The 144,179-nt window shown below is 38.6% G+C and overlaps 3 protein-coding genes across 7 annotated transcripts in view; 2 read left to right on the forward strand and 1 right to left on the reverse strand.

Annotated features, from left to right (window-relative positions):
- PTH (parathyroid hormone) overlaps positions 1–981 on the forward strand; it is a 2,285-nt gene extending 1,304 nt beyond the window's left edge. Inside the window, exon 2 of the mRNA XM_009490693.2 lies at positions 708–981. Within this exon, the coding sequence (XP_009488968.1) occupies positions 708–981 (274 nt within the window). The remainder of the gene's footprint in view (positions 1–707) is intronic.
- Positions 982–13,791: 12,810 nt separating this feature from the next.
- BTBD10 (BTB domain containing 10) lies at positions 13,792–37,401 on the forward strand. 2 transcript variants are annotated; one of them, XM_009480197.2, is made up of 8 exons: positions 13,792–13,892; positions 27,522–27,715; positions 28,381–28,666; positions 31,030–31,132; positions 31,892–32,012; positions 33,142–33,339; positions 34,760–34,870; positions 36,358–37,401. In XM_009480197.2, exons 1-8 carry the CDS (start codon positions 13,792–13,794, stop codon positions 36,666–36,668), a joined length of 1,425 nt encoding a protein of 474 aa, XP_009478472.1. In that variant the 3' UTR covers positions 36,669–37,401. The 2 variants fall into 2 exon arrangements, with proteins under 2 accessions (XP_009478472.1, XP_009478471.1); XM_009480196.2 differs by lacking the exon at positions 13,792–13,892 and adding an exon at positions 21,447–21,571.
- A 452-nt stretch (positions 37,402–37,853) lies between these two features.
- Positions 37,854–64,926, reverse strand: BMAL1 (basic helix-loop-helix ARNT like 1). Of its 4 annotated transcripts, XM_009480198.2 has the most exons (18): positions 64,849–64,926; positions 63,972–64,119; positions 60,909–60,929; positions 59,864–59,902; positions 59,485–59,526; positions 58,322–58,479; positions 56,786–56,865; positions 55,720–55,812; positions 54,699–54,816; positions 51,999–52,148; positions 50,369–50,615; positions 45,858–45,964; positions 45,366–45,516; positions 44,671–44,759; positions 42,645–42,753; positions 40,763–40,856; positions 39,054–39,156; positions 37,854–38,447 (listed from the first exon to the last, which is right to left on the reverse strand). In XM_009480198.2, exons 2-18 carry the CDS (start codon positions 64,109–64,111, stop codon positions 38,287–38,289), a joined length of 1,902 nt encoding a protein of 633 aa, XP_009478473.1. In that variant the 5' UTR covers positions 64,112–64,119; positions 64,849–64,926; the 3' UTR covers positions 37,854–38,286. The 4 variants fall into 4 exon arrangements, with proteins under 4 accessions (XP_009478473.1, XP_075569294.1, XP_075569295.1 ...); XM_075713179.1 differs by lacking the exon at positions 60,909–60,929 and having other exon boundaries at positions 64,849–64,879; XM_075713180.1 differs by lacking the exons at positions 58,322–58,479; positions 59,864–59,902; positions 60,909–60,929; positions 63,972–64,119; positions 64,849–64,926 and having other exon boundaries at positions 59,485–59,523.
- Between the last annotated feature and the right edge of the window lie 79,253 nt (positions 64,927–144,179).

Consider the following 144,179-nt stretch of genomic DNA (forward strand, 5'->3'; position numbering starts at 1 on the left):
TCAGCAGGGGCTGCACCAGGGGCTGCAGGGGAATATCTGCTCCGTGCCTGGAGCACCTCCTCCCTCTCCTTCTTCACTGACCTTGGTGTCTGCAGAGCTGTTCTTCTCACATATTCTCACTCCATGCTCCAGCTGCAGTTTGTGTCCCAGTGGGTTTTTTTTGTTTCCCATTCTTAAGTATGTTATCCCAGAGGCGCTCCCACTGTTGCTGATTGGCTCGGCTTTGGCCAGCAGTGGGTCCGTCTTGGTGCCGGCTGGCATTGGCTTTATCGGACATAGGAAAAGCTTCTAGCAGCTTCTCACAGAAGCCACCCCTGTGGTCCCCCCCGCTACCGAAACCTTGCCATGGAAAACCAAGACAATGCCATAGTTTTATTAATCAGTTACCTATTATCATATAAGCCCTAAGCTCATCTACAACAGCTAAAATAAATGATAAATATATAGTCAAACAATATTGTCACAAAACTGGACTATTTCCTATTTTTGATGCCTTCTCACTAATATACTCATTACCAACAACAAATCACCATCCACCCTCCTTCTCTTCTCCAGATGTCATTCTATCCGTTACAAATTAGAAAGGTAGGTTACATGGCTCTGTATTGCGCTACCTCACAAAAGTTCCTAAACCTGGGGTTTTGAGGAAGATCTAGAATTCAAGAAGGGCCACTATGAGTCTCTTTCTTTGCTCTTCTTTCATGCAGGAAAAGATCAGTGAGTGAGATGCAATTAATGCATAATCTTGGAGAGCATCGGCACACTGTGGAGAGGCAGGACTGGCTTCAGATGAAACTGCAGGATGTGCACAGTGCCCTTGAGGATGCTAGGACACAGAGGCCTCGAAACAAGGATGATATCGTCCTGGGTGAAATAAGAAGTCGGAGGCTGCTCCCTGAGCATTTGCGGGCAGCGATGCAGAAGAAATCCATCAATCTGGACAAAGCTTACATGGATGTACTCTTTAAAACAAAGCCATAATGAAAAAAGCCAGAGCATTATGTCTGTCCAAGTAAGCACATGTCTGTATATCATTGATCAAGTAGAGCATTTTATTATTATTTATTCAAACTGCAATAAGGAGTAAAGGCTTCATTTAAGATTGTAGCCCCATTGAGTTAGATATTTCACAACCAAATAATAAAATGTATTTACAGTCCACCCATGATCATTGCTGCTAATTTCTGGGTATCTTTTAAATAGCTAATGTATCTTATAAATTCCCAGCATAAAAAGAAAAAGAAACCCAAAACAATAAGAAAGTTGAAAAATCATTTAAGACCAATTCTACTACTCTTACACGGACAGCACCTGTATGTAATCACTAGGCCTACTTGTACTGTTAACCAACAATGAATAAATGCAGTAGAACCTGTCTCCAGAATAGGGCACCATTTTTCCTACTAGGGTTAAATTTCATTTAATTTTGTACTAATGAAAATATGTAAACTTAAATCCACATTTATTTTCAGAAGAAGGCCTAAAATCAGATCAACATTAATTACATAGCAAGAGCTGCATGATAATAATTTAGGATTAAAGAGTGCAAACATAAAAAATTAAAGTAGGAAGGCAAAGCTCAAGATTAAAGTACAATGGCATAAAATTAAAACAAATTCTGTACGAAAAAGAAGAATGAAATTTTGCAAAATACTGAAAAGCAGGGAAGGTTTGATTACCTTCCCCTCCTCCAAAAGATGATAACCTATAATTAACTGCAGAAACAGTGGGAGCAGAGATGGTAGCATGTATCTAAGCATGGCCCTAACTATAGAACTGGGAAATGATTCTATGCCAGCCAATTACAATTGAAACAAAAATCTTGCAATATATATTTTTTGTCCCCCATCTTCTCTGTAAACTATCTATCTCTGAATTTCTGTATGTTGTGTTACACCTCTTGTGTAGGTATTTTTTGTTTGTGAGACCAGTGGCTCTCATAAATAAAATTCCTCATTTTCATACGCAATTTTTTGTAGAATTGGGATCCCAGTTTGAAAATCCCCAAAATGAGAACCATCAACATGCAGAAATCAACCTGGGAGAGGAACCGTTAGCAGTAACACACTCAAATTCTAAGCAGGACTCAAAAAGAATCAGACTTAAATATGAATGGGAAAAAATCAATTATGATAATAATTTTTAAACGCAGCAAATACAAACTTATTTTGAATGGAATATGCGCATATATCTCAGTAGGAATAATGGTGGTTGCCTCCAAATTTGCCATTGCCAGAGCTCAAACCCAGGTGAATTGCTGCTCTAAGCCAAAGTGTCTGTATGTATGTTCCCATATCGCTTCTTATTTGTTTGTTTGATGTCTAGCATGCCTTGTGAACCTAGTAAAAAACTCATAAATCATTACAAATATAAATGCAATCTGCTGAAGGCTTGAAAGGTACTTGTAACTTGTGAACTGTAGTTCATAATCTTGGCTATACTTTCAGTAATGTGAAGGCCCTGATGCTGCAAGCAGATGGTATGCCTGTGCACATCAGTGCGCCCCACACACAGGCAAGGGTTCCATGCCACTTGTCTGTCTGTAGAATCGAGGCTTTAAAGTGCACTTTCTATTTATTCTTTTATCAGACATCTGTGCTAACTTAAAGAAATAAAATTGCATTTTTGTACCTATGTCTCACTAACGTATTACCAAATAAAGTGGACCAAAAGCTCTTGGACATTATTTCAAAGCATGATAACTAACTGACCTGTAACTATTCTGATATAATTTAGAATTTGGGGCAAGATTATTAAGCCATTTTGTTTTATTAGAGCAATATAAATACAAAAATAATGATGAAAGCAATTTTTATTTTTCCTTTTGTCTTTCCTGGACGCAACATCATATTGGTGGTTAAACAAAAGGTGTTTACCTAGCACAAACCTATTTATGTTCCCTTACAATAACAACACACATGCAGAAACTATATAATCTTCAAGTGACAAATTCATAAACTGTTTCATTTTGATCTAAACAAAGAATTCTATTATCTAAACAACTTGTTCTTCCTAATCTTCAGCTATCCAGTAGATGAAAGATGCTTTACATAAATATTTAAATTTTCTGTACACTTCAAAAAATACTTGTTGCTTACAAAGGGCTTCAGGGTCAGAGACAGACAATGCACCACTGAATGTTTTTTAGGTAGAAATATGGCCACAGACAAACTATGCTCAGCACAGTCTCATTTATGGCTAAAATCATGTCTGCTTTGCCCACATACAGTATGACTCTTCAGAAGGACTAAAGACAGCCCAGTGGCAGATGAATTACTGCTAGGTAATGCCCATTAGAAAAAACATGTAATTTGAATTAAATTACTTACTAATGGTAATTATCTAGAAAACAGATTTGTTACGGCTTTTCAGCTTAAATGTCTGATCGGTGTAGCAGCAGTCAAAACAGCAAAATGTTCAGAGTGGGGCAAAGGATGTTATAAAAAATATTTTAATACCATGATATATTACAAAAATTCATCTTCACCTGGACTAACACATGCAATTTTGGTCATCTCTCTTTCACAGCCTAAGGGGACTAGAAAGAGGATGTTAAGAAATAATAGGGCCACTGAAACACTTCTGTGTGATAATAAATGGCACCAACAGCAGGCAGAAAAGAAAAAAATAAAAAGAGGTATGATAAATATATGATGAATCAATAGTACGGAGAGATAAATGGTATTGCCTGCCTATCTAAGAGAATAAGGAAAGAGAGGCAAAGAATTGATCTTGCACATGGCTGAATATGGAGCTTTTAGCTAGTATGAGCCAAAACCTCATGTCCAGCCAACGTCACTCGAGGAGACAGTGGCATGACTCTGGGGTATGCTTGAATTCTTTTCCCACACATGCACTGGAACGTGCCTTAAGTCTATACCAGGCTGTGTCCTTGCATGTAAACGATGTACATACTAAGTGAGCCTGCACTTCACAACAGACTCAGACATGTGCGTGACTGCCAGAGGAGACTTCCTATGTCCCCTGGTATAGTGAGATAAAGTTAGAAAAGTAATAGGTCCACATCCTTTCACATCCACAGGATCAGCTTTCCAAAGATGGGGTGTCTCTAGAAGGCCTCTTTTCCTCCCTGAAGAATGTGGTTTCTATGTACATACTTCCTTTCAAGGCAGAAAACCTTGCTTTATGATCTGACAAGGGCTTTTTGCGAAGACCTGTGTCCTCGAAGACCTATCCTCTGCTGATGGATATCTATTGTACACACCTGTTTTTTATAAAATTCTCAGTGAAAAAACATATAATTGTGTCTCTCACTCATGCCTTATTGAAGCAAGAAGCATTAATTTCAATATCCATCCTCAGGGGAAGTAAAACAGTAGCATGTGAAAAAACACCCAAACCCATGAAAAATTAACGAAGTCAAAATCACAAGAAATCTAATAAAAACTAGATAAACTGTAAGATCCATAGGTAAAACCTACTGCTGGTGATTTAACTGTTAGTGATTTTTCTTTCTTAGCTGCTTCTAACTTTGGCTGCTGCAAATACTGTGTTTAATATTGCTCAGCCGACTGTTAAACAGCACATAACATCTGAGTCCTTGCCTAGTTAGCGCATTCTAACAGCTTTTGTGCGGGCTGCTTGGCCGTCATTGTTCTGCTGGTGGATTTCTAGAACTGTGTGGTTTATCTCTGTGGTTATTGTTAAAGGATGGAAAAGAGAATCCATTTAACAGATTCATGTTTTGCTGTATATTGTAGCAAAGCTTGTGTTTTTTATGGGGCATTTCAATACAGCAAAGACATAAATCCTTGCTCTCTTGCCCCCTCTTTCCCTCCTCTCCCTAATGAGCATTAGGTGTACACCTTGTCTATCTAATATTCCCGGCCTGAAGCAGTCAGATCCACTAACACATCAGGCAAGTCCAGAGGTATACACCCAGTGAATCCTTAGATTAATACTTAGGTGTCCCTGAAAAAGGAGGATGCTCTGCAAGATATATAAGAAGCACACGAGAGGCATTGGCTGTAGAGTTCCAGTCTCTGGAATCTGACAGCAAATTTGTCAACTTCCTCCACCAGAGGTTAAATCAGAACCCCTGCTCAAGGTGAATATACTCATCAGTAGGATATAGATTCATGTTCCGTCTTACCTGCATGTTTTCCCTGGGAGGTCTGGTCCAACAGTGGCTTAGAATAGCATTTCATGAGACTCAGAAGAACACATAGGCAGTTGATCTTCACAGTGGGGCTGCCCCAAAATACCCATTGTGCAACCAAACTGGCTTCCCACAGTGCACAAAGGAGAACAGATGAACATTCAAAAGTCTGGGCAGAGATTTGCTCCTTCTCTTCCTCCTCCCAAACTCTCCACTAATTCCAATTTGCTTCAATATACTTATTGTCTAGAGTTCTACAGTCTTTTCACCTGATATGGAAGTTAAGCTCTGCCTGTATTTAATAATGATGCTATAGAGAGTATCTTAGAAGAGAGACAAATGTCTTTAGATCTGAATACAGTTGGGGCTTGATATTGTTTTATTCTCCCCCCATGAGGAATGCAAAGGGCCATCTTAACAGCTCTGACAATTCAGTACACTGAAGTTGCCAACAATGTGGGACATGAGAGTTCTGCTGGGGTATTATGGAATGAAAGCCACATCCACTAAATATATTCCTAAATGGACTGCAGATTACGCAGACTCTATACAACCAATAGGGCTGTACAAACCCCAAAATTACAGTTCTAATTTAAATCAGGAACCAGTCTTAGGATGAAGGTTGAGACAGCAAAGATGTCAGGTCGTCTAGCTAAACTGTATTATATCCTTTGGCTGTTTCTTCTATGCCAGGCAGGGACAGATGGATGACGGTGCCAGAGTACCACGGGGCTAGGCTAGAGGCCTGGGTGCTGGGTACGTGCTGCCATGTAAAACCGGTAACGGTTGCTCCTCAGAACACCTGTGTGTAAACACTGACAGGCTCCAGCGGCAAGGCAGCCACCCAGTCCCCATCCCCTCAGTGAAGCTCTATAGGGGAAGTTTGGCTCGTCTGCCTCATCTTTCCCAACCATCTGCCTCGTCTTTCCCAGCTACCTTTCCAGGGCGGCAGGCGGGAGGCGAGGAGCAGCTCTTCCCGCCGGCGGGCGGCGCTCACTCTCCAGCACCGCCTCTCAGGCCCCCACACCGCCAGCCTCCACCCTCGGCGGAGGCTCCGCCTGGTTGGCCGCACACCCTGCGGCGGCGCCCGGCGGGATCGCGATCTGGCCGCCGCCCGCTACCCGCGGGGCGGCGCGGCCCCCCGGAGCGGCAGCGGCCCTCAGGCAGCCCGGGGCTCGGCCCGCCGCCGGCCGCCGACACCGTAGCAACGGCCGCCTCACGGCGCCGGCCCGCCCCTAGCAACGGCGTCGCCTGGCGCCCCGCCTCGCCCCGCCCCCTGCCCCGCAAGTCTCGTGAGATCTCGCCGCCGCCTCCTCCTCCTCTGCGCGTTGGGCGGCTCTCGCGAGAGGTGGCGGCGGCGGCTGTTGCCGGGCCTGGGAGCAGCGGCCGGTGGCGGCGGGAGGCGGTGGCTGGGCCGCGGCGCGGCGCGGGTGAGTGGCGGGTGGAGGCGGCGCGGCGCCGAGGGGCGACTGAGGGCCCTGCCCGGTCGGGCTGCGCGGAACGCCGCTCCGCGGGGGCTGTGTGCCGGGGCTGCCGGGCCGCTCCCCCGTGGCTAGGGCCGTTGCCGCTGCGGCGGAGCCGGCGGAGGGTGCGGGCGGGGCCGTGCCGTGCCCCTCCGTCCCGGCTCTCGGCCGGCGGCTCCTGGGCTGTCCCCACTCAGGGCTGGCGGAAAGCCGGCCCGTCCGGGGCTCTGCCGTGCTGCCGGCCCGGGCGAGCGGCGGCCGCCCCTGCCCCTGTGAGGGACCGGAGCGGTGCTGTAGTCGCCCGCAGGCGTTTCAGAGTACTCCAGCCGGCTTCGTGAGGCATGGCATCTGTCCGAGGGCCTGGCTTCGGGTTTCCCTGTCGCCTGAGACAGGCCGTGTGCTGAAGCTTTTACACTTCAAAAGCATCTGTGGAAGAGTACCTTCGTCAGATCACCGTGCCTTGATAACTCTGTTACGTGTGGCGTGGTGTTTAGTAGGCTGAACACTACTTAAATTACTAGTTTTAATCGTATAATGTTTATTGGCAAAACCTATAATTGCTATATGAGGGCTGTACAGAAACAGTATGGTTATTTAGGACTGCCTGACAGCTACCATATCATTCCTGAGCATGCTTACTTTGCATAATCCCTGAGCATTGATTCACCTACTCAAATGATTTCATTATGAGTTTAGTATCTTTATAATTTTTTTTTTCCACATAACCATATTTGATTTGCAGAAAATATCAATTGCTTGTGTGATAAACCTGTCATAGTACAATTATATGTTGCAGTTGCCTATCGCTACTTTTTTTTCTTTAAATTTACTTTTGTTTCTACCTGTTGCATCGGCATCTTTTTCCTTTTTATCTCTGATCCCATTAAAGGTGTCACTTTAGAACTCTCTTCTTTAAGAATTTGGATCCAGCTCCATCATAGACCTTTTACAGGTTTGTTTCTGTTACTTGTCTGGCTTCTTTGTCCAAGGTAATGGTGAGCGTTGTATCTTTTTGTTCTTTATTGTTGGCTGCCTCTTACAAATTCGAGTACATGCTTAAAACCTGGCTTCTTGGTAGCCTTTTGACTGTCATCTTCTGTTCTCCTTATTTTTGTTTACCTTTTTGCTTCATGAATCATCTTCAGTGATTCACTTAAAGGGTACTTAGCTCTGTTGTTCCTTCATCTCTGGTGATCCTTTCCCTGGAAGACCCTTTTCTTTCTGTCTTCAATTTGCTGTTGAATTAGATGATCCAGAAATACAGTTCAAATTATCAACTTCACACTAGTCACAGTTCATAACCTGATAGTTCACACTTGTTTTCTTTTATATGAACTAAAAATCTTCTCTGCATCATCTTGCGTAGGTTACCTTGAATTCATGTAACTTGAACTATACAGTACAGTTAAAAGGAACTGGCTGGTTTTTTTCTTTTTTTTTCTTTTTTTTAACCATTTCTCTGTAGTTAAGGAAAACTGTTGCATTGTATTTGTTTTGCAGGTCTCTCAGTGTGGATTTGTCTTTGGTTAAGTCTCTTTCTTGCAAAACATCACAGAGAATTTTTTATCCTGTTAAGACACACGAATCTTCTGCCAAAAGCCTTTGCATATATCTCTTCATTTGTCCCACTTCTGTCTCAAAAACTCTTTATAGTCTATTGCATCCTGCCTGTGGTCATTATTGCTGTCTACTGATGATGCTGTTTGAGACTGTTCTTACGAGTTTTTTCAGCACGTTTGTATTTGTGCTTTTGCCCAGTGTGTTAATGCCAGGGAAACTGGGGGTTAAGAAAGACAACAAATAAAAGCAGCTCTTGTATCACACGTTAAATTCCTTCTTGAAGCCAAGCTTTTAGGTGCCATTGCATTTGAAAATGGTAAACAGTCGATGTGTGACACTGCTTATTAAATTAGTCACAAATGTCACCTCTGTTGTTTTTTCTGTCCCTTTGTTATAAACTGTATGCTTTTGTACATAGTATGCTTGAGGCTCGGGCTCTTTTGTCCTGTATGCATACACAAAACCCAAATTCTTGTTATGTGCTAATTTCTTTCAGCTACAGCTTTCTTTTAGCAGTGTTGCTTAAATCTTGGCCTGGTGCTGTTGCTTATCAATAAAAGTATGTATTTCTTTAAAATACATATAAAATCAAAAGCTAATTTAGAATTCATTTAAAATGTGACAAATTATTTGGGATTTTCTTGCTCACCAAGATGTATTGTTACTGCTGGGTACAACCATGGGTATAGACCTTGCTTGTTTCTCCTAGAAATCTACCTGATACTCTTGTTTCATGCTATTCATCTTGTCACTGATGCTGAGTGTTATGAAACCCTGTGTCTGTCTGATTTCTGTTTTATGTTGGTGGCCCACAGGGGATGGGGCTAGTAGTAGCAGCAAGAAGTTAGGTTCTACTCCTTTTTCCTGTAGTGATAACCATGATTCTGCTTTTGTGTGGGAGAAGTTGCTCAATCCACTGAGCTTTTTACAGGTAGACTTAGGCTGATTTTACACAATGAATCCTAATAAAGAGAGGGAGGAGGAGTTGGGAATCATCTGCCTCTTGGTTTTTAGGCTTCTGATATCAGATAGGTGTTTTGTCATGATGTTCCTTTTAGGAATTACAAAGTTCAAGCTTGCAAGATAGTCACTGGATATCTGTTGCCCATGGTGCAATAGAAATAGGAATATCATCAGCTTCACGTGACTGCTTGATTTTTTTTTTTTCTTATTAAGAGAAACTTCAATCCTGACCTACTATATTAATGTTGAGACTCTATTGTAAAGGATCTTTCTCAACTACACTTTAACCAGTGTCAGTTTGATAAAATTTCAATGATGATAATTTATAAAGCTATTTTGTGTGGTTGAATTGTGGCTGATGTCTGCACTAGTTTGCAAGAAACTCACTTGGCAGGTATGGATTTCCATGATATATGGTGTCTGCATTATGAGCATGTGTACTTTGAATTGTATTTCTTAATTAGGATGTAACATCACTGTGCTTGCAGTCTCAGTATATCTTACTTGTAAGTTAGTTTTTGTTGTTGCTGCTTTTGTGCTTTGATGACTAGAGGCAGCGAACAGCAGACCGTCACTCCTTACAGAAAGTCTAAATAATCTGAATCTTGGAGGTTCTCTGTCACAACTAATGCAGGTTTTGCCCTAGCTGGTTACTTGTCTATTGGATCTTTCTGATTATCCTCGTTCACCTTTACAGTGTATTTGACTAATGGAGCAGGTTAGAGCAGATGAGCTTCTGAAACCTGTCCTACTTTAGGAAATGCTTTTGACCAAGGCTTAAAGCTGAGTAGCTGCCTGAAGTATTGCGTGTTAGTTATCTGAATGTTGTCTTCTGTACTGACAGCTGGAGCAATCAGTTCTTTGTTCCACCTGATGAGCTGGTGTCCAGAAGATGACATCTTGGGCCTCTGTGTCAAAATTTCAGGCTATTTTAATAATCTCTTTTACTAAGACTCTGGAGCTTTGCAGCCTTACAAGTATTCTCAATAAATACAGTGTGGCTGGCTGGCTGGCTTGAAATATATTGATATTGGTTGAGATAAGCTTTGCTTCTTTCCTGAAAGATTTCCGAAGAACACTTCCTGCTCCCCCCCACCCCCCCCGCCGCAGTACCTTGAAGGGTGCAAGTCCTGCATCTGACAAAAGTATATGTCCACTTCTGTCCAGCATCTGATGTTGTCTAAATCTTGCTTAATCTGCTGTGTGTGTTTTGTGCATTGCATTTTGTCATTGGTACAGAACTGAATATGCTTTAAGTATTATTTAACATAATCTGTTCTACAGCTGTCACAAGTTAGTGTATGATACATCCTTTCATGAGCTCTTCAAGTAGTGGTGTAAACACGTTAATTACTGCATTTTGCAATGCCTGGGGTGGCTCTACCACATGGACTATTAGCTTCCCAAACCCACTGGGTGTCTGTCTACAATTCCCTTGTATTTCGGTAGCCTACAACTTTCATAAAGTAGTGATGATTCTGACTTCAAGTAGATGTTAGCAAATCTGAAGTGTTCTAGCTGTCTGTGTTGAAAGCTTTGAAAATTAAAGTCTGCTTCCTGATTTCCTATTTTACACGATTATTCCCTGTTCTAATTCCCTGGAGCATTAGCTTTCTGCAGAGGGGTAAGAAATCATTCTTTACACTTGGAGAATTGCTTATTAGCTAATTGGAATTGCAATCAGTTTGGCCAATATGACAGTGTTTTGTGATCTACAAAGGATATTTGATTTGATTTTTTTTCTTTATTTCATGTGCTCCCAGTGCCTTTTCACCTTTAGCATTTGCTAATTGAAAATTTCTATTTTCAACAGAGAAAAGCATAAAAAATATTCCTTATGTATGGTCTTACTGATTTGTTAAAACCTGAAATAAAATTGATAAATACATGTGTTTATAATACATGCAAAAGTGCTATCAACAATGGTCAAGAAGAAAAAAAATTGGTTATGTTACAGCAGGTTGTTTCTTAGAGAAGTGTTAAGATCCAGCTGAGTGGCGGATGGAGGGAAGACTTTCTTGTTCACAGTGTGACATGCTTGGGAACTATATTAGAAGTTGCATAAGGTGTGACTTTGGACACTTTCAGATTGTTTATCTTTCCATAACTGTGCTCTAGTTCTGAGTTGCGTGCACGTCTGTTACTTCATCAGTGACACTGCTGGGGTTCCTCATAAGCTTTAAGCTGGGAAAAGGGAATACTGTTGTTCATGAGGAGCAGTCCCATTTGTTTCTGTCCTTCTGTGTCATCTATTGTTTGTAATGGCTTAGGCATGTAGCTGCATAGCAAAGCAGATTGAGGAACCGATCCTAGCAGACTGAGGAACTGATCCTACTTAAAACAATCTTTTTCTTTGAAGTGTATGTGAACCTATACCCTTCTGCTGAATCTGTCATTTTCATTAAATGAAAGATGGGGAGAAGACAGAAAGTGTGAGATAATTTAAGAAAGTAACTTTAAATTGTCCTTTCATCTGCAGTTCTCATAAAAACAGCTGCTTTTATATGTCTTTCCAGTGCGAAAGCTAAATTCAAATGCTGATGTCTTACATCAATGAAATGAAAAAGAACTAGCTGCTGGGTGGCAGCCTGTTTCTGATAAGGCACCTGCTTTGGTCCCTACCTGAGAGGGTGAGGTGTTTCTAAGTCTTTTAGATGGTTTTAAAGGGAAGAGAGAATTTGTGGAAACAAATGCTTGAAAAGAAATGTGTGGTGCTAAATGAGCCTGTCACTGTAGTGCTTCAGCAAATACGGGAGTCAGAGCAGGACCCTGCGGTAATCAGTAGCTGGAAGTGGTTGCAGAACGGGAGCTGTGGTGTTCCGCTGGGAGATTGCTGGTCTTCGCTTTTTGCTCTAAACCATGTTGTTGCCATGACTAGTAAGAATCACTGCATATCTTGCTCAAGTGACTCAGTCTAATGAACACAATTTGTTTCAATTCAGGATAAAAGGTGTCCTTGTTTTTGTATTGCTTGTGTATGAAAATGGTATGTCATATTGCACCTAAGTTCTGAATGACTGCTGCTGAAGTAACTCACAACTCAATTTGTAAAGCAGCCTTCCTTCCCCTTGTCTCCTTAATAATACTTTTTGTGTTCTGAAATAGGTTGTAGGTTTCTCCTTGTTAAGCATCTACACACACCTGGTAAATGTGTGTAAATCCTATAACCTTCTATGTTTGCATAGTATTGTCACACATTGACTGTGCTTTGATAACTCTAATTTCCAGGTAATACACAATGAAATGCTTATCAGGGCTTTTTGCTTTTTTTTTGCATGAAAGTTGAGTATTTCCTGTAATTTTAAATAAAATGTTTTTTTCCTTTCTTGACTGTGTATGGACACCTGACCATGCAAGTCTTCCAATCAAAGCGTGTTTAATTATAGAAACCGTAACAGGGAAAAAACCCAACTCTGTGGTGGAGATTGTATACTTGGTATAAAAATCTGTTGTCTTTGTCAGAACTGAACATGAAAGAAAAACTTGTATGCCACTAACATTTTTAAGAAGCTTGTTCTCCACCAGTCCCCTGTAATAACAAATATTGGGTCTAAATTTAGCTAACGGAATCTAAATTTGTCAGAAGACAAATTTTGTATTTTCCATGACTAGAGGGACTTCTTATTTGATAAGCTACCTTGTTTTAAGGAAGTCTCAATTCCTTTGGGACTTGCTTCCAAAAAGGATAAGTTTCATTGAATGTAATAGCAATATAATAAAGGGGGGGAGGAGATACGATGTTTATAAAATACTTAGCTTAAAATTTTAGAGAAACATAGTAGGCTTATCTTTCCATTACTTAGTAGGCTTATCTATCTTTAATTCAATTTTTTTCCAGATGCTGTACAGTCATCAGCTGTTCACTTGTGGCTACTTTTTCGTTTTTGTAACCAGGTCATTCTGAACCATACAACTCTTTTGACACAAGTGTCACTTATAGGTATGGCTTGAATACCAGTCATTTAAGATTGGCTGTCTTTATAGACAGTCACAAGGTTGTTTTATCTATGAGTGAATTTTAGTGGGAGTTGAACATCACATTGGATCCCAGTCAAGGAAGGGTAGGCCTATAATGTCTGTTTTTCTATTACATTTTTGTGATTTTTCTGCAAAAGTCAGTGAAACTGGACTACATTGAGTGTTTCTAAGGATTGCTGTTGATTCCATTTTGGAGTAAGGAGTCGGATACAACTATTTGTTAATCTTAATTCTGTTTTGCTCTTGGGCAGTCATTCAAATTGTAGAAGTGTTGGTCTCTCTTCTACAGTTGGGATCTTTCTTTGAATTAACTGTATACATTTGAAAGAAAATGATGATGTGTTTGCCTTGTGTTTTATAACCAGTGACTTTTCTGTTTGGACACAGCAAATTTAATTCTGGCAAAACTGAAGTTGTCTGCCAACATTTATACAACTATATTTCCTATAACAAAATAATCTTTTCAGTGCAGGTATCAGTCAAATGTATAAATTATTGTTGTCATGCAATTTAGAAGTTGTGCTTCAATATATCCTATTTTCTGTAATCTTTATTTAAAAAAACAAAACCTAACAACACTAAATTCTGCATGTGTAATTTTTTTCTTTGTGTGGCATTATTTAAAGGTAAACGCTGCTCTCTTAATGTAGGTTGTGAGTGCTGCATGTGTGCTTTTCAGAGCAGTAGTGTGAGAAAGCTGGCAGTGGAATGGCAGGACGGCCTCATCCTTATGACAGTAACTCCAGTGATCCAGAGAATTGGGATCGGAAATTGCATAATAGACCTCGTAAACTTTGTAAACACTCAAGGTAGGTGCTATGTACCATATATTGCATCTCAAAAACTACAATAAAAGTCTGTTCTAAAGGCTACTGTATCTGGTTGTGGCAAGTCCTGTCATAAATTTTGTAGTTCTTAAATAGAACGCTTCTTAATTCTTTTAAAAGATATTTTCTAACCTGATTTGTCAGCTTCCCTAATCTGTGCTTAGATTTGTTTTGCCGTGGGTGGGATTTTAGTCTGTTTTTTTTAAAAAAACTTAAATGCCTTGTGTGCATATCAAGCCACCAGTTGAGTGACTAAATATATGAATTTTTTTGGGGGTGCTTACTAGAGCTATTTCCTGTTCATCACTTTTTAATTGTTGGTATTCTCTGCTAAGTAGCAGACTTAATGTATGTGCAACTTGTTCACGATGATAACTAATAGTTGCTTGCATGCAAGTATCATGCTCTATAGCACTTTCTTTGTAAAGCTTTGTGTCAGATCTTGCTTTTGCCTGCATCCCTCACTGTAAGAATGTTTTCTTTTAAATGCTTCTTGATTTGAAGACATTAGGAAGTTAATTAGTGTTTTTTCCAGCATACAGTGTTCACAAATGAACTAAGGAAAGCAGTTAGTCACCTAGCAAATGTATGTGAAGAAGCATGTTGCTGGAAATATATATAAGCATCCAAATAAGTGTGTATCTTCCACGTACTTTGCCCTTTTAGAAGTGCTAAATATAACTAAGACATCTCTGTTAGCTAGCTAAAATTGTTAGTGATTTAAGCTTTCCCACTTGCAAGATGATAGGAAAAGAGCTAAGAAGCGCACTCAGTAACAGCAACCCAATTCGCATTTTTCAGATAAACTAGACTCAAATATTGCCCAAAGTATTCTGTGGGCAATTAATATTGTGGGTTATTTTCCTGTCATTAAATCTTGGATAATTGTGAGACATCCAAGAGGGCAGGAAAAAAGAATGCACTAATAATTAAAAGGCTCACAAGGAGACCCATGTAATCATAGGCATGTCTGTCATGTGAATAATGGAAGAATATAGCTTTGTACAGTTGATGTTTTTATTGACATGATCATGTCTGGTAAGTGGTTGATCTGTGCTTCTTATTGAGGATCAAAATGTGGCGCAGTATCACCAAATGAACAATATAGATATAATAGGGCATTGAATGCGAGTTGAGGGCTGTTCACTGTCAGGTCTCAGAGTGTGATTGTAAATGGGTGATTCATTGCCGAGTCCAGTTCATGTAGTTCATCTCTGATCCCGTGCTACCTCCCGTGACTGGTGATCTGGAATAAAACCTAAAACTGATATTGATGCAGATGACTCAGATGGGGAGTGTTAAATAATGAAAAGGACTCATTAATAGCATGTGATCTGAGTGGTTTGATAAAGTGGGTGCAAATAACCATGTATTCTTCATATGACTAAATACAAAGTTAAACATATAGGAACAAAGCATGTAGGCCATTTTTGTAGACTACATGAACTCGTGATCGTTGGTAGTATTGCCACTGTATAGAACACTGTCTCAATAGGTAGTCAGTTGAACATAAGCCCCCAGTAACATCATAAGGTCAAAAGGTCTAATGCAGCTGTTGGCTGTATAGTGGAGTTATTGGAAGTCTGGTATCAGCAATTCAGGGAAGATTTTGATAAGAGGGGATTCTGAAGACGTAAAAGTTACTGAATATCTTTTGAGACAGGGAAAACTCAAAGGTTAAATAATGATGTCTTGATCAGTCTCTAAAGATCCTTGCAGAAACACCATTAGGATGATGAGCTTTAGTTAGTAGGCAAATTTGTAATAAAGTGTAGTAGCTGGAAGCTGAAGCTAGGTAAATCCAGTCCAGAGACACGGTGCATATGTCTTACTATGTGTGGTCTGTTGTGGATCATCTTATTTTGGGGAAATGTTTAAATAAAAAGCTGTACAGCTTTCTGTAAAGATTATTTGATGCAGATAGTTAACTCAAGGAAGTCTATGGCCTGTGCCTCTTAAGAAAGGCTGCTGTTGATCGCTTCGTACAATCTGAATTCCAGATTCACAGATCAGAAGGTATGAAATCTGTGCCTCTAAAATAATTGCAGCTAAGTTGGACATATTTCTGGCAAAACACAATTTGTGTTTCCAATAAAATGCTGAATAGCCAGTGTTGTAAGGAAGCTTTTAATGTGCATCGTGGGGATATAGTATTCAAGCTAACATCTGATTCCCTCCCCACCCCCCCAAATAATGTAGACCCATTTTGGAAAGCTTTGAGAATGAGAATCCAACTAATAGTTTGAGATCATAATAGAATAAGGAACAAATTAAGGAGAAATATTTTGTTACCCTGTTCCTTTGAGATATTTGATTACTTCAGAGAATCCAATTATTGGAAAATAGTGTACTTTATTCAAAAGCCTAAACAAAATAATTGGATTTTGGGTGGCTGGATATAGACATTTTACTATCATTTCTGACTTAATTGACACTTTTTCTCCAGACAAGTGGAAGTCTCGGTGAAAAATGCAGGGGGGGGGGAAATGCTTTTGGAGACATAAGTTTTAATGATATAACTTGAACAGAAGTGCTTTGTTAAAAGGTTTGAGTACTGCAGTCTTATTTTGTCTTGCACTTCCAAAATATGCCTTGTTGTAATAAGGAAAAAAAATACTTGAGGTTTGAAAAGTGTAATGGTGAAATAAGAACTTTTATTATAAATCTCAACAAGGGAGTAATATTTAAGATAGATGCTTAGCTTGTCACTTCTTGGTGCTTTGGAGTGTTTAATCCTCCAGCCTTAACATTCTTAAAATAGCTTAGATAATTTTCTAGACTCATAGAAAACATAATCTAGGACTGTGAGCTGTCCTTCTGTGTGTGAGGCTTATGTGGCAGCAAGGATAGCCATGGGACTTGGCTCCCTTCACTGTGCTGTCTGTTTGAGGCAAAGGACGTGTGGCAAAACTGTCTAAGGGGGTGTACATATTAAAGTTACACAGGTTAGCATTATATCTTTTTCTTTCTAGTTTGGTGAGCGTCCAGTTTTTGAAACCTCTGGCAAGTTGTACCATTGTTTTCTCTCCTCCTTTTTCTTACTTGTTCTGAGATGGGCAATAGAACGGAAAACTCAGAATAGAGTGACTCGGAAAATAAGGACCAAAAATATAATGCAAATGATCCCTGGTATAAATCCAAAGAGCCTGACAGGATAAAATTATATGGTGTCAAAACTGTCTAGCTAATGATACAAACAGTCTTGTTTGACCAAGCTATTACAAAAATCTTTGAGATGCTTTTTATTTAAGTACCCAAATAAGATGGAAGAAAACTTTCAGGAACAAAACTTTCAGGAACCAGATGTTGACTTATGGAGGCTAAGGTTCAAGTAAATGTTCTCTGAATTAATATTTTCATTATTAGGTATTGCTGTTCTGTATTTTCTATATAATTTTTCATTGCTTATTAGCTTCCCACATGTAATTTCTCTATAGTGCTGTAGATTTTGTTGTTGTTGGAAGACTTTAATTCTAATTCTGTTGTACTAAGTGCTTTCTCTGGAGTTATGGTGAAAAATCTGCAGCTTAAATTTGCCTCTTCCTTAAGATTTGTCCTGGATTTAATTTTCTAAATCTGCTTCTCTCTTAGTCTCATTTGATAGTTCCTTGTTTGTTCATTAGATTTAAAGTTCTACCTGCCCTACTGTATTAATGAACAGAACGTGGCTGTGCTGTGATTCTGTTGTCATGACTCTTGAATTTCTGAAAATCTTGAACTACTTTGAAAAATTTTCCATAGATGATGAGTTACTGTGCAGATGCTGAATGCTGATGGTTTTTTTCCCCTAATTATTTTTGCATGCTGGGAGGATGCATTCATGGGTTATGAATGGAAGTGCCACTTGTCTCAGCATTTTATTAAGTACATGAAGCATCCCCAGAAGGGTCCTCTTTCTCATCTCCGGAATGATATCAGAATGTATAATCTGTTTTCCACTGCAGGACAGGTTTTATTTCTCTTCTTGTAATTTGGGTTTCTGCAGTTGAACATTTTATAGCATGGGGCAGGCCTATACAATGTATGACATGAAAATAATTAGGCCTACTTTTCCTATGGGCTCAGGTCATAGTCTATGAATTACTGTGCATCATTTGCTTTAAGTTAACTGTAAACATGCCTGCTCTTAATTGCAACCTGGTATTGGCAGATGAAGATCTCTTCATCTAGATTTTATTGGCACCAGGATATAGAGCCCTCAGAAGAAACTGAGATGGGCTGGGAAGACATGTTCTTGGAATCTAGAAAAATGGGCTGTACTCAGTGATAGCTTTCAAAAACATCAGTCTACCAATCTTTTGTAAAGTATCTAAGGTATAATGAGTGGTCTTAGACAGGTGTGTACGGGGGGATTTCCTTCCTTTTTTAAATCTTTCATTTCTGAAACAGCAGTTTGTGAACACTGTTGAGAAGGAAAACTTAGTGACTTTCTGTGCAAAAGCACACACTAAAACCTCTTGAACTTCTCCAGCACACAAATGACCTTTTCCAGATACCATCAGATGTTATTTGTTGTGGACTTTTGTCCCAGTTTCAGCTGGGACAGAGTTAATTTTCTTCCTAGTAGCTGGTATAGTGCTGTGTTTTGGATTTAGTATAAGAATAATGTTGATAACACACTGATGTTTTAGTTGTTGCTAGGTAGTGTTTACACTAGTCAAGGGCTTTTCAGCTTTCCATGCTCTGCCAGGTGCACAAGAAACTGGGAGGGGGCTCAGCCAGGACAGCTGACCCAACCTGGCCAAAGGGCTATTCCATACCATATGACGTCATGCTCAGTATATAAACTGGGAGGGGGTTGGCTGGGGAGCAGCGATCACTGCTCGGGAACTGCCTGGGTATCGGTCGTCGGGTGGTGAGCAATTGCATTGTGCATCACTTGTTTTGTATATTGTTTTATCATTATTATTATTTTCTCTTCCTTTGCTGTCCTACTAAACTGCCTTTATCTCAACCCAAGGGTTTTACTTTTTTTTTTTCTGATTCTCTTCCCCACCCCACTGGGGAAGGGGGGAGGGTGAGCAAGCGGCTGCGTGGTGCTTAGCTGCTGTCTGGGGTTAAACCACGACAACTTTGGCATCATGCAAAACTGGACCCTGGCTTTTAATTAAGACACAAAGCACTTCAGAGGTGAAGCTATTACGCTCAGAACTATTATGCACTAGAATTTTTATGGACAACTCTTTTCTGCATTGCTGTCTGCTCCTTTCTGCTCTGAGAGTAGAAACTATAATGGCTAGATACAAGTTTAGTTTGGACCCAGTGCTTTTGAATTTGAACTTCTGAGGCTGGTGGAGGTACTTTCCAGTTGTAAGGAGGAGAATATGCTTCTGAGTTTCTTAAACTTTGATTTTTACCTAACATCCTGTTTTGAAAATGGAGTAGGAATTGTTATATAAAGGCAATGAGTATTCTTTTATGGAGGTTGTGTATTTGGGTAGCTTGACAGAAGTCATAAGGTCTGAATGTATGCCTACCTAAAGGTTAATTCCTTGCTGCTTGAAAAAGCCCTTTGGCAACTGAACACTCATGGGATTTTTTTGTTGTTTCCTTCCTGAAATGGAACTGAATTACTAAGAAATATATTACTCATGGTTCAGAGAGCCTACTGAAGACCAAAATTATGTGAATGTTTAAGAATTTTGGAGGAGGAAAGTGTTCACAGAGTTGCTGTGTTGAGCTGAGGGAAGATCCTGTAGCACTCCCCAAATTAAGCAGAGAGAATTCTTTCTGAGGGCTTCCTTACTGGAGGTGGAGCCCCAAGTTAAGTGTGACTGCTGGACCATGCTTCTACAAGATTTTGATGGATGCATGTCCTAGCCTGAGGGGTAGCTTTGTGGGAATCAGGAGTTTATCCATCCATGGCATGTTCTTTCTACCTGAAACAGGAGTGAAGGAGAACAAAACATGCTAATTCTGCGATAGAGAAAAGACTACATATAGGGAACCAGTGCTGAAAGAATGTGGGTGCACTTGCACTTTTTCTTGCTGCTGGGGGGCTGTTCTATTGTAGGCAAAAAGAATGCCTGATAAAGAAGGTTTTTCTAGCATGCTTTCTATACAGCTTATAATAGCTATGTCTTCCATGGCTTATTTTCATAGAATCATAGAATGCTTTGGGTTGGAAGGAACCTTTTAGAGATCATCTAGCCCAATCCCCCTGCAGTGAGCAGGGACATCCCATTTTGAAGGGAAGAAAAGGCTTACAAGATGGTGATAAATCTACCCCTGGGGCATGGGGAGGGTGGTTGTGTGAACCCTCACAAGACCCTAAAAACAGGAGAAAAGTCACTGGCTCAGATAATTGAAACTGTGTGAGCAGAAATTTTCCTTCCATGTCTGAAGAGCTGACTCTTCAGTCTAGAATGCCGATGGTCTCCTGCCTTTCTAATCAGAAGTCTCTTGTTTTTCTTACTAACTTCCTGTTTATAACAGCAGTCTTTTGCTGAACAATCCCCTTTATTCCTTCAGCTTTCATCATATTTTAATTTACACTCTACCGTTTATGACATCTTGATTTTTATTTATTGTAAGACTTGCTTTTGAACTATTCCTCCAGTGTGTTGTGGCTCCTTAAAACAGCCTACAGACATTCTAAAAAAGAATAATTTAAAAAAAGCTGTAGCATAATGCTTACTTATCCTCTCCCAAAGAAAAAACCTTTAGAAAATTTTATCCTGACACATGTATTAATTTGCTTTGTTGCTTTTTGTGCTTGGTGGACTTGACTTGCTGTCAAGCATTTGATGACCTGTTGATGTGAAGATGCGCTACATCAGGACATGGTGAACAGATTTCTGATCAGTAAACATACTGATTAGTGTAATATAAGCTAATATTTAAATTGTCACAAAGCATAGTACACTCCTGGCTTAGACTTGCTGGGAAAGGGATGTTTGTAGTTTAAAAATGGAGGCTGTGCTGCCTTGTTCTCAGAAGGCTATTGCTGTACCTGCTTATGAACTCAGTGAAAGGTGAATTAATTTTAAATATTGATCCAGGCAGACTTTGCAGGAACAAATTAACTGTCCCCTGAAACTTGCATGGATTTGTCTATCTTGAATGATCATGAACACAAATGAGAGATGTGACAAGAGAAAGTTAGCAATAACCTTTTCAGATGTGGTGTTTGTGTGCTGAAACCTGACAAGCTGGCAGGACTAGAAATAGCTTCGCAGATGGTACTTGGCACGGTACTGAGCAGCTCTCCTCTCGCACGCTCCCCACCCTGCCCGTCAATCGCGGTACCCAATGGCTGCTTAGAGATGGGGAAATGGCAAGTATGAATTCAGCTCACAGGAGGCTGTGAGGTCAGACGTCAGTATTGCACTACGCATGGCTGAGTCAGTGACGGTGAGAAATTGAATTGAATTAATATCTAGAGGGGTTTGCGTCTTTGAACACTTAATGGACTGTATAGCTACAATCTCTTATCCTTGAGGGGAAGATGATGGAGGAAAAAGTAAGGCTCGCTGATGATGCAGTGAACTACTGAAGAAATGATGGAAATATCAAATATGCTGAACTTAACAAGTAATGCCAAAGGATGCTGATCTGGCTGTCAAAGCTGCCTTCTTGGAAGGAACAGAATCCCTTTGTGCTCTGATTTCAAAATTATTTCCATGCTTTTGTGTTTCCTCCCTGATAGATACAAGAGGAAGGTGCGTATCCGTTAACAGGAATAATCTGTGGGCATTATTCAGGAGAAGAATGAGGAGAAGTACTGTCCTTTGTGTGCACCGGTCAATTGAAATGTCTGCTGACAAAGAACAGACTTCAGGGGGAGGAAGAGGGGCATAAGCATTGTCATTGTGTGAGTCCTAGCAATATGAGCAGAACAGATTTCTTTTCTTCTAAAGCCTTATAGCATTGTATCTGTAACTTAGTGTATAGATAAAGCTCTGTATCCCTATTCTACAAGTGTTGATTATGTGAATCATCCTAGAAAAGGATTGCATCTAAGTTTATATTTTAAGAAGAGTTAGTTAATACAAGTTTTAGAAGATAAAGGGAGAAAAAAAGGGTGAAAATCTTGGTTAATATTCCACTGCTGCATCCTTTTCATGTAGATAAGGCTTTAGGGTGGTTTTGGGGGTAATAAATATATTGGCTTAGCACCATAATTCTGTGTAGACAAAAGCATGTTTTATAAAACAAGTATGTTTATTGGCAGTATTCAGTAGGATGCACATGAAGTTTTTGTATTGGAATACATGCTAATTGTTTTGGCAGTAGAATTAATTCAGTTTAATGACTTCTTTTAATCATTAGTAATATATTCAGAGCAATATGTTGTTATGTATAAAGACAAACTGAAGCTCTCCTTCCACAGATGACTCCAAAGCATCATTAAATTGAAGAGCACTTACATTTTTTAAAAACAGCCCTTCCCTTCCTGCAAAAATAGGAAGCATACCAGTGTGACAGTTGTGCCATTTTGATGGTACTCTTTTTCCTCCCTTACATCATGTTAAATAGGGTTGCTTGAATAAAGCCTTGAGCTTATTTGTTTTTTCTTTGTCAGGCAGATGCTTTTAAAGAAAATGCCTCTTTGCTTTACAAAGGCAGAGCTTCCTTGATCCCTGACTGAGGGGGAAGATAAGTTCTGTCACTGACCTAAGTACTTGAATGGGTGCAGTGGTAGTGTCCCAGTGTTCCTTTGGAGACAGAAAAAACTGCTATGTTGAATTTGTGAAGATTGTCTAAATATACCAGTATTCATAGGGTTGGATGTTGTGTGTTTTTTGGTGGTTGATTTTTTTTTTTGTCCTTACAGGAAAGTAATTGATAAAGCAAGACTCTCTTACCTTTCCTTTATAAACTTTTGGGTACTAGATGGTCTACGTATATGGGGCTTTTTCCAGCTTTAGTGAATGAGGAAATGAGGTTGTGGGTTTAAAATGATGTTTTGGGTTTTTTTTCCTCTCTTACAGTTTTAAATTAAATGCAGTATGTTATTAAGCACGCAGGAGAAAATTTTGCTTATAGGCTGGTGTTGTGCCTCTGTCATTGCCCATGGTTTCCATGGCATGGTGCGCAGCTGGTGGTCATCAGCTGGGAAATTAATTCAAAGTTGACATTGCAAATACTTCTTTTCAGAGTGAGATAGAGATCTGAAACTATAATGACTTTCTTGGAGGCTTGAAGTAATGCACTGTGCAGAGCACCATTGACTGTTGTAGGCTGAAATTACAGATTAATATAGTTTGGCAGCCAGGTGCCACATGAGACCAGCGGCTTCATGGCACTTTTAATTATCAGCGGTTCACTGCTGTTTGAGAAGTACCGGTGTTTTACCTGGTCTGCATAATGCTTCTGTGAACCACAATACTTCCTAACAGTTTGCCTGTTCTTGCAAATGGGGCAGCTCTGCTTTTGTAGGTCACTTTTCCATCGGGGCAGGTAGGTAGCTGCGTCAACGCAACTGTGGAACTCCCTAGTGAATGCCAGTTTGGCTTGCCTGCATCGCTGGGGACGGGTTTGTAGTTGAAGTTCCATTTTCTACAAACTTTAGGACTTCTTGCAAAATGCATTGCCAAGTCTTAGTGAGCAATGTAAGAAATCAGTATTTTAAAACTATGCGGAGAGAGAGAGTGAATGTTTTGATCTTAGTAATGCATACACTAACTCCTAACAAGTTTTGCATTGCTGGAATGGAGCAAAGAGTTTTTACATTTCCCTGCAGAAACAACCTCCTGTGCCCAATGGCTTTGTTGGGGGGGCAAAAATGATATAATTAACAAGTCCTTCTGTCAAAAAAAATACAAAATCATTTGGTAGATCTGATGTGTTCATTTTTTTTGAACACTTGCAACTTCTTCTAAAGCCTCTTTACAGGAAAATATAAGCCCTGGGTCTTCTTTCCTATGTACTGGCCACAATGTATCTATATCCTTTTTCACACTAACTGGTAAAGTATCTCAGTGACACAGTTTTCCTAGTCAAATATTGCAGGGTAAAGCCACTGTCTGTCTCTTCTGACATGCTACATTCCACCTCTTTATTTTCTCTTTGTTCAAATTTAAACTCATTTTAGTTGCCTTGTTTATTGTAGAGCAAAGTTGTATTGCAGTGGTAGTATTTGAGTGCACATGCTGTCGAACAAATGGAGCTTCAGATTTTGTCAGGTATATATCCAACAGGTTAAAGAAATACATTTTGTGTGTGTGTGTACTGTGACTCAACAGTGATGAGATTTAAGATTGACATTTTAGATGGGTGTTATTAAGATGAGTGAAGATTCATGATTCAGATGGTGCTGTCTCAAGCCAAACTGCTTGAATTCTCAGAAATCTTGCAATTTTGGCTTGTATCTTGCGTCTTGTGGCTAATAGATAATGTGCCAGTCTTACAGTTAGCATTAATCTGTACATTAAAGGGAGGAAGGTACAACATGGAAGCAGAGCAAATGAATGGTGTGGCCAGCTGCAATTTGAACAGCTCTTTGAAATTATTTACTAGTCTGTTTGTTTCAGAAACAATTGATTTAATATTTAAGGATCCTGTCCTCCTCCAGCTGGCAGCCTCTGCATCTTTCGTAGTGCAGTGTGCTGAATTGATGGTTCATGCATCCGTGCTCTGAAGGGATGGATGTGGCTGGCAGCAGGAGGCACGTTAATCTGCGCACGCTGCCCCTCTCCTCCCCGGCTTGCTGGCTGTATGTACCAAGGCAGAAGCAGCCCCAGTTGTGATACTGGGAAGATACAGCTGAAACAGTCATGCCTGGTGTGTTTAGTCCTTAATTCAGACGTGACTAAGGAGGAAGTATGATGCCAGCTGACTCAGTGTTACTTCCTGTAGCACCTGTTTTTTCTCAGCTCCTGTAAAGAGATTATTAACTAGGGCTCGCCCTACTTCAGTGTGAACTCTGAATCACTGCTTAGAGGGTAGTGTGGCTTTACATAGTTTTCTGGATTAAGAATCACATTTTAATTGCCTTCTCTGTTAAAGGGTAATTCATGTCTGCTCTGTCAAAATGCGTGATAAGCCTGCATATCCTTACAGTGGTTCAGTTTCATTTTCTAGTGTTTCCCTTATTTAAAGCAACTAGAGCGCTTTACCTATTGAGAAATAGTGAGTCATACAATTTGATACTATGAGATGTGGCACCTGCAAAACTCTGGTTTCTCACTGCATGGTTAAAAATATTATCAGGGCTAGGATCAAAGCGCTGCTTTAACAAAGGCCTGATCACATGTGGCTTTATTAGGATTTGCTCAGATATTTTGTCACAGGACTGCTATGTATGTGTTTGAGTACTCTGTGCGCACACACTCACCCACCCCCTTTGTGGGATAGTTGGTTATACCATTATGTACAAATATAAACCCTTTAGGGGCAGATGAGGTACAGAGGTTCTTTTTTATTATTTTATTTTTTATTGAAGTTCGACCATTTCTTGGGAAGTTTAGCTATAGTAGTAATGAATATGATCATGCATAAACAGGTCAGATTTTGGCTTCAAGTTAGACTTTAATTATAGGCTGCAATCCACACTTCTGGTAATTTCTGGGCATATTTTGTACCTATTAAAATGCTTATGTTTTGTATGCATATATTTATATATCTGGAAAAAAAAGTGCAAAGGTTTTCCTAAATTGTTGATGTTCTTGAAATGGAAGTTTGCAGATCTCACTCTGCTAAACTTTCACACACTTCACTTTCATAATGCAGAATTTGTCTTTCTCTAATAGAGAAGTAAAACAAGTAAGAAGACAGGTTACCCATGCTGATATGCTATATAAATACTTTCAGAATTGCATTGGAAGTCCTGAGGAAAATTCTGTTTCCTTTTAATGAAAGTGGTTGGATCATCTTTATTCTTGGACTGTAAATCTGAGCATTTCCAGCCATAAGCAAGGCTTGCGGTTCTTTTACCTTATTCAATAGACCTTTGACTGACTTCACATCGGAAAGATGCATGTCTTATTGCAGCATTTTTTTAAGCTTGGCAGGAAACAGTATTGCAGTAGATTCTCTCTGCACCAAATTTCTGCTTTATCAGATATGAGATCCTTCCCTCATTCAAATGGGGTGGGGAGAAGCTTGTGTTCCTTAGCTGAGAGGTATATTTCATATTCTTTGTATTGTGCTAATAGTCATTTTGTGCCAGTATAAACTGCATGAGATCTTTCACAGCCTTTTTGTTCTAATTTAAGCTCCTCTTCTTATCGGTCACTGAAACCTGAAGCTGAAATGCATCACACTAGATGTTCACTTTTTTGAATAGTCTTGATTTTTTTTTATTTTTTTTTTTGGGTCATTACTTCTAAGCAACTTAAAAAGAGTACATTCTGCACAACTTGCTTGTACAGGTCATGCTTTTGAAATTTGTTCTGCTTTTCTTAGCTAGGTCATTATTCTTTTACTGCTTTGTGTTCTTGAATCCTACAGCATTCCTAGCACTTGTATTTAAGGTCTCTTGGTAAAAGTTGCAGGATTTGCAGGCTGCAAGTAAGTGGGGCATTGAGGCTTCTGTGGGAAACCATGACCCTTCTTTGTCTGTCAGACCTTGTAGTTGTGCAGACGTCTGTCTCAGTTATCTAGTACCTAAGGCTTTTGGAAAGTTCTTCGGTTAAACCCATACATAAGGAGTGTTGTCATGCCCACACTTGAAAGGCAAATAGCAAAGGAACTCATTTAGGAATTCCAGTGGGGTGCAAGAACACAGATATATCCGTACTGTCCTGATATAAAAACTTCTGTTTTAGAGAGTACAAATAAAAGGCATAAGTATTTTTGGTAACATTCAACAATAGCTGTTGCAAGTTGATACTTAATTTTTAGATAGTTTCTGAGAGTACTGGATCTTGAAACTGTCTGGTTTTGTTGGTAGATTTAATAATTAATTGCAACATGTAATCAGTATCTTAATTTAAGAAATGTAACATAGCAATCACAGTCTAAAAAAAAATCTTAAACTGTTACATTAATATTTGCTAGTTTAGAACAAATGTCCTACTTGTTACTGATAGTGCAATAGGTCTTGGCTTTAATAATACAGTTCATATTTTTGCTGTCTGGGTGGTGGTGGCTTACTAGTCTTCCTTCTAAGAGTAACTGAAATTTTAAAGACGAATGTGCAGAAATAAACCCTTGGCTGCTATGTCTTGATGTATCAACCAGTTTAAGGCTGACCACGTTTGTAAAGGGCAAGTTGCAAAAAAGTGAAGTCAGTACTAAAAGCCTATGCTCTGAGAAGGGTTTTCCAAAACAGTTTTCACTGGAAAAAATTACCCCTAACTCTTTAATTTCATGATTTGATTAGAACATTTAATTTAACAGTAAGAATCAAAATAAAATGCTCAGTTGTATTTGACTTACCTGTTCTGGAAGGGATTTCTGTAAATACAAGTTCACAGGCAGGCTCAACGGATCAGGCAGTGTTTCTGTAGATCACACAGCAATAAACAGGTAATTCTTGCCATCTATTTCATGTTCCAAATCATTGTTCATGTTTGTAAATATAAACATGAGTACAACAAAGAAAATGGAGGTGGATGATATTAATCTTCAAAACATGTACATGGAGTGTGAATGCCTTTAAAATTTTAATGTATAATGTTTCTGAATCTTTGAAATGCTGAACGTTTCTCTTATTTCTGTTTTCAGCACCTCATCTCGTATTGCTAAAGGAATAGACTACACAAAAATGAGCCTCCATGGTGCAAGTGGTGGACATGAGAGATCAAGGGACAGACGCAGATCAAGTGACAGATCTCGTGACTCATCCCATGAAAGAGCAGAATCTCAGCTCACTCCATGCATCAGGAATGTTACTTCACCAACAAGACAGTATCATTCTGGTGTGTTCAGACCTTATAGCATTTCAGGATTAAAATTCTTAATTACTATTTTGTTAAAAGAATACAATAAAAAGCATTATTTGTTGATGCCACAACATACAGACTTCTTACATGTGCCCCTGGCTGGGAGTACCCTTTTTTGATAGGTCATAACTTCTGTCTGCAGTGTGCATTCCTACATGATGCTCTTATGTAGTTCAAATCACAAGAACAATGTAATTTTTCTAAGGTGATAATTGACTGAACACTTTCCCTTTACTTGGTAGGGTTTAGGTGTTCAGAAATATAGGAAACACCTCTCCCTTTCTTTTTTTGGTGGCAGAACTTGGTTTGTTTCTTTGAACTACAGCACTAAACACCAACTGTGATGCATAGCTTTTGCATTATGTTGCTTTTCCAGCACCTAGAATACAAGAAAAATTTAGTAAAGGCTTTGAGGAGGTGAGGTGGCTTTGATGTCTAAGTGGTAGAAACTTCAGGATCTCATATATGGACAGTTATTTTTGAAGGCTTCTTTAACTAGAATAGATTTAATTGAAATAATTTGTACTTAACTTGTCAAGTTGCCATGTTTTGTGTCTGGAAAGACATAAACTGCATAGAGCTCATGTTAATCTGTAATTTCCTTTCCTGTTTTTTCTCCTTCCACCTCATCCCCACTTAAGATCGAGAAAAGGATCACAGTTCATCTCGACCAAGCAGCCCTCGTCCTCAGAAGACTTCCCCTAATGGTTCTGTTGTTAGCATGGGGAACAGCAGCAGAAACAGTAGCCAGTCAAGTTCAGATGGGAGCTGCAAGGCTGGTGGGGAAATGGTATTTGTATATGAAAATGGAAAAGAGGGAGCTCGGAATGTAAGAACTTCTGAACGAGTAACACTCATAGTGGACAACACCAGATTTGTTGTAGATCCTTCTATCTTTACTGCGCAACCTAATACAATGTTGGGCAGGTTTGTATCCTTTTTTTTTCCTTAATCTCTAGCTATAGAAGAGAGCCATAAATGCTTTGTAGGTATCAAAACTGTTTAAATAGCTGTTGAACTCATATCGCTACAGCTGGTCTGCTAATGTTTAATATTATCAGTTTGCAAAGGTCTTTAAGTAAAAACCAGATCTAACTTCTCCTCTGTATTTGGCAGAGATGCCAACAGATGTCTATTACCTAGAGATGAGAGTTCCTAAGTAAATTAACATTTCATGATGTACTCATTTCCCCCTGTCTTGCTGGGCATTGCTCCTGTATTCAGTCTGCCTCATTCCATCTCTTTTTTTTAAAGCTAGTTGCTTCATAAAGCAAAGTAGTGAGTATAGATAGTCTCTTTCAAAATAGCAAGGAGGAAAACCTTGAAGGAATTTATTTTGCTTAATGGGCCTACCCTGACAACATTCAAGCTCAGCACATTTAGCTTCTGAAATGCTTTTTGGACAGGGGAATGTCAAATGGATAGTCAGTGTAACAGGTCAGAGCCTCTCGGCAAAGAGACCTAACATTCAGAATGGTCAATAGTTGAATGAAAGTCCACAATATGTGTGTAATATTTTCTGTACAAACTATAATAAGCAACATATTTAACATGTTTACTTGGTGGGAAAAGATTCTGTACTTTGCTTGCTTAAATACGATCTGGTTTTGCATTGTCCAAATGTAGAGAGCACTGCTTCCAGACTTGAGGCAAGAAAAAAATGAAGGTTTATGTCTGTGTCACTTTGGATTTGGCTTTGTCATTTAAATGTGGCTGCTTCTCAGTCCATAAGGATATAATATTATCTTAAATGCATATATATGAAGTTATTTCTCAAGGTACAAGTAATAAATATGAGTAAACAATTTCTGCTTTGTTTAAATCACCACTGTGTGGGAGAAATATTACCTTGGTTCCCTGTTTTGTGAAGAGTCAGAGGGAAGAGTTAGAAAGCAAAAAATGCTTCTCTGTGTAAACAGTAAAGGGAAATAAATAGAAGTAATCATTAATAGAATTACAAATGCCTTAGATCAATGATTTAGATGTGTAATACATGCATACATGTAAAGATCCAGACTAACAAACTGGGCGGGTATCAGTGTGAAGTTATGTGGTGAAATAGTTTCCTTTCTCATGCCCAGCCTCAGAGTAAGGGGTGCTGGCTAATGCACTAGATTTTGTGTGTGTGTGTTGCTGAGTTATTCTCCCTTTGGGATTGATTCAAGGAACAAGCTTATTTTATCTTCTGCTAATTCAAAAGTAGGTTAATAAAGGTATGGAAATACTGCTCTAAAACACAAATTATTTATAAACCCACTTTCCCCCAATGTCAGTTCACAGGACACTAACAGGAACAGCTTAGCTAGTATGTTCTGGGAGGTAAAAGTAACTATAAGAAGAATGTATTATTTGCCTTAAGCCTATATCCTGTTAAGACAGCCTTTTTCCTAAACATTTCTGTTCTTGAAGAGTGGTCAGAAAATGCATGTCAAGTCATTAAGTGAAAGAAGTTACTCTGTTCTCAATTATAGATACACACAGTACACCAACTCTCTGTTTCTTTGGGTTGTTGTCATGGTTTAGCCAAAACCAGGACAGTTGTGTGCATGAAACCAAAGCTTTGCCATTGGGGTATATTTGTAAATAAAACAAAGAGTAGATGGTAATACTGCTTGTAAGCATCGGGTGTAATTCTGTATCATAAATATGTTTTTAAAAAGCTTTTTTTTCCCAGTGATCTAATGGGATACTGTAGATACTGTTTGGATCTTATAATTTTCTCTTTAGTGTAACTTTCCTTGCATCCTAGCAGGGAGAAGTATGCTGTACATGCTACCCTTAAGTACAAGTATCTTCCATCAGAATGTTATTTTACCTTTTGAATTAACTAAATCTTTTAAATGAAATTCAGTTGAGTTGCATGTACTTGAATGCTAAGTTCTGTTTCTTAAACTACCTCAGGTGTCTTTAAATAATGAGAATTTCACAACAGAACCTGTTTTTCTGCTACATCACCCCACAAATGCTAAAGACAACTTGTTTTGGGTTCCCCTCACCTTTGGCACTGGCAGGAAATGGCCTGGTCTAACCTTTGTTTTGATCAAAGGACATTGGCAAGTTACCATTGAAGAATAAAACTAGACTTTCCTGAGTTACATTACCCTGCTTTCTATTTTCTAGTAGTCTTGCTAAACATAAACCAAACTGAACACTGGACATACATATGAGGTAGAATAGGCTGGGTTTTTTCCTGCCATTTCAGTACAATTTTTGACATTTTACTTTTCAGAGTTACAATAAAAAAATTGTAGTAAGGAATTCTAACCACCTTGCTTTTTATTCTTGAGCAGGATGTTTGGATCAGGCAGAGAGCATAACTTTACACGTCCTAATGAAAAAGGAGAGTATGAAGTTGCTGAAGGAATTGGTTCCACTGTGTTTCGTGCTATTCTGGTGAGTTTTCCTTATGGAGGGGGGAAAAAAGGCAAGGGCAAGTACTGCTAGGACAAGCACTATGATTATTATGAGGCATAACTTCTTGATTTAGCCTTACTTGTATATCTGGATGGAATAAATACTGCTCTTCTGTATTGTTCACTAGAGGGGAAAAAAGTTTGTGATGAAAACACTCCTAGGTTTTCTAGACATGTGCATGTGTCAGCTAAGGAGAGAGAAAGCACACATGAAATGAACCAAAAAAACTACTGCGTGCCAGAAACTTCTTCACTTTCTCCTATGCATCTAGTTGGGATATATTCAGCTTTTCTTGTGCTGAAATTAGATGGAACAGAGTACTGGAAGTTAATTTACTGCAGGTAAGAGGAGAAAAGCAAACTTCAGTCTGAAAAGAAAATTGCCTTTTATGTACTTGCATCTCTACACAAAGAAGTGGAGCTGCCATGCTGCTTTGTTAGCAGAATCAGAGTAGCAAAAGCTTGAGTGAAGTATAGATAAAAGACAGCATACACACACCAAAATGATCGGTATTAATAGTTGTCATTTAAATAACAGTTTTAACCGGAGCTCACTGCTCTGGAACGAGCTCAGAAAATTGATAGATTTGAGGACAATAAAATTCACAGAGTTTAATATATGTTGCTCTTTTACATTTTAGGGGGTTTTCTTGTGGAGAAAGCAGCCTAAATGAAATGAAGTGTTTCTGTCAGTGAATGTTGAAGTGCATTGTGGTTTTTGTTTGCTGCATTACTATAGGATTACTACAAGACTGGAGTGATACGCTGTCCTGATGGGATATCTATTCCTGAATTGAGAGAAGCATGTGACTATCTCTGTATCTCTTTTGAGTATAGTACTATTAAATGCAGAGATCTCAGTAAGTACAGAATTTATTAAAATAATTTGAATTAGACAGACTAACTTAAACAAATATGTGGGAGAGGGTTAATTCCAAATTGTATCCTTTATTGAAATAAGGAACACGGCTGATACTACAGGAGCAAAATCCATCCTTTTTTATCTCTTATGTAATAAAGCTCCAAAGACAATGGAGGTACACCTTTTGAAAAATAATGCTTCTGATATTTCAGTATCTGATACTCAGTACTTTTTCTGCTGTGGTCACCTCTGTGGAATACTTAAACTATTGATGCATTTGTAGTACAAGTATAGTAACATTAAGTGGTATCTTTTTTTCAGAGGAGAGGGGGGGATAATTTATTCACCTCCTTGCTTAAGAGAATTAGGCTGTGTTGCTAACAAAAGTAGCATAGCTTCGCTGGTGGTCTAAGGTGCATCGTGATTCCCAGTGCATAGTGTCTCTTCAGCTTGTTCCTTCCCTGAGCACAACCAAAGTTTTGGCCGATGTTTCAATGACCTGGCCTGTGTCTTTTGGTTCCTGTGATCTCATGGTGTTTGTGCAGAGCAGAGCCTGGCGCAGGGCCAAGCTGTGGCATTCCAGCTGTGAGATCTGCACGGGGCACCTGTGCCTTCACCAGCAGTGCCGTGACCTCGCAGCGTGTTGCCTGACGAGTCACACTCCCGGTGCACTTTGTCCTTAGCAGAAGGATTTAGCAGCTCATGCTGTGAGGGTTTCGAGAGGCTTTGTTTTTAAGCTGCTGCTTATGAAAAGTGGGTTGCATACTCTACTCTTTCAGCAACTGGCTTAAATAATGTTTCTTTTAGGAAGCCTGAGAGGAGTCTTACACACGGTTCCCTAATGTTTAGCAGTAGTAAAACACGAAGGAGGTTTCCTCAAAGTCACTCCACTGTCTGCCCAACGTAATGTTAGTATCTGCAGGACAGTCTTGTTAGTTTGAACTTCTGTTGTGGCTTCTGGTAAACATTTGAAAAAGTTCTGATTTTACACAAACTGATAGACTATGTGTCTTTACAGCTGTCTGCAGTAAATACTACAAAATAAACACAACTGCTGTGTTTCTTATTCCTGTGTTCATTTCTTTACCAAGCTTTCAAATGTGCATATGCTTAAAATTTTGTTCCAGGTGCTCTCATGCATGAATTGTCAAATGACGGTGCTCGCAAACAATTTGAGTTTTATCTAGAAGAAATGATTCTCCCATTAATGGTAGCCAGTGCCCAAAGTGGTGAGAGGGAGTGCCACATTGTTGTGCTGACGGATGATGATGTTGTTGACTGGGATGAAGAGTATCCTCCGCAAATGGGAGAGGAGTATTCACAAAGTAAGTTTATTCTCATTGTTTCTACCAAGCCACGCTATGGTAGAGGTAGCAGTAAATGTGCTGATTTAACTTACCTGTACATAAGCGCTGTTAGAAAAGTCTTTATGACATCCCTACTGCCTCACAAAAACTTAGTTTTTGGTAGTTCTACTTAATATTTTGTTTCATGGAAGCACATGTTGCATGTTACGTTCAAGTCCAATTAAAAAGAGAAGCTAATTTTTATTACTAAGGTATTGACAGTCAATGAGGGGGAAGGAAATACTTTTTCAGAATAAGCTTGATGAGAAAAATGCATAGGAGTCATGTTTACTGGGGGAGAACAACTAGAGGGTTTTTTGGGGGTGGAAAAAAGTGTCTGCTGGTATTTTGGAAGTATAACAGTTTGGTGTATAGATGACTTAAAAGCACCTGTGAATGGAGTGCCCTTCCCTGTGTCAATGCTGTCCCTGTAGCTGAAAGTGTTCCTTCAGTGTGAAAACTTGAAATTCCGGGTTTTGTGGGGGCATGTAGGAGCTTGAGATACTCTTTGTACTCTAGTAGTATAAAATCTTAGAAGTCTCTTCAAAGTATTACAGGTTTTTTGTTGTTTTGTTCTTTTTTTCTTTAAATAAAAAACCAAAAGACCAACAAAAAAAATTTGTTTTTTGGAGGATGCAAACCTGCAGCCCTTCCTAAAAAAGGGAGGATCGATGTGAATATAGATCGAATGTGGCTGTTCTAATGTGGTAACACGATTGGTTCAGGTTTCTAGGACCTTTACCTCTCAAAAATGTCAATTAAAAATACCCCCTACCCTAAGTAATTAGTTAGGCACACGCTTGCCTTTTACATTTATACTTTTCATGAACAGTTGATATGGATCTCTGCAGCTGTATGGGATTGATGGCCCTGGTCCCTTCTTTTAAGGTGCTATAATCAAAATTGCAAAGGTGTCCCTCTAGTTCTGCTTCACAAGTCTGGGTTTTTTGGAGCTGATTTGTAGAAGTCTTACATAATAGGAAGCAGAATGGAAAGATTTTTTTAATGTCTGCAGGAATTCTGTCAAAAAGGGAAAAAAATTGAGATGTGTTTTGGTTTTTTTTTTTTTTTGTGGAGGTGGGGCTCGGAGTATATAGTATGGTTTGCTCTGTGAATTGTCCTGTTGCATTCCTAAATCCAACAAAAAAACCCTAAGTGTATAAAACAGACTAAATTGATAGGGAAAAAGACATGTGCAACCAACCCGTTTCACAGTCCCTTCAGCCATTTTTCTCTGATTTCTGTTTTGGATATTTTAAGGAATTCTTCAGTCTTTCTCCCTTATTCTGAAATAAATAATGGAGTAAAGCAAAACAGTGGAAAAAGATAAATCTTCGTGTTTTAAGACTAGAAGTTTAATCTCTGAATACAGGTTTTCTTTATTAAAATGTATTTTTAGTTATTTACAGCACAAAGTTGTATAGATTCTTCAAATACATTGAAAATCGAGATGTGGCCAAATCAGTTCTGAAAGAAAGGGGGCTCAAGAAGATCCGACTGGGCATTGAAGGTAAGAGAAGCATTGCTAACTCTTTGGGAGGAAGAAGGTCTGTTGCACTTACCTGCTTTATGATCGTCTCTGCAGTTGAAAAAATAAGGGGTGGTATTGTCTTTCATATTGAGGCTAGATGATAAAATGGCCAGAGGGGGAGCGGTACCCAATAAACAACTGGTCCAGCTAGAAAACCTGATTACAGGTTCATGGCTGGTCTACAAGATATATCTAGCTGCTAGACTGTTTGCAGAGTAACTTAGGTGGTTTCTACCGACTTACAACTTGTATCTCATGCCACTCGCCCTTCAGTTTTCACGCAAAATCTTCTCTGTACTTTATTTGAAGTAATGATGCATTTTTACAGCTTTGTATATTCAGTTCTTGGTCTGGTGTCCCATTTCAAGTCCTGAAAAGAAAAATTCATGTTAAGTTGCAGGTAAATATTTTCTTTCAGGAAATACAAAACTATCATTGAAGTGCAAAGAAATATCAATATGAAATAAACATCCTGCAATTCAGGAGGCTGATGTGTCAAATCTCAGCTCTGGCTTTGCAGAAGACAACTACATTAAGTAATCTTAGAATATTATCGTGAATATCACAACAGGGTTTTTTGCATTTCATTTTCCTTCTGATTGTTGACCCAAATATTTAAAAATCCAGCCTTTATAATTTGCAGGATTTCTATCATTTGCTCACCAAGTTGTCATAGTTACATTTGTTATTTGCCAACCAAAAGGCAAATGCTTTTAACTGCTTGTTATCTCTAAAATAAGTAAATAAGTTCAGCTAACCAAGGTGTGAGCCTTCAGACTGACATGCTGTTCAACTAAACAAGAACTGGTTTTGTGTGTAATGCTGGCTAATACCAGATCATTTCTGCTGGCACTTCTTGTTTTAGACAAAGAACAGCTCTTTGACTCAACTTTAATGCTAGTGCCCCATAATAATATGTAACTTTCTAGTAATGAAAATTATTGCTTAGGCAGAGGGGAGAGATGACTCAAACACAGCATAACCAGAATTGATAATTGGTCTAAACCGATATATTTTCATCATTTGGGGGAACTGGGAGGAGTGCACTAGGATTCCACTTGGGAACTTAAACCACAGATCAGAGTGATGCTGTTCTCTACTTTTGAGTTCTCATTTCCTGCTTTCCAGGCCATAGTGTTTTAGAAACAGCTGACTGCTTTTGACTCAAGGAAGGAGCAACTAGCTTTGCCTGTAAGGTTTGGAAGAGTTGTCTTGTGGCAATATGTTCATTTTCAATAGCACTGTAGCCTCTTTCCTTACAATTTGGTTGGTAGCGAAACTGCTGACTGTGTGTTCTCCTTGCATAGATAAAGGTAAGGACACCATGATGGCCTATGTTCCCACTCGGATGTTGATGGTGATGACAACTGATCTTCGCTATGCTTCACATGCTGCCTTCTTGTAAAAGAAAACCCTGAAGTAAGCAGTACAGGAAATGTTAACTTCTGCTGTACTCACTTTCTTAGGTTACCCTACATACAAAGAGAAAGTGAAAAAGCGACCGGGTGGAAGGCCAGAGGTGATCTACAACTACGTCCAAAGACCATTTATTCGGATGTCATGGGAGAAGGAGGAAGGAAAGAGTCGGCATGTCGACTTTCAGTGTGTGAAAAGCAAATCTATTACAAATTTAGCAGCAGCGGCAGCAGATATACCCCAGGACCAGCTTGTGGTAATGCATCCCACCCCCCAAGTAGATGAGCTGGATATTCTGCCTATTCATCCTCCACCCAGTAACAGCGAGATGGATACTGAGGGACCAAACCCGCCGCTCTGATTGAGGCTCTTACTAAAACAAAAGCATGCTATTTTAAAGTGACTCTGTACTCAACTCATACTACACTGCAAGTCCAGTTTTTTCCATTGTGTAACAGTGTTTAGGATATTGCAGTACAGACCTTTGAAAAGACCACAGGGAGTACCTGATTGTTGTTGAAAGAGTACAGCTCAAACATCCTGGGGTTACAGTTACGTACATGTATGTGTTTACCAGTAGGTTCGTGACATTGGTGATTCGTATGCTGGACTGTCCTCACTCTTAAGCCCATCAAAACCAATGGGATGCCGGTGGCTGGTTGTATGTCAGTATTGTTACACAGGGGTTAGAATGCAGAATTGGAGTTGATAGTAGCACTTTATAAATGGTTGATAAATGGAATTTGAAGCCATTTTTTATAAATGTATTGCACAATACTAACAAAGTGCTTCTATCAAAAGTATTAACTGTAAATAGTTTTGCTCTGAATAGATTGACCCTTTTACAATTATTGTATATGGTTGAGCACAAAACTACTTACTATTGGGTTTTTGGATTGAGGACATCATTCAATTACCCATGCAACATCTTGTTAAACTCCAAGTTCTTTAGTGAATTTTTTCACTTGTTTGCAGCGTGAGCCATGTTCAAAAATTGTGAACAATGGATAGGGGCTTTATCTTAAATTTTGCCTTACCTTAATCTGTTCACAACTATTTATTTAATACATTTTTCATAAGTGTCATGAAATAGGAAAATGCAAATGGTTCATTCTTCATTTATTAATGATTGTAAACAAGTTTTTCATGCAAATAAAGCTTCCATTATTTTAATGGGTTTGAATTACCTATGGATGAATTCTGAAAGTAGTTGTTTTTCTTTCCTGAGGGAAGGATGGTTCATAAGTGAAAAACAAGTATTTCTTAAAGAGAAATCTGGTAATGGCAGACTAGTTGGTTTTTTCTCAGTATAAACTTGAATGTAGGCACTTCTCTAGAAATTTATTGTAGTGACAAAATCTTGTAAGTGTATGGATGCAAGGCATTGTTTTTCCTCCCTTTTCCCCCAAGGCTACAGAAATGATAAATAGGCAACTGCTTCTAGCATGCACCTTCAGCAAGGTTTTATCAAATTTATTTATCAAAGTAAATGCTCCATCTTAGAACAAGGGAAACATTTATTTTAAAAATATTTAACTGTCTAATACATTACACTTTAACAATATTTATAGTAAAGGATTCTTACAAGAAAGAATAAACAGCTTTATGGTACAATTAGTATAAGAAATATCCACATGGGGACTGTTTTGCAGTGTAAAAACACACCATACATCTGAAATGGTCATTTGCATATAAAAGCTACCACTGATGCCAGTGAGTTGCACAGTGATTTAAAAAAAATTTTCCAACAACAGAATCCAAAATATACAAGTATTGCAAGCTATACACAGCTAACCAGATCAACACAGAACACTGTAGCAGGTTATTCCACTTTGTCTGAAGTTACACATGGTAGGATGAGTTGCGTTCTGATACAGCTTTTATGAAATTCATACATAAAAGCTTCTCAGTCCAACAAGTTTCACAGACTGTAGAACTCCACCAATAAATGCACTTCGATATTTGGATGTTGAAGCCATTTACAAGGGCCATGGCAAATCACTGAAGTCTACAGGGCCACCAAGACCTGCATCTGCTTCAAGAAGGCTCATTATTACTGCCATTGCTGCTTCGTCGTTGCTAGGGCTGCTTGATCCTTGATCGTTGTCAATCACATCAATGCCTATATGAGAGTTCTCCCCTGTAAGCATAAATACAGCAAGTTGTCAGAAGGTCAGTTTTACTTTGTTTACTTTACTGGCTATGGGCACTTGCCATATGATTTCAAGTACAATATCTGAACAGGCGGAACTATCTTGGGAGCATCTCTCTGATACCCAGGTTGCCACAGTTTTGGGGATACCACTGATACCTGGGTGTCAGAGTACAAAGATTAGGTCACTTCTCAGCAATGATCAGTATGTCTAACCATGTATGACAACATGCTGGACTTCAAAAATAAGTCTAGATCAACATCTAGGAGTCAGCCTAGCTTTTCTTATTGTCTTCAGTTGTTTAAGAGCATTCACAAAAAGCAGGTGAGGAGTTCAGCTAATTCACACTGATTCAGAAAGAGAAGAGAGGCTTCCAAGTACTATGTGAAAATAATTACAATATAAAATAAGCTAGCAAAACGGACTGCCAGGCTACTCCTGTAGCCACACAGAATGGTAGGTTATGGGCTTTATGCCTCAGCTATAGACTGCAAATGGTGAAAGCAAGTTACTGCTAAAACCAATCATCTTGTCACAGTTGTCTATATGTGTTTAGTTGGTACTGAGGCATGTTAGTGTATGACTTCACTTACCAAGAATAGAGGAGTTGTCAGAATATGGGTAACCAGAGTTATCCTGGATTTGCCCAGACAGTAACCCAGCTGAAGAAATGTCTGGAGTGCCACCATTCAAGATCTTGAAAGAAAAAACAGAAGCCATGAAACAGCATGAAATGTTGCATTTAAGACTTAATTGTCCTATATTGGGATTTTTAATATAGGGAAGATGGGACTTTCTGGGACTCAACACCTAAAGGCTAGCTAATCAGACTAGTTGTAAACTAGGAACTACTTTCTCTGTATTATGCCCATGAAGCAGGTGCCAGATGGATAGCGTACCACTACCACAAAGGAAGAGAAAAAGTCAGTACTACATGCTAAACTTCTGAAAAACTACTAGAAAAAGTCCTCAGGGGATTTCTGTGGGTCATCTTTGTAAGTATTCCATCTGCAAGCAACAGCAGTTACAGCTAACTACAGAATGCTTCTGAATTTACAAATACAGTATAAGTAAAGTACTGTCAACTAAGATCCTTCATTTTAGGAGTATAATCTTCCCAGGTAGAGACAGACTGCATGAGCTGAGCATTGCTCCTGGATTGTAAGTCTAACTGTTTTTTGGTACAGAGCAGCACAGCAGTACCGTGTACACCAGAGCTCACCATAAACAAAGAACCTTCCTTGGGACTCCTAAATAGCAAGGGAAGAGCTGAACTTGAACCTTAGTTCTGAACTGCTCGGGTGTGTGAACACGGGAAGGTAAGTACTTGTGAGCTCCCTTCTTAAGGCAGCATCAGCTGGAACTTGTGGTGTTTCTAGCAAACACAGTCTTCTAACTAAGGAGAAATATTAAGGGGGGTACCCTATTAGAAATTCCACAACTCTGCATGTATATTTTCCTTTATTCTGTTATAGTAGCTCTTACTATATGTAGGTGTTGAATTATTGTAGGGTGGAAGGAGCAAGAATATTCCTAGAATTACAACTCAGTTTGTTCCAACTTCAAGTTTTATTTCAAGAACAAAGTAAGCCAGGAATAGACAGAAATATTTACTCTCAGCTATATGCTGCAGTACAAGCAATTCTTACGTATAGTCATCATAATTTCTGGGTAAAAAAAAGTAAGTCGAGGCAGTGTTTGAGTGCACAGAATAAGGATTTGGATAAGTGCTCTTCTCACCTTGAGTATAACTACCACAAGCAGCAATTTACTAGACAACTTAAAATGCAGCCGGTACAAGTGTTAGGTGGTTAAGTGTTGGTAATGGTATGTGACTGCTACTCAAGCAATCTTACAACAAGGCACAGTACATGGTATTGATTTAAAAAGAAGCTGTCAGTGCACAATAAAGCATCAAATTGTCATATTTTGTGCTACAGCAGTACAGTAAATCTGTTATGATTCATTTAAGCACAGTGCTCAAACGACAGCAATCCCAGTGTTCACCAGTATGTGGTGTTAAAGAGTTTTTGGAGGATCAAGAGACATGAGAGCTGTTTCTTGCAGCTCTGTTAAAGTCTGAAGAGCAGGTGGATTTCAAAAGCTGCCAGTGTTTAACTACTACTGGTCTCTGCACTTTAGGGACTACTGTAAAGGGATTTCAGCCACCAGAATACGTTGAGTTGCTGTCAGACTTTTTCAGCCAAGCAGCCAGGAGTTGTTCAACACCACATGTAATGTTATAAGCATGACCTCATGTTGCTTGCCGCTACTGCTGCAAGACTGTAAAGCTTGTTCTTACCTTCTTGCCTCCTGGGGAGGATGTGTCAGGTGGTGGCGTGCTGGTAATGTTCAGTGGACTTGAACCACAGCTAGAAGGTGATGACCCTCTTATCCTAAAATATGGATAAAATAGGGAATTAATTTACCAGCAACTTTGAGACTCAGGTGCCAGAGACTTGGAGTTTCAAATGCCGACTTTAGTATCAGGTGGCATAAGGTGTTAAAAGGATGAACTTAATTTTTGTAATTTCCTGACTTTTTCAGTGTTACTTTAATCAGCAGTAGCAACATATTTATTTGCGGCTAGATAAATACTCGTGCGTAAATTGTCCAACTTGCTCAGTCTGCAAGCTTTTCCTCCTCCCCCTCCTTAATTGTTCACGTACAGCCTTCACAGAGTCAGAAGGAAAAGGTCCTGGGTACTGAGGAAAGCCTCATTTTTTGTATTTTACTTCAGTTTAGACCAGCTAAGAATTCTAGCTGCCTCAGTGACAGTAACCTAGACTCCTTAAGTGAGCTACCGCTACAGAAGTACACTGGACATTTAATATAGTTAATATTAAACCGTCCAAAGCAGCATTTTTCAGTTCAATTTTCCACAGCTAGATCAAATATCATTTTTCTATTACTGAATAATGTATTAACTGTAGAACCAACAAATCTCTAGACTAACGGGAGGAGGGGTAGTTACAGAGAAAAGCAATGGAAATGGGAATCTTATCCTTGGCAGAGTTCCCCTAGGAAAGTGGAACAGAAGGCAGCTTTGGAAAATAGTAACAGCTGCTGAAAAAGGACTGGAACTAACGCAAGGTCTTGAAATGAAATGAAAACATGGGTGGTAAGCTATACTACTACACTCACTGAGGCTAATTAAGTGTTTTACAGCTACTAAAAGGGATGGTTAAGTTTCAGAGTATTGGTTCAGCCTTGCTGTGGTGGTTTTTTTTTTTTTTTCCTCTTTCCCTTTCTTTCTTCTTTCTACTCTTATAGACAGGAAAGAAGCCTTATGCAATAGGTCTGCTGTTCCCTTACGCAGTGATGTAAGTAGTCCCTGGCTTGCAGCAGAAACAAAACTATGGGAAATGGACTGAATGTTTTCCTGAATTGCAGCTCAGTGTGGTTAAATTACTGCCACTAAACATCTGCTGGATGAGGCCACTTTTATGGGAAGGGGAACAATTCCCAAGAGGAAATTCATGAAGAGCAGGGATTGTTAGCCAGCAGAACTTAAGTACTGGAAGTTGCTGCTCACAGAGGTGAGAGATGAGATGGCTGTTCTGAGAAACAGCTACACATTACTACAGTCCCTTATTGAAAGGTGCTACAAGACTTCTTGTTTAAACCGGAGACCTACCTTGTAGACAGACTGCCCCTGGGAAGGCAGAGCTAGCTTAATCATTGTGTCCTTGCTCAAAGAGCTGTGGGAGAACTGCACAAGCTGAACTTGCATATCTAACAACTCTAAAAGCATCTGAGCAAAGTGGATCACATGAAAACAAACATTGCTTTTTTGGCACGTAGTCAATAGCATTGGCATTTGGAGGTTGTGCCACTTACACCCTTAAGTCATTGGAAAAAGAATAGTCTGGAAAGGAATTTGTTTCTAGTTAGCTGTTCTTTTTAACTATTGTTTCTGGTAAACAGATTATTATCAACATTACAAAAAAAGTTCCAATATTAGTCTTTTACAGTAGAAAGCTGGAAGGCTGTAACTTTTTTTCATTCTTTCACTATGGACTTTGACTGCCTCAGGTATTCTGAATAGGTATCTGTAGCTGCCTACTTACAAAATGCAATTGTATCATCCCATATTCAGCTTGAAGAAAGACTCCCTTAATTTCCTCTTAAAGAACAACACTGATTTTCCTCTAACTTCATTCTATTTTCCCATTTTCTCTCACCTGTGAATCTCCATGATTTCTTCAGCAATCATCCTCCCTATTTTACCTGCCCCAGCTCTTGTTCCACCTGGAATCCCAGGCACAGTAGGATGGGTCCTTTTTGGGCCACCTGAAATGAGTAGATATCTTAAGGTCAGATACAAGCTTGCAAACCTTTTCCAAAAAGCGTTTGTATTTAGGCATGTTTTGACAAGCTTCAGGACCTTCTGAACTGTACTTATTTACAATTCCACCAACTGGTGAGTACCTTCAAATGTATGGAAAGCTCCGACCTGCACTGAGCTACGCTACGTCTCTTAGACATCCCTCTGCACCAGCAGGTACACAGCATATCCTGACTCTTATCAGAGTCTGGCTGTTTCAAGCATCTGCTAGTACTTCTCGTCCAGAGTTGGTAAAGAATCGCTTGTCAGATCTGCTTTATTCTGTGCCTGAATAGGCTCATTTCCAAACGTGTCTGTTCTTTACTTCGTGTGAAGGACTTGCCAGCACATATTCCATTCAATATGGCATAAGCCCAAGTTACCTGATGAATGTAAATAAACCCCCTGTAGGTAACTGCAAGTATCTAAGAATGGAGGAAAAAGCGGGGTCTGAACAGTTGGAAGCTTGCTGTTACTTTAATGTGATTTGACACTTGCACAACACCTGTGAGGTAGTCAGGAAGGAGCCTGATATATTCCAAGGCATAGAAAAAAAAAAATTACATACTGAAAGAGCAAGAAAGCCCTTAGCATTGCTTATGCATAATGGATAACAGCCTTCTTTTAGAAATTCATATTTAACAATAGCAACCCTCAGTTTCTATGGCTGAGACCCATCAGGAGGTGACAAGGTTCACCTAAAAGGTCATCAAATCCTTAGCAGAGCCAGAACCTCTTGAAATTAAAATTCACTAAATTAACTTTCTTTTCTGGGGACAAGAACTATCAGTATGACAACATTATATGTCTGTTTTCTTTTCAAATGTTGTGTTGCAGCAAGAATAAGCTTATCCTATTATAGAACAGTTTGTCCTATATTTTCTTCCATTCTCAGAAGTCCCAGACACCACGTTGCTGCCATTACTCTACCTTCAATTACCAACCATCATGCCTACCTGGCAGCTTCTCTTCCTACCACTGTCAGCTGTCCCATGCTTTGCCACCCTTCCTCCTCCACAGTTTCACTTACTGAACCTCATTTTTCAGAGCAGAGGTAACTGAAAAGCCCAGCTTTGCTGAAGTCTTGCACTGTTCTCCTAAGCATATTGTCTACAACTTAGGAAGCAATTCCAGATGTGCACAATATCCTTGCTCTACAGCTGTAAAAGCATAGCTGCTAAAAGCAGTATCTAGTAAATAGGATCTCTAAAAGCAATGGTTCCCAACTCTTTAGAAAGATGGTGATAATACTGAGATTCTTTCCCGCCCCATCTTTCAGCCATGGGCTGTCACTGCATCCCTTCTATTCTGCCTCACTTCCACCCTGCTCCTGTAACACTTCACTGTTAAATCAAGCTCTGCTCCACATTATGCTGCATGCCACCTGTTACAAAAGATGGTTCAGTGATCTGCAGCATTCATAACAAGCCCATGGTGATTGCCAGAGGTCAGTCGTCATGTCTTGACAAAAAGTCAGTCAAATCAAACGCAGGTAAGGGGCAATAAGCCAAATAGCCAAACTATATTTATGATCCATTCACTCCCTCGGTAGTCATCTGCACTGACCACAGAATGTGAATTCACTGTGGGATGATGTACAAATAGCACCATGCATGAAGGCAAACTTCTCCTCTATGTCACTCCTCCAACACTGTTCATACTTGTTTCTTTTAACTGGCTCATTCTCTGACCAGCTTATATCCAAAGTTGGTATTTAAGTTCGACAGGGCAAGAACTGCATTAGTACTTTCTTTGCCCTAAAACTTAATACCCTAAAGAAAAATAACAAATTCTCAATGCAAGAGTGCAGCAAATTTGTGCATGCAAGATTAGCTGCTAACAAGGCACGAACGCCAATAATTTCCTCATGCAACAGTAGTTACCTTCTCCAGCCTGAAGCACGCTGTCCATGCTGTGTGGAGAAGCTGCAAGCTGTGGAAAGGCTGCGTCTCCACTATCAAGTACGTTGGTGCTGTGGATGTCAAGAATTAGAAGAATCAGTGATAGAAAACCCTGCAAAAGTCACTCTGCCAGTGTGTCAGAATAGAATGCTTCAGGGTTTAAGCAGTTTGTGAGTCACTATCACCTCTGTGAAAGCAGCACCATGACTGACACCAAGGCTCGATAAATAACGGAAATAAAACACCATGTTACAACTCAAAGTGTGCGATGCAGAACCCAGACAGCTTCTCTCATAAAAGAACTCCTCTACCGCAGTTACTCTACTGTGAAGTCACTGCACCTGTACAGGGCCCTCAAGGAAAAAGAAAAGGAGGGGGGGGAAGTTTCTACATAAGCAAAGAAATGCATCTCCTGTAAGTCCCTACAAACACTAGAACCCCAGGTTTTACAACAGAAAAAAAAAACCAAACATTTCTGCAGGCTTTAATAAACAGATGCTAAACTACTGCAATTATTAAACTAATTCCTCTCTCCACAGGTATGCAGTTCTGGGTGTTATCTGGAGAAGACACCTATTGTCATATAGAAGATGTGCACATATTTAGGTCAAATCTCATCTGAAAACAGGGCAAAGCAATCAGGATTTACATGCATCTGCTAAGGGAAAAATACTTACGAAACGACTGTATTTGTTGAGACAATGTATTCTACTTCTTTGGTCCAAGGGTTCATGAAACTGAACCAGCGACTCCGCAATGTAATAAAAGAGCCATCTTTTATTTTAAACTTGTAGCAGTTAGTTGTAATTTTTTCTCTTGTCTGCAAAACTAAAGACAGACAGGAAGCAAGTAACGTTGTGTCAAACAGGCACCGTAACTACATAAGCAGAGCCCTTACCAGGGAAAACTCAGTTAATTCCTCCCTCCACCCCTGAACAAAAATGCTATTTCTGCAGCCATCCCCCCTCACCCAACCTGAACCTCAAATATTCACTAAAAATCCATGGAATTCTAAGGTAATCGTACTGTTTGGCACACAGTACAATGTTCTTAACTAAAGCATTTGCAGAGAGAAATCCAAATCTTTTCACGTTTGTTTGGTTTTCTTAATACGCAGTTGTTCTCAATATTTTTACAAAATTTTTTTACTGAATTATTAGTAATCGTACCTTGTCTATGACATTCTGCAAGATGTCCTATATCATCTTGATGAAAATATTCATAACATGAAGTACCTAGAAGTTCCTGGGGTAAGTATGCCAGAATGGCTGTTGCCCTTGGGGAAGGGAGGTAGAGGAAAAAACATAAGAGAAAAAAAAAAGTCATTTCAAGTTGAAGTATTAGTGACAGATTACTAAAACTCACACTGAAGTTGGGTCAGGCTCAAGTAATGCAGAAAGGTATTTTCAGCTTAGAAAGTAAAAAAGTCATTAAGAACACTCTTTTTAATTATCAGGTAATTAAAAAAGTACATAACACCAACAGCCCTCGAGTATTATATTTGTTGACCTATCGCTACTGGAGGGGATGTAAGACTCTCTAAATAGCTTTGGAGCTATACTGTAATTTTGAGAATTTAAACCTGAGTAAAGCTGTCTTGTAGCAGCCACAAGATAATACAAAGCTTTCTGCATAAAATGCCATTGAAAAACAGACATCAAAGGTTTGAAGAACTGCTGTGTTCCTTTGTGTACCAACGATGCTGCTGCTGCACAGAGGCCAAATTGTAGCATAATGAGTGTATCAGGAGCATTTTCTCCCCTCAAGTCACAAGCCTTAAGAGTGGGACAAAAAAATGCCCCACCAAACCCTGCACTCACACCCGTAAAAAAAGAAAGGTCAACAAATAGAATTTTCCTGAATAAGCACAAAGAGACCTACTATGTGTCTCTGTTTTAAATCAGATATGAGCATGAAGCAAATAAGCCAACTTTCTGTTTCATCAGAACCAGCCACGAAGCCAACTCATTTTCTTCCTCATCAGAAAACTTTAGAATGAAATAGACCTGCCATCTGCAACATGGCAAAGACATGGATTCTTGATCTGACTCGCAGGTAGTGTTCAAGGAGCTGTTGGCAAGGATGGAGGACATCAAGAAACTAGGAAAAAAAGACTTTGTGCCTCAACTTGATAACCCAAGCTTTAAACCAAGTTCAAGAGGAAAAGGCAAAGCAACACTGCAGGTAAGTGACAATGACAATGAGCTATGCAACAGCCTAACACAAGGTGAAAGGGTCACTCCTGAAGGAAGAAGCTATCGTGGGCCAGTATGCTAAACACCCTAGAGATCTGTACGTTAAAACAAGACGACAAAAATTATTTCTTGAGTTGTTAATGATTTAGAAGCTGTAACAACTTTATTAGGACAACTCATCTAACCCAGAACACCAGGATGGGGGCAGGGGAGAATTGCTGCCACCTTGTACATTAGCCATGTGTATGCTTGCCTCCAGCCCCCAGAAGATAGTGTAAGGCAGACCTTTGAGAGTATTGGGGAGGGACAGTACATCACTGCTACTATAGTGCACAGAACACAGTCACCACCTGGGAAACCATTCCAAGACTTCCTGGTGAAGGAAGAAACAATTGAGAAAGGAACAAAGCAGGACAAGCCATCCAGGAAGACCCTGAAATGCACACCATTTAATTTAGAAAATACAGAACACAGTCAGAATCAAATCTGCAAGAGCCCTACAGAAACTGCTCAAGAACATCAGGACAGAAAGTAACATGGCTGAATGACTCCAGGGTAAAAGTCAGAGGTCCTCACTAGAATAATGGAGAGCAAACAAAACTAGTGAACTACAGTGAACTTTGATTTTGTCATTTCTTAGAAGAAAATTTACTAAAGGAAAAATGATAGTTCCTTGAAGAAATCAGTATAAGATTCACAATTCCAAACTACTCCAGTGCAAATTAAATAGGAAAGGTAATAAGGAACAAACGTAGGTAGATCCATCACCTCTTTTGCAATCTCAAAAAAGCCCAAATGAAGCATTATAAAATATAGAAATCAGTACATATTAATAACTATGGGTAAGAACAGCAGGAAAAGCACTGAAGCACAAAAAAAAAAATGAAGTGCCACTGAAAAAAATGTAGTACTTAAATGCAGGGCATTTTTGTATCTTCCACACACACACTAAAAGCATTCAGCACCAACCAGGTGGCTTACACCTGAAGTCCTCATTGACAGGGAGCTCTAAGACCTCAGCCTTGAAGAAGGAAACATTACAAGTATTCATGAGAGAACTTTTCAAACTGGCTTTTGTCTGATGAACCTTATCCCAGGACACTTAACCTGCTGACAGCTTTGATGAGTTATGTCTGAGAGCCTGTGGAGAACCACAAAGCAGCAAAACATAGAGTCTATCTCTAAAAAGGAAGAGCCAGGAACCAAGTCAACCTTAATCCAGTATCTTTCCAAGGACTGAAGTAACCAAGCCTTTTAACAGCACTGCAGTGGTGGGAAACCTGACATAGATGGGTAACAACCAATATGGGCATCAGTAAGCAACTTGTCCACCCTTTTAAATTTACTTTCATAGCAGGATAAACAGGCTTTTTGGAAAGAAGATGCACCAAATTATGGCAGGTGTCAAAAGACTTAATGAATTCAAGATCTGGCCATATTCTATTAAGCAAGGAAGGAAACTGTTCTTGCCCTTCTTGAATTTCACCCTGTATTTTTCCTTAGTTTGCTTCTCCAACTTAACAAGGCAACTTTGAATTCTGAAGCTGTATATGATGTCATCTGCATATATAATAAACTTAATCTTACTCTCAAATTCACCATCCAGACTCATTAAAAGTACTGAGAAAGCAAGAGGTGGGATGGTTCTCTTTAAAACTCTGTTCAGTGCAGCCTGCCATTTTGACAGTGAACCGTTAAGTAGTTCTCCAACTGTGGTAGCCCAGTTAGTTAGTACCTATCTATAGCAGTTCTTCTCCAGGGACCATGCAACTAGTGAGGAGAAAAAGTTAGGGCCACAGAGAGTTTAAGAAGTGTTTCTTTCCTGGATTCCCTTGGGCAAATGGCAAAGGAACCGTGCAAGTCTCTATTAAAAAAAACCAAACCAACCCAAAAACCCAAACCCCAACACAGAAATAGTTTTCAACTTTTACAGGTGCCTAAATATTCTCCAGTAGAAGCACAGATCATAGGATGCCAAGTTTAAGCCTACAGATGAGGCTTACTTCTTCAAAGTGCTCTTTGAAAGGGAATTTTTAAGTCGTATACGCATTCCAAGGTCTGTAACTACAGGTGGAAAACAAGTAAGAGCAAATGTGTTTAAATCCAACAGGTCAACATTTTCTGAATCTTACTATTTTAGAAGTGCTTCAGAATTATCCATCAGGGGAATATGTCTGATCTTTTGAAAATAAAACTCGTTCATAAACTACATAGTTCGGCATGACAGAATGGCACACTTCTGAGCAAGAGAAAAGCTGCGAATGCTCTCATTGCTCCCAGTGACCACTAGCTCTAAGCTCTGCTGCAAAAAGAGCTGGTGTTCCAAAAAGCTTTCTATCAAATTAAAAACAAAAAGCAAACACCACAACCAAAAAAGAAAAAAAAGAAACACCTGCACCAAAACCACCCAAACCAAAAGATGCAACCACCACAACCAGACAGATAACATTAAAAAAGAGATCCTCCTTACTGCACTTCTCTCAAGACTAATCAGCTCTAGCTCCTCTCAAAGCCCACTAAAAATCAGCTGACACACCAGACACACCCCTGAAACAAATTCCAGCAGGCAGGCTCTGGCAGAGTTTGGAGCCTGGTCTTTTTTACATTGTACATAACTGAGCCTAAGCCACAGGCAACCTGAAACAGCCTCATCTAGGCAGTCCCAACCCATCTGGACAAGGAAGGGAAACAAAGAAGCCCTCTCCAACCAACCCAACATAATCCCTCCATTAACATCCTTCAACCATCCTTTTTCCCCCTTGACAATGCCAGTTATTCTGAAGGAAGACCCAGGTCATGTGTCTCTGCTACTTAAGAAAATTCAAGCAATTTGTTTTGAAAGGTAGGAATTAGCCTTTTAGATAATAAATAAAATTGATGTTTGAAAGAAGATACCACATTGGTACAAGTTCTCAAACCTTTTCCAAGAAGCAAAGCTTATGAAAAGCTTTCTTGCTTTCTTATAAATACAACAGATCACATACAGAAGTATTAATTCAGCAGAATGTGTCCAAATATATTGTTAAATAAATGTATATGCTATCAAATGCAGCCTGTGCAACAACTTAACCATGTAGTGTTTGCAAAAGTTTTCAAACAACAAAGTAGTAGTAATTACAAAGTCCAGTTTAAAAAATAGGACAGCATATTCTTCTGAGGATTACATATATAGATTGGCTTAACAAATGGGCAGAAATGATCCCTGGAGTATTCTGTCTAGTAAGCCATTATTTTTGGAGGTTTGTTTTTGGGTTTTGGGGGGTTTTGTTTTGTTTAACTTTAATCAGTAATACTGAATAAATACAGAGTAAGGGCTTTGAGCTAGGTCTCCAAAACCAAAATAACTTGCAGTCAGGATTTAGCAAAAAGCTGAAAAAAAACAGTAATTTATTTTTTCAATAGTATTTACAGTGCTTTAAGTAAAGCTGTCAGTAAAGCAGTGTTGGACAGTGATTTGTCATGGAAGTTATTACAAGTATTCTTACCTCTGATCTACAAAAACAAATTTCCCATCTATCGCATGTCGAGAAACATATTCTGTAGGTTTCACCCTGATCTCACCGTTGACTGGCTGTGGTACTACATGAGGATGCAGCCGTCCAATTGCAACAAGACAACTTAAGTTACAACCCTCATTATCTGGTTCATTATCTTCATCTAGTCCCATTTTTGTTGGTGGCCAGCTTTTTAAATATCCTGTACTATGAATAGTGCAAAAGCTTTTGCGGTCTGCTGTAAAAAGAAAAAAAAGAGAAAAAAACAAAACCAAAAAAGCAGTTAGGTCACGGATATTGCCTTGGAGAACTTCATCTCAGTTCTGCTAATAATTCATCTCCTCTCTTATCCAGGAAGTTTGGGATACTGTTCACTATGGGATTTTTCAGCACTCCTGCTTCAATGCAGCTAATCTGAGATAGTTCAACAAACAATTTATCTCTGCAAAACCATTGTTTATAGTGAAACACCACATAGTTCAGACCAAGGTTGCTTTTGATAATTTTTACGTAGAAATTGCATCACATTATTTCAGCAAAGGATGCAAATAATCTAAAGGATTGTTTGAAGAAATTAAGTCTATTGAATAAATAAGATGCCTTTTTCAACTTAACATGAGGCTCCTACAAAAAACAGGAGCAATTCTTTTGGCAGAATATATACTGTTTGTGGTGTACAGGGCATAGCTGTACACAGGGGTGAGGATGAAGACTTACAATGACGAGCAATACAGTTGATATCTGAAAGGAGAATTCATATTCCTCAGCACCAAGCAGGCCTTAAAACTGCAAGGAAGACAACTTTCACAGAGAGGCACAGTAAAAGGCTTATGTCTAATCGCACAAACTGGTTTCCTCAGGGATGAGCGCTAAAGCACAATCCAAGGTTGAAGCTGTGTCTGAACCTAGCAGGAAGTACTTGGGGCAGCTGTCACATCCAGAGACAAAACACTGAAGTTGCCTTCTGTTCTCTAGTTGACACTTTCCATTAATACCAAATGTATTATCCAAAGCACTCAAAGAAGAAACTTTCAAGTTTGGACTAAATATATACTGCAACATGTCTAGAATAATACCCTGCAGAGGAAAAATATATTACCAGCTTTGATAATATTATGACCAAATCCTTCCGGTGCAGAAATGCTATGTTTCCAGTATTCAGACTGTACCAACGCCACAGATGAACTCAGAATAAACTCTTTTTTTTTAAGTGGGATAGCCATCCAAATATCACTTGTCAAATATGGAGCAGAGAAATTGAACGGGTAACAGCTCCCCTTTGCTGGGGACATTGGCTAGAAGGTCAAGACTGAATGTAATATGATCAATGTCTGAAGAAGATGCAATAACCACACCAGAACTGTCAGCACAAACTGCCTGCAAAAAATTTCAAGAAAGCAGAGCAGAGAATTTGGCTTTATATGCTAATACAGTGTGTAAGAGCTATTATTGGGGGAGGAGGAAGTATGAAGAAGTAACAGACCTAGACATAGTTCAATATCTTAACAAGAAACATTGACAGTGTTCAATAAATATAAAAATTTAACCACTGCAAATGAGCAACCGTATAAAGAAAAGCCTGACAGCCTTTACATTTGGTAATAAAATGTGTAACTGTTACCTTTCTTCTTTGAACAGGTTGAAGGAAAATCCTTGTCTTCTACTTTCACTGAAGGTCTATTGCACTTCATCCTACAAAAGAAGGACCGTCTTGCTCCAGAACATAGTCGTGATGGCCCAGGTGTTATATCAGTTTTAACTGGGAGTCCAGCTGCAGCAAACAGAGAAAGTGAGGAAGCCTTCTTTGTCAGGTAAAAAGTTAACCATACAAATGATTACATACAACCCAACTGTACGATGTTTCAACTTTGCTGGGACAAGGACAAAAGTCCTTTTATATCCTCCTTCAGAAGCAGAAATCCTATTTTGGAGTTTTTCATGTACCTGAATATGTGCAGGACTCAACTGACCACACCAACATTAGAATTTCTGATCGCACTTTCTAGCATGAAAACATTGACACAAGCTTGAGAACACATAGTTCTAAACACAAAGATTAGCCACAGGTTGTAAAAATCCACACAAGTTTTGCAATAAATGTTATGATTTGTTTGAACACTAATCAACTGACTAAAAATAGACAGAGATTATTTACTCATAACCAGAGCAGTACTTCATACATATAGTCACTCAACAGACTCATGACCCTTCAGACCAGAAGACTTTTCTATCGCAATACCCACCCAGAGAGCACACATGCACGCACAGAGCAGAAGAGGCCCAGTGACATTCCAGGTCCACCTCAACTGGTGTGTTCCTAAACGTCAGATTTTTTCATTGTTCTGATGGAAGGGGGAAGAAAGGTAGCAGTGACCTACCTACACAGGGACTGCAAATCCCCAAGATCTCCAGTTATGTGCAAGAAGTCTCTAGCCTCAAAGAAATAAGTGCGTACGAACATGCCCTAACAATAAGTCCTGGCCTTTACCATATTCTTGCAGGAGATTCTTAGATTCTTTTCTGTGGAAAGTAACTGGAGAAACACAGTACCAAAACACACACCAACTCTGGGAGCCAACAGCAGAGTGCTAGTACAAACAGAGCTCCAGAAAGATGCCTGGCACAGGTATCCTCCCAAGAGCTGATGGAGGATTTAAATCACAGCAACTTTTCCACAGCTTGCTATCCACTTCAACCATTTCCGCATGGGGATACGTATAAAGAAACAGTTATAAACATGCACAAAAAATTCTAGGGTCCTGTAGCCTTTTAACTTAAGGAGGAAAACAATGATGACAGTGTTTTACTGTAAAATATGCCTCCCTTGAAATTTGAATTGAGTGAGGTCACCTCAAGGAGGTCAGACTGTCACAGAATCATAGAATCATTTTAAGTTGGAAAAGACATTTAAGATCATCAAGTCCAACCATTAACCTACCTAACCAAGTCCACCAAGTGCCAAGTCCACCACTAAACCATGTTCCTAAGTGCCACATCAACACGTCTTTTAAATACCTCCAGGGATGGTGACTCAACCACTTCCCTGGGCAGCCTGTTCCAGTGCTTGACAGCCCTTCCAGTGAAGAAATTTTTGTAGTATCCAATCTAAACCTCCCCTGGCGCAACTTAAGGCCATTTTGTCTCATCCTATGGCTTGTCACTTGGGAGAAGAGAGCGACACCCACCTCACTACAACCTCCTTTCAGGTAGCTGTAGAGAGCAGTAAGGTCTCCCCTCAGCCTCCTTTTCTGTCCCGCCCCACACACTCTAAACTGCTGTTCAGTGGTGAGAGTACAAGTTGTGCCTGAGCCACTCATGCCAACATAAAAATAAATACACACATACACACTAGTACTCTTAAGAATACGAGTTCTTGAAATTCTACCAATCAGTCTATCATAGCAGATGGGAAGACTGTAATTCATAGCATTTATTTTTGCCCTAACTTTGTCAGAGACATACAAAAAGGGAGCTAGCACTGGATATACATGCTTGACAACCAGACAAAACCAGGAGCCAGAAAAACTTCAGTTGATCCAGCTGGAGGCTTTAGGCTCACTGCCCTGGAATGATCTCCCTCAGCTTCAGCTTCTGAAGTTGAGCTGGTAGCTTCTTTGAGATGAGATCCTAGAGATTTCTGCTCCTGACAAGCATGAGACTTAATGACCTGGAAATCTGCAGTTGTAAGATACCATCTTCTACTTAAGCAATGCAGACTCCTGTTATAAGAGTGAATTAAACACCCACTCACCTCAAAAGCGGGACAGATACAGAACCACTTTAAAACACCAGAGTGGAATAGAGCTAAGAGACACAGTAGGAAATTATTCCAACAACCAGGTTAAAAACCTTGTAAGAGAAAGGTTAGGTCACTGATGGAAGTGGCAGTAACGAATAAATAAATTCCTCTATCTTGACTGACAGCTAAGAATAACCAAAATAATACTGAGTGTATTCTGACCATTGAGACTGACAGATTAGGACAAATGCTTCAATGGGAAAAATCAAACCTTTGATGCCTGAAAAAGGGAGGATATCTCACAGGTGGAGCCAATTAAACTAATGCATCTATACTGCAGTACATGCCAAACCTACTAGCTTCTACATTTAGGTATCCAGTTTTGGGGGTTTTCTGGGTTTATGGTGTTTTTTTAAACACCACCACCCCCACCCCCCCCACCCCCCCCGCCTTTCTCTTTTTTCTTCAAGCTAAAACTTCCTTGGCATGACACGCAATCCAAACACCACCTCCCACACACACTTTCAGTATCAGGCAAATAATTCAGGCTACATGACACTTTCAAAAGGTGGTAATACTTACTTTTTGCATCTATAAGCCTTTCTCGTGGCGCAGTGTCAGAAGAAGAGAGCTGCTCCTTCACTTTGGCAATGTCTTTAGGATGAAGGTAATCAAATAAACTTTGACCAATCAAATCATTCTGTAGAGATTGAATATTCAGTCAAAAATTAAGATAATTGTTCAGTATATTTTCCTAATTTTATCATCCATTGTAAACAATCCTTTTACATATAGCTCTAACCAAGGAACATCAAAAACCTGAGATCCAGGATTTAAAGGAAGGTATGTTTTCTCTGTATATTTTGAAGTTATGACTACATTACATAGTAATTTATTTCATTATTTTCAGTAAGAGTTTTGCAGAAATAGCATGCTTGATCCACCACCAACAAATATTCTGGTTTATCTTCAGTTTCCCTTCATATGCTACATATTTGAAGGAAAAAATCATAATCACAAATGTTCTCTTTCAATATTTACATGATGAGTAGGTATTTAGTATATACCTAACTAAAGGCTGGCTGAGGAAACCTTTTGAAGTTAATACAGCTTTTAAATTTGGTAAGAAGGACAGATGACAAAGAATGAAGAATGTAAGTTAAGCCTCACGTTAAGCATATAATCAAAAACCTGTCTTTGGTACAATTGCTTCCAAGTTTCCATTAGCAAGTGTGCTAGCAAAACCAGAACAGAAAGAAAACTAAGTTGAAAAATTCATGTGAAGCTATTGGAAGAACCTTAGATTGATTTTTCAATATTTGCTTACACTCCCAATTAGATAATGCTTTTACAAGTGTGAGGGTAAATCCCTGATCAGAATGCATCAGTGAAGTAAAGTTAGTTCATTTTCACCTCCTTAGTTTGAACGGAAACCAGAAACAATCGTCTCTAATGACATGGCAGAGAAAAGCTCTTTCTTTGCAATGAATCTCGGCATTCAAGGCAGACTAATCACATAAATACCCTTCCATATAAACGCATAATCATAAAAAAGCTTTCAAATCTTTTAAGGCCTAACTTTACTTAAAATGGAAAAAAATACCTGACTGTAGTTGAGGATCTTGAAGACAGATTCTGAAACAAAGAGTATCTTCCCTCTGTCACAGCCCACAACGAAAAGAAATCCATCTGCTGCCTAATGGGGGGGGGGAAGGTCAATTACTAAGTACATCCTCATTGCATCATTATAACATTTAAAAACACTTTGTATAGAGTAGAATTTCTACACTAGGAGAGCTGTCTTAACATTTAGAGATAACTGAGTCAACAGGCAAGATATGAAATTACAATACAGGGTTTTTTTGCATCTGCAAACATTTTTGGCATCACTCTGGGCATCACGCCCAGAATTTAAAATCACTTGTATGGGAAGAAAGAATCCATGTCTTGGCCAATAATATTATGATTACGTTTAATAATGCCTTCAAATTAAAGTGTTATTTTAACTGAATTTATTCCATAGTTCGTCTTTCAGAAACCAGACATAACCTGGATATTTATTTATGTGCCTGTAGGCAAGTAATTACCATTTCAATAGTACTCTTTTTCAGTCACATACAAGCATGCAGGATTAGGCCCTAATCCTTTAGAGTCACAATGCTGCAGAAATTAAATTCTGCATATGCTGCATCTGGACACTGCAGTGCTTCACAAATTACACAAGCTACTAGAAGACCGTAACTACTGACTCTCCACACTATAGAAGAAGTATACAGCAAAGCAGCCAATCATATGAAGTCATGTTATATCAGTGACCTCAAAAAAAGCTGTTCATTATATCATTGTATGCTGAAAATCATGTCAAGGTAGCCCATGACAGAAAGTCTGTAAGAAAACAATTTATGTAATTTTGGTTCATTCCACGAAGTAACTGAAGAGTCTGATGGTTACCACCAGAATATCAGTTTCCTCATTCTGCTAAAATTAAGCGACACCAGTCATCATTAAAACCCATTGAATTTATGCAGTCATCTTGCAGATTTCTACATTATCCTCCATAATCAGAACATACTTAAGCTGAGATACAAGGCAGAAAAATACTGGTGTTTTGCTTTGGGAGAGTTATATTCACACCCATTAATATCTCTTAATTAAAAGCTGAAACATACCCTGAGAATAAGATGTTTTAATTCATCATCTGATAGAAAAGCAGGCTTATAGTTTGCTTCTGTATATGGGTTTGTAGCACCTAAAGAAAAAAAAAAAAAACAAAACCAAACAATCCCCATATCACAAATTTAACAATACACACTTAAATGAGCAATTTTCCTTTGGCTCCTTCTTATACTGTTATCCATTGCAGGTGTTCTTTAAAATTAAAGTTGCTTTTCGGTTTTGTTTTACTATCAACTTGAGCTCTGTTGGTATTAACTCAAAAAAGGATGATGCTTTTTTACTAACACACAAATACTGCATTACATAGTAATGCAAATTATATGCCTTCTGAGTGTTCCTCAACACATTTTTTTAACCCAAATGCTGTGCTTGATTTATAGTCTATTCTCAGAATTAGAAATGAAAAACAAGAGATTAAAGCATAAAAACCTTCAAACTATTTCTTCTCTTCATAACTTAGTACAACATGACAAGGTCATGTAAACAGATTGTCAGTTAGGAACTTACAAATCAGTTCTCTCATTCCATGCCAAAGACAAAAAACATTACAAGACATCTCACAATGCCAAAAGCCCAAAATTAGCAACAAATGAGGCAGCTATTTATTGAAGAGTAATTCTTCTCATTCTATGCCCTTCAAAAAGACAAAAGAGTCAAATTAGTAACCACTGAAGTGCTACAAAGTACTAACCTAATCAAATGACAGTGGCAGAAAAAGTTAAACCTTTCAAAAATACTCCAATAAATATGATTGGAAGACACCAGACGTCCTAGAAACTAGACCAATGACTCCTTTAAATTAGCTACATCACTGTCTTTTCTCAGGGGCATATTTCTTGATGGCTTAAGCTTTCACCATCATCACCGATGGTACCCAAGCACGGATGCGCTCTTATATGAAGCTTCAGGACATACAGAAATTTGCAACAATCCCCACTCTTCCAAACCCACGTGTTTCCCTTCAGGTGCTTGTAACATAAACTGGTTAAAAAGACTAAAATTGAATTTTCAAAGTACGCTCCGTTCTTTCACACAGAGCTAAAGGTATAAACACAAAACCTCAGAAGTCCTGTAGGAATATTACTTACAGCTAAAATCTAACCTCTCTATCCAACAAGTTTCACACATTGCCTGCTTAAGAGCACTGCTCAGTGCTACACGAGATTCAACTGTGAACCGCCACTTAAGCCCTTTGTTCCCTCCCCCCACCTGCCTCAGCAGCCTTGCTTTTGTTGAACCTAGTGATGGTGATTAACCAGGCCAGAGGATGGAAAATTATACTTTTCTCACCCACAAATTTCCCAGTCAGATCAGGAAATATCTGGACCATGAACCAGTAAGCTGTAAATGAATGTACAGCATCAAACGCTAAGAAAAGGGGAGAAATCCTCCCCAAAACATATTAACTTACTCCTTTTTGGCAAAAGGGCAAGAAAGGGAAAGAAAAAGTATGGCTTTGGGGAAACCCCACTTTGCCATCCTCCTCCAGTCCTCTCCTGTCCCTCCCCCTCCACCCCCAATCAACTTACCACGTAATGTTTTCATATGCTGGACAGCCATTCTCAATACAGTGAGTTTATCTAGCTTTCGAGACATAGCGTTGCACGTTGGTACCAAAGATGCCAGTTCATCTATAAAACTGTTCATTTTATCTCTACGCCTTTTTTCAATTTGACTATGAGCCTCCCTAAACAAGTAAGGTGGTGAGGAAAAACAGAAAAGCATGAAAAAATAGAGCATATAGAAAAAAATCCCCAAATCCAGTATAACAAAACCATTAAAATAACCTCCTCCTGATAATTCAGTTACCCTCTTATCCTTGTGAAAAGGACATCCACATACAGAATTCTTCAGACATTTTATGTTTGTTATTTGGGTTTATTATTATTACAGTTATAAGCAATAGGCAAGGCTGCAGCACATGGCTCTGGTTTACCAGAAAATACATGTAATGTTGGCCATACAGTACACTGAATCTTCAGTTCTGAAACAATCCACTAAACAGTACAAAATTATCTAGAGATTTCTACTGCTGTACAACACTTTGTTCTTAGCGTGTACCCTGAAACCATAAAGGAATAACTAGAATCATAAAGGTCGCAGATAAGCAAATTCCAGTGTATATAAATATTGAATAAAGCATTCAATTAAGAATTTGTAATCAGTATACTATATGAGTGTACTAAGAATTTAAAGCTACTTTTTGCTGTGGCAACGTAAGTGTTCTACCCATCCTACAGCTTTCCATTTGAAGCGTTTGTGATACCTCTGAACTAAACTCTTCCTAACCAGGAAAAATTATGATAAACATAATTTTATAAATAAAGTTATTTTATTTTTTGTTTATGTTTTCCCATATTAAAGAGTCACTGTTAACACTTTTACAACCCACTACTGAATTTGAAAGAAACAACATTAAGAATGTAATATTATCAGAAACGTATACAGACTGCCATTTCAATGTTAATATTAACAGAAGTGACTAAACCCACGTTACCTACCAAGTTAGCATTTTCACAAAACTATATGCAGTTTATACATGAAAAATGTTAACAGTGCAAAGATATGGAAAAATAAGAGAAGGTCAAAGCTAGAAAAAAATATTTTTACGGTAAGAAGCACATGCAAATATTTCATATATAGCAAAAGGCAAGAGATCAATTGTTTTCAAAATATTTGTTTAGAGTATTACCTTGCATTTTTTATTCTGCCTTGTTGGTCTGTATACTCCAATCTGTTGAGAAATGGTATCACAAGGTTACACTGTTGAAAACACTGAAAACAATTCTTTTAATGCATCTTACCTACTGATCCTCATTAAAATATTATTTTAAAATTTGAATATTTATTTAGTCTTTCTTCAGAAAATATCATTATTGATAACACTGTGGCTCAAAGTGTTGAGTTTTTCTGTTTGTCTGTTTTAATTTGTTCAACAATCTTAAGCCTTTGTCCCTGCAAAGAAACGATTTGGGACACCTGACCACAGTGACAGTGAAAACAGGTATCTACACACAGAATCCTATGTCAGTACTGTGGAACTAACATTTTAGTGACTGTATCAATAGTACCTTCCATGTTGGTCATCTTTATCTGTATCCATACCTTCCCTGCAGAAACAAAATAAAGCAATACATCACAAATTAAGCAGGATTAGCCAAACTATTATCAAACTATCATAAAATTAGAATATTCCAGTCATCTTTAAATCCTAAATACAAAAATAAGAATATAAAAGTGAGAACCAAGAAGGACTAAAGAAGTTGCGTGGTTTTTGTAATATTAAAAAAATTCTTAAATTGGTTTATGTCCTTCGGAGCTAACAAAATGGCACAGTTTGATGCGTTTGACAGCAAAACATGCTGCAGTTCAAAGATACGACCTGTTATAAAAATGTTTTTCAGTTAACCGGAGGGAAAAAAAAGGACATATCAAAGTAGATATTTTTCATGCCTTCATCAGAAATAGGGCTACTAACTTGCATTTACTATAGTTAAAAGCTCGACCAGAGGTAGTTATCAAAGTGCCTAGCATAAAACTCACAAATTGCCCTGAATTACTTTGTGCTGATGTCTGTGTGTTCTACACTTCAGTTTGCCTTGTGGTAGTTGATTTTGGGGTAGGAGATGTAATAATCTAGACCAACAAACCATTGGAAATGGCCAAATACATGGACAGAATGAGAGGCTGTATGAAACTAACCAAACACATTTTAAAATTAGTACAACTTCCAGTGTAGCTACATGGCTTACTTTTTTTTATCATGTTGAGACAAAAGGAAGAAGGCATGAAGAATAAAGGATCCCCCCTATGCCATTTTAATATTCTAAACATGTGACAGAAATAGGAAGGAGAAGAAAGCACTAAGTTTTCAAAGCTGTATCTGGTGAAAAGAAGTTGAATGCCTAAGACTATAGCACTATTAGACAAAAGAATTAGGAAGAGAATGCTTTAATATATAAATCTGTACAACTGTGCTTAAATGGACACTCTTAAGCCTGGCTTATTCTGGTTTAATTTTGACCTGCAAATTTTAGGTAAAGGGAAGGGAAAGGCAAGGAAAAACACTGAGCATCTTTTTCAAGTGAAACTGATTATTAAAATATTTATACTTACTCAAAAGGAAAGCCATCAAGTCTGAAAAGAAAGAAAAATAAAGTACAGTATACATACGAAATAAGAATAGTATCTTACATTTTCTGTTGAAATTCTCAAGCTAATTTATATTCTATTTGAAATGAAAAGCACAATGAAAACAAGACAACAGCAGTAAATGTATTCTAAGGAGACAAGCTTGTTCAAATTGATCTACTTTCTGAATGAATAGTTCTGCTTTTTAAGAAAAGATAGCATAGTTCATTACACTTAATGTGAAAAACTAGTAAAACAACTAACCTAAATTATGTTATGCAAATCAATGAGATATTGTTTCATCTTCAGAAATGAAAGATCTGTGCTTTATGTGTGTTGCCCTTGTGGTTAGATAAATGGGATTTCAGAGAACTCTAAGGCCAGGAATCAAAAAAAAAAAACGTATCCCAAGTTTCTAGGTCTTTGATTCTGCCCAGCAGGAGAGATGAACATTTTCTTTTAGTCAGTAATTCTGAAGTAATTCTAAAGTCCTAATTCTGAACTTTATACAGAGATTATCATATCATAAGGAAATTAAACAGAATTTCTACATGCAAGCTAACTACTGGCATCACTTCAAGACTGTAAAGTGATCTGAAATACTACTGAGCTTTAACATGTTAAGAGGCTACATTTTATAAGACTCTATGAAAAATCTTCTCATATTATCCATTAACATACTAGTTATTCCTGTTCAACATTGGACATTAGCCTTCTTTAAAAATAAACATGGTAGTCTTTCACATATTATTCACCGTACTTTTAAATCAGTTATCTTTGCGATTAGTTTTTAAAATGAGTTTGAATAATGCTAAAGGTTTTCTTCATGTCTCAATTTGCACATTTGAGTTACTGCCTTAGTCAATGGCTCAAAGCACTTCTGATGCTCACAAAGAAACAGCATGCAGGTCTGGAACAGGACTTAGAGACAGAAATGAGGCATCAGTTTTCCACTTGTGATGCCACCTTTAAGCTACAGGATGCTTGTTGTGACAAAATTCATTTTAGCCTTAGAAAAACCCAGAAAGTAAAGTCTAAGAAGAGGTACAAGGTAAATTACAGATGCTTCAGGATAGTTTTTTTTCTTATCATATATTATTTCAACTGAAAACACTACTCCCAAGAAAAGAAATTGTTCATAGATCTATGCATGAAGTCTTGGATTTCAGCATTTGACTAAAACAGATTGTAGTGGAGAACAGACAACCTTTGCTGAAGTGACAGCAATAGGCTGGACAGAAATTTTCCTGGAGGAGTGGCAGGAGAAAGAATTGAAAAGAAGCTGGTATGGAGAGCTGAAAGTGCAGCTGATCAATATGCTTGCTTGTACTTGAGAGGCAAACAACAAACCACACTAAAACAGTCAGGTTCTTCCTTCTTTATTCCCTGACTTCACTGGTAAATGAAGCATAAAACTGGACACTTCAGACAATTTATGTAAAAAATAAATTGTTAACAGGCAGCGAAAGCTGAACAGTAGCATTTCTGAACAACATTTACTGATACATACATATAGAAGGACGGATCAAGGAAGTCTACCTTAAGTTCTATTTTAAAATAGGAATATTTACTAGCCACCATTTCCTTTGCAACACAACATGAACTGCGGTACGATGAAAGCTGTTCTAAACTTACTTTATTTAGGATTCAAGGAAACAGTGCTTTTACATATTTAATAAAATGCACACAACCTAACGGGCAGAATTATAACTTACAAGAGCAAGCTGCCTTTTGGAAAAGAGGACTTGAGCAATGCTTCCTACCCAGAAGAATAAAGATGGAGAAATCCTTTCTAGAGAAGAGGAAGTTGGTAAGATTGACTGAATTTTGTGGTAGTCAATTCAACTAGAGGGAGTTGTGTACTTTTCAGGAAGACTAAATCCCTATCAGAAAAGGTACGTATGTTGTATATGTCTGTGGTCTTTAAATAGCACTTAATATTTTGCACATAAGTTCTCCTAAAAGGAAGTCCTATGCACAGGGAACCTAATTCTTAATTGTCATGCTCAGCATGGATTAAAAATTCTACCCCTCCCTGTAAAAAGAACTGCCAACAATTCAAAGGCCCACAATGATAAAATTTGTGCTAAGTTACATAAAAATGGACTAGTTTTATTAATAATGGATGGGACCCATTCACAAGTTACCCTGCAGCTGAACTTTGTAAAGTTACAATACCTATGAGGTTTTAGAGTTAAGCAGGTCGGTCTCGGCGTACCTCGTGCAGATGTTACACATTTGGAAATTTGACAAACTACCCTGACCTTCACTATTCTAAAGCAGAGTTAGTGTGATTTCTGTCTATTTCAAACACGGGCCCCAAGAGAGAAGCTATGGCTTGGACAGTGCTTCTGAGCACTGTTATTAGCAAGCTTCCCTTAAAGAGAAGCAGCTTTCTTGAAACAAAACCACATTCTACCACTGATTCAGGAGAAACCAAGTTTTTATTTTGTCAGGAAAAATAGCCTACAGTCGATGATCAACACAAGATTAAATCAGCTGGTTAAATGAAAGGCAGATCTACTGCCCCAAACCAGAGCCTACTCAGATTCATATTCAACTGGGAGACCAAAACAGCTTCATCAGGCAAAGGTTGGCAGCACACTGATAGGAAGTGACTAAAAAGGCAAAAAATAGGTGAAGAAAAGGAACTATTCTGAGTTTTGCTTCTGCTTTTTCATGAATTAATTATCTTCCCTCCCGCTAGTCATTGTTTCCTATGTAAATGGTCAATATAATCAACCTTCACACTGTACATTTCATCAGTATGAATTCCACCCACCCCATCAGCCAAAGGTTTCTTTCTGCAGCCTTATCCCAATTGACAATCCTGAATTCTAGCTGCACCAAGATGAAGGCTTTATTTTTATTATTAAATAATGAACTTTCCTCTTAGTGCATAGTAGCTTTTTTATTAAAACCTTTATGACAGGTTGTCAGGAAAAGGTTATTTAAAAATTGCTATAAATATTTCTATTGTCTCCCCCACTGTACTGTTGTGTTACAACCTGTTTTTAGCAGTGTTAAATCAAGAGAAATCCAACTTACTGATAATCAGTAGAGCTTCCCTTTCTTTTCCTATTACAATCCATTCCTGAAGTGCTAAGGGAACTGGAGATCAAGTCAGCAGGGTCTGGTGACATAAAGTCACTAATTGTAGAAGATATGTCCATCCTTTGGTCTGCCATTGGATTGTCTTAACATTGGGAAAAAAAACAAACCACACCAAAAAAACCACTGCATTAATAGAAGCAGAAAGTTACATATTTTTAACCAAACCCCCAAATTTCAAACTTAGTATTCTTAAAAACTGCAAAAAATCACAATTATATTATTTCCTTTGCCATAAAATAGATAATAGGCAATTTCTCCTTTTCCAGCTACTGGGGTGTTGAATATTGCATACAAACCATGACCATTCCCAAAACACATTACTTAACACAACTGTTTTTAAAGAATTGTCAGAGTGATCTTTAACTAAACCAGGTTTACTCTTATGTTAACTGGCCAGCCAACCACTTCTACCTAACATAAATAAAGGATAAGTTCTGTCCATCTTTCTCTGACTGGGAACACTACTTTTAGTGTGTCTCTCCATTTGAAGATCGTATTATCAACACTCATAAGCTTTGAGAGTTCTAATTCCACCGAATTTCATAGATTGAGCAGAATTCAGAAGATTTCCATAGAAAATCAGGTTAAACAAACAGCTCCAACACTGCACACCCCACAAATAAAAAACTAACAACCCAATGGTGGTCTAAGATGACTACTTAAAGGTACAAACAAATTTAATTAGCTTTTTTATCCAAAACATACACATTTTAACCCTCTAGACTGCAAATAATTATATTGTTGGAAGAAACCCTGTGAAAAGCTTATTTCTTACTAAATGGCATCAACTATGAAACAGAACAATTTTTACCTGAAAGCCTGTCTTGGAAGCCTAGATCAACCTGGGGAAAGATGATGATGATGCTCAGCCTGAAGCAGTTGATCCCCTTAAAACTCTTCCATGCCTCATATTCTGTTAGTCAAGTACCTTCAAAAGTCTGAATGGGAAGAAAACCAGCAAGCTTAAAAAACACTTTCAAAACAAGTTTGTTTAGAACAATTGTTTCAGACACAGTTTACAACAGCATATAGATGTTTTCTACTCAAGGATCAAATTTTAATTTCCTTATAAAGTGTAGAAGCTTTATCCATCATCAAATGGGTTAGATTGTTGGGATGTGCATCTCCAATGGACCAAGCTTTGGAACAGAAGGAATCTCTTCAACATCATTTGCTTTTGGGCCCTGCTTATCATTCTTTGGTGTTTACATAAACCCCCTCCACTCACAAACAATGATCAGATCTCAACACATTTGTCATCAGATGCTACCAGAATGAGTCAAACTGCTGTTACAGTGCAAAAGACAGACCTATCCCTTCACTCCTGCCTGCCTTGCTTTTAAGGTGGCTATGGCAGTAAGACAGTTTGGGCTTGGCTTACTATTTTATTTTTCCTTGTCACAGCAGTTGGCATTTTCAAAGGTAAGGGGGTTAAACATTGTTCTATTCTGCAGACTTCAAGTTTTAAATAAAATCCACACCCGACAGTAAAGCTCAAGTCCTCAACTGTGTCTCCCAACTAGACTGTAAACTTAGTGGCTGGTCTGCAGGTGGATGTCTTTCCCCTCCAGGTTTCTGTCACAAAACAAGTTTTTCAGCAAAACTTACTATGCGAGACTTAAAAACTGTTCTAAGTGTGCCCTTGCAAAAAACTTTGAAAGTCTTCTGGATACACTGTTTTCTGGTACATGCATCTGTGAACATTGTGACTGCCTTTCCAACCTGCGATGATAGCTGAACTTCCCAATTACACAGATCAGCAAGCTCCCGTGACACTCTCAGAAGTTTGCAAGGCAAACAACTGGTATTCTGGCAACATGACCACATAATAACTGATTTTACTGAACCACATATATAGATACGTTAAGAGTTATAAGGCAACAGAAACCTCACAAAATCCAAAGTCAATGGTATAATTTTCTTCAGCTCCGCCAGAAGAGCAAATTCAGAATTTATTTCAAAAGTTTAAATTATCTAAATTGCTGGTCCTGTTATGGTAATAACAGTCAGGATCACAGCTCTTAAATATAAGGTCAGGCAAGTCATTGCCTTAATACCACCAACTTGTGAACAGAGGATCACTGTTGTTCTAGAAGCAGAGCTTCCAAACTGCTGCTGAGGTCTCATCATCCATCTCGCCCAACAACTCCTCTGTCGTCCTTTCTCAAAAATGAAAAAGGAGTCAGGTATTTGCGAATGCGCAGACATACTGGTACAGGCAAGTTAAGATGTCAGCTGACACCAGAAGGTCACTGACAAAAGCTAAATCAGTATGAATTTAAGTCAAATTATAAATTGCCATTGAATCCATAACCACAGTTTATTTTACAAGGCTTTCATTCACACTAATAGTTACTTGTAGATCAGGCCTTACTTTCTTCCTATATCAGCCTTTTCCTAGTTGTCTGCTTTCTCTCTTACTCAAAGTAGTCCAGCAACTATAAACTCGATTACATGACTGTGGTTTATTGGATTACTGCAGCTTAATTTGGAAGCCACCAGTTAAACCACAGTCACCAACCATTTCTCTGTGCTTGGTTCAGATGCAAAAACATTATCTTCAGCCTCAGTTGATGTGCAGAAGTTAGTTACAGCTAAACTTACTGTGGCCTGTGGCTAAGCCCTATGAATCCAGAGATAAAAGTACTGTCACACCAAACTACCTACGATGCCACTTTTTTATGCTGTCCAATTACTGTGCATCCATGACTCAGTCTTGGAACCTAATATAAAACCCAGGCATTGTATAATGCACATACTAGAAGCAAGTAGTTTCTAAAATTTCTGGCCTAACCACCCACAATTAATTTTCAAAAGTTCCTGCATGTCTATATGTGAGCATACTTGTTGAACTCACATTTTACTGCTTAATATAATTTCATGGAACACTTATGATGAACTCAGACAGAAGATTGGGATGAGCTGGAATTAAAAAAAGAAAAAAGGGTAAAAAAAAAGGGTTTGTAAGTTTAATACAGCCCTCTCCCTTTAAGAATGCATGCAACAGTCAGCATCTTAGCTTAATAATCAGAACACTGCACAAGTCACTGATGTGCTTTAATGCAAAAAAAAAATCTTTGTTGTTCATCTCAAAACAAAAATTTTAAAGCAGTTTTATAGAAAAATTCTTGAAATCAAGTATGCATTCAACTGTGCTGCTATTTTAAATTATAACCAAGCATCTATATTTGATAGTTTCAAAGCAGCTATTTTAAGTGCCTTGACCATTTAAGCAGAACAAAATTACATAAAAAACCATAATTCTCAATTTCTTTTCAAGTCAGCCCTTTCTCTACCATGTCCCAAATTCTAACAACTACAGCCCTACATTTTAGCATTATAGGAGTTAAGAATCATGCACATCCTTTGAAATGAGGTTTAAAGTTAACAAAATGTCAACCCAATGATCAGAGCAAAGATCAGCATGCCCCACTACAATAAATAGTGAACAGTTCAGAGACATGTTTTGTTGCAAGGCCTTCTTAAAATTCTGAAAAAAAATTAGTATTTTACTATCTTTTCAGCCTCCAGCTGCTAGTTGTTCAATGGCTCCAAAAAATCCTCCATGAGAAGGAACACAAAAGTTACCCATATGTAAAGCAAAGTTCAAATCTCCATTTATGATGTCCAGCCTGTTGCCAAAGTACTCCAAGGACCTACTTGAAAAAATGCCCTCTAGTCCACTTCCTGATTAAATTCTCCTGTAGATGAGAATCAAATGATACTTTGTCATTGTATTGCATGACAGCATATCTCCACAGCCTGTCTGGGACTCCTTCCTTCAGGATTTCTCCCCCCCCCCTTGCATTCAATCTTTCTCAACCCCCTGTAACAAGGCTAATGAGACAGTAAAAACAAATCTTACTGTTCATCCCTTAAAAAAAAAAAATTAGAGGACACGTGACTAGCTTAATCATGCAGCAAAGCTGATCACGAGTACATAAACACCCCTGAGCAAATCAAGGTCAGACCCAAAGTAGGTCAACTACATCTGCCAAGCACCCATCCAGGAGTCAAGACCTCTTTACACAAACACCACCAGTTTCAGTTACCCCTAGGCAAGAGTCAGCTAGCTCCAACATACATACATATTTGTTCTAAAAGAAACGCAATTCATAGCTTTATGAATCAGAAGTGTCTCATATCTTAAAAGCACTATTTCACAATGACAGAGGAAAACTGTGGTGTGGTTTCCTTAAGAAGTAATTGAAAAGATACTCATTGTCCCTATGTGTAATGACTGAACCAAAACCAGCTACCAAACGGAAATCATATACTTCCCTTCACAGCAGTATTTCATCTCAGAAGTTAACTGTCACAATACAAACTAGTAAGAAACAGAAAAATAGGATTATTTATCTACACTATCTATATTTCTTCAAGAAGTGTTGTACACGTATGTATACTCCAGATGTACACACATTCAGCAATGGTGGGAGATTCCCGCTCAACAGTACAAGGACTGCAAGTGTCCCTATGATGATTCCAAGATGCATACTGGCGCACACAGGCATGACTGCTGCAAGTAACGAGCAGTTCCTACAGCAGAATCTTTGTTATGAAATACTCTGTACGAATCAAAGGAAGATCTCTGAAGTAAAGTGGTGGAATTTTCCTTAAGTGCTTAAGGAGCAGGTCAGAATACTTCGTATTTGGCTGATATATTGATACTATCTTGTTTTAATGGTACATTTGTGTTCCCTGAACTCCCTAATATTATTTGCAGGAACACAGTACTCCCTGAAAATAAAAAGCCCTGTGGCTTCCTCTCACATGCAGATGCATCTCACCGCACTCTCTGGAGCAAAGAAGTGATTTTACCCCGGTTTCGTTGTTGAGGTCATCCTTTTACCACTCACTCATCAGCATGTTCGCCAACCCCAGCCGCCTACAATCCACATCTGAGTTTTGGAACTCTTCCCAGCCCAAGCTCTTAGTGACATCGGTAGCTCATGTTTTGACCCCGTCCTTAACCACACACACAGAGCAGCAGTGATCCAACAGCCTCCCACACCTCTCCTGTTTGCAGCTGCTGCTACCCAGCCCCTCACAACAGGGCACAAGTATCTCCTGCTCTGTGGAAGGCAGAGGCACAGCCCTCAGCCACTCAAGCAACTTAACTGTTCAAGCAGCTGCTCCCCATCTTTCCTAAGGAAAAAGTAGCAGGCTGGAGGGAGGCATCCCATGAACTTAAACCAGCCACAAACCTACAAGATTAATAATTTTGACTTAGGGGAAAAAAGTCTCCAATAAACAGAAGAACTCCACAGGCACAAAGAACATCATTCAGCTCTAGGAAGTTAATGTAAAGGCAGTTTCTCAACTGATCAATATACTGTCCACATGCACTCCCCTACCGAAAACAGGTCTGTTCATCACTAGTGTCTCTGAGAAAAGACAGAATGAGTCTTATCATGGCATCACCCCAGACGAGTTTCCCAGACTGTCATAGTAGTAATAGAGCCACAGGACAATATTCTGAATTTTGTCTCGTTCATAGAGCACTCAGACTTCCAGTTCAAGAGGGGCAGCAGATACCATCTCTCCTTGCTTAGAAGGGGAAATACTTAAAACTTTTACTTCCAGCTGTTTTAACAAAGGATTTCTCTGTTGCTCCACAACCAAGAAAAAGTGGCAACTAAAATAACTTTCTCTTGCACCAGGGAGCTCAGCACTACACCCAGGAACACAGAAGTGTCTCACCACCGCTCAGTAAATGGGAAGGATCACTTCCCTCAGCCTCCTTGCAACACTACTCCTAACGCAATCCAGAAGGCTGTTGGGCTTCTTTGTTGCAAGGGCACCATTGCTGGCTCTTGGACCCCAAGCTGTTTTCCAGATTGTCAGCCCCTAGTCTGTACTGGGGCATAGGGTTTTTCCTCTCCAGGAAATGCAGGACTTGGCATTTCCCGTTGTTGAACTTCATAAGGCTCTTGTTGACCTTTTTCTCTGGCTTGAGATCCCTCTGATTGGTAGCACACCTGTGTGGTCTATCAGTCACTCCTCCCTGTTTTGTATTACCTGTAAGTATGAACCTTCAGATAGCAGGGAAAGAGAGGAAAAGAGGCTGGTTCTCAAAAGAGAACTGGACAGATTTAACAAACCCCAAAAAATCCTAGCTCATGTTCTTCTCTCAGTGAAGCAGAAGAAAGTTTGCTTCAAGGCTGGTGCAGTCCCATGGGAAGGCCTTACAGATGGAGATGTGGACCATCTTCATAGCAGAAAGTGAAAACCGGAACAAAACGAAAGCCAAACCATTCCAATACCAGGAATCAAACCTGTTCAAACTGAAAGCGGTCTGTGTGCTATGGATGAAGTATTTTCCTCCCTAGTAGGGGACTGGTACATACCTCTAGTGATATAGCTAAAAGTTTAGCATACAAATCTACAGAAGAGCCACTGGGTGTGGAGATTGTATCATCATCAGAAGCAGCATCCTGACTAACCAGTTGACCCTCAGACACAGGAGATTTCATTTCCTCTCACGTCTCAAGACCATTTGCCTCTCTACTTACTCAGTGAATCCCAGCTAAAAGAGTGTTTCAACAAAGCTTGCTAGTTTGCAATCATTACCAAAAGCTTGATCTAGTAGAAGCTTCTCATCAGCCAAGATCAGATTCTTTGAAGCATGCTTATGTTGGCCCATTCAGATATTTCATTTTGGGCAGCCGTCAAAAGGAAACATCACAAAGGAACTAATCAAGTCCTTGTGAAAAGGTGGTGATGCACACTCTTCGAAATCAGCACTAAGATGCTGCTGTTACCAAAAGAACTTGGCCTGCCTCAATAATCAGTCCTCCAGTACATGTTCTCCTTAGGTTTCTGGAAACTGCTTCCACAGGGAAAACAAAATGGACGTGCCTTTCTTGGAAGACCAAGTTTCAAGGGATTTCTGCAGCACACCTACCAAACATGGCTGTTACCTACACACAAAGCAAACTATAGCCTCTCTACAGGCTTCTGGAAGCAACAAGTACTGGTCCTCACATCACTAGATACTGAGTATAACTGTATCAGTGCTGAAGTAATTCCTGAGCTCAGCCACAGTGGTCAGAGTAACCAGTTCAGATGTCTCAGAGCAGGAACCAGTGAATTCTGCCTCAGAGCTGTGCAAGCATTTTACTGGGTGCCTTATGACATTTTACAGACAGAGCCAGATTCCCACAGGTATTCTAGGAACATATTTTCAGACTTCATCTCAAATGTCAAGAAGATGGATATTTTAAGGAGGCTTTTACAAAAAAGTATAGCTGTCATACAAAATCTGTAAGATAACAGCTGATCTCCTACAAAGAGTAAGAAAAAATTACACTAAGAATTACACCCAGATATAATTATCAACGCAAGATCCTCTCTCAATTAGCACACTCCTTCATGCCTTTGGATACCTTATTTCAACAGGTCCTGCTGATCAAAAACATCCAGTTTGATTTCACTGGAAATGGATGCAACTGAAATGGAATAAAAACCAGTTATTCTGAGAACAGCTGCTTGTAGGAAAAGGACTGAGCTCAATATCATAAGTGTTTTAATTATTTACCAAAAAAAGAAAAATCAAAACAACCAAACCAACTTAAAGACAATGCTACATACATTTTGTTCAGCACAGCACCCCAGAATTTCTGTAGTGTAAGTTACAGAACAAAATAGTATTTTACATCTAAAAATAGGGTCCACCAATGTTAAATGCTGGTAAAGTAAGTTCACAAAATCTATGTTAAGCTGTAGTATTTAATATTCATTTACTCCAATCCTTCAGAAGACTTTGTGCATGTGTGGGGAGGAACAAAGTACCATATTTTCGGCGGTGGCGGGGGGGGGGGGGGGGGGGGGGGGGGAAGGAAGAAGTACTTAGACATAGACAACAGAAACTTTAAGTCCTTTGGGCCAGATACCTATTTCTACTCATTTAACATAAAAATTCATTATTCTGTTAGTAATGACAGACCCATACACAGTTAAAGTGGGGGGGAAAAAAAAAATCTACTCCCTCAATTACTGAAATACAAACTTAGTTGAAGTTCTCAAACCGAGTTTCCCAGCCTCCAATGTGTGAAAGATGTACTGTTTCACAACCTTGTTCATCAACCCCAAGTCATCCAAGGGATTTTGGGGGGGCTGAAAGACAGAGGGAATTCCATCCTACCATGTGGTCAAATCAATTATCCAGCATTAATACGCTTTAAGTAAAAACCTAATCAAAGTTATTGTTGACTTCTTTAGTAGCTTATGTACTTCCAGTGTGCTTTGATCAGAAACCTTTAAAAAAAAAACCACAACAAAAAACAACAAAACTACTCTGAATTGAGGTGGTAGTGATGCTGTGAAGTCTCTCAAGTTGTACACATTGCTTCTGATCTGTCAACAATATAAGATGTCTTATCTTGTGCTGCACTGCAGAGTCAACTTCAAAGGAAAAAGGTTTAAAAAATTAGAAATTTCTCCTTAAGAGGACTGTACACAACCTGGACTGACATTTCCAGAGCAGGAGAAGCATACAAGATAACAAGCAGGTAAGCTGTTTAACTCACTCCTCATGTTTACACAAACAGTGGGAATTTACAAATCAGTGCATCTTTAACTGACAACCGGAGATGCCTACCTTTTGCACTTGCAGTCTAAAAGATACAGCTTTCTGTTCCAAGATTTCATCTGACTCCTAAATATGAGCACTACTTTATAGCAGACAGATGCTTTAGATAAAAGTTTTAAGCATATCTTCATACTTCAATTACCCAAACTGAACAAGCGAACTTCCATGCAGTTAAATACACATCTTCTAATTTAGAGCTTATGAATAAATGTCCCAAAGCCTAACTGTTCATTGTAAGTATTATTATAACCATGATATGTTCTGGGCAAGTTTCATTTCCTTACTGTAGCTAAGTGAAGCGCCTCTATCCTCAACAATTTGGCAAATATTCTTCCTGTAGTTCATAATCTCCAAAGTTGTCTTTCAATGGCAAGAAGGCAAAATCCTCTCACAGAAAGTTCTAAGAAATGTGTCTTCTAAAAGGTACCTATACAAAACACCAGTCTAGCAAAACACTTTCTCATTTACTTCAAAGATAGAAGCGGTATGTCAGACCCCACTCTAATACCCAGTTTGATTGGTGATTTGGCACACCATGGAACCCATTCTAGGATTTCTTCCTCAAGCTTACAACTACTGCTTGTGCTTTAACATAACTTGCAATAGGATGTCTTGATTTAAAGATTTCAGGTGAGGACAAGCTTTAACTCAATCCACTCTTCTCACTGGCAAAGCACTATTTTAGTACTCCATTAGTTACTCCAGCTTCCAGTCACCAAATCCTTCTGTGCTTTTGTCAGGTTTTCATCTTCTTCTCCCCTCCTCATGCTGGAGTATTGTAGGCATCAAAACTAGACAATACATTCAAGCTCTGGCATGACTAATACTACTCAAGCAGTATTTCCTCACTTGACATCTAAACTTCATGCATTCAGGGATGTTAGCCATTTTTCAGTTTAATAGGTTGAACCACTACACACTTCCTTTAGTCTCTGAGTGCAGTAAGGTGACAAACTTAGTTTCCTGCATTCTCCTTTGGGTTGAATCACCTGGTCCAAACATTGTTAGACATACTGCATACAGTTGATTGTGTTTTGCAGTCACATTATTACTACAACAAACCCAAACACATTTGGCATGTGTGAGACCTTTCATTCAGAGATCTATTGCCAAACAAACTACAACTAAAGAGTTTACAACTTCAGGAAACAAAGCATAGAAACAACAGAGCAAAAAGATCACAAAAAGGAACGTAGACACAGGTGGCTATATTTATACCTTATACTTTCATTTCCGGTTTTTGCATACTCCCTCTGGTCCTGCTAAATTCCATCTCTGGCTGGAAGAAGCCGTCCCTGCTCTCAGCACTCTGCCAGCCTGACAGAAGCTGACAGGCTGTCAGTTCCCCTTCAATCCTAAAGTAAGCCTTGGGAAAAGGAAGATATTCTCAGCCTGCCTGGAACCAAGCTGGGGTATTCCCCACTCGGCTGCCTCTCTACCATATCCTCTACCACACATATCGCTGACAGGTTCCTTTTTCCCCACTGGTTTCTTAAAAGCTCTTTTTGACTTAACTTCACACAAAATCAGCTGTCAAACACATATGCATCACATCCATATGAACATCAATATTTCTTCCTTCAGAGTATCTCAGTACTATCTTAGAGGCTCAACTTAATTTTTGTTCTCCCACGATACCACTGGTTTTTGGATAGGAAAGCATCACAGCTTTTTGTTAAGTATATGAGTAGGTAGTATGCTAAAAAAAAGCTGCAGAAGAACATACAATGATGGCATAGCTACTGTATGTGTTAACAAAGTTTATATGTGGAAATGGAGACATTTACAACTTAGAATTATTTACAAACTTCCAGTTTTAAGAAAATAACCCCTCCTCACACATACTCATGCAAATAGCCTCAGCTACTTGTCTCTGTACCTGGAATCCCTTTGATATACGTACAGCAACAATAAACGCTAACATAAATAAGCTCAGCAGTTTGGCTTCCTGAAGTCACACTATTTGCCAGTTAAATCCAAATCAAACTAGTGAAAACTGAGACACAATTTAGCACTTGCACGTTTTCCGTAAAACATGCGAAGACACAAACATCAAAAAAAGATACACATGCCATTTTCAGTCTTGTTCAATGCTTCAGAAATAATAACCTCCCCCATTCCTGAAATCCTGGTTTTTAAATGAGCGCTCTGCTGCTAACTTTGAGAACGGCAGCATTTCAGAGTTATGACAGCTCATACTGTGGCATTATCCAATAGTCTGCTCTTCAGAGAGATTCACATAAAGCAGTTAGGAACCACAGCAATAGTGAGCACTGTAGAAGTAGGGCAAGTTCCCAATACTCCCCTAGGGCCAGCACTAATAGTGATACAGTGCATTATGAGCAGAATTGCTATAGCTGGAAACTACCCGTTCAGCTGCTCAGCCAACAGTAGTGCTTAGTACTGCCACAGGACAAGGCAAGCATGGCTGCAGGACAGCTTCTTCCGTCTCACATCACACTTTCCCCAGCTTCAAGTGACTGTGAAACCAAAATGACAATTAAAAGAACTCCTTTAACAGGACATTAAAAGTAAAGTTAGATGTGTCATCATACCATATACTGAATGCATAAGTGACACGCTCTTGGCTGCTTCTGCCACAGCACTAGCTACTTATGTTTCCTTCTCTCTTGCTTGCATAAACTGGAATTTCTGTGCAATATGACACATCTCCAAGGTGAGCCCCAAATACCGTACAATGTGCACTTCACTAAAGCCAGCACCTAGGAAGTTTTTGCTTCCAAGGCTTTGTAAATCACAGCATTCAAAGTAAAACTTGGTGGAGCAAATCAAGTGATAGTTTAGGGAGAAACCATGCAGAATATTTCCTTTTACATTCATGTCCAGAGTGGTAAGTACCTCAGTAACAGCTATATGGCTTGGAAAAAGTTCTATGTCTAGCTCAGGATAAGCCTGAGATACTGTTGAAAACCTCAGAGCAAAGTTGCACAGAACAGCTGATATAACATCTTAGTGCCAAAGGAGTGGTTTCACTCCCTTTTTTCTTCTCTTCCTTGTCACCCTTCTCCCAAATTTCCCTTCCGGTACTGCAGCAGAGACTTTATACAGTCCCCAGAGCCTGTCTGTACAGTGTGTCAAATCAATCTGCTCATCAGGCTGAATAATTATAACCTGACAGAAAGCACAGTCTTCTGGGGGGTTAGCAAGCTCAACCGTCTTACTGAAAGGTCAGATGATACCCAGAACCAGTGCAAAGCAAGGGAGGTGAGACATGCCAGAAGAGGGGAAGGGGCAGAACTGCCCCTTTCAAGAGTAGTGAGTAGCTAAAATATTCCCGTTATATCCCTTAACTGCACTATCAGCTTAGTCACAGCACTCCAGCAGGATTTGTTTTCAACATGCAAATCCCTGCATGGTTTGAGCAAGGCAAAGTGTGCTTAAACCTTACTGATCCACACCTGCACTGTGACATTTTCTCTGCTCAGGAGTTTGTTCTTTTGTGAATGACAAGTTATGAATATATAAGCACAGTAGAGAAGCATTCCTATCCACTCTGTATTCACTGCTTCAGCAGGAGTATAAGCTTTATTTTTCTTGAGAAAGGCCTACAGCAATAGGAAAGACCTTTACAGAAATGGCGATGAAACCTTTTTTTTGGTGCATCTGTACACTAATGCTGACCTTGAAACACCAAGTTTCCAAAACCTGTGAAATTCAGCTGCCAGAGATACATGTGGATGCAAGCCTCAGACTTGCACTTTTTCCATGCAGGTTTTAAATCTATGATTTCTAATTTAAATCAAGTTTGGATGCATACTTTCACATTACAATTAAAAGTGAAAAAGTGTTTTAAAATTGCTGTTGTATTTAGAAGAAAGACCCACATTACCAAATCAAGACAGCCCTTAATAAAGACAGAGTGATCAGGGAACATCAGCAATTCACTTAACAGGGTCCGTATGCTATGCAGACATCTTGACTGTTACAAAAGAAAAAGAAAAAAAAAAAGAAAAGAAATACAGCAAGTGGAGAAGAACAGTGTGTCATCCACAGAAAAAACACAGATAAAAAACCCTGCCAACACCAAACATGGGCAAAGGAGAAAGAAAACTTGCTCAGAAAAAAAAAAAAACACTAAACCAAAACACAGCCACACACACCACAAAGGGACTCTTGGTAAAACTGAAGGCTGCTTTTCTTTTTTTTTTTTTTTTTTTAAATGATTGCTTTTGCTTGGATCAAAGATCCACCCATGCAACAACCTCCTCCCCCTCCAAATGAAGAAGGGATACAATACAGAGCAAAGGGACATCTGACTAACAGTTGCAAGCAGAAGTTTTTCCAACCCATTGTTTTATTCCAAAAGAGAACATTCCATGACCTACGCAGTCCGATCCCAAAAGACCTAGGAAGGATCACTAGACAGTTCACATTTCTCCACAAGAAGTTTAAGTAGGTTTAGATGATCTTATTTCCGCAAGTAGCAGGCTTGTGCCAAATATTAATAATGCAGTCCCTTAGTTACCACTTACAAATGCTCATAATTATTTACAGCTCCTGAACAGTACGGAGGATGACTTGGATATCATCCAACAAATCCACAGCAATTAAATTTATTAGAAAATGGAAAACTTTCCAGTTTCACTCAGTGGAACAAGACAGGCAATGAGTTCTGTATAAGGAACAATGCAGTAAGCTAGTACTCTTCAGCTTAGAAAACTGACAGGACCAAGGTCTACAAAATCATCAAATGTCAGAAGGACATCAACCAAAGTTCGATGGAAGGCTAAAAACAACATAGGTCTTCACACATGAGGTGCTAGGCTGTGGAAACTCTCTGCCAAATAAAAGGAAGGGTAGAAGTTCATGTGGTTTCTAAAGAGAGGTAGGACCAGTTCATGGAAAGGAATTCTACTGAGGGTTACCACCCCATCTAGCTCGTGAAGTTCCTGAGCTGAAAATAACTGTGGGCCAGTATGAGAGGACACATGCTTGCCCTAACCTTACTCTTCACCCGGCAGCCACTCACAGCCACTGCTCGAGATGGGACTCCACAGGAACTGGGTCTTCATTATGGCATGCAACAGTCACTTTTACCTTCTTTCAGTATTAGCAAAAGAACATTATCTCAGTTTCTAAGTATTCAGAGAAAACTTCTACTTACAAGAATGACATACATAGAATACCCATAGTGAAAGCGTAAAGCGTACAATGTCCTCAAAAAACCTTTTAGGTTACCTCTGGTTTAAGTCAACTAACTTGCACTTATCACCGTAACATCACTTAACACTAGGTGGAAGATTTAAATTCAGTCAGTACACATTACATTGAGTTGAGCAAGGCAAATGTAAAAGCTTAGCATATAAGAAAAAATAGTCTAACATAGGAACCAAGATTTATGTGTTAGGTATCTGCTTTCATAAGTGGCATTTCAAACCCAGTTTAAACAACTAAATTCCTATGCAGTGCCTAGAAACAATAGTACTGAGCAGGGAACCATGTAAAAGTCAGTAGGCACAAACCACCCAAACCAAACACTCAGGATGGCCATGCCACACTTCACCTTGCTAAGCACTTCAGTTAATACACACAGTTCTCCACTCACCTGAAGTCTTGCCTACAGTATGAAATTAAATTTCTAATCATCAAGCAGAGCTCACAATTCTCTTTTAGAGAGGCCAAAGGAGCCAGCAAACTAGGGAAACTGTTGCTGATAACACATGGGGAAAATCCCAATAAGACAAACATGTTTAGAATAGAAAAGAATCACATATTTCAGGGATCACATACTAATCACTAGGTTTAACTATTTCTGGCTTTTTTCAAAGTCCTATTTTTCTGCAGTGTTCACTTCAGAACATGATCTAGAGTTTCACGTGCTATTTTGCCCTGACTTTACTAGAGAAATACATACCCTTTTTGTATGTGTTTTTGCCTCAGTCACTCACCTGGTGCTCAGCTGAAATGTTTTTTAAAGATATCTGCTAAAGCCCCTTCAGCTGTCTTCAAGGGTTCTGTCTCCTCTTCCATATCTGGAAACACGAAATTGCTACTCTACCCTTAATTGGCTTAGTGGTGGACTTGGTAATGTTAGGTTAACAGTTGGACTGGATGATCTTAAAGGTCCTTTCCAACATAAATGATTCTATGATATGTGTTGAATTTATTCTTTGTCCTTAGAGGTACAAGCTTAAGTTTATATTCCATAAATTCTGAAGTAACTGACTAAATGCAAGATATTTGAGTAACTTAACCAACAAATATAAATGTCCTTTCATTATCTTCATGTTAAATCACTACATCTTTTTTCCTGAACATGGACATCAACCCCTCAAGTTTCTCTCCCCCTTTTGCCTCCATCAAGTATCAGTGCTTGAAATGTTGTTCTTATACAAATCATTGGTACTAAAACTTGATATTCTTATTTCAAAATAGAGAAGTTGTATTTTGCTCCTCTTAAGATTACAGATCGAAGGTGAGGTTTGCTTTGTTTTTTAGTATTGCTGAACAAAACTCTTAGATATTACATTTTATCTATCCCTTACAGAATAGCAGAATCCCGAGTAGTGTTTTTAATGTTTTAACTTTTGTTTTGTAGAAAGGTTGCAAGAGTCTTTACAGATGGTCCCCTCCTCCCTGCTACAAGTTTTTCTGGCCCTCCCTCTCCTTCAGTCTGATTAAAGCTGCATCTCCCTCAGCGTCCTTCTACTCAAACACATTGCAGCGTAGAGAAAAGTACGTAAGTTTTATCTTAATGCTGATACCAGATTCATTCAGATTTGTTCCCTGGTACAATCGTGGATTCTGATCTCTGCAATAGGAGGCTACCTCATCTACTATTTTATACAACAAACTGATATGCTGTAATTCAGGCCAAAGTTTATTTTAGAAAGATATCCTGGATGAACTAATAATGTTGCAAGAATCTATTACCCTCCTCCTATCTTTTCTGTTGCAAAGCTTTGTTCCTCCTGTTCAAAACTTCCACCTCTTCTAGTCTGAATTTGAGTAGGTCACCTATCAGCTACTAAACCGCATTTCATTTTCTCCTTTCAGGTAACCTCATTGGGTCATTAACTGCAGGATGAATTCAGTAAATTGCTTTTTCTGCCTTTAACTAAGTTTAGCTGCATTTGTTTGATCTCCCACTGTAAGATTGTTTGCAAAACACAGTTCATCCCTTGAACTCTTTTCAGTTTTCTATAAACACTATGAAGTACAGGAAGGTATTAAAGTTATGACATAATTAACATCATACATAGATCAAACTACTTTTGTATCCAGCTTGATATCCACGTTTACCAAGGAAAAAAAAAAAACCAAAACAAAACCAAAACCCAAACCATTTGTCCACTTCTCTGTAACACTGCACTGGGAACTGCCAATCAGTAATATCCCCCCACCCTCAGCCACTTCAAACCTTCACCTTATAAGTGTGATATACAGATATATGACTGTTTGGCAGCTAGTTAGAAGTGGCACATGTATTTCTTAAGCAAGACCTCATGAAGCCACATAGGCTGTTGGAGCGATAACTAAACAAACCAACCTGCACCACTTGGCGCTCTCGCCAGTAAGAGACTCTTCGGCCATCACATAATTGATACAGAACCTGACTAGTGTAACATGAGGGACAAAGCCAAGTGGAAACTGCCAGAAACAATGCTGCTGACTAATCCTTGCTTAGATCACAAACAGTAACTCTCTGAATCAGTCAGCTAGGTTATTTAATATGGAGCTACATGGATTTTTACAGTGCAGCACAGACCTCTCTTCGGGAGATTCATGTGACAGAATTCTTAATTGTTTTGTTAGATCAGAAGTTGCAAATCTAAACATTTAACCCTTTGTAACCAAAGTGTGACTACAAGAGTTGTTAACCTCCTAGCTTCATCTTTCAGCTCCCATACAGCACTGGCACTTACCTAAATGCACACTGAACTGTTCAGAGATCCAAAATAGATTAAAATTAATCCTGCCAAAAAATATTTTTTAAAAAGCTACAAGCCTGAGTAGATCACAGTAAGGTGACCCAGGGAGTCAAACAACTACCAGCATTGTATAGAGGAGGGGGAGGATCAACTTACTCAACAGTAAGTGTACATGTAACTTACCTAGCAAGCACCTGAACATGAGAACACACAGGTTAACTTCTATAGGGATATTATAACAAGAATAAGCCTACAAAACCTCCACTGTGATAGAAATATTCAAGAAACAGTCTGAAAAGTGGTTGTTTTTTTTTCGTGATCTGCTGCTTCTAATAAATTTACTCCTTTCATAGGATGCTCTTTTATCAACACCCAAGTTAAAACAAATCAATCTCCAATACATAGCAGCACGGTCAAGAAAGAACCGGTATGAATGCTATTCAACATCCAGGCAAGTTAGGTTTAAGAAACATTGTTCTGTATTAGAATGGTACATAAAAACACCAAAATGTAATTGTACTGAGATGACTGATGTTTACAGACTGAGAAGTAGGAATGTGAAAACTGCAAAGATAAGCAGGACACAACAATACAGGAAGCCAGCAGGAACTAACTGACCACCCCTTTTAAGAGTGGAAGACAATGATTAGCTCACATGTGGAAATGATTCTGATGAGTACACTTTTGGAAGGATGCATGGAAAATACAGAACTACACCATAAAGAATGATTGAAGAGAAACTTACACGCTGTTGCCAAACAAAGACTCAGCCAAATTACATCATAGGGAGGAGTTAGAAGGGATATGTTGTGTTGTACTTGAAGGTGGAAAACTATGGTACTTCACTACAACATGCAATTAGGTTTGCTAGAAAGGGAAATTAAAGTTAACTGTGTTTATCCCTAATGTTTCTTCTCTAAGTAGAAATCTGCTAGTTCTTCCAGGTGTTGGAAGGCCAGGAAAGTTCCTTTTTCTGCTTCCTGAAATTCTCTGAAATCCACTCGCCACCCCCTTCTACAGCCAAACCTGAGAACTTGTACCAATATTATTCTCTGACCTGGTTGCCAACACAGTATCATTCCAAAACATTGCCATCACCACAAAACACACATACACAAAAGCAAACAAAGTGCTCACAGAACTGGGACAAAAGGATAGCAAAAAGCCACACACAGGCAACTTGAAGGGGGAATTTTTTTTTTTTTTGTAAATAAAGTCAGAGGCCAGTTAAGAGACCAGTTACCAGGTTTTTCAAAGTCACCAAACAAAATTCAGCAGAAAAATGGAAAAAAAGGTTTCACTGACAAATAACAGAAACCAGTACTTTCCCAGGTTTGTCAGGGGACACCATCATTCCAGTATGTTTAGGGATACAGGGAACTAGCAAGCCACAGAAATATCCTAAAACTGGAAGACAAATCAGATGACTGACAAAAGTTTTAAAAAAAAAAAAAAAGTACACATCTGAAAGCCATGCCAAAGGAAGTAGATTACACAAGCTTTACAGCACACCATGAGGCTTAGCTACTTGGCTGAGCAAATCTTATTCTAAAAGGCGCATTAATTTTGCCTAAAAAGTGCTCAGAACTCCACTAGACTAACTTAAGCATTTAAAGGAACCTCAGAAGTCTTGTAAGGCTGGATAATGACCAGTTTACCTAGAGACGGAAGATTGTCAATATTCTACAATGCTAATTAGGTCCCTAATGAGATACCAAGAGGCACTCTCCCTCGCTTTTTTTGTTGCATGGAGGAATTTTTTTTTTTTTTTTTTTTGTCCTGCTGCTGAGATGTACAACTATTTGGTCCTTACCAGTGTTCAAACGCTCTAGGGGAAAAAAAAAGTCATTAATCCATTTTAATTAGAAGGCACAGATTCTCCTATTATCTCCTGACTTAAACCTTTCCTTACTTTCTATTTATATTCCAAATTAAGTTCAAAAGTTTTAGTAAATCTTTTTAAAAAGTGTACATCACAGCCATACAGAAAACAGATTTTCATGTCACTTGAACACAAGGACAATTCTCCTGAACGGCTATTTGATAAGAACATCAAGAACAAACTAAGGTGCCAATATTTCTCTAAAGGGAAGCCTGAGTAGGTTTTAGAGAGTCTTCCTTCCAGAAAACAGAATATGTAGACAAACTGACAGCAAGATGAGATCTACACTAAGTTAGAGAATCATTCTTAAACACCAATTCAAGATTTTTTTTTTTTTTTTTTTTTAAAACACATCTGCCCTCCCTGAAAGGGAGCAGAGGTGTGCGCAATTAGTGGACTGAAGTCCAAACCATGTATTGTCTTGGTGGAAAAGAAAATTTTCTTCCTTTTAGTCTCCTTCCTTTATTCCATTTCCTCCAGACTTCCTGGCAAGCCTAACTGGAGACATTGCTGGGTCTCTGCCATTTTTTAAAAAATTATCAGTTTGACAACAACTGTGTTCAGCTCCGGTAAAGTCAAGTGATCATGGGAGAATGAGCTCCTGAGAGTTTTGCCTATCTGAAACACTTCTAAATTTGTTCATCTGGAAACCCAAAAGCACATGGGCCAGTAAGGGGAAAGGGAAAAGAGCCAGACATCTAGCTGAATTACTCTTTCTTGTTATGAAAAAAAAATTTTAAGATAAAAAAATAGTGAAAAGCTCCACTGTGTAGCTCCAGAGATGAAAGTAAAAAGCAGGTTATTTTTCCAGCTTCTGGATATCAGTATCAAAACCAGATTTTTTTTTTCAAATTTTTATGTAGATTTATGAAAGAAATGACCCAACACAGCTTAATCCAAAAATATTCTGCCATAATTCCTCTTCTTCCACATCAAGGTTGCAATGTAACATATTTAAAACAGCACTCTTCACGCTTACTGCCTCTCCCATGTCTCCTTCAGGACTACTCATTTCACGAACTGTGCCGTTTCCTAACCTACAAAAGTACAAATGTTTATGAAGCCACAAGGTGTATTGTATCAGTGAACTGAGTAATCTCAAATCAATCTCTGGGGGAAAAAAGTTATCCTTGAGCCACAGGAAATTCCCCAGTCCCATACCTTTGTTCAAACACATATGCCACCACAGAGCAGAAGGACAGGCTGCATGGATGGAAATGGTTAGCCAGGAAGGAGTTGGGAGTGTTGATGGGAGCTATTTTGTCCATAGCAATCCAGTTCAAATGATTATTAAAACTACCATCCAAGTACATCCAACTGTCAATGGATGCTGCAAAAGATTCATGTGTCACTGTGGGACAAACTGCCGGGCACCAAAACCAGAGAATTCTTTTTGGCTATAGGTTTTTGCTTTTTGTCCTGTCCAAGTACCTGAGCACAGCCCTGGCGATACTGCCCTGGAACAGGGGCATTTCCCACACAGATCCTTGAAAGTCTGCAAAAATTCATCAGCCAGACTAGAATTCTTGGGAGGAACATATATATATAAAAAGGACATAGTCAGAAAATGCCCATGGTGGCATCAGCCATATACAATTGTTAAAATTTGCCTTGAGCTGGTAAATTGATAATCTCTACCAGGAATGGGAATGTAGAAACATCAGTTTCTACAACAGCCAGCTGCTGTCTGCTTCCCCCCGCCGCCCCCGATCTTATTCTTGATGATGACAACAGTGTTAAGAGTAAGATGAATAAAGAGCTACTCCAGCTAAGAAAATAAAGCAGGCATTTGCTATGGAAGAGTCTCATGGACAAGTCAGATAAATTAGGACAGGAATTACTTCATTCAACAAATAATGCCAAATACAGTAACTGAGAACTCTTTAGTGCCAGCTGGGATATCTTAAAGAGACTGAACTAGATTTTTAAATGCTATAATAGGGAAATACCCATCTTTCTTCAGACTGTTCCCAGACCAGAGAAGCTGACCAAGTTGCATGTCTCTCAGATGTGGGGAAAGAAAAAAAGTTATATAAAAGCCCTGGAATTTCTAACAGAGGTGAAACAGAAAATTCCAGCATAAACCCGAACTAGCATAAACTCGTTGCTCTTATATCTCTCTTGCTATTAAAAATAGACATATCCAATTGCTGGCCTTGTATTTCTAAAATACAAGTAACTTCTAGAACTTCTAACATTTGGACCCAAATTGCATAGCAAGCATTTGACAACATTTTGAACAGATTGTTCTTTAATGACTGGAGAGCACTTCCAGCAACTCTGATGTTTTTATGTGACAAGTCCCTCTAAGAAATCACTGAACTGACTTGACAGGTTTCTAAAATAAACTGTAATATTCAGTGGCTAGTTTGGTCATTGCAGCAAAAGAATATTTTCAAATAAGAGAAACAGGATAAATTCTAAAAAAAAATAGGGAGAAACTACACTATTTGTAATAAAAAATTCCAAGCTAATGCATTAACTTCTCTTCACATGTGATTTTTCACTAAAAATGGCACTGTGAGAATGAAGGGCTGTAACAGACATAATTTAAAATTTCCTAATTTCACATAAAATCACTAGAAATTAAATACTATGTAAAAACTGTTAATTGAAATAAAAGTTCTGTAAATGTAGATTTTTTTACAGCATCTAACATCATAAAACTTCACTCAGATTTTAAAAATTAAGGTGATGAAGACTTTTCAAAACTCACAAAGCCATAGTAAACTGAGTATAGATTAAAACTACAGTATAATGTTACCCTAGGACAGCAAGTTTGCCTAATGTTCTGAGGCTTTATCAGATCATTAAGGGGGGTGGGGGGGGGGTGAATCTAGATACCAGAGCCTTCTAAGGTCAAACTTCAGTAAGTTTCTGGATTTATGAATTTGGGACATATCCTGAGTATAACGCAGAAATATTCTTAAGTATGTTGACAGCACAGTGTTAATGCTGACTTTTCTTCCTTAACTCAGTGAATTCATTTAATCTATAACAAACCAATTTGTAAATGCAAATTCAAAGATGACATGAAATGGTTTAGCAACAAAACATATTGGGAAAGGGAACAGAGGAACAAATAGGCATCCTGTTTCCCAGTCAACAATTCTAGAACTGCAAACTGGAAAACCCAACACAGTCAAGACAAGGTCAGAAAACACATTCTAACATAAACCTCAAAGACTAACATCTGATCTTTTTGCAATGTATTCTGGACCCCATAATTTATCCCTGTAAATGGACTAGGCCATTCAAGTCTACAGGCAAAATAACTACTATTTTAAAAGGTTATACTAAAACGAATATGCCAGTAGCCAAACTGCAGCATAAAGCCCAAATCTCAGGGGGATTTAAAATACAATTATCAAAGGTCCTTGAGTGAAGGGTAGAAATAAAAGTAGAAAGTGAACCAAAGCCATTTTGCTGTCACTCTCAACACAACTACAATGCATACATGTAACATAAAGGATAAAAGTTATTACTTTTTACTATACAGTTTTGCTTCAAATTGGAATGGAATTCCTAAATTTCGTAACAGTCCAAGAAAAATCCATAGATAACAAAGAGCATAGCAAATAAAGAAAAAAAAACAACCAAACCAGTTCAAGGAAGCTATAAAACTAACAGTGTTAAAGACAGAAAAAATAATTCTTCAAAAAAGTTAAAAGTATATTAGTTTTATCCTCTCCTGTTTTTTCTAGGAAGTAACTTTTCCTTCTTCCTTCATTCCATTAATATTCTACAGTACAGCAGAAGTCTTTCTGATCTTGCCCTTTTTTGCTAGGCAAACTAGAAAAGGCAAAGCCACTTTAAGGAAGTTTCCAAGATAAAAAGAACTTCAGATCAAGAATAATACTAATTTCTGAGTTCTCTGATAGTCTTATTTCATTCTCCCTCCAAAACCTACATCAATCCCAAATGGGTAAGGCTAACTTTAGAGTTTTCTGAGTAGTCTTGTATCAAGACTGCATCCAATCTTTAAAATACATGGATTCCATTAACTTATTTTTAGCTGACACAGAAAGGAATTAAGGCAAATGGCTGCAATTGAATAAGCACATATGACTTACTATAAAATGCCTTCCTATTACATTTTGATAAATTTTTATTTGAGAGACATGATGCCAATACACACTGCTTAGGGATTGCCAAACATATCCTTCCCAGCGTGACAACAACTGCACATTGGAAGACATATTTCCATCACAGCCACAGCAAGTAAGGACCATTAAGGATCTAGCAATATGTTTGCTGCTTCCTTTACACAAGGTGCCACTAAATTGCCTTGTACCTGTGGAAAATAGAGCCTACTAACATTTGCAAGGAAAACACTGTCAAAACAAACATGAAAACTACAACCATCTTCCTCAACCGCTTATACTCATATGAATGGGTTTCTTTAAAGGTAGTAGAGAACATCAACATCTTAGACCATAAGAAAAGTGGCTTGTTACTTCACCATTCTAAAATCCTGCCAACAATATTTCTTGCTCTATAAGTAGCCTACTGGCACCATTCCTACAGAAGACCAACCTACTAAACTACAGCATGGCTTCAGCTCAGGGTCACAAGTTGTTCTGACACCAGCAGCTGACCTAGAAGTGTGTCTGACATCAGAGACATTGAATAACAGCTTCTCAAATGGCAGGAGACTGAAAAGGTTACAAATTCTGTGTGCCTTGGCTAAGAAATATCTCTTTGCAGCTGCAAGGGAGAAAAGATGACCTGAACATAGAGAAGAAAGATGAATGTTTGCAGGCAAGGAAGGGGCAGGGAACACAGACAGTCCTGCGCTGTACACATGAAGACGACATTATCAGCCAGTTCTTGACTTGAATTAAACTATACAACCTCTACAAGAATTCTAGCAACAGCTAAAATAAATTTGAGATAATATCAAAAGCAAGAGAAACTATAAATCTTTTTGGGGACAAAGACTGAAATGTCAGACTATTTTTTTAGTTAATGAATATTCCAGACTACCAAAGCTTGAAGATGCTGTTTTGATCTGTGTTCTTCTGCAGAATGGATTAAAAAAGAAATTACATTTCTCAACATCTGGTGAAAGATCAGGTTTCCAAGGAGATGAAGTCTGGGCCTTGGATAAGTAGCCTTATTGCGTTTTTCCAACAAATTGAGGTAAAAAGAAGGCAGGTGCAATATGCAGTCCATGCCAGCAAGCTATTCACCTTGACATCCACCTCATTCAGCATATACACCACAGGTTATTTGACAATATTCAAAGTGATTCAATACAGACAAAAACAATTTGATAATTACAACTGGGATCACTTCCTCCTTCAAAAAACAAAAAAGCAAACACAACTCAATACACTAACTCTTAAAAAGCGTTCTCATTCTGTAAGTGCATCATTCTGTGTTCTCTTGCAGTGTCTTGAGTTTCACCTACATAACACCAGAGGAGTATGCAAAGTCACCAGTTTGCATTTGATCTAACTAAACCTGGAACATATTTACTACTGCAATGCAAGACTACCACATATATATGTATATATATGCACACATATATATACACACACCCACACACACACAAGGCAGAGTATACCTCAGCTTTACTTTTTTAGTCCATTATTAGTCCATTATCTAAAACCTACAGCAACTCTGAAAAAGACTGAAAGACCCAGATTGAAAGCTCTTTCACTGCTTTTGAAAATGCCACAAAACACCTTATTTGCATCTTCAAGCACCTCTAAAACACAGAACCTAATTTCTATGGGCTGATCAAGAAGAGCTTTCGACAACTAAGTGCAAAAGTTGGTGCTGAGTTCCAGTCAGTATCATCTCAGCTACTACATTTATCAAAACCAGTTATTTTTAGTCTGAAGTTTTCTAAGTATGGCAGCAGCCAAAACCAAAAGTTTCAAACCATGTTTCATATATTAAATAGAGAAACCTTAAGTGTTCTTTGTATTCTGTAAACTTACTGAAAACAAGGAAGCTATGCAAGCTTAAAAATATGTATTTATTTTGGGCTTCTCTTTGCAATTATTTGCACATTATATGCCTTTACACATCTTTTCTTGAAGACAACTAACTTTAGAGAACTTTAAAGTTTCTAATACTTTGGGCTATAGGTAGCTGCTTTTTACTACTTTTCTGATCTCTTTCAAAAGCAGAAATATGGACAAAACTGATGATAAAGGTTAAAAATAAAAATCATAAAAGTTACAGAACTAAAAAAAGATAACCACTAAGGGGTGCACCAAATTCACTTTGTTCTACTTAACCACGATGTATTTCCTTTGGGTTTCCCTGAACCTCCTGTCAAAGTGTAACCACACAGACAATTGGCTCTGTGCTGAAAAAGCTTGAAACATTGAATCTGAGCATGAAAACAGCGCTTCTGTATTCATCTAAATTAACCTACATGTCACTTGGTATTTCCAGCGTGCTTGATATCAATTCACTTTGGAAAACAGTCTTACTCATCTGCAGCACACAGGCTACTGTGCTACCATCACATTAGGTCTCAGCTTTGTCATCACAGTCTTGCATAGTGTTAAGGCACTGTGTGTAACTTTAAGCTCTACCAAATAAATCCAATGAAGGTTCACTGGTTCCTGTTCCTGGTTTCCCAAAAGAATCTTTGAGAGCAGGTATTTGAAGGAAAAAGAAAGAAATCTACAATGAACTCCCCCTACAAGCAATCACCTTCCTAATACATCCTTAGCAATGGTCCCCAAACACAGCAGGTCTCTTGGTAGCAGGTGGTGACGGTGACTTGGTAGCAGGCCCTAACCTCAGCTCTGGCTTTGTGGAATCCCAACTACAGCTAAGTTCGTTTACTGACACCCTTGCGTCCCCTCAAAGGGCCTTGTAGTGAAGAAAGAAACAAAACAGCTATTCTTAGGTTCTCTGCGGTGGTCCTTTCTTGTCTAGGGAGTCTCCCAATGTATTTCTTTTACAGACCTTGAGTCTACACAGCACCACACACCACAGCTGTCACGCAGACAGACAATGGAAATGCACAGGGTTGAAGAGAATACAGGGTAAAACAGTATATTAATCTATAACCACAATATTTTATTGGATTATTTTACACACTCCATTTCTACACAGTAGGGATAAAAAAAACATGAATGGTCATGAGAAATACAAACCCACAAAACTCAGAAGTAGTAAAGAATTTCCTCTTCATAGGCAACTGTGGTTTAGAATATTCAGATGAGAGGTCTATAGTTTCTGACACTTCAAATAGCTATTTACATTTGCGTATTCCTAGAGCATACAAAACATACATTCTTTTGAGGGCAGAGTTTAACCTCAGCCTTCTGCAAGACCATGTACAGACAGTTAGCCAGTATTAATAGTTAATTAAAACAAACAACCTTTCCTTTTTCCCCTGCAAACTTAGCTGCAGCCTGTGTATTATCAGCCGCTCCCATTTAAAAAGTCTTTTTGATAAAAGAAAAGATATACTAAACAGGCAGGACAGGTACTTTAATACTAACCTATTAAAAAAAAAAAAGAAAATGTAGTTTCATTTTGAATGTTAAAGGACCAGCATTTTGGAAAAAAATCCTACTTAAAGACTGAATGAATTTTGTAAAGAGATTAGAGTCAAAATTGTTTAAACAGATGATCGCTCTCTGCAGTTGACCCTTTCTACCTTGGACACTAAGAAAATACTTTAAAATTGCTGTAAGCATATTTGCTTCAAAAGCATGAAAACACACCCACCTGTTTCCTCACCGTTATTTTCAAGTACTAAAATCTTTCCAAAGCTGTTATAATTGAGGCACCGGAGTAACAGAAACCTCAGCAATTAAAAATGCAAACTGACTCCCCTGCCTCCCCAAGCGCAAAATCCAGATCTTGGGAAGCCACCTTAATGTTCCCAGTATTTCACATTCACTGTCAAAGAAAAATGTTCATTCTCCTGTTGACAGCAAAGATACACATAGAGCTGTGAGAAACAGCCCGAGAAGTAACAGCACCAGGGCAGACTGCGTCAGGACCCTAGGGCTCACCATTAACCATTCCGGAGGTAACCCAGCTGCGCTGTTGGGAAGCCAAGAACCCCACAGTTGTGGGACTGGCAAGCCGGCTCTAGTTATCTACAGGTAGGACTGGCCTCCGTGCAACAGAGTCACAACCCATAGACATTTCCGACTGCTACCATCATTTCGGTGTTTAATACACACTCTCCTCGGGCCTCACCTCAAGCAGACTTTATCACAAGGCAGCTGATTTATTGAAAAAGATCCAAGGGCTCGGCCACAGGACAGATGCTGAAGGGACCCCTTCCTGCTGCAGGGGAAGGGGCACCAACATCTCTGCTCAGTGACTTACCTCAGCCTCCATATCCCCGAGGAGGCTAACCCAGCCCTGCGAGGAGACACAAGCCCGGCATTGCCTCCACTAGGCTCCTGGACGCCCGGGTTTGCCCCTTTCCCCCGCCTCCGCCGAGCCCAGGACGCACCGCCAGCAGGACCCCCGGCCCCAGCTCTGCCCTCGGGGTCCGGGCGAGCTGCCGCGGCGGCGGCGGGCCCGGGCCCGGCTGCAAACGGCCCCGTCACCGCCGGGTCCTGTCACACCGCCGAGAAGGTCCGTACCGGGGCCGCTCCGCTCGCGGCCCCCCGCCCCGGTCCCAGCTCCAAGGGACACAGCCCGACATTGCCGCCGCGGGCGCCTGGGGGTCTCACCGCCCCCCCCCGCCCCAGGTCCGGCCCCCTCCCACCGGGGAAGCCGCAGCCCCCAACCCCTCCCGGGGCGGGCAGCTCCCCACGGCCTGCCGGACGAGGCAGCTCCGGCGAGGTGGCGGCCCGGGGGCGGGGGGGGGGGGGAGCACTCACCAGCCTCCCCCCACCCTCCCGGGGGACGCCGTCTCCTCAGCCGGGGACGCGGAGCGCCCTCAGCCAGCAGCCCACCACCCGTTAGCGCCCCCGCCCCAACGGTCGTCCACTGCCCGTTAGCGGCTCACCGCGAGCTCCGCGCGCCCCCTCGCCGCGCCGCGCCCGGGGCGGGAGGCGGGGGGGGTCGCCGTCCCTCGGCAACGCGCTGCACGCCCGGAGCGGCGCCCGGCGCAGGCAGCCCCCGTCCCTGACCTACTTTCCGCCTGGCTTGCCACCCAACGGCGCACCACTAACCTACTTTCCAGCCAATGGCACCCTCCTCCGGCCCCAGACCGGACGCGCCCGCCCGCCAACGGGCGAGCGGCTCCCCGGCGGCCTTGCCCAATGGCAGACCAGCAGGCGGGCAACACCCGCCCTCCTGAACGGCAGCTAATCCCTGGGCGCCCCTGGAGTGGGAGCCAATCAGAAAGGCGGTTGGGAGTTTTGATCCCGCCCCCCGGGCGAGGGCGGAGCTGATGGGCGGAGGGAGGGGCGCGTGCGCCGTGGCGGGTCGGGGGGGCCGTTAGTCATCGCGCGGGACCCGGATGTGGCGGGGCCGGCGCCGGTTTGGCCGTGGCGTTCCTCGGCGGCGCGGCGGGCGGAGCGCCGTCGGCAGCTCTCTCTCGCTCCCTTCCCTGCTTCAGTGCCGCCGCTGGAGCTTGCCCGTGCTTCTGCGTCATGCGCGTGACATCGGCCTGGGCCGTGACGTCACCTCCTGGCGCGCTAAGGTCAGCGCAGCAGCCGTGACGGCACTGCCCTAGGCGGCACGGTGGCCGCCTGCGCTTAGGCCTCGCCTCCCCTCCCCGCCCTCAGTGGCAAAGACACGGCGCCAGTGGCCGGCCCGGCTCGGGGCCGCAGCCCCGCGGGGCTCCCTGCACGCCTCAGGGAGCCGAGGGCCCCCCTCAGCCGGCCGGGGCCCCTTGCCTGGCCTTGCCCTGGTGGCATGGGCTCCCTGACCACGCTCTTCCCTGCCCTGGGGTCACCATCGTTGCCTTGCGATGGCGCATGTCTTTTGGCCCACCACCGCCTCGGCTGTGTCCACGGCCTGCGGTGTCTCCCCGTGTTGGCAACCTGCCTTAGCAAATCCCAGGCGTGTGTCTGCCTTGCGTGCTGTATATATGTGTGCCTCTACACCGTACCATGTCAGTAAGTTGCATCACGTGCTGTATTTTGTGAGTCCCCACTCAACGGTCTCATGGCAGCCTTCAGAATGTTTCAGAAGCACGTGTGTGATGCTGCCATCAGTTTCACTACCATGAATGCTCCCATCATCTCTCAGTGTGATTGTGTAATGCTGATGCTGTAGGCAGCAGCAGTGACTTTATTCAGCATGTGAAAAAGGCCAGTGGTACTATGGAACATAGTAAGGCCATCTACTGCACCATGTTATAGTCTAAATTTAGATAATCCACGCAACAGTGCTGGCATGTGAAGGGGATGTGTTGCAAGAACATAATCACAGCCTAGCTGCTTTCAAATGCAAACATTTTCTAAATGTGATTGTATTATTGCTACATCAGATTATCATTGCCACATTATAATTGTCTTAACATTTCCTGTCCTGTGATGCCACATCACATATGTTTGGTTTACATTTACTAGTATAACATCACCGGAGAAGCTTGAATTGCAGCATTATCACATCACAGCATGGTTGTGGTTATTCCAATCCACTATCGCAGGACATGAACTCACCTTATGACAGCATTAAGGCTTGGTTCCCACCTAATTGAATTGGGACTGAACACAGGCAACAAGTGGCCCCTGCTGGATGCAAACTTCCTGTTCACATCAGGGTATTCCTACTCAAGGAAAAACCCTTCAGCAGAGCAAGTTAAATGAAATACCATACATTAGCAAGATGGAAATGTATTCCATGAAGAAAAAGGAGAAAATATATCTTTTTTCTTTTCAGCAACTCTTTTAGTGGTGCTGCTTTGATTTGTTTTAGTGCACAGAAGTTATGGAGGTGGAGAAGTCTCCTTGACTACTTCTTTCTCACAAGTCTTTGTAGTTTTCATCATTGTTTCTACCCACCTGTAGAAATAATCTTCCTTATGGACTCAATCACATACTGCCTGTTTTAATGAGCCCAGTGACTGTTGTAGGGAATGGTGCCAAGAGTAATGATCTTTAGCTATTTCTGTAGGAAACCAGCTTAGCAGGCCATATGTCATATTTCCCAGTAAATGATTGTTTTGAATTGTTTTTCTACTGTAGTTTCTATTCATGAGATATTAAAGAAAATAACAGCATCTGGTTAATCAAATACTGATTTTCAGCATATGATGATATATATCAATCCTATTCTGTGACTTTCTTTAAAATAGATTTTAAGTTCAGTGCAGGGAATTTCTCTCTGTAGGTCATTAAGGCATCTTATAGGTGACTATTATACCTTAAAATTTTAAGGGTGCAAAGTTTATCACTGAAGAGCTAAGAAATGACAGTTTGCAGTTTAATGAGACCCAAGTTCAGCTACTGTTGCTGGAAAACAGTTTGCATCACCCTTCTACCATGCATTTCTAAACACAAAAAGCAAATAGGAGAGGTAAGGCTTGAGCAAAGGTAGGGTATTTTCTCCTTGAAGGGTAGTACTTGAAGGAGCACTTGAAACTGAGATCATACCACAAATTGTGGAACCTGCTAGAAGGACCGGCTCAGTTGTGTGCTCTGCTCAGGTGTGTCTGATAGAATAGCAAAAACATTTCCTCATCCGATCAACTCTGACCTGATTAATTTTCAGATTTTATGCTTTTTTTAAAGAAGGTAGTAAATTAGGTCTTAAGCAGAAATTTAGCTGCCTTCTTAACTATGTTAATATGTTAATGGTTACACCATGTTTAAACACCACAATTGAGACTTATTTCTGGCTTAAAATTATGATTTGAAAACAGGAAGAGAGTGTGCTATGTGGTGATTGTACTGAAAATCGTGTTTTATTAATAGAATATTGGAACAACTAGCCTGTGTTCCAACCAATTGATTTTCTTTGCTGTATTCACGTTTGAAGGCTACAGTAACCACTTCCCTGGTCTTAGGTCTGTCATGCTGGTCTTGACTTTGTGTCAAGAAGAGTAGCGGTTATGATCTTCATTAAAGGCAGCCTACCTAAGGTATAATAAGGCTGTGTGTCAGTGGTTTATCACTTTAAACCACTTGTCAGTGTTTTGTCACTTTAAAATCTGCAATTTTTAATTTTTTTTTTTTTAAATCTAGATATCTAATTACATGCACAAAAAGGAGTCTAGTTTCTCAAATGATAACCCAAAACCTGATCTTTTTTTTGTTTTTCTGGGGGGAGGTTGCCTTCAAACAGTCCCTGATATATCTCTGGAACAAAACCAGATGTTCAGAAGTAACCTGCCAAGTTAGTCCTTTGATGTTTTAGTTGTGTTTTCTCTGAAACGTGAATCATGACCCCAATTAGAGACATGGAGAGGCACAAATCTGTGAGTCTTTGTAGTGTGAGTTTTTGTAAAATAGTTTGGAGATAGTATTTTGCATGTTTATTTTTTAGTGTCTTCCAAAATATGTTCAAGATGTGCTATATATTTGAGCACCTAACTGTGGATCCAGCTGCTTTACAGCATTTTAAACAGCTGCTTTTTGTTTATAGGTTTCAGACATGCAATACTGCCTCTCTTACCCTTTTATCCAATCTCTTCCTCCATTTGACTTTTGGCATACAAGCTATGATCTTGTATCTTCTCCCTCCTGCAGCAGGAGAAGTTACAGCTCATAGAAAATTATCAAGACTTAATAACTTGAATACCTGGATTTCTTGTTCTGTCTTTACTTTAAAAAAACCAGAGATCTACTGAGCCATATTTCTCACCCCATTACACTAAGCTGGTGCCATGCTTCAACCCAGTTAAGAGGACAGAAGAAACTGGAAACTGGCTTGGTACTGTTTGCAGACTGATGCAAAAAACCCCACAGTGGTGGTCTATTTAGTCTGTCACAGCTTATATATGGCTGGCTCAAACCTCTTCAAAACTCCAGTTTTGTCTTAATGAGCTATTGCTTGCTCATTCTTTTCAGGGTTCTTCAAATTCTTGAAATATTACAACACCTAAAGCAGAGGAATATTAGTTTTTTCTGCTTTTGTTTGTATAAACAATTGTTATTTTAAAGAGTGTATACTTACTCCTACCGCAGTATTTCCAAATTCAAGCATTAAACATCATAAATATAAAGCAATACATGTTGACTTTTTCATGTGCCTGCTTCCTTCTGAGCTTTTTAAAATCCATTCTTCGTCTCACAACCTTTGTCACAATTTCAAGGGCTAGAAGCTTGTTTCAGAAAAAAAGAGAAGATTCTTATACAATCCATTGATTTCAGCCCTGTGGTCTCTAAGAACACCAATTAATATCCTGAGACTCAATAAGAACCCACAAGAGCTGGCAATCCAATATCTGGCAGCATAACAAGATCAGGAAGAAGAATCTAATGAGGAAAATGAGGTTAAATCCAGGGAGTTAAGAAATTCTAAGTACTTCTCTGCAATATTTTTTCAACCTTTATGGAAGGTTTAGGTGGAAGAATTTCTATCTTTATCTGGATTCAAACTTAATGGAGGTCAAAACACTTTCAGAGTTTTTCTTCATTAAAAATATATGGAATTTAATTAAGTTTTCAGAACCTGGAATTCTGAACTTGAAGGAGAGATGGTAAATTTTAAATATGTTAATACAATTCTAGTGAAGAAGATATTTTAAATGAAAAATCTTGAAGGTTACAGCCTTTTCATATTATTTTTTTCCATTAGGGGCTTGTCTTCCTACTTTTTTTTGCATTTTTCTAAAATTTTACCAAAATATTTACTAAGGTTTTATTTACCATTTTTGTTGATAAAAAAATCTGTATCCATTCTTGGAGTAACTTTGATTCAACACCATATTACTTTTTTTTTTTATGCATCATGTATAAACCTAGAGTTAGCTGGTGTGAGATCCTTGCCTCCCCCCACAAAAAAATAATACTACAAAATTCTAGAAGCCATTTTGTTAAGAGAATTAGACCAAAGACACTCTTGAAATTGCTGGCTGCATTTCTTCAAGATCTGTTGAGGACACTAAGGTCTAGGATGGAGTTTTACTGTCTTTTCTTGGGAGGGGGTGTTACAATTTTGTATGTTCCTTTGGCAACTGTATGTTTGACTAAGACTAATCTGTTTCTTACTAGCAAGGAAAGCTATAGCTTTATAGCTCTTTTTTTTTTCTTATCTGTCTTGCATCCTTATAATGGTGATGGCAGCTTCACTTGAACAATGGTATGAGAAAGATAATCTTTGTCTTAGAACACTGAAAAAAACCCCACTGTTGCACATTAGTTGCTGCATTTCAGGAGAGTAACAACACTCCTGTGGTAGGGTAAAGCTTAATTTATTATTGGAATAAAGCTTCATTTAAGAACAGCAAAATCTGTCAAATCTGTAAGCTAAATTTCACAGAATAGCCAGAGCAAGGCAGTACATATGCAGTTTTGACTTGAAATGAAGGTAAGAATCAGTGAGGGAAAAAAGCAACAAGACGACTTTCCTTTTGGTGATGAAATGAACAGAGAAATCTTTTCAACCAGCCTTGATTTGGTTGTTTTAAGGAGTAAATAAGAAGCAGAATCGGTTGAACAGAAAGGGATAGCTGGAATTGCAAATGTCATTTAAATATTTGAAGAGTGATTTTTTTTTGACTAATTAACAGCTACAGACTGTATTAATTAAATAAGTATAATATCCTCCCTTTCACAGATTGGAAAAAAAGGCCTGGAGATTAAGTGAGTTGGCCAGGGTTACACCCACATACTAAGTCAGATGCAAAGCCACAATTAGAACTGGAGTACCTTGCTGGCAGCCTTCTAAAGAGTTTGGTAAGCCGCTCAGCACCTCTGGTTATTTTTTCATATCAGTTACACAAAACATTTTAGCTGTTTTCCAAATACAAGGAAAACATGATGCTTAGTACTCATATTCTGGAAAGAAGCTATGAAATATTTAAAAACTAGGGGCTTGATTCTATTTTCAGTTAGTGCTGATAGCTCTAATAAAAGCAGATTGCTTAACAATCCATGGTTTTATTAGAAGATGGTGTAATTTGAATCCATTCCTTTAGGATTTCCGGATTGATAGGCTGTAGTATGACAGTGGGACAGTGATATTTTTTTTTTTTTTGGCATTTCGTCTTGAAAATATGCTAGACCTTATTCTGAAGTTTTTACTTAATTCTTACACAGTCAAAATTTGGCATTGATTTCATCCTGGTTCCATTAGGCATTCCGAGTAAGGACTGCAAGGTTAAGCACATGACATAGGTTGTACTTCCCCTCAACATTACATGTTTCTATACTCCTGACGGTGTTTTATGGTAACATGCTTTCAACGTTGTGATTAGCTGTAGTTCGGAAGCATCTTTTAAAGAGAAAGAGCAATGCATGTTTTATGTTCACAGTGAGCTATGATTTCTCTGCTGTCTACAGCCAATTAGTCAAGTAGTCTATTAATATTGCTTTAATACAGATCAATGTTAGAGAAACAACATTTTTGTTGCCAGAGGAAATGCATGCTATTTTAAAAACAGACCAAAAGCAGACTATTTTAGAGGCTATGGGTATATCAACCTGTAGGTGTGCCTGGCGTGTTGTAAATGGGAAAGGTGGGAGGACTCCGTCTTGTTATTAGTACATGTAGAAAGACAGGAAGTACTTAGGGAAGGTTTCCCTCTTGTTCTGAGTTCCAGGAAAGTTATTCAGACAAACACATGAATCACAAAGCAGACTAGAAGGGAGTTTCTGTGTGGCATGAAAATAACAACTGCATTTTAAAGCCTGAAAAGTCAGGCAATTGGGTGCTTTTGTTCTGCTGCTGATTTTTCATGGAAAATAGCAACCCCAGGAATATTTGACAATGAAAAGTCTTAGTGCATGAAATGTGAAGTTTATATAAGAGATGCCATCTTACTCATCAGCTGCTCTATTTTAAGCCCTGCTCAGCATGGGGACTTTCATTTTGTGATCTATTTGGACAGCAGCTGGTACATTAGAGTTTTACGTTAGCTGACATCTTTACAATCTAAAGGATACTTAACATAATCCTGTAAAATCTATTCTCATAGTTGTGCTCAGTCACTCATATTCCATCTTAGTGTGTTGTCTTTTCCCATGTACATTTTCTGTCCATTTCATGTTAAAAAAGAGGTCAGTGTATCAACAGCATTAAAGTTAGTCCACAGTAATGTTTTGCTGTGATGTGATCAAAATATATATATGCAGCATATGCCATAAAATGGATGTGCCATTTCAGTGACTGAAAAAGGCAACAAAAAGGAATCCATAGTAACGTATGTTGGGGATAAATTCCAGCGACTAGCGCAAATAACAGAAAAGACAGTATGTGTTAATTAATTATATACAAAGACAAGCTACATACATGATTTAGACTCACTTGGAAATATTTACATTGTGTAAGAATGAAATGGATGCCAAGTTGCAACTTAATTCGAAAATCTAGCAATTATCAAGTAGTTCGGCTGTTGCCATGAAGTCCTAGGACTTCATCTATCTGTTCATGCAAAGAGGAAAGTCTTTTCCATCTTTGTGGATTTTAAATCCCAGTCAGCTCTAAACAAATGACAAAATAGTCGTGACAGAAGCTAAAGACACCTGTTCCTGAAGATGCTTGGGAAAAAGACTGATGAGAAGAAAGGTCAAAATAGGGGCATTGTTGAGCTATGGCAGGCATTGGACCCTTGTACACCATATGAAGTGGAGCTACCTGTCCAGCCAGCTTGCAATGCTTTTCCCTTTCTTCCCCCATCTTCATAGACCATGCCTGGGCCCCACCAGCCCTTGAGCCCTGATGTAGTTGTCTGACTTGCATGCTCAGGAGCTATGCCTAGAGTATGTGAAGAGCGGGAACTGAAGCTGGGAGGTAACAGAATGTCACAATGATGAGTGCAGGTGCTGTAAGGGTAATTTGACTCTTCTCAGCAGCAAAACCTGGCTAGGAAAGATAGAAAGCTACTTTTCTTTGCACATTTTATTTCACACATGAGTGAACTGGCATCCGTTGTGTTTTGTGTGTTTAGCTGACCTCGGTTGCTTAAATCTTAAGCACCAGTGTCATGCTAAATGGATTCTCACCAGGACTGTTGCTACAATCTCTTGGGTTTTAATGGGAGGGATTTAATGAAGGAAAACAAGGGGACTTTATAATCTCCACTTCTTCACTATTAGTGGTATCCAGGAGGTTCTGCATCATATGACTCATAGTGCATTCACACAGTCGTTCAGCTCCACGTTCATTCTGGACTTGCATTGGCTACTCATTTCTCCTGCAGTTCCCCAAACAGCTGCAGACCCAGAATGATCTGGACTGACTGATCTTGAAGAGGGAGCCCAGAGTTCCAGCCTGCTTTTTACTGTGTATAGTATGTGCTTCTGAATCTGCAAGTCACATGAAATGAAGTTTGCCATGAGCCTTGACCTTGTTGCGTTGCAGTAAATTTGTACTTGAAGCAAAGCTACCACATCTGATACAGGTCCCACCCTCTCCACACCCACTTCAGTGACTTCAGAAATCTGATTATTACTTATGTGCATGTCACTGGGAGTGGCATAAATTTTGGCTATTACTGTACATTGCACTTCTTTGATATCCATATGATGTTTGTATTTCTGTATGTGGCCACAAACCTGAAAATTAGGGCCTTTCTAGAATGATTTCTACTAATACAAATTATTTTTCTACTTTTGTGAGCAATTATTTTTTCTTTTAACTTCTGACAAAACCACTAGTTCTCAGACAGCATGAAGAGTAAAAAGATATTCTTCAACACTGTGGGCTCAGAAAGAACATAAAAGTGACCTGTTATACTATTCATCTTAGACACAGCATAGACCTATCCACTTATCCATGAACATGTGTTTGGAGACAAGCAAAGAAGGGAATAGGAGGACTAGTCTGGATAATATTCATGCTGTTCCTAAGTCAGTCCTGTTGAAGTTTCTTGAAAGTGTGATAATGCAGCTTGAACATGGACTCAGTCAGAGTGAGTGGAGGGAGCATGACTAAAATGGTCATTGTTGCCAGATAAATAAGGGGCCGGGAGGCTGCCTCATGGGCCCAGGGCAGTGCAGGTGGTACAGTCTAAGCAGATGGTTATGGCTTGCTCTGAGTGCTACAGATTTCTTGAGGATATGTTAATCAACACATTTTAATAAACAAACAAAAACCTGCCATTTTTTTAAATCAAAAATGGCAGTGGTCAGTTGCACTTCTTGTCCAGTATTACTTCAATGATTTTCACATAGAGCTACTGAAATTTAAGATACTCTGTGCATTCATTTACTATGTTTATTTCCCCCACCATTTCTTTGCTTGCTTGGATGTGTGGGAAGTTGTCTATATTTATTTAAAAGGTTTGTATCATCTTCAGTTGTCCTGTGGATCAATGTATGGGCTCAATCTCTGGATTGAGAAGTAATGCATGAGATTACAAGGGAGTCTTAACAACTTAATTACAGACAAACTTGGCAACACCCAACAAAATAAAATCCTATTCAGTGGTTCTTCACATGCTCCTCCTGCAGGCTGTCTCAGTCAGACAGCTGAACCAAGCTGAGCCTGCCTCCATGTCAAAGTTGGTATGTTACCTAGAACTCTTTTCTATGCTAAAAGTCTTCTCTGACTTTTTAGGAGAGTAATCATCCTTTTAGGTATGTGGTTTTCTACTGTTATTTTAGACTTGATCTTTTAATTAAATCAAACTCCAAGTTGGGAAGTAGCAGCTTGGGGTAGCCAATTATTTTGAATTTCCTTGGGTTTGCTCCCATAATCCTTATGTTGTGTCATACTTAATTATGTTGATGGCATAAAGTAGTGTACAGTTTTTCCTACATAATTCTTTTAATTTTGTCTTGGAAAATGCTAAGCCTGTCATAAATAAGACCTATATCATCCCTAGTATAATTTCACTTAAATGTAATATAACCACTAGAAGTACAGTTTCATCAGGCTCCTTTTACTCCAGATTTTAATGACTGTTCTCTAATATATTGTTTATAGTTTAATATCAGCTATTGGTTACATGACTACCAAATCTATGAAAAAAACCCCAGAAGATATACTGCATGTACAAATGCCAAGCCTGAAAGGTGGATATTCATTACAGCATAGACTTTGCTGAAATCATGAATTGAATGTCTGCTTTTTAGAAATCTGATCTACATCTCATTAGGTCAATTGAAAGATTCCCTTAAGTGATCTTTGGATCAGGTCTTTGGTGAAAGAAGGAAATGTTCTTGTGTGTTTCTTTCAGGTTTTTAGGTGTTGTATTGGGAACTGGATGCAAAGCTGTTGTTCAAGCCGAAGACAGTATCTGTAAATATGCAGATCAAGTTATTAGTGAGTAATGAAATGCAGTCCACAAAAAGAGCTGAAAGATTGCCAGTGCTCCTAGCTTGTCAATGCACAATTAGGTTCCACTTGTATTTTAGTAGTACATACCTATTTAGTAAACAAATATTTGCTACCCATGCTAAAAGTTATTGGGCGATCTCATGCGTAGGACACAGAGGAAGAGATCCACAGACTCGTGAAGTTACTTCAGACCAAATCCCTTCTTTTCAAAGTGAATTATTTACTTAAACATTTCTGAATCTGGGTGTCTGGCCTTTTGTTTACTTGTAGTTAAATGGGGATAATATTACTTTACTTGGGTATTGCTTCAAATCATCCTTTTCAATATTTTTAAAGTCTCTCAAGATTCTCCACTGAAATACAAGAGAAGAATGCAAATCACTGTCAGGCTCTTTTTGCCAGTGTTCTGCTGTGGTACACCTAATTCTTTTTTTCATGTTGTCTTTTTGTTTGTGGTATTAGGTACTAGCGTGAGATTCGGAGGATAAAAGGCAAAAATGCCACAAATAGTAATTTAAGGTAATCAGTAATTATGTTAATTAGCCAATACGAAGGTTTTGCCACTAATGTAAAAAACAGGCTTCTATTACTTGGCCTCTGTTCAAACATTTCTACCTATTGCATTTGGTATTTCTCATGAATATTGAATTAGTGAGTTCCCAAATACGACTCTCAAAAAAAATTTATCAAACACAAAATGAAAATATGAAGTGTAGCCAAGATTCTCTTGGAACACTAGAATTGCATTCTGCTATAAGTTACATCTCATGTAACCCTATGGAATCCATTTGGATTTTGTAATAAACTGTATTTTTGTGTAATATTTCTAATATATCACTCTTATTGCAGTAATTAGTATAGTGCAGTAGTAATTTTCATTAGGAGTAGTAGGTTCTAGAATGCCAGATACTGTACCAACAAAACAGACAAAGAGGCAATATTTTTGAAAGTGTTTAAGCAGCATAGGAACCCGTTCCAATTTTAAAAAAAATTAGGCACTTGGAAACCACTATTTTATTGAAAGCCCATAATGCATAGTGTTTTATCTGTATAATTCATTTCAAGAATGGAACAATGGGATTTCTTCAAATTTTATCCTGGTTGAAATGTTACAGTTTAAGTATAGGATTTGGAGATCTCCATAGACATAATAATGAAAGTTAAAGTAATTAATGTAATTAATGTACCCTTAACTTAACATATCTGCAAAGGTATGCAGGGTAGCTCTGAAACTGAAGATTAAAATAAGATGACAAAGAACTTGCAAGAAAATGTTGTCCAGACAGTATCTTCATTTTTCATGGCATTAACCTGATCCTAAATTTAAAATTTTATGAAGACTTGAAAAACAGTTGTGGTAAATGGGGAAAACAGATGGCAGTATGGTGAAACAGCAGATCATACATGGAGAAATAGCGAATGTGTATTTCATTCAGCTAACACAGGCCCAGAAGATCTCTTTATTTTTGGCATACAATTAGTCCTAATCACATGTTGAGTTATAACTCTTGTGTCTGGGATTCCCAGCATCTTGTCTAAGGCATTTTATTAAGTTTTTTTGCAAATACAACTACCAGTAGAATTGTATTTAAATGATATCTCAACTCTTTACAACCTTGGTCAGCACAGTCGTCCTGACAGAAATCTGCAATATGTTTATGACCTAAGGGTCTGTGCTTTGCTTCCATAGAAAACAAATAGGCAAATGGACAAAGACAATGAGAATATTATGTTTATCACAAAAGTCTGCACAATTAATCTGTCATTCTTTTCTTGTCCCTGGGAAAGTAAAGCTGACATGCTATACAGAAGCCTATTATTACATGCTATATAGAATCCTATGGACCTACAGAAAAGAAAGGGCAAACCAGGTTTTCTTAAAGGATGTTAAGCCTTATGGATCCATATGCCTTCGTTGCACGATTTTAAAGCTTATATACAAGTCTGTGCTGAGCTCATTTTGGGAAGTGTGGTATTGTCACTTGGATCATCTGGGCATATAAATTACTGTGCCTCAGAAATACTGCTGGCTTGGAGGTGAGCTTGGCCTTCCTGAAGCCAGGGGCAGGAACTGGAAGAGCGTTCTGATTCTGTAGTTATCACTGGACTAAAGAAAAGAAGAAAGGCAAAGAGGGAGGTCTCATCAGTTCGTCTAAAGATGCTAATGCTATGAGAGTGACAGAGTATCTGTTTGATCATGCTGATGCATCTTGGCTCTTTTGAGTCATCGCATACCTGTGTAATGTAAGTAATACGCACCTTTGTTGTATTTTTTTGCTGTGTATATTCATCATTTTATTTTCCAAGTAGATGTAATTTGTTGAGATGTATTACTGAAGAGATTTTTCTTCTGCTGTTTGTCATAGCTTGCTTATTACAGCAAGGAATATATGTTTTCCTTTTTTCCAAAGGTGTCTCTTTTTGAGGATGACTGTGTTTAAGGATTGTAATTGTGATTGGTTAAACAATATTTTGTGGGTTTGGCCTGTCACAGAGAAGGCAGTTAAATATGCACGTCTTATTATTATAAGGCAGATAGTTAGTTTGGTCAACAAATCATCAGCTGAGTGATTGCTTGTCTTGAGTATTTCCGTGTCTGTTAAATTTGGGGCTTTCTCCAGATGATGAGAAAACATTCTTGATGATGCTTGGTACAGGCTAACTCAGATGTCACTGGCCATTGATTGCATAATCTCCATAACTCCAATCTTAGGCTAAGAAAACCCTTCTTCAGCGGGGCCTTTTTCAGTCTTTTCATGCATATTGTTACTGTTCCTATTCACATAGTAACCATTTTTACCTCATTTTGTCTCTGCTTTTAAACTAGTTCAGATGCACTCAGTGCTTTAAAAACAAACCTTTAAAGGCATTTCCCTCTATTTTCAGTTGGAAGCCATAGTAAATGCTATATGCTTTTAAGCATTCAAAAGGCTTTGTGGACTTTGCTTTCTATGTTGTTAATGTAGTTGGTACAGATTCAGCTAGCTTTCATGTGTAGCAAGTTCATCACATATCTATTTTCTGTCTCTCGGCACCTCTGTTAGTTTGATGTTGGGCTCTGACTAGCTCTTTATATTTCCATGGTTACCAGTAGTCACAAGGGTTCTGTTAACCCCCAAAGGCAGAGTGATTATGTCTTTTTTTGCTATAAGAAGCATAAAATTAACAAATTAGACTGTATAGATATGAAAAGATTGTTTTTAACATTACAATAAAAACTTTTAAAGTTAATTATCATGCACTCAAAAAGTGTTTGAGTCTTTTGCCACCATTATGACTATGTCACATTTTTTGTAAAGACAAGTTTCTATACAAAAACCTGGAGGATCTCTTTCTCCTTCCCTTTTAATTTTGATTGAAATTTTCAATAGATTTTGAAGGCAGTGGATTTAGAGCAAACAATGCAGGTTCAGACCTATTCTATAATTAAATAATCACCGACAAGCATTGATTATTAGTACGTGTACTATTGTTTGGTTTTAAAGATAGAAAAAATGGAGATAAGCAGCATGCTAACTTGCCGAAGAACACATATGTAGACACATCCAAATTAGACTAAGAATTTCAGATCTCAAAATGCCTTAATTCTTTCTAATAAAAGACTGACAGGACGCCCTTTCTGACTATCAGATCTCATCTCTGGTCAAAGCCTACATTCTTCCCAACAAATTATAAGTGCAGAGAGTGGCACCTTCTGTGAGTGGATAAGAGATGTTATAGACCCTTAATAGGAGAAGGCAGCTGGAAGGAACAGTGTTTTTCTGAGAGGCTTTCTTTAGATAAGATTAAAGCAGTAGCAGGTTTGAGGATTTTTATAAAGAATAGACTTACGTAGCTGTGATTTGTTACAGTCTCTTGCGATGAAGAGCTCTGAATCAAGGAGACATTTCTGGATCTTCCCTGGACAGAACAGGTAGTGAGTTGCTGAGGGCAGAGAGGTGAGAAGGGGTGATAAAAGAAAGCCGGAGAAAAGTCTCTAATAGGAAGGGAAAATCTTGTGTACTAAAAAGGTTTTGTACGGTGATAGAAGCATTGACTAGAATTGCAGAAAGTGACCTGCTAAATTGTGGAACAAAGCTCTGCCACGGAAAGAGAATGAGACTCTCTGTCATCACCTATATAGAGTTATTGCATCAATGCATACAGCAAAAGCACTAGAATCTTCCTAATCATAGAGAAGAAAACTCCTCCTTTTCCTTTCTTTTTGGCGGTTTTCTTTTTAGCTGGAGATACTAAAATTGCTGAATCACCAAATCAGTAGAGGCATAAGCTGCTTCTATGGTAAAATAAATAGTAACACTGTAAAATAACTGGTAGTTTAAATAGTACAGCTATAGGAGAAAGAAATATATTAATGGGGGAAATGGACCAGAATGCACGTATCACATGTATCTATTCATTTAAAAGATAGACAATAGTAATGACACAACATTCTTTATTCTCAAAGTGTGTTATGAATGTTAATGAATGTTCAGAATCCCAGGGGAGTGCACAGGCACACTGGTTATATTCAGGTATAACGTATGAGAGGTGATAAATGTATTTATTATACAATGTATCTAAACACTTCTGAACAGAAACATAGTCCAAGTATACATATGAACAATTACTGAGAAATGGAACAATAAAACTCTACTGTGGTAATTGTGCTGGCTACTCCCCATTGGTCAAGAGTGTAACTGTTATACTTACAGATGCTAGATTGTCAGGTAATGCATGCATGTCTTCGATGCTTTAGGTGGCAGTGATGGTTTCTTACATGTGTGGAACAGTAATAAATATGTATAGCAAATGTCAAGGCCATGCTTCCAACCTGACAGTCAGTTCTGGTGTAAGCCCAGGGAGCGGGATTTGTGGATCTGAACCTGGCTGACTAGGTTGTGGCAGGATACCACAAGTGCCACCAAGCGACAGAGAGATGATCTAGAAAGGGAGCGTAATAGCGGCAAAGAACGGAGTTTGCTGATGTGGCTTTTTAACAGCCTGTTTCACATCCACCTCTGATTTTAACAGCTAGTTCTGCTGAATTGAATGCCAAGAAATGGCATCTCTTGGATCTCTGGATTTTCTCTCTGCCAGGTTCAAAGTTCTTACAACTGTGGATGCATTGGCTTGCTCCCAAGAAAGGTTTGGGTGCTTTTTATCTAAGGGTTACATTTCTTAAAGTTCATGGCTACTACTCCCTTCATCATAGAGTTTTCTCCTAGTAGGGCACTTACAGAGAGATGAAAATGTTCCCCCACTTCTCTGTAACTTTATTTTTATTGAAATCTGAGCAATCTGGTTTAAACTTCTTGTGAGTGCGTCTATAAGAACAGAAGTGCAGGATAGTCAGAATGTTCCAGTCAGTAATTGCCTAGATAAAACAGCTAGAAAAGGAAAGTAGTTGGTAGATGTGTAATTAGTTAGCGTGGAATCATTCTGGAATCCTGTAAATCGGCATGATAAACTCAAATTATGATAGAATATGGTCGAACGAACTCTTCTGTCTCCAGAGTGGGAAAATTATACCTCTTTGGAATTTCAATGGAACTTGGAAATGAATTAATTCTAAACTTACTATGCAGGAAATCAGAATATGCTAATGTTTGATTAAAATATTGTAGTATTTTCTAATAGTTCATTACATCAGTGTGAAGTACTTCTAAAATTATTAGTATTCTTCAGTCCTACAGCTGACTGCAGTAGAATTTCTAAGTAGCTTGTGAATCTATATGTATAAACGTAAATTTCCCCCTCAGAGCAGTAGCTTTGCTATTTGCCTGGAAAAAGATATTGTCCTCTACATACGGCAAAAAGCATTTTCTAAAAACATAATTCTCCAGGAAATGAAAGAGGCAATACCTCTCCTTATTTCCATCATAGCCTATGCTAGTGAAAGTCCTGACAAAGATAAGATGAAGACTGTTTGCTTTAAAAGCAAAGACAGATACTGTTCTTGGGGATGCGAAGTTAGAGCTGATCCTTTTGCGAGTGCTTCAAATGATAGTGAGACTTGGAGTTTCTGACTCTGCTCACCGTTTGGGCTGAGTCCCTCTTCGGCATAATTCCTGACCATGCTGTAAACATGACTATATGAAGAGCTGTTTAGTTGTTTATAAGCCTTTACTAGAATATTTACATTTCAAATTGGAAGAATTTTGTTTGTTCTAATCTACTTTGATACACACTGTCGTGGTTTAGCCCCAACCAGCAACTAAGCACCACACAGCCGCTCGCTCACTTCCTCTACCCCGATGGGATGGGGGAGAGAATCGGAGGAGTAAGAGTGAGAAACACTCCTGGGTTAAGATAAGAACAGTTTAATAATTTAAATAATGTAAAATAGTAATGATAATAATAACAATATAATAATGATAATAATAATAACAATATACAAAGCAAGTGATGCACAATGCAATTGCTCACCACCCGCCGGCCAATACCAAGACAGTTCCCGAGCAGCGATCGCTGCTCCCCAGCCAACCCCCCCCCCCAGTTTATATACTGAGCATAACGTCATATGGTATGGAACAGCCCTTTGGGCAGTTTGGATCAACTATTCTGGCTGTGCCCCCTCCCATCTTCTTGTGCACCTGGCAGAGCATGGGAAGCTGAAAAGTCCTTGACTAGCATGAGCAGTACTTAGCAACAACTAAAACATCAGTGTGTTATCAACATTCTTCTCCTACTAAATCCAAAACACAGCACTATGCCTGCTACTAGGAAGAAAATTAACTCTATTCCAGCCGAAACCAGGACACACACTTTCACTTGTTCAGCTATTCTCAGGATTTGGAAAGCAAACTTTTTGGGATTTAGTTGTTTATTTTATCATGAAATCTTATTAAGGTTCTAAACTCAGCTGCAACCCTCTGATTGCCATGAGACACCAAGACCCAAAGATGATCTCTTTCCAGGGTTGTTCTCAGAGTAGCAGGAACAGAAAATAAGGAAATATTTTTTGTTATAGAAAAATTCAAAAAGTGAGACCTTTCTGTTATTCAGCAATATTTTTACAAGTTTCCATTATAATTTTTCACTCTGCACAAATATCTTAAAACCAGTTAAAGCAGATGACTTTCCATATTGCTCATATACCTTAGCAGTGCTTATCCTGGAGTTTCACTGTGTCTTGCTTGCTTGCTGGAGCAGTTTCTGAGCTTGCTAGGACCCAATTGTGCAAGGCAATCTGCAATACTTCCTTGTTCATGCAGTCTGGTTCTGGTGGTAAAGGTGAAAAGGCTGTCATGGAAGCCAGGAGGGAGGGTTTTAACAAATTTTATTAATGTTTCTGACTCATGGGGGACATTTTTATATTTGTATGTTTGCATTTTTGTTTTGGGTAACAAGCCTAGAGTTTATGAGTTACCTACAAGAATCATCTTAAAGGAAGAGACATGGGAAGGTGGTATCATAGTGCTGGGATAAAAGAAAATGTCAGATGAAGTAAAACTTAAGATTTTTAACTTACCTAAGCAGGAGATATTACTCAGCTAAGCATGGGGTTTGTCTCTCAAAACTCTCTCTCATGAGCTGTTTATTAAGGTTATACAGAGAAACTGAGATCAGATTAAGAGAAAAAAATATTTAGCAAATATAAAATAAAGCATTATTGAGGATCTTTCTGCAAAGAAAGCAATAGCAAAAACAGAACTGTAGTTTACTTTTGTTGCATAAATATATGCTTGTGTTTCTCTTGTGTTTAGAAAGATCCCTTTCTATCCATAAACACTTAACGAGTGCTAGATCAGAATCCAGAGAAGTGACTGTAGCAAAGTTCAGTGCCCTGCAGGCTCCAGCAAATTAGCCTATGGTCAGTCTGATTATTTTGTTGCTGCTGTGCTCAAAGTCACTTGTTCTGTTTGTACTGTCTCTTGCATATGTTGAATGGACCAGGAGGGGGCAGAACTGCATAAGTGTAGTCACTTGCATGGGCCTTTAAAGGCCTCTATATTGTGCGGTTAAATGAAAATAAGTGGAAAACTGATCTATGGAGAAGATTTGGTGATAATTATAGTTTAATGTTCACCTAAAATCAATTACTCAGATATTCAGAAACTACTTCTATGTATTTTCTACATAGGTCTTTCATTGCCACTATGCTATCAATGAACATTTCTGAAGGAAATGCTTTCTGGGTTTTAACAGCACTGCTAGGGTAACTCAAGTATTTAACTGGATTATTCAGTGTACACTTGAAACAGAGTTGTCATTTTCACTACTGAAAGTTATTGTGAATCTAATTTATTTTTGCTTTTTTTTTTTTTGCTTCTAACTGTAGTGTGATTTCTCTTATGGTTTCTAAAGCAACTAGTTGGGTGCTTTTTTTTTTGCTTTTTTTTTTTTTCAGGTTTAGAATAAAAGGTTTTAAACCAACATGCCTATTTTTAATATACAGTAAAATATTAGCCACATTAGCTGTAAAACAGATTAATATCAGTATTTCTCTTGAAAACTTTAATGGAATGGAATGCAACAGTTATTTTTATTTTCTGTAGAGAACCTGATTTAAAGGCCATTCAGTCAGAGTGATTTAAATCAATCGATGTATTTTGGTGTTGTGGTTTAACCTGGTAGGCAGCTAAACACCACACAGCCTTTCACTCACTCCCACCACAGTGGGATGGGGGAGAGAATCAAAAAACAAGAAGGTAAAACTTGTGGGTTAAGATAAAAATAATTTAATAGGACAGAAAAGAAAGGGAAAATAATAATGATAAAAGACTATGCAACACAAGTGATGCACAATGCAATTGCTCACCACCTGCTGACCGATGCCCAGCCAGTTCCGGAGCAGGAGACTCCCTGACAGCTTTCCCCCTAGTTTATATGCTGAGCACGACGTCATATGGTGTGGGATATCCCTTTGGTCAGTTGGGGACAGCTGTCCCAGCTGTGTCCCCTCCCAGCTTCTTGTGCCCCCGCTGCCTGCTCGCTGGTGGGGTGGGGTGAGAAGCAGAAAAGGCCTTGATGCTGTGTTAAGCACTGCTCAGCAATAACTAAAGCATCAGTATGTTATCAACATTATTCTCATCCTAAATCCAAAACACAGCACTATACCAGCCACTAGAAAGAAAATTAACTCTATCCCCACAGAAACCAGGACATTTGGGTAAACTGGGCTGTTGATAACAGTGGGTTTTTTTCAAAACAAAGGCTGAGCTGCTTCTCAAACAGTTTGCAGCTTGAGTAAAGAGAAGGGACGACAGTCACAGAGCAGGTCTTGGGGCAGAGGGGAATGAGTGGGTGAAGGACAACAGGGGAGACAGTGAGATTCACTGTTTGCTTTGATATAATTTTTTCTTTATTATTATAGGTTCTTTCTAGCAATAGGGTCTACTGTTTTTCTTCCTGGGAATTAGATTGAAACTTATAATCAAAGAATGCTAGTATTTATGCTCCAATAAAAATTATTCATGCTAATGGTAAGTAGCTTCTGCTGTAGTAAACCTTATTTTACAAGAAAGCTGCAAGTATGGGTTTTGAGCCTTTTGGTGGTTTATTTTTTAAAAATGGCAGGAATGTGCTTTAACAAGTTCTTGAGATCTACAGAGTAACACAGTTGGCTTAATATATTAACGAAATGAAATGGCTAAAATGGCATCATCATCTTCATAGTCTGGAAGTAGAGTAGGCAGAAGGATTCTGGAGATCTTTAAATCACTCACGCTAAAAGCAAAACAATCTTTTAGAGGCCAATAATGTCAATATTACGCTATGTCATGGAAATGCTATTTTAGGAATTATAAATAGTCAATATTGACCTCTGTCTAAACTAAGAGAGAATGATTTGGTTTTTGTTTAAAACTGTGGATCAGGAATGCAATCTTTGTTATGAAACATGCTTTGCAGATCATATGGGGGCTGTCTAAACCTAATAGCTGTCTCTTCAGCAAGCTGGAAGATAGTTTGGTCTTCCAGAATCTCTGTTCCAAAAGTGTTGTCAGTTCAGATCCTTGTATCTGGGCTTATGGGACCATTATTATGTCATCTCTCTGAGCAATTTTGACTACATCACTGTTTCACTAGATACTGTCTACTAATTTGGAATTATATGACTGCCATGATTCCTTAAAGTTACTTTTTTTTTCCTGAACAATAAAAATATTGCTAGCATTGTGACTTACATCCTTCTAATAGCAAATGACTTTTTATGGGTTGTATGACCTCTGTTTTTGAAATTCCTATGATAAACTCATACAGTTGTGTAGTATTTTGATACCAACCCCATTACAGTACATCTGTATCTGTGAGATACAAAACCAGCACCTATCTGATGTGAAACAATTAGGATCCTTAATATATTGCAGGCACAGAACGCACATTTTCCTGTAGAACCGTGCATCAGGATCCAACTGGTCATTTTAACAGTGTTATTATGTAGGAAGACAAATCTTGAAAATCTGAACAGAGTGTAAACTGATGCAATTTGTGTTCCTGCATTTGCAAGCCAAACGATTTGAAAGGGCATCCTCCTTTGGTTCTCAGCATGTGAACTTGGCAACCCAAACCTGACTGTTCCTATGTCCACATTCATTTTCACTTCAAATCACTTTAGAAAAAGCATCCAGCTAAAGTTTAAAAATGCTTCTAATATTAAGTCTGTTCTTTGGCAAATTCACCTGTCAAAACTTCCAATTTTCTGTTTAACATTTTCAACAGGGATTTGTATTCTGAAGGCCAAAATAGCACTGTACTAAAATCTGTATATAGGGTTTCAAATAAATATAGCATCTTGAGCTAATTTTTTGTTGTTTGAAATGCAAATAAACGCAAGCTTTACTCATCAGTGTAAACTTGCTGGATGATTCAGATGAACAGATGAAGCCAAGGGTGTAATTCTCTGAAAACATTATTTTGAGAATTGAATCTGATAAATTTTTTAAAGCCTTTTCTTCTACAGATCTAGGACAGTATTTGCTTTTTTGTGTGTGTGTGTATGTGTATTCATTGCAAGGATCTTAAAGGGTTTAGATACAAAGTGCATTATTAAACTTTTTGAAGTAAAAAAAATTGCTAAAATTAATATTATCAAACCCCAGAAGTGAATGCTTATATTTCATTCGCATTCACTGGATGCTGTTAATACTAGAGTAATATAGTTCCTGGTTTTGTGATGTATATTTGCATGAAAGAAGGTAAAACATACCATAACTGGCAATTATGAAGGCTTGCATCTTCCCCCTCAGTTAAAATCATGGCTTATTTTGCAAGTCATTTATATAATGAAACAGTACATAGATTTACAAAAATGGTGGTTTCATATCAGGTATTATATATAGAAAAATTATTGAGTAATGATTTCTGCTCAGATTTATCTGCTTTCAGAATCTATAACTCCGTGCATATGAGGTGCCACAAACTTCTCTTAAGTGACTACATAGTTATTACTCGATCTTATCTCATGATAGATGTGGTCAGTATTACCAGAGTGTAAGAAGGTGAGCAGAATTGAGCAAAACTTTAGTAAACCTGGAGTAATTGGCAGCTTCCTAGGAGCTTTGGCTTCTTCAGAGAAACAAAATCATATCTGCTCTTACTGGACCTCTTGTAGCCTCAGAATGATGAGAGTACTTTTTCCATAACTAGCTTTCTTACCTTGTTTCCGAGTCTCAAAAATCCAGTGACAGTGACAAGTTCTCATTATTTCAGACTAGATGGTCATGATTTGTATCCTGCTTCAGCAGAAGCAGGTTTTCTTTCCTTAGTGAGAAAATCACAAGATACGAGTTTCTCTTTGCTTTTTAGTTTGCCTCCTCCAGTCTGACTATGATTTTAGTAGCATAATAAGTAAGTAAAGATATCCCTATGTAAATCTGTTTTTTGGTTCATGACTTCTAATTCAAAATGTTCTTCTAATATAAATTGTTAATGAATGAATAATGTCTGAAGCCATGAATAATTATGGTTGATTTATTCAACTTACTTTCACCTGTAATCTGGCATATTTTATATTACCTGTTTGGAATTTTAAAACCTTATGAATTGCCTCAAGCATTTTCTCTCATGTTCTCTTTCTCTGTCAGATAAATATCCATATAAACTAATGAACTGTAGAGAAATTAGCTTGCTGAGACCCTGTTTTTTCACAATTCCCAAGATTTGTACTACAATGAATTATACAATTCATTGGTCTTTCCACCAGGGTAAAAATTGCATTACTAGCCACTATCAATGCCCTAGCCAATTTTCAGTCACTTCTTCAAATTAACTTAACCTGAAAATGCTTCTTGAATGAGTGGAAGTTGCAGGGTCTGTTCTCAAATACAGTGATTTCATTGCATACTGCATCAAACCTAAGACAAGTTATACTTGGAGTGGATTTTTCTTCTTGAATTTCCATCAGTGACTTCTCAAGAGTTGATTTAAAGACATGAACAATAGACAGTAGCTGGGTTAGTCCTTTGTCATATGAAAATGTCAATTATTTTCTTGTTTTGAAAGATGAGTGTTTCTATAATAAGACTTCTTATTCTTGTATCTTGAAAACAAATAGAAGAGATGTCCTACTGCTTGAGATCGATAAGATTGCATCCCCCTGTTTTAGAAATTCTAGCATATTTAAGAAAGATCAGAATTCTACCTGCATATTTCTGTTATTTCTAAAAACAATAGTTTGTTCCCTTGGGGTTATAGAGTGTATTTGTTTTATTCTGTATCTAAATAAAGAATGTGTATCTACTATATCTAGAAAAGTTTCCTCTAAAAGCTTTTTTTTTTTTTTGGCTGGATAGCTTTTATTTGAATTGAATTTCTGAAGTTGTGAAGTCTATATAACTTTGTACTTTGCTTCTTCAAGTCTTACATTTTTGACATGAAGTGGGAAATTATTTTCATCTTAATTTTGTGGACACTACTTAGCCTTGCCTTTTAAAAGGCAAGATGCCCTGTTCAGTTTCCAACTTGTTAAGAGTTGCAAGGATGAAAATTTTCTAAGAGTTTAAATGAACTGGAAAACCCTTAGGTGCTTCAGAATATCACCTTCTGTCATCCTTCGTTCATGACTATCTGTAATTCTGCCTACTGAAATATCTCACACGATTTCTACTCAACCACACCTTCTCTCCATTTAAGATCAGATATTCTGCGTCCCAAGTTGGCATTGTTTTCAGCTTGAGATAGTATTCACGGGATCTATTTCTGAGTGGTAAGTTGCTTAGAAGTTTGCTGCTTTAGGGCAGCTCTGGTTTCATATATGTTCAGGTACAAATATAAAGCGTTTGTAGGGAAATGATAGTGTGATGTTTGTTACAAAACAGAAGGAAGGGATCATGCCTAACTGGAAATGCTTTACCAGCTGAAAAAAAAAAGCAAAGAGGTTTTTGGAGTTTCCAGGTTAATTTGCATTAAGGAGATGAAGTCCATGATGGAGAATTCTATTGGTCTGCAGAGGCATAGGAAGGTAGTTCACTCTGTTTCCTTCCTCATTTAGCCTTTGCTTCAGCTTCCTCCATTCTTGCTGACTCCCCCTCTTTCATTGTTTGCATGTGCACTCTCCTCTGTTCTGTAGTAGTTATCCATTTCTGGGCAAATCCATCAGTTTCTGCTGTGCTAGAGCACACAGATAGGATGAGATGTCAGTCTAAAATGGACCAATTCTGTTAAGATGCACTTTCTATTATTTGTTGGAAAACAAGGTGAAACTTACGTTGATCAATTCTACTTTGACATTCTTTCTTCTGCTATTGCTTCAGTGTGTTGGGGATACTGCATGAAGCCAGATAACAAAATGGATAATGACAAAATGAATGTTGCATGAGATAAATGAAAGCTTATAGGGAGAATGTTGCCTTATATGAGATATTCCTGCTTTAGGGAAAAGGATTGACAGTTTGACTAACCATGTTGTTTATTCACTGAAGAAGTAACTTATGACTTTGCAATCTGGTTAATGGGCTTAATTTAGAACAGTATCTAAATACTTGTAAATGAAATGTTGATTTCAATTTTTAAAAACCATGAACTGTTCTTTTTGTAAGCAACAGACAGATGCTAAAGCTTTTTGGTTTTAATCTAGTTGTTTCGGTGATTAATATTTATGCTAGCTGTTTACTAGCAGTATGTCTTATTTTGGCCTCTGTCCACCTAAGTACTGGCTAGTTGCTTTTGTTTTCAAACACTGCATAGCAATGCTGAAATCTATCTGATGGGCACTATAGCGTTGTATATTACTTTCTCCAGCGCTGAATAATTTTTTCCCTCTTCATTTCCTTTTGGTCTTCTCATTTTTGTGCTGTTACATTACAGTGATTACCTTTTTCTATTTCCTTTCTTTCTGATGCAAACTACCCCTTGGCTTGTCTGTGTGTACGTACACGCTGCCTTTACTGGGAGAAAATGGCAGTACTTAGAAACTTGTCCAGCTTCACTGTCTCAATGGTGGAGTCTATTTTCAGACTGATAAACTGAAATAAAATGTGATCTCTATATTTTACACAGAGACAGGAGGTTAGAATTTAATTTCACATCTAAGTTACATGAAATAGTTTTGTAGAATTGTATGAAATTGTATAGAAATTTTCTATCCTTCAAATCTAACTTACCTCAGTAATGGTGGAGATTTTTGCTCCTAAGTCACTCAATTTGTTCTGAAAATCCCACCTACCGGTATTTGAAGAATTAATAGTTTCATATAACTGCCTTCAAGTTGTTCTTCTCTGTATTTTAAGATAAGTTCATTGAAGCAATTCTTAATCTTTGAAAGTACAGGCATTCAAACTAAGAGTAAAATGATAGAATCAGATTGTGTTATCATCTGATTGGGGATTGCCAAACCTTACAAATAGTTATATAGTATCTTTTAGTTATTTAGATGATTCCCTGTGAATCATACAGTTCATATTTATTATAATATTTAAGCATACTATTGAAGGCTATGAAGAAAAGAAAAACTGGAACTCAATTATATAGTATATATACTATATAATATATAAACCATTTATCCTATAAATAGGAAATAACTTTTCTGAAATGAATGTTTTTATAAAGGTAAATAATTCCATTTTTTTATGATTAAATTTTTATCTGGGTAGGCTAGCATTTTTATTCCGATTGACATCTATTTTTTAAAAAAACAAATGTAATAATTGCTTTTAGTATGGCTTGTCTGTCATATGGATGCTGGATTCCAAACTGCTGAAGATGTTTCCTTGTCTCCAGTTTTACTCATTCAAATATGGTTTGAAAATTAATAGTCTTGCTTTTGCTTTTTTGATAATCTTTATTTTTACAAGTTGATGAATTAAGTGTTATTTACATTGGAATTTTTGTATTTGATCTTGAAAGATTGTAGTCTGTGATAATCAAAATAATGTGAATTTTTTTAACTCTTTGGGAATGGTCAAGTCTTTCTAGTCTGATGACTGGAGGGAAATCTTCAATTGCTTTTAATAGTTTCTGAATGTCAGTATTTTATATGGAAATTTGTTATGCTGAAGGGTCTATGTTTGCATGTACAATTTTTTAATATTTGATTTTATCTCAAGAAATGTGAATAGCAGCTTCTTCACTGGGTTTGTGAAATCAGGAATTTCGTAGTTGGCCTTTACATCTGACTTCACTGCCAGACGCAGTACTTTTGAAAGCAGCAAATTTGCTAAGTCTAAAACTTAGTAGTATCATTACTATGAAATACAGTGCTTTAGTGTCAGGAAAAGAGAATTAGTCAGATCTTGAATATTGGCACACATATACCTGATTAGTAATATTTACTGAAAAATACTTATTTCAAATCATTTCAAAACATTGCACTAGCAAGGAATTTGATTCCAGATACTTTTTAATAGAAAGTTAAAAATATGAATAATAATAAGATCATTTAGGTTTTGCCATAATTATTTATATCTTATGCATGAAATCTGTTCATATATTATTTTTCTCCTTGATTTACTATCTTCAGTATTTCCAATTTTTTTTTTCCTTTTTTGTTTGAATGTACTTGTCAGCTACTAATATGGTTACTAAATTTTACTCTACCACGTGGGCATAGCTGGCATCACAATTAGATGTCCTATTTAGCAAGCAGAACACCTGTGCAATATCTTCAGTTTTACAGTAGTTTACACATGATTATTAAGTATACAATTCTGAAGACAAATGCAGTCTCTGCCACTAGTCTGACGTTCCTGCTGTGGTCTTATTTCACAAGAACTGGTAGTTTTTTCAGTGACTTCTGTGGGAAATTTGTCTCAGCAGGCTAACAGTCATAAAAATGAGAGCGGCACAGATCTGCCATTCTGCCCCCATGAATGGCATAGGGCCCACTGCAGCATCAACCACAGCAAAACTCCCCTCTGCCCTGCCTGTGCGCTGCCCAAAACTTTGATCACTAATGTCCTTGAAATTCTTGCAATATGGTAATACGTGTGGCACAAGCCTGAAATTAAAAAGCACTGCTTGACTTGTGCTTCAATTCCAAACATACTTGTTGCAATCAGGGGCCCCTTTTCCTGTTTCCGTAAGCCAAGAAAAGTCACTAGGGTTTTCCAGGTACCAGGCATGGCTCAGCGCCACCACATCATTATGCAAATTTAGGGCTTAGAGCAATCTTGATAAATAGTATGTTATGTACATGTGAATAGTTAACAGTTCTATTTCCTCTTTTTGTTTTTTTTTTTAGAAGTAATTCCATTGTGAGCATCCCAGAAGTGGCAGGTATCCAGTGGGTTCCTGATACTTTCAAGCAACACTTTCTCTTCAATCAATTATATCCTTAATTGAATGGCTTCTGACAATAAACTATTTTGGACCCTCTTTCCCAATGGTTACAAATACACGCTGTTTTTAAAAGTGTTAGGCTATCAGCTGTGCCAAGAAATTCTCTGGCAAACAACTAATTATGTCCACAGATAGAGACTGACAAAAAATTTGCTTCAAGCCACAAGTCAGAGGCTTAACCATTGTTTGTGTCAAGTTACTTTACAGCTTGTGAATTCGGGTAGTTGGGTGGGAATGTGGCTGTGAAGCAGTGTTCTTTGTTTGAGACACAGGCCCCTGCTTTAGCTAGCTTATAGAGCCATACGCAAAATGGCCTCTTTGCTTTCACTTAACAGGATGCTGTTCACCTTTCTGCTCTGCTGAGCACCGTTTCATGACTTCACAGCCCAGGAATTAAACCCAACACACAAAGCAGCTTTACCAGTAATTGTCTGCAGATTAAATGAAATGCCTGTTCTCATACAGTGTATCTGAATTGTATCAGACCCACTTCTCAGTTTACACACTTGTTCCTGTCAGTTAGAGGCAGCTACTGAAAAATGTTGCACTCCTTGGGAGCCTGTCTTTCAGTGATTCAATGCAAGTACTGGGGATTTGGTGTGTTCCACATGATGTTAATTCTGTTATGTTTCATAATGAAAAAAAATAGCTTAGTCCACTAGTATGACACCAATGCATTTTATTGATGGTAGCTACTGCCAGTAGCTCTGTTTTATGCTGCGACTTCTAAATTCCCACGGTCACAGTGCTTGGCAGTTTGAAATTTTGGTTTTATTTTTGTTCAAAATTTGGAGGAATGAGTAAAATTCAGATTTTTTTTTAAATTAGGTAAATTGGCATAAAATAATCTTGACCAGTTTAATTAAGTTGTGCCTTTTTCCTTTCACTTTTGTGCATTACTTTTTCATACGTGGAGAGTATAAAGCTATTAATTTCAGGAAGAAAACATTTAAACATAACAAAATTAAAGAGCTAATCAGTTTCTGTTGAAGTGGATTTATGTACGTATTTCTTCTATTTTTATTTTCTCATGATTGTTTACTGTATAACTGAATTGTGCAACTGTTCCAGAAATTCTTGATGCAGAATGTGCTGCAGCCTGCTTTTTACTTTAAAAAAATTTATCTCACCGCTGACTGTCCAGCTGCTGTAGCTGATGAATAAGAGTTTGGGTCTCATCATCTTTTTTAAAATTTCGTAACCTCTAATTTCTCATTAACAGTATGCTTCATGGTTGCCAAACTTATCCCACCAATCTTTCAAAGACCAGCACATTATCACATTACTCAATATAATCTTTGCATACTTTCTGTAATGATGTTATATGTGAAAGTCATCTCAAAACTTGAGTTTGGGGCTGTTTTCAGTAAAGATGCAAAGAGAATATGGACTTACCTTCACATTTCTTAATGCAGGGGAGTCTGGTGAAAAATTGACCCTAATTCATTCAGCCTCCGTCAGATTTTACAAATACCCCTAAACTGTGATGGTCTTATTTATGAAAAATGCCAGAGAACACTCCTTTCAGAAGAATAATGTAGTCTTTAATGACCAGACAGCCTTTAGAGTGAGTTGTTTTTTAACATCAAGGTTTTAATTCCTCCAAGTTTTAACATGTTCTTGTGAAACAGTTAATCAATGGGACAACACTGAGTCATTTTAAGAGTGGGTCGAGCATTAAGGTACTTTTTTTGAATTGCACACTGCTATCTAGTCAGAAAAGGAGATAGAATAGACTTTTGAAAATTAAATGTAGGTTAATTGTTTTCTACTAATCTTTTAATTTTTTTTAATAAAAGGATTAAGCTTTTTTAGTTGCATGGAATATGAAACTACTTGCTGAAGGAAAAAAAACTTAAAATTTTTTTTCTTTTAAAATTGATTGCAAAGATTTCATGCATATAGTGCCAGAAATCTCATCTGCTAGCATTAGAAAGAAGACTTATAGTAAATGAAGTGTTTTATTTACTGCTGTACGGTCATCTTCAGACCACTTTTCTTGCCTTTGTTTTAACTGATACTTCTGGAAATGACTGCTCAGTAGGTGGGAACACAAGAGCCTCTCTGAGGGCTATTGCACTTAAATATTCTGGCGGAAGGACTTTCTTTCATTCCAAAATCATGGCAAGTTTTCACAGAATGGTTCTAAAGTGAGAGAATATTGATGTATCCTTTCCTGAACAAAATGCCAAGATCTATCAGATAAGTATCAACACAGTTTAAAGTCATGGCTTTGTCAGAATTTGGAGAGGAAGACTGCAATATAGCACTGGAAGTCTCCATCAGTATAACGGTGAATGTATTTCTGTCAGCAACACAAGAAGGACTTCAAGAAAGAAAAGGAAAATCTGAAGACTGTATTTCTACCAGGACTGTTACGTCAAAGTACTTTCTTAGGAAACACCTGAGGATGTATGTCTTGTGTCTGCAGAACCAGCTGCATAGCCTCCTTCCAGCACATCATTTGTATTCTCAGCCTGGCTTTGGCAAAGGTATCTAGTTAGGAAGCTGAAAGTACCAGCAAAGTGAGAAACCAGTCTAAAACATTGTTACCTTAAATGCCATGCTGTCAGGGCGGTATGTACACGATCACACATGTTATTCCACATTAGACTTCACTTCATTGCCTTTTACTTCTTTTACTTCTTTTTTTTTTTTTTTTTTTTTTGCTATTGCTAACATGGTAGATTTACTTCTTCCTACTCAATCTCACTCTGATTCAGCCTTTGTTCTCCATTCACATGACCAGAACTCTCACTCAGGCCCTTATCATTTCATGTCTTGACAACCCCAGTCTTCTTCATTCTAGTCTCAACAAATACTGGCTTGCAACATGTGTATCTTTTAAAATATTTTTCTTCCTGTTATTTTGATGTTCCATTGTTCCCTCTCTTGTACTGTGGGATTATTTGCTTTAACTTTTTAGACCGCACCTTACCAGCTCTTATACATTTGAACTGCTGACTGTATGGCATCCGCAATGCCAGTCTTTATTGCTCTTTTAAGTGTTTCCAACAAGTATCTTTAACTTTCCCCCTGTGCTATTTAATGCATGGTATTAACTAAAAATCCTCAGTGCTATTTCATCGTCCTTTCATTCCTTCCTAATTGGGGCCTCTAAATTCTACTGCAGTTTGACTATATAATAATAGTGCTAACGTATCATAATACTTTACAAAGCATGTGGGAATTCTTGGCTAGTACCAATTGAAGCTCTAAATTCGGACTAAATTTAAAGGGACTAAATTCGACCAATACTAAAGTCAACATGACTCTTATTAAATACACTGTAGTCATATGCCTTAAGTACAACTTATCCATTACAATATTACTTGTATTAAAGCTTACCAGGAGAATGTTGTAACTGAATCTCATCCATATCAGTCCATCTAATGTACTTTTCTTGACAGTAACTTGATAGTAAGAATGTATTTGGTATTTTTTTGGTATGCATTAAGAATAGCAAGTGTTTTTTCAGATATGGCTATGATCTTTTTTCCTTATGCATGCCAGTATAGCATAAGCATCTAATTGCTATTTAGATACCTTAGGCTAACATTAGATTCCTCTGAGATCCACAAAACTGCTGCTTAGCAACAGCTTAAAAACAACAGACACCCAAATTCTGTGAATATTAACTATTCTTTTGGATACCAAGTTAGCTAAAAAGTTTACCATGCGCAATCAGCTCTTGTGCACCATGCTGACTTGCAGCTCAGCAGCTAAGCCCCTTATGGGTTTTAACACAGTGTTCACCTGTCTCCCTCCCTCCTGGTAGAGTTCTCTCTGCCAGCACAGTGGACGGTGACTTTTGGGGCCAATGTGCTGCATGCTCTCCTTGGGCATTTGGGTTGGGTTGGGTTGGGTTTTGCTTTGAGTTTGGTAACTGTGAGGAAAAGGTTGACTTGGCTCAGGTTCCTGGTGCCAAGAGAGGATTTTTATTTCAGACACAGGTAAACTAGGCATGAAGCTCGATATGAACTGTCAAGTTATCTTCTCCTGTATTTTTTCTAATAACTGGCAGAGGTAGCTTCTTCACATTACTTTCTGTCCTTGATGATCTCTTTGTAAGGTTCTTTGCTTTGCCCAGGCATTTTGTGCAGGTTCTGGGTGCCTGTCTCAGAGCGATGATTTCCATTACGTTGCAGGACACTTACAATTAGGCATTGCAGTGTTGAATGGAACAATACCGAAGCCCTTTTGTGGATTCTGGCATAAATCTCTTCTGAGAATGAGAATTAGGGTCATATTTACAAGGATCTAGAGGTGTCTGATGATGAAGATAGTCAACTAATATTATTTCCAAAGAAGTATAAGCAGCTTATACTGGTTTTACATAATTTGCTAATTTCACAGTTTTCTAGGTCCCTCTCCCCAGTTTCTGTCTGCCTGTGAAATCCCCCAGTTTTGTAAGAGGCAAAATATTTGGGTGATGAACAAGTGGAAGGGAAACTTCTCTACAGTTATCTACTTATGTATCACAGTGGCTTTGAAGTACTTCATTACATGTTCATTAGTTCACATTACAGTTGATACCAAGTTAATCCTATTAGTATTTAGTATGTTACACAGCTTTGGAAGTGATAATATGGGAGGCTTCTGGAAGGAAGTATTTTGTAGCCTTAGATTGCTATGAAACATTTCTTATTATCTTCGTTCCAAGCTGGGAGAAGGAAACCATGGGTGAAGACCCTTAGGGATCATGAAGGAGATTACATTATTACAGAAAACAACAGTATTTTTGTTAGAAGCAAATGTACTATAAGTTACCACAAAATAGTGATGTATTGAGACAAATGCAGTCTGTGAATAGTCTGCAAAGTTTTTATTGTATTCTGAGACTATGCAAAACTGCATTAGAAAGTGTTTAGGTATAAATTTAGCATATTAAAGAAACATTCCTTAAAGAATATTTGGGATTGCAAGCTACATTTGTAGACTATGTGATAAATGCAAGAGGGATGTCTTGTGAAATGGACCTGTATTAAGCTCGATCACTACAAAATAAAAATCCAATTAAGGCATTGAAAAGATAAAGAAAGACCATCTGTGAGGGAATTTGCCACAGATCTAATGGTAAGCTAATTTTTCAGGTAAAGTGGGTAATAGACATTGCAGGGGATGAAGTAGAGAAGTTAGAAATAATTTTAGATTGAATTTTTGCCAGGAATATGTACAAACTGGATAAAAGCAGTGGAAACAATGCCTGTAGGTCAGTTAAACACAAGGTTATAAACATATTATTTCTTCCTAGATGGTGACATTGCATTCCACCCTGTTTCTGAAAATGCTTGAAGCAATGTTGTGGGAAATGTATTTCTTACCCTGAGTCATCTTACCTGATTCCTAAAAGCCAGCAGTGACCATACGCACTAAACTTCATTTTGTCCCAGAGATTATATTAGTGTGCATGGGATAATGAGTTTCGTGTGATGGAGCAGAGGTAGATTTTGTATTGCTTAACTGAAGACTGCTTTCCACTAAGAAACTGATTCTTGGTTGATTTTGTACAAACGGAGGGAGATAAAATCTGTTTTGTTATTTTTTTTACAGGTAAGTTTTCAGGTTCTTGTAAACAAATTCCTTAACTGAGAAAAAAAGATTGTATATGTATAACTTCATAGAGAACTAATTAGGAAATAAGGCTGAGTGGTGCTTAGAGTGCTTCACATGGCCTGGTCAAGATTAGTATAACAGTATATCATCATGACCTGGTTTGTTGCTCTGGCTACACAAATGAGGTTGCTGAGAAAAACTGAGACATTTGCTTAGAGCTTAGCCTAGATTAGATGAAGGTAATAGTATGGTATTGTAGGTGCTTTCTCAACTGCTGAACTTTGGCTGTGCAGATTGATAAGTTATGTAAATGAGAGTTTGATTTGTAGATTAAAAACTTCCAAAGTTGTCCTATTAGTAAAGGTAGGAGACTTTCTCATTACAGTACCTATCAAAGTCTTATGAGGAGCTGCTAAGGGAACTGGGGTTGTCTAGCCTGGAGAAAAGGAGGCTGAGGGGAGACCTTACCGCTCTCTACAACTACCTGAAAGGAGGTTGCAGTGAGGTAGGGGTTGGTCTCTTCTCCCATGTAACAAGCAATAGGATGAGAGGAAATGGCCTAAAGTTGCACGAGGGGAGGTTTAGATTGGATGTTAGGAAAGATTTCTGCACTGAAAGGGTTGTCAAGCATTGGAACAGGCTGCCCCGGGAAGTGGTTGAGTCTCCATCCCTGGAGGTATTTAAAAGACATGTAGGTGTGGCACTTAGGGATAGTGGTGTACTTGGCAGTGACAGGTTAATGGTTGGACTTGATGATCTTAAACGTCTTTTCCAACCTAAATGATTCTATGATTCTATGATCTTCTGCAATGTAGACCTAATTTATTCAATAGCCAGCTATCTAATACCTAGCAAGTATGCTTCAAAGTGAAAACATTATTTAAATAATATTTAAAACCCTAGATAGTGGAGAATAGTCTACACAGAAATCTTTGATTCTGTGCATTTTTCATGAGCAGCTGTGTTCAGCGCGATCAGGACCAGTAACTCCCCTGAAATTTTATTTAGATCTTGTCTGTCTGGAGGTGATCAGGAAAATTAAAGGTATTAGGACTATATGTGTGACTGAAGAATTTTAAATCCCACCTCTTACTTGCCTTATATCCCCTTTGCTTCAGTAAGCTTTACTAAAGATCTTTAATTGCTTAGCTTACATTAATATTGTGTATTCCTGTAGCAAAGAGCGTGCTGTGTAGTTATATGTTCTGTAATTAAGATAAAAGGACTGAAAAAGAACAAGTAGAAAGACCGTGTCATGGGATATAGGAAGATAAAATATATTCTACAAGGAACTTAAGTATGATAATAGACATTGAGATATATGTTTCATCTCTGTATATAAAATCAGCATTGTCCTCATCACATCATTCTACTTTTTAATAATGTTAAGCGTATGTATATCACATTTTTGTGCTTCTGTAGCAGTAATATTATTTCAAGGGTGGCTCTAAATATTTCCCAGTCTTTGTAATTGGCTTCTTTATTTTATCTAAGCTTTTTAGGTATAGTTAAATATGTTTCCTATGATAGTCAAAACTGCAGGTGCCACCTGCCATGGCAGAACTCATAACTAATCCAGTATTCTCTGGTCAAATGAAAAAATTTGGTATTACCGTAAAGTAAGCTGCTTAAGTACTTTGTTGCATCCATCTGCTCTTTTTTTTTTTTTTTTCTTTTCCTTTTCTTTTCTTTTCAAAATACAGGTACATCCAGACCATGGCTACTTTTGATCCTGTCAGCTATTGTTCATGTTTAACAGAGAGAGAGGTATGTTGCATGAATAACACCTGAAGCTTGATTTCATTGGCCAATGTGTATCTCTTTATTTTAGTATCATTTGTTTTGTTTTGAGTTTCTCTTACCTTCTTGATGCCATGGGAGTAACTTTAGGACAACCTATTGCACAGTGTCTCCACTCGAGTTAGTGAAATCAAGAGGCAGTGCAGGAGACTCATTCATTCAGATAAAGCTTGCAGAACTACTCTCTGAAGCTTTTTTCCCCCTAGATGTTTTGCTTGAAGCTGTTTCTGGGTATAAAGCCTTGGTTCTGACCTTTGTGAGGAAATAATGAATGGTAGACAGTTAAAGGCCAAATGCCAGCCATATTTGTTACCTTTTGCAATACTGCTTAAGTAAATTAAGTTTGCACGAGCCCTAAAACAGCACTTAATCCAGAGGTGGCTGTATAGAGAAATTGCGCCATCTTTCATAGCAATTTTGGTTTGTGGTTGGCCGATCTATGAGCCACGGTAGTCAAACTGAATCCAAAAGAGTTATTGTGGATTAGGTTAGAGGTGACTAAGGTCAGAGGCTGGACCTGAAGTATGTATATGCGTCTATCTCTGTTCTTTGTCTTGTACATTTTTTCTATATTAAAGCCTGCCCTAATATATTCACCTATTTTCTGCCTTTTTCCAGTCCTCAGTGATGGTAAGAACTGTGCAGGCCTTAATACATGCTGTGTAATTCATGCCGTATTTGTTCTATTCTTAACATGCCTGATTTATTTTATATCAACCTATTGGCCTCTACCTACCGAAGCACTTATGGGATTCCATAATATAAAAACAGTGGACACTTAGCTGGCATTTAATTAGTGTCAGTACTGGATCTATGTAAAACTAAAACTGCAAAAAAATGTATTTTATGCTGTGCATCCATACTTCGATAGTCCAACAAATCCTTTTCTTTAGGAACAATTGTCTTAGACGCAACAAATGAGATATATTTTTCAGTTTGGACACAAGTTCTTAGTCATTGAAGAGAAAATGGAAGGGATTTGCTGATAACTGGTCCTATCAAAAGAGAAGTCAAAAATAGGAACTATATTTCTGCACTAACAGAAACTGGTATAAGATTTGGTCTGTCTTATTATGGAAGCCTCTCAGATTTTTTGTGTTGGTCTCAAAGATGCCTAGCTCAAAATTTGATGTCAGTAAGCCTACTGGCATTTTACAAGCAAAGATGATCCCTAACAATTTCAGATAATGCGCTTAAATCTATAGTTCCAAAGAAAGACTTGTTTTTTAATAGTAGTAATCCTTTAATTGACTGGGTGTGGAAACACCACAGGGCCTCTTCTGGGTTCCCTGGTGAGAGGCTTTCTGTGCATAATCTGTTGCAGATATTAAAAAAAAAAAGTCATAAAGCTCAGTAAGTTTTTAATCTTTTCTTTGAATATTTGTAAAGCTATTATGTCCAATACATTTAATGATACAAATGCACTTTATGCAATGGATATTAAGATATAAAGTAAGTATTGGATGAAATAAAAGAGTTAAACAGAAGCTAGCAGAAAGTTTTGTCCAGTGGGAGAAACAGGGCTTTAGAACTGCATATAAAGAAAATACAAATTATTTTGGAAAGAGGAACAGAAGATAAGAATATAGGCTTCTTCATTTTTTTTCACATTTGTCACCTAAGAAGTTTAGAGAAAGTGTAAAGCTGCGGTGTTTTTGTGTCTTTTAGACCCTGATAGCTTGTCCTTTCATTGGGCCCCAAACTAGTTTCAGGTGTCCTGCAAATAAGTGTGACATATTTGTAATATTAAAATTTGCTAATAATATTGTTTGCTATGCTGTCTTTTTGAGCACCTTAGAGTTAAAGTAGTGTAGGAATAACCAGCAACATTTTTTGACACACAGCAGGTTGAACCAACAGAATAATAAAATCATGCTGGCTATCAAGAGCTGGAAACGTTATATTAGCTTAGGAAATCTTATGCAATATCTGCCAAGTGTGTGATCACACTGCGGTACATAAAAGTGCACTGAATTATACCCTATTTAGAACTTTTTTTTGCAATGTAAGATATCTACAGGTAGTGAAAGTATTCTTTCTTCATACTCCTGGAGTTTTAAAGCTCATTTTACTTGCCAATTGTTTATTTCAACTGGAACTTCCATAGCAAGTTTGTAGTAGGACTGGCTAGAGCTAATTTTAAAACTGAAAAGAAGTACTTTAAACACAGAAAAGATTATTTGTAAAATAGGGCAAACATTTAAGAAGAATAGCTACCATCAAAATTTTCATTTTAGTTACTTTTTGTAACTAAATTTCTGCATTTGTAACTAAATCCTGCACTGTAGAAAAATTAAGTAAAAATATTGGTATCTCTTTCTTTCTGTTGATCTTTTAAATAAATAAAATATGGTAATTTCTTTCAACGTAAATCAAGAGAGAGTATATGTATTCAAAAGCATCAGTCTTTTGATGCTCCTTACCTCTTTCCTCCTTATTCCTTTTCACTCACTTGGGTCTTTTTTCTCCTAAGCCTCACAATTCTATGTATTAATGTCTTCTTTTTTTTTATTTGTCCATTATGAAGACTATTTTTTCTTCCCAAAGCAGGGAATCATAAATAATGGCTTAAGTCCAACCTACTGTAGATGGCTGGCTGAATCACTAAATCATTAAATCCCTAAAATACTTTTTAACAACTGAAATCTTTAACACAAAGAATAATTTTAAACTACTTCGCAGTTTTTTGTTGTGATATTTGATGATCTTTTTGTCAAATACTTTATATAATTTTGCTCTAACAGTCTTTTTCTGGAATTAGAGATTAATTCACTGTTTAACATTCCTTATCTGTTCAATATACTTCTGCTAAGATGAGATATTTTAAGAGAGAATAGAATATAATTTCATCCTCAGTTTTATATACTGCAAGTATATATATTTTATTGCAAGTAAACAAGATTTTTATATTGTAATAAATATGTGAGAGATGCACCTGTTTTAGAAGCTATTGATTCTATAGGAATATACTGGGTTTACAAGTCTGATTTGGGAAAAAGCTACAATTGTGTCAAAGAACTAGCAGGAAAATCCTTATATGAATGTTATGTGCATCTTAATTAAATTTCAAACAACATTATTTCCTAGCTATTGCTGAAGTTGGTGTTAGCAAAGACTAACAGCTTGCCATGATGGAAGAAAAGATAAATGCATTTTATTACACTGTGCTAATATTCAGTGCTGTAGTAAGCATCTGGAAGACATTGAAGGCTGTCCAGGACAGCATTCTGCTTGCAAAATGACTGAAAATTTGACACACAGTAATTTGAATCCTGCTTGGGGCTATGTTAATGACTTCCTAATTCCTCTAAAATTTATTAAAGGTAACACTAAACAAATTTTTAATTTCATGCGATATTCTTTCCTTTTACATTTCTGAGAAGTTTGATCTAAATAAATTCTGAATTGATTTAGAATTTAAGCAGAAGACCAGGAGCAGGGTTTTTTTTCTGCTGCTCAGTGAACATAAAATCTGTGGACTTCCTTGTTCAGCTTCCTGATTGGTGGAATGGGAATAATACCATGCTGGAAATTTTTTTAGAGTTGAAGTTTTTGAGAAGCTTTGAAGATTAAGTACAAAGTATTATTATTCATTGGTTTTGAAAGCTAATCCATGAGTGAAAAAGAGGAGTAAGACATGCCTGAGGGAGATAATGCTTCTGTCGGGCACACATGATACAAACTGCTCTTTATGTACAGAGATGGGGCATTATTCTTGATTGTGTTACAGAGTAGAATGCAGGAGTTAAGGGCTACAGGTGCAGTAGTTTGGTATTGGGGCCTGGGGTAAATGAAAGCCGGGATAGTGATTGTATTTTGGTTTTATTATTTGAGTGCCTATCACAGAAGACAGACAAAGCAGACAGGATCTTAAATTTTTATCTCTTCTGTTTCTGTCCCCCAGACTGCTGTTTGTCTCATAGAGATTTATCCAAACTGGATATACAATTCTGAAGATGTTGGGCATAGCCCTTCCAAGTTCTCATGTCCCTCAAGTTATACTCTGAGAGCGGTTATTCAATTGCACGCTGTCATGGTACTGACAGACTCTGATTGCCCTAACCGGCCAGTAACCATTTATCTCTGTTTCTTCTGCAACCTCTTTTCACCATCCCAAGCTTTAGATGTACGTGTTTGAAGTCAGCTCTGGTGTGGCATAGCTATGTAACCTTTTGTCAGACTGCTGTGAAACAGTCAAATTGTGAGAAAGAGCTGTGAGAAATGGAAGCAACTAAATAGTGAGAAAGAGCTGTAAGAAGCCTCACCTGAGGCCTCCAACCTTACATCTTTGCCCACTGACTCAGGAGCTTCATTTAAACTCAGGACCTTGGCTTCCTGGCTTGGCCTGGCACCTGTTTCATTGCTACAGTCTTATCTGGCAATCTGGACTCTTGCCCAGCTCTGTTACTATCACTGGACTTGCTTTGCTCTTCTTGTTTGAGCAGTGGGGGACTGTGTACCGTGTCTGTGAGGTCACTGCCCTGCTTGCTCTGCTATCACCCTTGGTGCCTGGCTTGCCTTCCCTTATGGAGCAAGGACAACTGGAAATGTGAGATCATCAGGCAGTACTTATTTTGGAGCTGTGAAAATACTAGAAACATTTCTGACTGCTTGTATCTTGAAACCACCTTGTTTATTTAGGTAGCATGCTAGTTTGCCTATTGTTCTATATGCTGCTTAGGTAGGGTAATAAGACACAACATATTTTACTTCTTTCTAACCATGGAGGAAGACAGACTCCTGGTCTTCTGCATTTTTGTAAACAAACTGACAAATATACAGATAGTTAGATGGGCGTAGATGTTTTTGTAATTTAAGTATAAGCCCATCTGAAATACAGGTAGACATAGAAAAGAAAAGCATAAAGCCAAAGGTATGTTCTACTGTAAGTTACATAGAAAAAATTAAATTTGATGTCAAGAGTAGCCATTCCCTTTCTGTGCTGCCTTAGTGCAATGATCTCAGAAGTCTTAAGTGAACAGGAACTACTACTTTGGCTGGTTTTCATTCCTATTGATGGATTTTTGGGGAAATTCCATATAAATCAGCATTTTAATTAAGTTGTTAAGGTAAATCTTTCTAACATAAGCATAGCTGATTTAATATAGATGTATATCTTGTGAATGTATTTTCAGATTAATCATAAATTTATTTTCTGAAAGTTGGAATTCTACATGTTTCGACATGAACTTTTGTTTGCGTGCCAGAAAAGTGAATTTTTGAACTATGCTGCTGTTTGTAGCTGTTAAAGAAGCAAAGTAACAGTGTAGACACACGCATATTTATGAACGTACATATTGCTTTGATGAAATGCTTGTATTAATTTCAAATTGTGAAATATTTTTGTGATTGGTACTGTGGTTCTACCCTTAAGTGCCTAGTTCTTCTGGTCTTCTTTTATTATTAAACACTGGAACCTGCAATAATTAGCCAGACCAATAGTAAAGGTCATTTTATTTTACTGGATGTTTTATTTTGCTCTGTTTAACCTAAAATGGAGTAATGTGGTAGCATAGCTTCATTTCACAAGACACACCAGATGTACAACAGGGTCTAGTTTAGCTATTACATTGGCATTTGTCCATCTTGGGAAAAGAGATTGCCCATGCTTAACAGAAAAAGGTTGTATCTCATCTTGCATGTCTCTAAACAAAGCATTATTTGCCCTCATTCCAATTTTTTGCCTTTGTTTTGATTTGTCTTGTTAATAACTCCAGTTGTACTTTTGCATTTGGGTCATTATGCATAGAAATTTCTCTTCACCCCTAGTTTAGTGAAGCATTGCTTCTCTAGAGTCTCAGTAGCTGTCCTTACTCCCACCAGCACTGCATGCTCACTACCTCTTCTCTAAATCCTTTACCACTCCCACACTATCAGTGTGTGATGGTTTTTCTGTTGCTCAGCCTTTTCTGCTGACTAGTCTAATGTTTTCAGTCTTAATTCTACTGACTGTGACTCTTTGACTAACTGCCGTGCTAGGCCTTCAGCTCTAGGTTTCTTCCCAGCTTCGAGTCCCAGTATGGCTCCTGCTTCACATTAATGCACTGCTTCTGTATGTTCTTGTATGTTTCTTTATCGTCTATTTGCCACATTTAACTCCCACTCTTGGCTTGAGTCACAAGGCTGCATTGATTTTTCTCACACTTCTTCACTTGCTTTTCTGCTTCCATGCCTCACTGATCCCTCTCGTGCTCCCTTCTTTCTGTCTTAACTTTTCATCTGTCTTTATGTTCAACTGTCTTCCTATCATCCAGAACACACTCTTGCTACTAGCTCCTTGTCCATTGCCAACCATTGCTATGCGTTCTTGACATTCTGAAAAACCATACATAGCCAGTAAAACAGCTATGTGTTCCTCTAAATGTTAAGGCAAAACTTATAATTCTGGTCATAAGCTTACATTGTTTGAAATACTTCAGAAGAGATAGCAAGTGACGTAGTTCTATGAATACCTACAAAACCCCCTCAATTTGTGCTCTTGGGTATAATGATCGTTATGCAGGCCATGCAGTAAAAACAGCAGATAGCTGGTATGTTGTGGCTTACTTACTTGTATGCATATACCTTTTGCAGTACTTTCGTGACTCATGGCCTTGTTCTAGGATAAGTTCACAGTGAAGCATTCCTTTTCATTTTGAAATATGTGGTAGCCCAGATTCTATTTTAGAAAAGCAACTTTTTTAAAGACCCTCTGTCAATGCAGCATGTTGATTTCAGATAACAATTTTCATGTAAAAGTTCTTTAACTACCAGCTCTGCAAACTTGCTCTGGTTACTTGGAGTCAAGGTTGTGCAGCCTTCAGCAGTAAAGATGCATTGGACAGAATGCAGGTACCAGTCACAGAAATCGCTTCACACTGCTTGCAGATGTGGGACACTAGTTAACAGTTCTGTTAATGATACATGAGACAAAGGAGCCATGTAAATAGGTAAGACTAAATGCACAGAGAGCAGAAGTTTATGGTAGGAATGTGCTATTTTTATAGAAACACTTCTCTGACTACATTTCCATTTTGGTCTTATTAGTTTAACTAAGAATGACAAATTTTCCATTTTAAAATATGCCTGACAGAAAATGAGTAGGGCTAGGGAAAACCTTACAAAAGGAGAGGGCAGGAGAAAGGAAGAACTGGGGTACAGGTATTCCCTGGCAGATGAGTTTTTGTACACACAGCATGAGTCAGAACCAACAGGGGCCTTAAGTCTCCTGAATCCCTCCACTCCTGGTAATTCCACTCCTTAAGTGTGTGGGCAGCACCAAGTAAGAAGACATCTTCCTGTTGAAGAAGAGGAGAGAAAAATCTGCTGGGCTTTACTCAGAGCCACATTAAAAGAAGGAGAGCTTGCTTCCTTGTGACATTACTTGTCACTGTCTAAGCATGTTATCCTTAGTGTATGCTAAATCATTTGCTTTCCATGCGTCATGGCTCTGGAACATGGGAAATAATATAAAAACTGGTATTACAGTCTTAATGTATCAGAAGAATTTCTGACTATGAGCTGAATTGACATGGATTTCTTTTTCTAGCAGTGAGCATCACTCCATGGTCTAAAAACAGTTAGGAAAAAATAGGATCACAGTTTATTTTTCTCACAGGTTTGTAATCAGTGACATAGCTTAGCCGCTGGCATTTCTTTAGATTAGTGTATTTTGGCAGAAACTTTTGTGTCTTATATAGACTGTGCCATATGGGATCCCAGCTACCATGACTTTGGAAAATACCCATAAGCCTTACATATTAATGGACTATTGACACATCTCATTTTATACCTGTCAATGTGCTCAGAATCAAGTGTAACATTTCTGGACCGCTGAAGAAGCATAATGCCCATTTAAAACAACATTGAAGATGTTTCAAATAGACCTACTGTTTACATCGCAGCTGGTTTAGAGAAGGATGCCTGTACATCTGCCATCTGCCAAAGAGGATAATGTGTTTTGTAACTGGCTTTTCTTATTAATACTGTAGGCAGCAAACCTTGCAGATAGGGCAGGAAACAGGAATAGGACTCATGGTCTGATCCTGACTCTGATACTGTTTTGTGCAACCCTGGGAAAATGGCTAAAGCTGTCTGGCCAACTGGCTTCTTATGTTGTGTAATCAGAACCATTTTGTACTGTTTTGTCATTTTCTGGTGGAAAAAAAAAAAGCTACACTTCTTTATTTAAAACATGCTGTGATGAAAAGCTACCTATGAGCTAAAATAATTAACGCTCTTGTAGAAAAATTCAACTGCATCTTTGAAACTTTAAGATAAAGTGAGCCTCACTTACAATAAGGGAAGAAGGGAATCTTGATGATACTCCTGCTTATCTTTTAGTGCCTATCATAATTAACAACAAAGTTGACTGTGATCCTCAGCCTGCTTTTAGTCAGTCAGTATCTCTGAGCTCTATAAGCTAGCAGAGAGTGAAACAAAACTTTGGTCGCTGCCTTCTAAGCAGACTCTCCAATAACCATTTTAACAGTCCTTCCTCCCTCAAACAGCAATACTTTCCCACAGAAATTTGCAGAGAGCAGAGAACTGCTTTACACTAGTTAGTATTTAGACTGCAGTTCAAGGCTTTGAGATTTTTCATCTAGCACTGATGATATCTCTTTGTAGCTCATTAAGCTCTGTAACCAAAATGAAGGACGCCAAAGGAGTTGTCTGCGAAGCAAATGCACACTTGCTTCTTGCTGTGGTGTTACAGTGCACTTAATGCTGTGTTCTTATCTTGAATGATAACATATTTGGCAGTGAGAAGAAAATATCTCTGTGGAGATAGCAGAGCGAGGGTTTTTTAGTGTGAACTCATGTCACCCTTCTTTTTTGTAACTTATTGTCTGTTGATGAATTTTAAAGAAGCCCTTAAGGATTTGGCACAGAATAAAAGCATTATGCTAGCTTCTCAAGTCAGACTATCCCTTCACCTTACTGCACACCCAAACCTGGTTTGTGTTGCTCGTTTTTCCTCTCAGCTGGACTGAAGAAGGAACTTGCATAAAGAAGAGTGAACTGGAAGTTTTTAGTATCATTGAGAGTCACTTTTTCCTAACATTCTGATTTAAGATATTTCTGTAAAACTTTCTGCATCCATTACAGTTAACTAAGATTTGGTGCCACAAGCAGCTGAAGTGGTTATGCAGCATTGTAGTACCTCATGCAGACTGATCTTCAGAAGCAATCAGTTTGTTGTGTTAGAATTAGATGCACCTATGATAAGTAGGATGCAGGCTAGATGTAGCTACTAGGTTCAGTCTCAGCATTGCTGAAGTTTTCTTGTCAAACTGACAGTGCTGTGCCTCTTTTCCATGTATCATGGTTAATAAGTACATTATCTGGACAAGGGGGTACTGTTATTTGAAAATCAGAAGTTGATTTATATTATTAACTTATAAGACAAAATTTTGCATCTATTTTTCACCTGTGTTTTAAGTTCTGATATAGCAAGGGCTGTTTCTCTTCAGTGTATAATCCTGCAAGTACCTAAGACCTGCCTTATTTGCTTTTCCCCAGCCAATAATTTTACTGTCACTAATTATGCTCCATTTTTATCACAAAACCTAGTGTAAGAAATATTCACTAACTATTTAACAACTATAGCAGATTTACAGTAGCTGTAGTTTTGGCAGTGGTATCAATACATTTTCATGTTTTTATCATACATTAAATCCTTGATAGCTGCCTTTGATAGTTCTGGCATAGAGTATTATGTGGTAGAGAGGGGTAAGAGCACCTGAAGCAAGGAGGATGAACAAGAAATGGAATTCCTACTTAGAACAGGCACCTCACACTGTACAGGCATTAACACTACTATTACCAAAGACTTCTTATCTTTAGTGCAGACAATCCAGTAACCAGACAACTCAATAGCACCATTTCTACTGTTCTTTCCAATCTTCCCTCCCAGCTCTGGGCCCTTATGACTCCCTGGCAGAGGTCAGGGAAAGCCCCTGTCTTGCTGTCACAGCTAAGGCTGATAATTACAACTGATCCTCAATGCAAAGCAGGTGGGATCCAGGGGAAGTTTCTCCTGTTTCAGCCTGGATGGTGTCAATTTGGGCTGGTGTCTTCCTATGCAGTGGCTGACCTCCAGTGTTAGCTGTACTAGAAATATAGATATTTATTGGACTTTACAGAGACAACATCAGAGTAGAGCCCTTTTGGTAAGGACAGATTGACTATGCTCTTGTCCTTTTCTGTGGTTAGTACATAGAGAATGCAGCTGGAAACAACTAAAAGTGGTAGGATTTTACTTTTTTGAAGTGTGAGTTGATAAGCAGATACTTTTGGTATCTTAAGTACATATATTTAGTTCTTCAGGGTTGTTTAATGTTCTCAGTTCTGTCTGCCCTTGGGAAGACCTGAAGGTATTCAATATCTCTGGGAAGTGCTGAGGCATTTTAGAGCTAGTGCTTAATATCTGTGTTGGTGTATCTCACTTTGCTCTATTAAAATGGCCCTCTTACTGCTATAGGCTGTGGTAGCTTAAGTACAAGCACAGACATGTTGCTGTGTTAACTGTTAATGGATAGATTGGTCTCTTCGGGCCTATCTGTATTAGATACTCTTTGGAATAATAACTTGCACTATGTTTAACTATATGTTAAAATAAGGAATGGGCCAGAAAATGAAACAGTTTGTGAGACCAGTAGCTGATCTGTAGCAGAACTGTGATTGTTCAGGTAAATTTTAGAACAGCCTCTGGGCTCTAATGAGTTCAAAATAAACTCCAAAAGCTGCTGTGCAGGAAATAGTAGTGCTAAAAATTTTATATGGGGTAAAGAGTCCTGACTTTGTTTCAGAGATTTCTGCAGGGTTTGTTCGTATGTCATTGAAGCATAAATCTCTGGAGAGTTTACCTGCATAGATTGTTAAACCCCTTCAGTCTCTTCAGCTTCCCATATGTGCGATAACTTACTATTAGCATTACTTACTATTAGATGTTTCTCTTTGCAATGCTAGCTAGAATCTGGGACCTCTTTGTGTTGGTGTTATAGCTTTGTTTAATAACAAATAGCCTTACTGCCAGGCTTTGAAAACAGCGCTATTTTCTGGAAGGCTGACCTCCCCTTGTACCACATCCACATAAAGTCCTCTACTCAATTTTTTGCGTCCTTTAGATTAGAGACCTACTTACAACTGGGAAGGCCTGAATTGCTGGTTTGCTTAATCTTGTTCTAATGTAGTGCAGGGGTTATGCTGGTGGAAAAACTGCAGTGATATGCCTGTGATTCAAATCTAGGTTGTGTGATCTGTAACTGGCACATAGTTTTGTGGAAGGGGAAAGGTTGAAACTTTGAGGGCTGTCTGAGTTTGTCTTCATCTGACTGAAACAATGAATGTGTTTTGATTCTTTATTACTCCTTGAGCAATATTATGTCCCCAAACTTCTTTCAAGCACAGAAAGATTCTCCAGCATGAGCAAGCTCTGGGAAAATTTTTCCAGTATATCTGGTATAAGACTTGACTGATGGTGAAGTTTACCAAATTACCAATACTCTACTAATTCTCTTGGAATATGACAATTATCACTTTTAACATCACATAAATGTTGAGTATATTCACAAGGGTTATCAGGTCTCCCTCCTCCTCTTTGCTGTTTGAGTAGGGGAGGAGCAAAGAAAATTGCCATTAGCTATCAAGGAGGAGGAATAAAGTGGAATTCCTGCTCTTGATCTTGCAGCAGCTCCTGGTAGCAGGAGTGAAAAACAGGTGGTGGCTCTGGGGCTGGACTGGCTGCTGTTTCCCAGGAAAGCAAAGCTTTCTGTAGTCCACAGGACACACACAAATACTACATTCACCATGGACTGCCTCCATGTCACTTGAAACTGGAGAAATCTACAGAGTATCTCAGATCCCTGACATTTAAAAAACCAAAACAAGACCCCAAGACCATTTTCCTTGAAACTCCATCCATAATGAATTATGTTATGTTTTGTTGTGCGTGGCTATGTTGGTGTTTTTTTAGGGGGAAGTAAAGCTATAAAATTTTTCTCCTACTTCACATTTTTCATGTGATAGGATTTAACATGAAATTCTGGTTTGTTTTACCCTTTGATAGCCTGTCTGAGTGATTTATAAAAACTTTAACAGAGGCACCGCCATCTTTGATGCTTTGTTAGGAAGCCAAATCCCTCCAGGTGGCTTAGACAGATGCTAGCACCTTGACTACGCCCTACTTTGTATACTGTTTTAATAGTTACTAATTACCTATTCAATGTCATTACCATGTTTCAGGTTTTGGCACAAAATTACAGAGCAAGTTACAACAGTCATGCAGAAAGATCACTGTATTCTGACAACAGTAGAAAACAAGAATTTTTAGGGTGCTTGCAAGGTATGTTGAGAAGTTAGTATGTGTACTTAGCTCTTAGAATGTGTATTTTAGACTTTCTGCATTCTTTATGATTTGTTCCTTGACTAGAATTGAAGAATCTGAACAATTACTTCTTTTTAAGTGCTAGAGAGCAGATCTACTTTGGAGAAATAGCATATTTTTTACAGTTTGGGATCACTCGGTGAACAAAATGAAATCTCCTCAGACACTTCACAAATCTGTGAATTTTCAGAAGGTGTAGTGCTAAATATTTTTCCAAGATCAAAATGATTAAGGCAAAAACTATCGCAGTCACTTATGTTGTTAGAAAATATTATGTGCAGTTTAAATCTTATTTTACTGTGGAAGGAAATAATCCTTAACAAGATATAAAGGAGAATAAGATTTTTTTTTTTCTTTTCATTTATCCCCGCTGACCCTGCTGTGTATGAGACTCATTTCATAGCAGGGGTTTTAAACCCTGTTATTTCCCTTGTTCATATCTCTTTCTGAAAAGTGTTTCCTAGTGAATGCCCTGTAGAGGGAGATGGTTTCAGCAGGGCTAATTATTTGGGGCAGAGCACCATGTTAAGGCAGGTGCTTCTAGTTTGACACTGCCCTGTGGGTACGTGCCAGTGCTGCACTGCACAAGGTAACCACACATGAAATACCTTTCATTGCAGATTGGGTAGAACTTCTGATCTGATTAATTGTACGTCTACAGCAGGAAGTTTTCCTGACTTAACTAAGATGATTAGTGGTGTGATTTGTTTTGGGAGCATTGCTATGCTGATAACAAACTGTTATTTTTATAAAATGCAACAGTGGAAACACTAAGAGGGTTTTGGCTGACTCAGTTAAACAGAAAAAAAATTATAGTGAGAAGTCAACCAAACCCCCTCTAGTAAGATCTTATCTAGAGTGGAATACTTAATTTTTACATTTAAATTGCTGTTTAGTTTTCAGAGTTCACTTCCACATGAAAGATACAATTAATAATTACCAAAGCTATTGTCTGGACTGTCTTTGAGGCAAAAATCCTTGTACTTAAATTTATCAACTCATAGCCAATTCACATTTTAAAATGTAGTTTTTGTGTCTGTGCAATCTAGTGACTCTTTAATTCCTTTGTGCCTCTTGGTTTACAAATAATCCCTGGAAGAATGAGAGTAGTGCTCAGTGTTAATAACAGTAAAGGATTGAGTCCATCATCTATAAAAGAAAGTACAGATTCTGGATCACAGGTCTTGAACCCAGCCCTTTCCCTTTACAGCTGCCAGTGGGGAGCAATATGCCTCAGTCAGCTCTTGAGGCTGGAGGAAGCTTTCCCATATATAGATTTTTCTGTCATCCATCATGCTATTCATTTTTATAAACATGTTGCTTCTTATTTCTCATTGGTGCTTTGTTTGAATTTTCAACTGAAAAATAATTAAAAGCTTGCAAAAACAGGGAGAGAGATTTTGTGTTACTGCTACCGTCAGCATCTGCAGTGTGTTTACACTGCAGACTTGATTTGAGATACAGCCTGCCATAAGTTTGAGGTTGGATTTTTTTGGTGGTGAGTGCAGATTAAAAGTTTGTTGCTTATTCCCACAAATGCATTGCTTTTTGCTTCCCCATCAGTTCTCCACCTGTTTTCTGAAGCTGCCTTGTAAGCTGAACTAGTGTAATAATTATCCTCTGATGATTGCAACCTGTGGTGCCCTGTGAGGGAGGGAGTGGAGAACTTCAGCTGGTGGTTGTGGTGCAAAAAGGTACGGGAGGCAGCAGGGTGTTCTAGGCTGGCTACTCCACCTGCAGGGAAGCATGCGGAGCTGTACCTTGGAGAATTAATTGCCAGGATAGCCCAATCCTGTGTCTTAACCATCACGTTGCAGAGATTTATTTGAATTATTGTGTCCTCAGTGGTGATCCTGTGTGTATCATTGGTGGTTCTGGAAATGTAGCTCTTTTCTTTTTGTGCAGGGGGAAAAAAATCAAAGCTACCTTACGGTTTTCTCACAATGAATTGTGGGGAAAGTTTGTCTCCTTGTAAGTTCATTGGGGAAATTATGTGGGAGGTCAAGTAACAACAATGTTTAGCCTTAGGCTTACAGTCCTTTTAAATATGAAAGGAAGAATTTTTTTTATTTGTGGGTGAGAAAGGGCAGCAGCCAAATAGGAGCCTAGGGTAACTCTGCAGTGAAAGCGTATCCTCAGGGGGTCAACACTGTCAAGAACACAAGATATGCCGTTCTCTATTGTGCTTATTTTTGGACAGTATCTTCTGATTTCTGGACTAGCATTCACTATAGGGCTAAATCAGAATGGAAAGTTAAAGTATTCTGAAATGAGAACATATGAAATTCAAGTTGCAGGCTAAATAACAAAGCGTACTGACTGTTTTTAAAAAAAGTCTTTCTTCTTCTTGTCGGCCTCTCCTAGAATAAGGTTGTCTCCTTAAAATTTCATTTTAAATGTTTATATTTTTATAATTTTTGTTACAGCAATGTACTTCTTGGCTAAATTAAGGCCATGCAGATGTACTTGGAATGCTCACTGGCTTTAATGGAAGTGGGAGCTGAAAGTACTTAGAGCCGGTGTGTTTGTTGTTTTCTAGTTAAGGAAGCTGGCAAGTGATGTTACAAATTTTTGGAAGAATTGTGGTTTTACAGACAATGAAAGCAGTAGTTAGAGCAACACAATGTCTAGATAGTATTGCTGAGAACATAATTGTGATTGGTTTTCTGTTGTATAACTGATAAGTAATATGAAAACCTCAAATAAATTATAATTGTAGGATGATACAACAAACAGCCCTGAAGTCTGACACTTGCAAGATCAAAAAGGCTATGTGAGATCTTGCATATTTCTTGCTTAAAGAAGCAGTTCCCTGACACAGTAGCTGTAGGCACTGTACCATCCAGGCAAACAGATCTTGCAAAGAAACTATCTGGTTTAGAAGTAACAGTTTGCAATACAAGCTCTGAAAATCCAACAGAGATGAGCATTTGTTTAAAGTGTTGGCATTTGGAGATTATTAATTTCTATAATTAATAATCTTATTTATTTTTTAAAAGAGTGCTTTACTTTTTAAAAGTTATGTTTACATCACCAGAAAGCCCTGTAAGTGCCTTGCAATTATTCTATGTGCTAAAATGTCTGGGATGTTTTTAATAAACAGAATCAGCTGGCTTGGCTTTGCAATTATATTGCAGCAAAGTGGCTTTGGGTTAAAATGTTCCTTTCTAGTATATTTCTTCATACAGGGTTATTTGCAATTTTTCTTGCACAAGATTTACTTTTCATTTTGATAATTGGAAGTTAGAAGTGCTCTGAGAATTGAAATGAGAGTTTCATTTAAAGATTATATACCTACTGAGTACTTTTGTGTTACTTTAATTATTATAGAAGAGAGGAAATATATATAGGAAAAAAAAGTTCATATTTGCCTTCTCTCCATATTTGTTTAATCAAGATAATAATAGGTTCTAGGATTTTTATTTCTGAAGTCACATGATAAACTAAGAGAAAGGACTGTTGTCTTTTAAGTTATAATACTCGGAAACACTAAGAAGTGTTTATCCTGACCTATCCATGGATAAAAATTAATTTCAATTTTACTTGTAATGTAAAAGTTTAAAAAAAAAAAAAATTAAGCTTGGAAATGGTGGGAGAATTGTTATGTGCATGTAGAAACCCTGGAAAATAGGAGAGCCCTGTCAAGTATTTGAGTTGCCTAGGTTATAAGCTGAGGGAAGTGTGTCTGGCTTTTGTTAATGGCTGTTATTTAACACACACAAAAAAAGGTATTTATGCCTATAAAGCTTCTGAGGTACTCTGATAGATAAAATCAAAGGTCTAAAATCAAAGGTCTAAGGCTGCACAGAGTAGCATAGTCTTAATTTTTAAGTGTAGTGTTTAGCTAATTTGTCTGCTTTTCAGTTCATGATGGAAGAAGTTCACGAATGAACTAGGTGTATTATCATCAAAACAGAAATATGCAAACATCTAGGCTGAATCTTGGTATAGAAAGAAGGTAATTTAACCCCTTTTTGAACATGATTTCTAAAAATCTTATTTTGACTACTCTAAGTCTGAGAGTTTCTGCTGAGAAATCACACAGGTGAATCTTTAAGAAGATTACAATCTCCCCTTTATTAGTTACTGCTAAGGTATTATTTCTTAAGAATTTGAAGCATAGTAGGGCATGATTCTCTAATAGATTGTAGGTTTAACTTTTAAAAATACCCAAAACTTCCCCTGTTGTTAATGTATTTTGTCCAGGCAAGCCTTCTATCTACTAGCATATTAAAGTGTCTGCAGGAAGCGTTTTTGTAAAACATGGGTCACAGATCTGTACTTGGTCACCCTGTTGTTGATTGCTCCATGGTGTAAAATAGGAGTGTTCCCAAGAAATGAAAAGCTGGGGAAAATGGTCACAAGAGCACTTGTATGTCTTCATCCTAACTAGCGGGGTCACAGCTTCTGCCAGCAAACCTGCTCCAGCCTGGGCTCCTCTCTCCATGGGTCCACAGGTCCTGCCAGGAGCCTGCTCCAGCGCGGGCTTCCCCCGGGCTCCCAGCCTCCTTGGGGCACATCCCCCTGCTCCGGCGTGGGCTCCTCCCCGGGGGCAGGGGGATCTCTGCTCCCCCGGGGGCCTGCATGGCTGCAGGGGCACAGCTGCCTCAGCAGGGGCTGCACCAGGGGCTGCAGGGGAATCTCTGCTCCGTGCCTGGAGCCCCTCCTGCCCTCCTCCTGCACTCACCTGGGCAGCTGCAGAGCCCTTCCTCTCACATATTCTCACTCCTCACTCCAGCTGCAGTTTGTGTTCCACTGGGGTTTTTTTCCCCTTCTTAAATGTTAACACAGCAGCGCTACCACCATCACTGATGGGCTCGGCCTTGGCCAGCGCCGGGTCCATCTTGGAGCCATCTGGCATTGGCTCTGTCGCACACAGGGGAAGCTTCTAGCAGCTTCTCACAGAAGACAACCCTGTGGTCCCCCAGGTCCCAAAACCTGGCCATGTGAAACCAATACAGCCAGAAAAAAATACACAAGACTACAATAGAAGAAAAGGCTATAAAAACATAATTTCTGAGACTTTGGTAATTTTACGGGTGCGATTTCTCAATTGCATGGTGATGGAAGTGCTAATTCTTTGCAGGATCCTCTCCTAACACTCTTAAGATAGTTGGGCATCTTGCTGCCCACTTCAAGTTGATGTTTAACTGGGGTAGTTTTTGAAAGAGAGAAAACTTAGTCCTTTATGTAAGATTAGATAACCATGAAGGTAAAATAACTGCTTGAGACCTACAGACAGAAATTGATAGAAGTCGTGTTTGTTTTTTTTAAAGAAGACCAACCCAAACCCACAGTGCCTGACTTACTGCAACATGAAGGTGATATGTCACCTCTCAGAATAGATGGGAAGTTATATGTGAGCAGTTTTTATTCCTGAAAGTCTTTCATAAACCAAGTGTTTTCATGCAGCCTGTAGAAAATTAGAAATTTATGTATTTATTTGGTCTTTTGTAATATTACAACAGAACTTTGTTCTAGTTTCCTCTACCATTGTTTGTATCCCCTCACTGCTTCTTGGGAATGGTAGTGATTATATGAAGCTGAGTCCAGATCTGGTTTTGAAACTTTCTTGTAATTTTGGCCAAATGGCTTGTGGCTATTGGGCACACTGAAGGTGTTTAAGAGTAGCTGTGATCAAGCTACAATGCAGTTGCTCTGTAACCGTCTATGCCAGCTCCCCGATTTGCTGACACCTCTGTTATCATATTGATAATATTTTCAAAAAGATTTGAACAAAGTTCAGCTATTAATTGAACAACAAGTTTGCTTTCATCACCTCAGTGTGATGGAAAAGAACCACAGTATCTCTTAAATTCATCTAATTTAATTTTGGGGGTTTAATGCTGCTTTTTTGTTAAGTAACTTATACTGATTGGAGGATGGGAAGAGGAGGCATAATCTTCATTAAAACACTGGGGAATGGTGAAGGACAGCCTAACAGGCAAAGATCTTTTCAGCATCGGGAGTGGTCTGGAGCCAAGAGAGGACAGGTGCTTGCAGCTTCAGACTATAGGCTGGTCATACACGTTTAGCTTTTCATAAACTGGGCAAATGAGGCCTCTTGAGATATTAA

The sequence above is a fragment of the Pelecanus crispus genome, chromosome 6 (genome assembly GCF_030463565.1).
Source record: "Pelecanus crispus isolate bPelCri1 chromosome 6, bPelCri1.pri, whole genome shotgun sequence".
Lineage (NCBI taxonomy): Eukaryota > Metazoa > Chordata > Aves > Pelecaniformes > Pelecanidae > Pelecanus > Pelecanus crispus.

Excerpts from the sequence above, each read along its gene's own strand:
- BTBD10 (XM_009480196.2), top strand. The coding sequence starts at position 21,447 with ATGCCAAAGGATGCTGATCTGGCTGTCAAAGCTGCCTTCTTGGAAGGA. Across the intron at positions 21,572-27,521 it reads CTGATAGATACAAGAGGAAG|CACCTCATCTCGTATTGCTA; the intron begins GTGCGTATCCGT and ends TTCTGTTTTCAG. Across the intron at positions 27,716-28,380 it reads AACAAGACAGTATCATTCTG|ATCGAGAAAAGGATCACAGT; the intron begins GTGTGTTCAGAC and ends TCCCCACTTAAG.
- BMAL1 (XM_009480198.2), bottom strand. The coding sequence starts at position 64,111 with ATGGCAGACCAAAGGATGGACATATCTTCTACAATTAGTGACTTTATG. Across the intron at positions 52,149-54,698 it reads AAGGCTTATAGATGCAAAAA|CTGGACTCCCAGTTAAAACT; the intron begins GTAAGTATTACC and ends TGTTTGCTGCAG. Across the intron at positions 44,760-45,365 it reads TCAACAAATACAGTCGTTTC|CACCAACGTACTTGATAGTG; the intron begins GTAAGTATTTTT and ends TGACATCCACAG.